Here is a 122625-nt window from a genome sequence, read left to right as displayed (position 1 = left end):
GATAGTACATATGAAAATAGGTGAAACTAGACCTTTTTTTAACGACAAAAAAGAGGTCAATTTTTTTTTTATAGAATTTTTTTTCTTCCAATTACTTATTGTAAAGAAAACGTAATAACTTTTAAAGTAAGGGCCCGTTTATATGGGATGCTGAGAGGCCGCGCGGCGGCCGGGCGATAGCTTTATTTGGTACACCTCGTGGCCACCGCGTACGCGTTTTTAAGAGTCGACTGTTATAGTAAAATAAGCTCTTCAGTAACTACATTTAAAGTTGAAATTAATTTATCAAAGAGAATCCCTTGACTGCGAAGTAAGCGGCGCGCGCCAGAAAACTCGAGCAACTGAGATCGATCGGCGCGGCGCCGGCTGCGCGGCCGCTACGCTATGGAGAGACGCGGGGGCGCATCATCCAGAAGGCGACCGCGCGGCCGCCGCACGGTGTGGTTGTCCAAAAGAATTTTAATCTTTTGACCTACGTAATAGAGTTAAAATTTTCTATGAACGAAATCTAGTAACTAGTCTAACGAAAGTCTAGTGAAAGTTTTTGCGTCGTCTAACTGCAGCATAAGGGGTATATCCTGATAAAATAAAAACAGTAATAATGCTAAATAACAGGCAATACTAAAAAATACATAAAATACTTAGAAAATGGCAACAAATAATAAAAAATGATACTTTTTAAGAAAAATCTGCATTTTAATTCGTGTTTTTTGGTTATTTGATAAATTTTTCCAAATAATGTCCCCATAACAGGTGGGTTTTATTACTTTGTGTTATTTTTATCGTATTACCTTTGTAAAACCAAAAATCCCATGTCTCTATCCCTATCACAACGTTTGCAATGATCGTTTGAACTAAGCCTCTCCGGGCGCGCCATTCAACGCTTCGTTAACAAAGTTAGATTTCAAATAAAAACAAAAGATTTCGAAGTAAAATAAGCATTTTAGTTAAAATTAAAATTGTCTCTACCTGTGGCGGAGAATAATGTGGTGGCATGGCAGGCCTCTGTTCAAACGATCATAGCAAATGTTGTGATAGGGATAGAGACATGCGATTTTTGGTTTTACAAAGGTAATACGATAGAGAATAATACAAAGTAAAAAAAACGACCTATTATGGGGGCATTTTTTGGAGAAATTTATCAAATAACCAAAAAAACACGAATTTATAAGCAAATTCTTTTCAAAAAGTATAATTTTTTATTATTTGTTGTCAGTTTTTGAGTATTTTATGTATTTTTTTAGTATTGCCTGTTATTTAGCATTATTACTGTTTTTATTTTATCAGGATATACCTCTTAGTTTAAAAGTTATTACGTTTTCTTTACAATAAGTTATCGGAAGAAAAAAATCCAATTAAAAAAAAACTCAATAAATTTTTGACCTCTTTTTTGTCGATGAAAAGTAGGTCTAGTTTCACCTATTTTCATATGTGCACTTTATCATGACTCGCACTGTATTATTATTATCTACTAATAGTCCAGTAGAATTAGATTTTAAATCGGAAATAATTCCTACAAAAGATTTTATTGCTTTAATGGCTTCATTGGTTGCCCATTAAGACTCTCCTAGGTTTTCGACTTCGACGGAGTTGTGCTTAAGTGGTGGGGGCCCCCGAAAGGGGCGCTTTTTCGGTTTTCCGATTATATCACGTAAAGGACTTACCCTATCGAAAAGTGGTCTTCCTGACGGTTGAAGGGCATTTAATCCTGCATTAAATAAGACCAAATTTATATGTTTTGGACAAACCGTTCTCGTGCAAATGTTCGGCAAAGTAGAAAATATGTGTATAATTAATGACCCTCTCCACGTCCAATAGCTCGTCACCCGGTCACCCGTAGGCTCGCAAGCCTTGTAAAGGGTCGCCTTAACCAGCGTATCCCTGTCTAGGCTCACGAGTTGGATTTGCTTATCCTTGTTCGTTCCAGCCGTTCCTTAACTGCGGTTGCTGCACCTCTTCCTGGCACTCTCCTGAACGACCCTGTGTTACCTACTGTGGCTGCCCCTCTTCCTTGTACCCTCCTGTACGATTGCATTGCTTAGCCATATGCCTGGTCCAAGGTTCGACGCCACAAAATCAACTTCGTAGGCGTGAAAATAGTTTAAATACTATTTTCCGTGTTTGCAACATTTTTATTTACTGCTTCGCCTCTATTAGTCGTAGAGTGATTGTATATATCCTATAGCCTTCCTCAATTTATGAGCTATTCAACACAAAAATAATTATTTCAATCAAACTAGTAATTCTTGAGATTAGCGCGTTCAAACAAAAAACTCTTCAGCGTTTTAATATGAACTTGTTGTTGCTGATTTTTGGCGTCGAACCTTAGACCAGGCATACGGCTAGGCAACGTAGTCGTGCAGGAGGATACAAGGAAGAGGAGCAGCCACAGTAGGTAACACAGAGTCGTTCAGGTGAGTGCCAGGAAGAGGTGCAGCAACCGCAGTTAAGGAACGGCTGGGACGAACAAGGATAGGCGCATCCAGCTCGTAAGCCTTGATAGGGTTACACTGGTTGAGGCGCTCCTTTTCAAGACTTGGAAGCCTGTGGGTAACGAGCCATTGGACGTGGAGAGGGTCATTAATTATACACATATTTTCTACTTTGCCGAACATTTGCATGAGAACGGTTTGTTCAAAACATATGAATTTGGTCTTATTTAATGCAGGATTAAATTCCCTTCAACCGTCAGGAAGACCACTTTTCGATAGGGTAAGTCCTTTACGCGGTATAACCGGAAAACCGAAAAAGCGCCCCTTTCGGGGGCCCCCACCACTTAAGCACAACTCCGTCGAAGTCGAAAACCTAGGAGAATCTTTATGGGCAACTAATGAAGCCATTAAAGCACTAAAATCTTTAGTAGGAATTATTTCCGATTTAATTCATTTTTGTGTACATACTATGTACAGACAAACATATTCAAAACTGTACTCTTTCGATCATTACATCTCCCATCTTACAATTTATAATTGATTCTTGCATTAAACTGTTTTAACTTTTCATGTTCAAAAACATTAAATTTTTGTGTTTAATTCTACTGGCCTATAATGTACTCATAAATAATAATAATATTATAAACCTGTTAAGATTAATAAACATTTATTTTTATTTTTATTTGTATTTCTATTTGTTAATTAAATTGATGAAGTATGCAAGTATTTCAGGCAGATCAGCAGATGTAACTTCATATTGCCCAGATACATTTTATTTTCCTACTACCTACATAACAAACAAATAAAGAACAAAATGTATTCATTCAAACATATGTATTAAAATCTGTATGATTTGGTCAATCGGCAAGTACTAAAGCTAAGTAAAAAAATGTATATGTAGGTACTGTCGAGAATTTGTAAAATAATAGCTATGTAAAGGTTATAATGTAGTTAACACTGTCAATAAAAACTGTGAAGTTAACTAATTAAAGCTTTTATTTCCCTACTAAGACTTATTTCCTTTTGGGTAATATCTCAGGTGGAATATAATCTTCATCAACAGCTTTTATAGATTTTTTTTTCGAATTGGATCGAGTAGTCTGTTCTTTTTCTTCAATTTCAAGATCAATAGCTTCTTCATTTTCAAAGAACCATAGCTTTTGTTCTTCTACTTGTAGATCCTTCTGTTTGTAGTTGATTGCTTCTATGCGCTTTGCTCTATCTAAACGTTTGGTTTGTTCTTCTAGTTTTTTCTCCCTTATTTCCCTCCATGATTGAAATATCTGAAAAAGAGTAATATGCAAAACATAACATAAAAGGCTAGTATTATATTATCTGTGCTACGGCAGACCAAACGGGGCAGTAGCAGCGCTGTTTAAATGCGGGCCCGCGCAAGTTGTAATACAAGAAACTCTTCGAAGTGTGTCACCACACCAAATTTGAACGCGGGCCCGCGCTCCAACCGCTCCGCGCCGCGCCGCACTGCAACTTCCGAACAACAAACCAGGCTGCGCGGGAGCGGGATAGAAGCGGCGCGAGCGCGGGCCCGCGCTGTTGTATTACTATGGCGGCCATATTAATATGACTCACCGGAGGCAGGGCGGTAGCAGTGCAGCGCAGCGCGTTGAAAGCGGTTTACGAATATTGTATTTTTTTACAACTGCCCGTGTTGCAACTGCTTTGAAACTGCCGCTGCCTTCAGTGTGCCTACTGCCGCGCTGCAACTGACCCGCACTGCTTCTGACCCGCGTTTGGTCTGTGGAAGCCTAAAGAAACATTTATTGGACAAGTCCCCACAAAGTAATTGTTTTTAACAACTTTTACATAAAGGATTTGGTACAAACCTGCTTTTGACTTTCTATGTCTCGAGTCTGAGATTTATTTATTGCATTTTCAATTGAGTTTTTAATACATTCTTCTAGGGACAAATCTACTTGGTTCACATTTTCTAATATGGAAATGCATGCTTCTAATTTTAATTTTGAATCTTGGTCTGCAAAGTTTATTTCCTTTTTAAACAAGTCTATTAATTCAGGAAATGTTTTGAATGATTCATTTTTGGCATTTGTATTGCATAAAAGTAGGAGTTTATCATATTTTTTGTATATTAACCATCCAATAATTTGTAGATTTAGGTTGGTGTTATCCACTTTTCTTTCTGAAATCCAAGCTAATGTTTTTCCAGACAGGGTAAAGACATCTTTGATATCAAAATGATCATCAAAATATGGATTTCTTAAGAACTTAACTCTAATTTTGATTTCATCAACTTTCTTCTTCTTATCTTCTACAACTTGTGGCTCTTCAGGTCTACTATAATTCATGACATACTTGTAACAGGCATACTGACACAGAGCATTAGAGATTTCATTTTCATATTCTTCTTGCAGCATTATTAACGCCGCAACATTAGCAGCTTGTTCAAAATTCGATGATGTAACTAATTTATCTAATAAAATATTAGCAGTAAACTCATCCAAGAACACTCCAAAATTAAGAGGATCTTTTAAAATACTCAACAAATCTTCTGTATTTCCAAATTGAAGATAATTTCTGATCGTTGCTTGATGGGTGGACTCTAACATATTTCCAGTTTCAGCCGAAAGTCTCAACTTATGGAGAAGATCTTTGAGCTCCTCCAAGTGAAACGCATCGTTGATTGCACCAGCAAATATATCGACATCAATTGGGCTAATAACACCCTTCGAAGAATAGTTTTGATCAATTATATTATAGAAATCGTTTAAATTTATTTGATTGTAAATAGAACTTGTCTTTAGTGAATTCCAAGCTTCAGTACATTGGTAATCATTGGTCAAAAATGTCTTGTGTTGTATGAATACCATCGGTAACTGTTTTCTTTTAAAAGCGCAATGCCTCAAGCTTCTCCACATATTGAAAAACACAAAGAATTCTTCACAATCAATAGATTTTACGTCCGATAACGCTCTTCTTTCGATACAATATTTTAGTCCTCGTTCGTTTATTATAACCTACAAATTTTGACTTTAATGTCAGTCAGACAGACGTCATCTCTGTCAGATGTATTTTTTTTACCACCAACCAAAGATAGTATAACTGACAGTGGAGCACTCACAAAAAGGACTCAGATTCCGGTTCCGACCACTGTCGTATACAGAGAGCAGAAATAACAGGAGTGGAACTGACAGGCAATCCCCTCTAGCAATGTAAGTAGACCAGTGGTTCACTCAGTTTATAAAAACTAGTTGCAGCGCCACCAATGACATATTCCAAATGTCACTATTGAAGAGTAACGTGCTGCGATAAAAATGGTGAATTGCAGTGTTTTTAATTGTCAGAAGAGATCTGAAACATCAAATCTTGAAAAGGACAACATTACATTCCATCGGTAAATATTATTTTATTTATTTCACATTAATTAATACACTAAATTTGCAAAAAACTAAATTTCTAGAAGTGTTGCCACTGGAATGACTGGAAAGCAAAAATTCCTAATTGTGTAATATTTTAAGGATAGTGTACTTATAACAATATAATCGAAATTCTATGCAAACAATTTGATACTGCCAATAGGTGTTCTCTTTTATGATATTTGTTAGTATTAATACATTATTAATAATCACTGATAAATGTAAATTCATTTATTACTTTTACCTCGACTGTCGGGAATTATTCATAATAACCGGCGATTATTAATAATTTTCAATTTATCACATTTACCCTGACATAATAAACGTGTTAAGTAAGTTCCCGCTATTTTACAGATTTCCAAAAGATCCAACTACTCGCAATATCTGGATCTTATTATATAAAAAAAAAAAAAAAAAAAAAAAAAATAAACGCGCGCTGCTACTCCTGTTATTTCTGCTCTCTGGTCGTATATCTCATGGACTTGGCATAACTTTAAAATAAACGTGTTCGGTACATACATTACGCACACACTTACTCGCATTATAAATACACGATTTGTGAAAACAACATGGCCGCAATAAAGGCAATTTTATCAGCTGTTGGGTGTGTAGTTGTGCTGATTGCCTATAGATTGAAAATTAATAATAATCGCCGGTTATTATGAATAATTACCAACAGGCGAGGTAAAAGTGATAAATTAACGACATTCATCAGTAATTATTTTATAATGTAACCTTAATCTTAACAAATATCATAAGAGAACACCGGCTTGTGTACAGCGCTCATGTACAGCCTCACATTTTGATATCATATATTAATATAATTTGGCAAAATGAGTTTGGACTGTTTCTTGCGTAACTTAATAACATTACTTTGCCATAATGCCTATAACACCTTAGATTAATATCTCATATTAATCACATTTACCGTAACATTGCTATAAATAAGCCCCACCCACATGGATGCAATCCACAATCCACATGCTGCTTTTACACTACGCGGAAACTAGCCAAGTCAAGTAAAAAAAACAGTGGGGTGGGGATGAAAAATGAATGAATTTCATCCCCACTCCTCTGATTTTTTTAATTGACTCGGCTAATTTCCGCATAGTGTAAATCCGCCATAAAAGCAGCCCTCTCTCGTTAGAGATGGGTAGTGGGTAAAAACCCATTTCACCCGATTGGGTTAAAACTGGGTGATTTGGGTAAAAACCCGGTTTTTACCCATTATCACCCATTCTGGTGGGTGAAAACAAAAATAGCGTTTTTTTAAAGTGAGAAGTGGTATTTGTTGCTAAGGGGGCGTTCTAGTGTTACGTAATGCAATCTGGGGGGAGAGGGGTCTTGAAAAACGTTACAATGCGTTACAGTGGCGGAAGGGCGGTTCGATTTCAAGTTTTTAAGCAGAAGTACTTTGTAGTTGGTGTTGTTATTTGTAACTTTATACCGTAATGTCATCAAAGAGAGAGTTTGGCATCTTTGGCATCCCCCCCCCCCCTCCATGTCCTTGCCATGATCACAAATTATTGTGTTCCTACTAAATTTCTTCTAAATCGGTTCAACGATTCTTGAAATAACACCATTTTATAAAATAATTGGTCATAATATCACATAGAATTTTATAATTATTTCAATTGGTATCTTTTCTTTATTTTTATTGAATTTTTCTCATTTAAGTTTATTGATTAATAAGTAATAAGTCAAATTATTAACTCTATGTAAAGAGTTATTAACTCTATGTAATATCATCATAACCTGATCAATTTTACGATTTGGCCACGATATAAATGCATATTAGTGTTAAATTTGACTTATTACTTATTAATCAATAAACTTAAATGAGAAAAATTCAATAAAAATAAAGAAAAGATACCAATTGAAATAATTATAAAATTATTTGTTTTCACCCGGTGTAAACACCCACGGGTGGAATGAAACGGGTTTTTATTGGGTTTTTACCTTCATGTGGGTTTTTACCCGGGTGGAAACCCATCTCTATCTCTCGTACGTGTCACCCCCATTGGGGGCACCTCGGAATAATATTGATTTACAAAAATGACCCAAATCTCCGCTGCTTGTTGTAAAACAAAGTTATAAAGCAACTAGGTAAATCACTAAACTTTAATAAAACAGTACTGTCTGTCTATATCTGACTGTGATATTCAAAAACCTACCAAATAGGTTTCCATGTGGTTTTCATAATTTGAGGAGACTAAGACATTCACCCACCATCATTCTAATCCACCATCCATCATTCTAAATTAAATCACAAGAAATGCTTACATAACAATAAATTTAATAATGTACTACAGATGTATCAATTCAAAATACTTATTGATCATTTTCAAAATCAGCAGGGTTTTTGCGGGAGAGCCTATGATGCTCTCGTTCAACAGCTTCATAAACCAAATATCCAACGATGAAAGCTAAAACAAAAGAAAATGTGATTAAAACAGGTTATCAATCAACTATGAATTGGCAACAGAATCAGGCAGAACTCTTTAATAAAATTATATAAAACAAGATGTAAATATGTGCAAAATTGAAAAATAGCTGTCAGTGATTAACAATACATTATAATAAATATCTCAGGCTGAGTTGAACGATCCAAACGCCAAAAAACTATCGAACTCTATACAAAACGCACCAGTGCCCCGATTGCGCTTTTTTTTAACGTCTCCAATACATTGGTGTTCCAGCTGAGGTGCGAATTTAGTATTGCGGTAAAGTTCACGCGCAAACAACTCAGCCTAAATATAGGTTAGTTAAATATAGTTCTAAATTATAATGAGCCGAAATAATTAGGAATTTAAGAAAATGAAATAACAATCAAGAAGATTTTTACTTTTATAAAGTTTGGTTTATCAGATTATTTTTCCATTGATTTCAATGTTTACTGTAAACTTTTTCTTTGCTATCAAGTACAAATTAATAATAGGGACAAAACTGGATTTGATTTGGAGTTCCTCAAATTGATATTGATTCACTCTCGTTTGTGAAATAACGAAAACTTTTATCATTATATAAAATGTTACTCGATTGCAACCACCAACCCCCTAGTATGAGAAATTAGCAAAACTTTTACATATTCGGATATTAAATTATAAACTATAGATAGAGGTAAAAACTTACGTGGAGCAACTATGAAAACCTTTTCACGAAATCTCCGGAAGATATTGGGTATTCCATTGGAAATAGCTCCTGCATAAGCCCTTTGTTCGTGAGGTGAAATCTTGTATGAAATGATTCCACGGATTTTCGCAAGTTCACCAAAATGTAGACCCATTTTTAACAAATTTTACGCTGATTTTTATGCAAGCCCTAGAAATCCTGTTACGTAATGTCAAAATCGGTCATGGTCTGTCACTGTCTGTCAGTCAAATTGTCAAGTAGTGCTACCCGTAGTATCGATAGTTAACCTATCGACAGCCAATGTCGAAGCACAGAGCCCCGATTACGGTAATTTTTAACGTCAACAATCCAGACACGCTTCTCGATTCTGCGATACGATTGGTCGTTCAACAGCGTACGTCAGCTGTTTTGACCAATCGTATCGCAGAATCAGAAACGCGTCTGGATTGTAGACGTTATAAAAGTTACCGTAATCGGGGCTCAGAGCACGTAATAATTCGAAGCACACTAAACTTGTCAACTCAGAAAGGGATCGCAATCATAATTATCAACTCGAGCCGTTCATAATCTTTGATTCTTTCTATGAAACTCCTATGCTACCCATGCCCCTTACTGCAACACACACATAAATGAATCGTAACGAAATCGCCTCGGGACATGTTCACGAATCCACACACGAATCGCGCTTGCAGGGGTGGTCAACTAGCTTTTTGATAATCGAATCCGTCAAAACTCCACACAAAAAAGACCTTTCGACCATTTTTCGACTGGTTTGCGATTTTATTGTGCACTTTGTCTAGACTAGACCCTGTTCTCCTGGGCAAGAGGTTGAAAAGCAGCGTTGCCAGTTTTTTTTTTTCGCCAAGTCGGGACTTTGGTACTTTTTGAGTGAAAATAGCGGGATTCTTCCGTTAGAAGCGGGACATAGTAAAAAAACGTATATAATCAAAGGTTTTCAAATATTTATCTTTTTATTTGACGTAAAATTACATTTACGTGACAATAGATAGCAAAAGTAGCCATAGAAAATGTATTTTAACAAAAAAATAATATTTTTAATCAGATTTACTCTAACGTTAAATTCGTCTTTAGAATAAAAAAAGAAAAAAAAAAACAAAAATCGAAATTAAATAACTTTTAAAAAAAATAAAACCGACTTCAAATGCGTGAACACAAAAAAATACTAAAAATTAAAAATATTGCGTATAAAAAAGTTCATCCCCAATTTTCCACCCTTGGGGGTGAAATATTTTCTTCAAATTCGCATGAAACCACCCTTTTGATAATACCTATTCAACAAAAAAATAATCGTTCAAATTGATTTATAATCGGCGGAGATATTGCGTATAAAAAAGTTCATCCCCAATTTTCCACCCTTGGGGGTTGTTTTTTCTATTATTAAATTTAAATGGGACCACCCTTGAGGTATTACCTATACGCCGAAAAAAGATTTGTTCAAAAAAAAAAAAAACATACGGGTCGAATTGAGAACCTCCTCCTTTTTTGAAGTCGGTTGAAAAAGTTTTATTCTTTAGAATAATATGGCGTTTCAAACAATAGTCTGGTGAAGTGAGTGTCTCTCTCCGAAAAGCGGGACCGAGCCTATCCCGCGCGAGACATTTAAATTTGATTAAAAAATCGGGACGTCTGGCAACGCTGTTGAAAAGGCACAGCACAACGTGACAGTTATAATGGGCTATCGTTTTAGCGCTCACCAGTTAGCGCCACTGTAGAGTAAGGTCCTGTCACTTGCTAGTAGCGAAGACAGTGGCGCCCAACTTGTGAGCGCTAAAGTGGTAGGAGGACTATCGCATTTGCACTCATCAAGATGGCGCCACTGTAGAGTAAGGTCCTGTCAATCGCCAGGGGTGCCAACTGTTAAGTATAAAAACGATAGTCCTCATTTCTAAAAGCCTTCGTTTCGAATACTCGATTCTCGAAACAATCAAATTCAAAGAAAGTCAAATCGCTTGATAAAAACTCGACTATAGTTCCAAAATACTGAACTGTCCTATCGATGACATTGACAGTGGGGCGCCACCGTCAATACCGGATCGCTGGTTCCGATTTTTGCCATGTTGGAAACCATATAGTTGAACGATGGTAGCGCCCCCCTGTCATTGAGTTTGGTGGGACAGTTCAGCGTGGGTCATCTATAAAGGAGCAACCGATTTCTTTATTGATTTAATTGTCTATGCATTTTTATATTTTCGTCTCGTTTATAATCGTCACATAATCGGAAATGTTTGGCAAAATGCAAGAAGTGCAAGCCTTCAATCTTTTGAAGTTTTAAAGAAAAAGTTGTAACGTCTACATAGTCAGTCGACGTCAACATTTTTTGTATGTGTAGTATAATTCCTTTCAAATCCTTTCATTCAATTTCAAGATAAATGTGGTTAAAAAAGTAACTCAAATACAAATAAACCATTTATAACACTGTCAATATTACATTGACTTGGATCTCAATATAATAATGCAAAGAAAAAAAGATACGATATTTGTATAAAAACCAAGTTTACAAAGAGTAAAAAATTTAGAAAACCGCTATTTTATTTTTCATCATTATAGAACCAAAACTATCATAGTGAGTATTTTTATCTTAAAATTCTGTGTTTTGTTATATCTCAGTGACATTATAGTATTTGGAATTATTTATTTTTTTAAGTTTTCCATGAAATCTGCTGGTAATCCAGAAGTCGGTGACATTCTTGAAGAAACCGAACTTGTAACTGTAAAAGGAGATAAAACAGAACGTGAAGCTGACGATCAAACCCTAAAGGTAGAAGAGACTGAGACCAGTCAGCTGACTTTGGCAACCCCAAAGGTGGAGACTGAGGACAGTCAGCTAACATCTGAAACTATGGATAATGATACTAAAAAGTCGCAAACATATTCCCCAAATCGACAAGTTAAGCATGGTAAGGAAGCATCTTATCTTTTCATAATTTTGTACAATTTATTGATAAACATATTGTAAAGCAAAAATTCCTGATTTGAAATGTGATAATTATTAGTAATACTTACCTACTTATTAGCTGATTGATTAATTGAAAGATAGTAACTTTTATAGATTTAACTATCAAAGATATAGGTAATTGTTTAGCAATAAATCTTTTTGGTTGTTCTAATTATTTGCTTTCTTTAATTCCATTAATCATATAAGGTTTAAATAGGAAAATGGTATCTATATTACAAAATAGAGCAGAGCTAATCTAGAGATCCGCTCTGTTTTAGGTTCGTGCCTCCAGGATACGTCATTGCGAGGTAGCAAAACTATTTGGATAAAGTATAAAAAAATTTTGGCCTCTGGTCAAACTTAAATAAAGTGTATTAAATATTATAAAGAGCTTTATTTAGAACAAAAAGATATTCACTCAAAGAAACAGAAGCTTTGGAATTGAATGTAGAGAAAACCTGCAACTACTCTGTATATTAAAAAAAAACAATTTGGAAATTATAATTATTTTATAACTTCTGATTCCAGGTTATATAAAATATGTAAGTCTTGTAGTGCTTACAGTACAAAATGCTGCATTGGGACTAAGTATGCGATATGCACGTACAAGAGAAGTAGAAATGTTTTCTTCAGCAGCAGGTAATAAATTATTTTTTGTATAAAAAATTGTAGATATTATACATTGACAATGGATTCCGCATAAAATATATTAAAATTGCAAAAATAAATGATATGGCAGCAATGCCCTAGATAACATGTTGTGCAGGAAGTGGCTCATGGATGGCATACTTATTAAAACTCAGGAAGTTTAAGTTCTGATTTTCTGTGTTCATGATAAAAACATGGTTATGTTGCAATATCTATAATGGGTGCAATGGGTGAGATTTAGAGACAGTAGTCAATCAGTGATTTGGTGAAGCTAGTTTTTGGTTGCTAAGACAGCAAATTAGAAACTCATTATGCTGTAGCAATATGTGTACGTATGCCATCACTAAAATGGTTTGATACTGTGATTGAACACAGATAGTTATCAAAATAACATATCAATTGTATGACCATTATCTATTCCTCCACACTCACCTGAAAAAGACAGAAACTTCTAATAAGGTTTTTTTTTATTTCAGCTGTTGTGATGGCTGAAGTCTTCAAATTAGTTTTTTGTGTTGGTCTTGTAATACAAGAATCTCGTGGGGTTAAAAAAGGTTTTGATACCATGTATGCAACAGTAATTTTAAACATCAAGGATACTTTACGTGTTTGTGTGCCATCATTTCTTTATATAATTCAAAACAACTTGCTGTACGTGTCAGCTTCAAATTTAGATGCTGCCACTTATCAAGTAAGTACAGATCAATTCAATGATAGGTGTAATTAAATTATAATCTTCCGATACATATCTACCTATCTACCTACATAATATCAGACCAATCAATATTTTCTTTATACAGTGTGAGTCACGTTAAAGTGTACATATGAAAATAAATGAAACTAGACCTATTTTTATCGACAAAAAAGAGGTCAAAAAATTTTTGAGATTTTTTTTAAATTTTTTATAGAATTTTTTTCTTCCAATTACTTATTGTAAAGAAAACGTAATAACTTTTAAACTAAGCGGTATAGCCTGATAAAATAAAAACAGTAATAATGCTAAATAACAGACGATACTAAAAAAATACATAAAATACACAAAAAAGGCCAACAAATAATAAAAAGTGATACTTTTTGAAAAAAATCTGCTTTTTAATTCGTGTTTTTTTGGTTATTTGATAAATTTCTCCATAAAATGCCCCTATAACAGGTGGTTTTTATTACTTTTTATTATTTTCTATCGTATTATCTTTGTAAAACCAAAAATCGCATGTCTCTATCCCTATCACAACATTTGCTATGAGCGTTTGAACAAAGGCCTGCCACAACATTATTCTCCGCTGCAGGTAGAGAAAATTTTAATTTTAACTAAAATGCTTATTTTACTTTGAAATCTTTTGTTTTTATTTGAAATTTAACTTGTCTGTATCTAAATTACAAATCTAGAGCCATTTTCAGTTTCGTTGTTAACGAAGCGTTGAATAACGCGCCCGGAGAGGCTTAGTTCAAACGATCATTGCAAATGTTGTGATAGGGATAGAGACATGCGATTTTTGGTTTTACGAAGTTAATACGATAGAGAATAATACAAAGTAGTAAAAACCACCGGTTATAGGGGCATTTTTTGGAGAAATTTATCAAATAACCAAAAAAACACGAATTTAAAAGCAGTTTTTTTTTCAAAAAGTATCATTTTTTATTATTTGTTGGCCTTTTTTGTGTATTTTATGTATTTTTTTAGTATCGCCTGTTATTAAGCATTATTACTGTTTTTATTTTATCAGGATATACCGCTTAGTTTAAAAGTTATCAACCGACTTCAAAAAAGGAGGAGGTTCTCAATTCGACCCGTTTTTTTTTTTTTTTTTTTTCGTAGAAAAATAATTACTAATTACCTACTTATTTATTAGGACGAATTATTAATATTTATGTAGGTATACCATGATTGATACTTTTGGAGTCGGTGCAGGCAAACTTTACATGTTTCATAATCTTGGCACCGACTCCAGAAGTATCAATCATGGTATACCTACATAAATATTAATAATTCGTCCTAATAAATAAGTAGGTAATTAGTAATTATTTTTCTACGTTTTAGTGTAGGTTTTTTGGAGTCGGTTTTATTTTTTTTTATAAAATTTTACTTATTTCTTGCTTTTTAGTTAACTAATTATCTTTACAATAAGTAATTGCAAGAAAAAAAAATCTATGAAAAATTAAAAAAAAATCTCAAATTTGACCTCTTTTTTGTCGATAAAAATAGGTCTAGTTTCATCTATTTTCATATGTACACTTTAACGTGACTCACACTGTATTGTTGTTATGCAAACGCGACATGACACCCCATTCTTTTAAAATCAATTAAAATATTTGGAGCAAATTTGAATTAACGACGCAAACGCAAATGCGCTCGCGACTTTGAACAGGCACTCAATTTTCAGTATATTTACTGTATCTAGGTAGGGTATTTGATATCGTGTATCGTTGATTCAAACTAGACCTACTAAAACTCCTGTTATTTATCTGCTTTTGCTGGACACGTAAAACCGCTATTTACCACGGTTTAGAGATGTTGTCACACTAAGCTAATAACGCTATTCATTTTTTCAGGTCACATATCAGTTGAAGTTGTTGACAACAGCATTTTTCGCGGTTATCGTTTTGAAAAGGAAACTTAAAAAATGGCAATGGTGTGCTTTAGCGCTGTTAGCATCTGGCGTTGCACTTGTGCAGCTATCATCGACAGATAAAAAACAAACTTCTGGCTCAGAAAACCAGTCTAAAGTAATTGGATTTGCTGCAGCATTAACTGCATGCTTTATATCTGGATTTGCTGGAATTTATTTCGAGAAGGTACTCAAGGAGTCCGACGTATCGGTAAGTATTATACATAATATCTATAAATTTAGTAATAATAATATTTTATATTATGTAATTTATGTATGTATAATTATATGTATTAGTCGAGGGTACATAGGAATATCGTTAAAGGTGCCTAGTTTTGTTGCCTAGCGCTTCTATTAACTGGGTTGATTTGCCATCATCCATAATATTTACGGAATTAATTTTCCACCCCCCTTTTCTTTTTTTCCTATTTTAACTAAAACGTTACGAGATTCACCATTACCTACCTCAAGAACCAAGAAAAAAGTTATATGTATGTTAAATTACATAGAATTTTGTCGCACTAAAAATCCTGTTTTGTTTCAGGTTTGGATGAGGAATGTGCAATTGAGTTTACTTTCTCTACCATTTGGCACAATTACCTATCTGTTTAACAATGAATGGTCAATTAGAGATTTACTCAAAGGATTCGACGGATTCGTTTGGTATTTGGTATTACTACAGGCAGCCGGTGGCTTATTAGTTGCGGTAGTAGTTAAATATGCTGACAACATTCTCAAGGGATTTGCAACATCTGTGGCGATATTGATATCTTGTGTTGTTTCGATATATTTGTTTAATTTTGTGTTGACGATACAATTTGCGTTTGGGACAGCACTTGTTATAGGATCCATATTCTTATATGGTTATGTCCCTAAACCTGACACGCGAAACTGGTTAAATGTATGATTCATTCACATTGAGTCCCTCAAGACTAGACTTTCTGTCGGCCGATATTTTGGTTGCCATCTTAATCAATATGAAAAGCTACGGAAATGCGCACATTACAGCGATACAATATCGGCCGATTAAAAAGTTCGATTGGAGTTTTGTTTTCAAACTAAATTATCGGCCGACCGCTTGATCAATATGACGCTCCTCCAAGAACGCACACTTTCCGATTGTTTCATCGGCCGACCATGTAATGTAAAACTCCCCTGTACCCATTACTGTAGATGGGATGTACAGTCGACAGTACATCAAACTACATTTTAAATTGTTGCAACTATTACTACTACTACCATTGTATGTACCTAATATCTACTCTTGATTACACTTTTTTATCTCTCGCTTGGTTTACATTAAGGCACGTTTTGTTGGCCTATTGAGCGCACTAGCAGTAACCGAACTATACTATCGGTCGATAGAGTCTGTAGTCTGCAGGGACAGGGACTCGAGTTGCATGTCACGTCTATAGTATTAAATTCCTAAATATTCAGTATCTAATATTATAGGTATATAGTAATTAGTATTTTAAACCCCTCCAGTTAAGCTAAATAATGATTGTTTTAAGAGTGTGGGTTCTCATCATCTTATAGTTAATGGGATGAGGATGTTCGCTCTACCGACCCTCGAATCGTCAGTCCGACCGACACTGACACCGTTGGGCTATTGTTGCCTTATGTTTATAAAATTACTCTTCTGTTTATCTTTAATAAAAAGGAAATGTATCATTTTTGTTCACTATTGTTTGTTCGTAATTCTAGTCATAACCCAGTAACTGTGGCAGCGTAGCATGGGTTGGCATGACACCCGGGGCTCTCACAAGTTGGGTACCACCCCAGAATGGTCTGGTGCTCCCCAGGATTTATGGGTTACCGATATTCGAAGAAGACAGACTGAAGTTAGTACTAAGCCATGAGCTATATGATACCAATTGATCGAAGCACTCACACTCACTACGCCGCCCGCCACTGCCAGTAAGTCCTCTGAGACAACTTGTCTAAGACTTAGTATTATGGGGTATGAATGACCGGACATTTTGTCTCCAGTAATAAATGAGCCATATAAGTGATATTTCTACTTAGTACTTAAATTTCTTAGTCGATGGTAAAAAAATAGGGCTGGTTGTCTATAGCACTTGCTCGTTCCAACTCGATATCAACGCCTACCTTTTTTATGACTGCATTATTAATTATAACCATACGTTTATTGTACTTACTACAGTTGAAGTAGTTTCAACTATATTCCACTGCATAAATATTATTAGTTTGCCAAATAACTATTCGTAGATATTGACATGGTATCAAGGTCAGTTAATAGCATGCAAGAGACGCTAGTTCTGGACAGCTGATACTTTGTAGCGTTTTCCCAATTTATTGGTACAAAACGTATCTAACTATACTTGAAAACAATAAAAAAACATCAATATTGAGAAGCTAAGACGCACAATATTAATATGATTAGAGAACAGAAGTAATATTTATTTTGGGACTTATGTTGTAATAGTAATAAATGATAATCTTAGATTAATAAAGCTTTATTAATCTATGATTATTTTATGATGTTAATAGGGATTGTTTTATTATGTATTTAGGTTAAATTTTACTTGTCATTGAGTATTAAAGTGTAAAAATTATATATTCGAATTATTACAATTAATGTAAGAAGATAATTAGTGTACATTATAAATAAATTTATAAATAAATATAACCGTGTGGACCGTGGTCGACCGGTTGGCAACTCGATTTGTCGCAGGAACACTATCGGTTTTATTATTCCCGATGTAATGTAACGACTTTAATTATGAGTTTCTCATTACATTACTTAATTTTATTTTATTATTGTCGTTAAGTGTGTAGCATACTACTCGTATGCAACATTATAATAAAGATTGTACAGAGTTAAATAAATGTTTATAATTGTAAATGTCTCCTTTCAAAAACATACAAAAAATTAGAGCCCATTCCGATGTAAATATGCCTGCAATTTTTAATTAGAGCCTTCAGCAAAGACGCACACCCCATAATCAACAAAATTTTCTTGGAAGCAACGTGTGAAGTAACGTGCGAAATAAACTAAGGGCGACATTGGAGGTATAGGGTGAGGTAGCGGTCATGCTCCAGCAGGTTACCTCAAACTGTGTAAATAAAATGCAAACTTACTTAATCAGCCATGTTGACGTTATTTGTAGTCCATGACGTGTAGTTTGTCGCCTGTTGTGTTACAATTACAATACAATTTTCACACACCTACTACCTTACTTGTTGACAGTTATCAACATAGGAGTGTGGTGAATACAATATTGATAAGACTCCAAACTTTTAAGTAAATACTTCAGTAATATAATTGGTATCCAATAAAACATGTAATTCTGCAATAACATTAATATGTATTTTTTGTAGATTATGCTTAGATTAATCTAAGAGATTATGTAATTAATAGTAGCTCTTGTAAATAGATTACTAAACTCATTCGGAAACTTACCATCATGAAAGTTTTCATACTATACACCCTAGATTAATCTAAGCTAGACACTGATTTATTATCAGGAATTTTTGGTTTCTAAGTCACTAAACAAGTTCAAATAGTAATGAAGCTGGGCTACAGCACATCAAGTTGTACTGCCTATTATTCTTATTAGTATTAATAGGTGTTTTTTAGTCTTATGTGCTTAATATATACCTAAACTAGCTTTCTGCCCGCGGCTTCGCCCGCGTGGAATTTTGTCTGTCACAGAAAAACTATCGCGCGCGTATAAAAACTATCCTATGTCCATTCCCGGGACTCAAACTATGTCCCTGCCAAATTTCATCGAAATCGGTTGCGAGGTTTAAGCGGGAAAGCGTAACAGACAGACAGAGTTACTTTCGCATTTATAATATTAGTTGGGATTAGTTTTATTAATTTACTTAAAATTTTGCAAGTGACCTTCATTCATTATTTAATTTAGGTATACAGTGTGTCCGGGCTTGTAGTGATCAAACTTTAAGGGCAAAATCTAGGGACAATTTTATGGATAAAAATACTTCAAATTTGGGGCCTGACCCATTTCTCGAAAAATTACAACGATTTAAGTTTTTAATTTTTAGTTTACACCTCTTCTTTAAAAAACAAGTGAAAGCGTGGGTAGCTTAACATTAATAGGCAAATATTTTATATCATGCGATAGCCAATAAAATTATCTATTAGTTGAAGAAGAAAGCAGACACAAGTTTCATACATTTTATGGGAGTAAGAATGGATTTAATTAGAAAAATACATTACTTTTTTCACTTCTTTTTCAGTTATTTTCCAACACAAGAAAAACCAGGTCGTTAAGGTATGTTTTATTTGCATTGTATTTTTATTTTTTGAGCTATTCTACAAAACCAATGTAAATTTATTTGTCTACGTCTATTAGTTTCGACGTAATTGTTGAACAAAGATACCCCTTCCCAGCGGTTTCCATAGTAATCGGAATAGGTTGTGTGATTCTTTCAGGCAGTGCATTTTCGCATGTCGCGTGCGCTATGGAAACCGCTGGGAAGGGGTATCTTTGTTCGACAATTACGTCAAAACTAATAGACGTAGACTAATAAATTTACATTCGTTTTGTAGAATAGCTCAAATACTAATAATCAATGCAAATAAAACATACCTTAATGACCTGGTTTTTCTTGTGTTGGAAAATAACTGGAAAAGAAGTGAAAAAAGTCATGTATTTTTCTAATTAAATCCATTCTTACTCCCATAAAATGTATGAAACTTGTGTCTGTTTTCTTCTTCTATTAATAGATAATTTTATTGGCTATCGCATGATATAAAATATTTGCCTATTAATGTTAAGCTACCCACGCTTTCACTTGTTTTTTAAAGAAGAGTTGTAAACTAAAAATTAAAAACTTAAATCCATGTAATTTTTCGAGAAATGGGTCAGACCCCAAATTTGAAGTATTTTCATCGATAAAATTGTCCATAGATTACGCCTTTAAAGTTTGATCACTACATGCCCGGACACACTGTATATTGGATTTAAAAAATAATACATTGGCACCTTGCTTTTATATTAAATTTTTTTTTTTAAATGCAGCTAAGTCTTATTCTACAGCTAAATTACACACTATTGTCTTGATCTCCATTTTGGTGACTCAGAGACCTGGCTATAGATTTTAATTTGTTACATAATAAATGTTTTATTTCACTAAAATGATTTTGAATAATACATAATATGTCCTGGACTAAATTTACATTTTTGGATAATAAAAGATAATTATAATTAGTAAGAGTTTGTTATTTTCCTTTTCCTCATTTGCTCCAACCATTTATCAAGTTGCTGCTGGGGTGTTAGAGGTTCAATTTTGTAGTAGTCCTTAGGAGGCTTTCCTTCTTCTAAACGTACAAAGTAGTGGGAATATTGGTAGCGAACTTCGCCCATTCGACCCCTGGCATGCCTTCTAATTCCTTTAATAACAGTTCCTTTGCCAGAAAAAGATTCAGCTGAAAAAAAAATTTTTTTCAGTTATTATGTAATGTATAAGTTATTGTTTAATCTCCATAATGAATAGACATTTACCTATCCATAAATTGCTTCTAAATTCAACGTTATGTTCTTTTACAGCAAGCTCCTGAGCTTCCAGTATGGCTTGTTTAACAAATTTTGCTCCTTTTTTGTTCACAAAACTTAACTGTTTAACTGCTTCATCTACTGTCATTCCTCGAACAAGAACAGCAATGTACCAAAGCTTTTCAGGACTGTATTTTATGTTGGTCAGTTGATGGCAGACAAACTGAAAAGATAACATTAAATTAGGTGCCTATGTTGTAAGAATTCACTTTTACTATCACTTTAATGTTAAATAAAACTAAGAGGAATTCTCAGTAATTCTCTACAGGGAGTATCATTACAACACGTTCATCGTATACGGTAGGAGAAAAAGGAAGACTTGAGAGTACTATGAAAAAGGAAAAGCTTGTTGGATATTGATATTAAAGAGGGTAGAGAAGAATAGTAAACACTGTTAATGAAATATGCTATTGATTCTTACGGCAGGTCGTTTTTCTTCACCGATTTCTTGAGGAGGAAATACTTTTTTATTGTATTCTAAAAATCGTTTTGGTAAAACTGATTTTGACCAAGCTAACGAAGCTGGCGCGGTATGAAACATATTGACATTAACATTTTTGGTGGTAGTTAAGCAAATATTTCTGAATACTTTAATCATTTTTTATTATTTTGCAATAATTTGCTCTAAATAATAATAAACTTAACCTCAAAAAAAATTGCTTGTTACCAATGACATTAATGACATTGACATATAATAATTTTTTTTTCATTCGATCCTGACGGAACAGGCTAAAGTCGACGACGTTAGACGAGATTTAAGTTATCATCATCGTATCGGTATCGTGTTATAAAACGAACGAATTAATTAGTAATAAAGAACGTATAATTTTGGAATAAAGCTTTAAAAATTCAATACTTTTACAAGTCGATCACTGAATCAATCTAGACACTATTATTTTAAAATCAATAGTACATTAAATTCGAGTTTATGCTCATCCATAAATAATTAAATAATCTGTGCAAGGCATAGACCTTTTTCTCGTCCCTTTTTTTGACGCGTTGCGTTGACCGACCCCCCCACCACTGACAGAAAAAGAAAGAAACGTAAACACGGTCAAATTTATAGAAATTGGTCTGCTAATTTCTGTTTTAATTTTAATCTGAATAATTTCTGTCAAATTATATTTAAAGAAACTCAATTAATACTCAAATAAATCATACATGTGAAGCAATTAAGTTGACTGGTAGCAATCAATAATAAAAGTCAAGAAGAGAAGTTGTTTTACACAGCCTGACGACTCATCCTCTGTTTAATAGCGTTTAATATTATCTATATGTCATTACAATAACAGATCGACTACATTTATTGTTTAAACTTGGTGCGGTCAATGAGAATGATCCGCATTGATTGAGTTCAAAGATAATAGAGATCCCAAAAATATAACCTATTAAGTACCATGGATGATTTGTACATTGCAGTTGTATGTTCATCTAACATGAATCGCAGCATGGAAGCTCATGCATTCCTTGTAAAGAAAGGATTTAAAGTAAAATCTTTTGGTACAGGTGAAAAGGTCAAACTCCCTGGAGCATCTGCTGATCGCCCCAATTGTTATGAGTTTGGAATACCATATGATGATATCTATAACGATTTGTTGGAAAAGGATAAATCATACTATACACAAAATGGTTTGCTACATATGCTAGACCGCAATAGAAGAATCAAACCTAGCCCAGAAAAATTCCAAGTATCAACAGAACGATTTGATGTAATTATTACATGTGAAGAAAGAGTTTATGATCAAGTTATTGAATGGTTTGGGTCAAGAAGATCTGTGTTTAACCAGCCAGTACACGTTATTAACATTGATATTCAAGATAATCATGAAGAAGCAACTATAGGAGCCTTTTTGATCAGCGATATGGTCACTAAAATGGCTCAAAGTGATGATCTAGACAATGATATTGATGAATTGTTGCATGATTTTGAAGGAAAATGTCAAAGACCAATTTTGAATTGTATAATGTTTTATTGACAATTATTTTATCACACCCAAAACATTATAAATAAACCTAGATGCACCTTCCTATATTATCCTTCCTACAAAAGAACCCCTCAAGTTCTATGAATTAATGTCTCAAAACACTTTTATACTTTTAATTACATTAGTTTTATGACAAGGTGTATTTTACAGCTGGAATTGAAGTGTGATAAGGTAAACTTTTTAATAGCCGTTTTCAGTATTTTGTTTACAGGGCAGGTTGGCATAACATTAAATGGTAATAATGGTATTGGTGGATATGTAGATATGAAATTTTCCCTTCAAGCCCATTATCTGTTCACCTTTTGTGATTATCATATATATTTTCATGCTGCATGCTGTTGTAATCTCTGTATCCAATTTCGAAAACGTTCAAATTTATGCATATTACGCATCCACGTAGAAAAATACGCCATCGCGCATTCAAAATAATAAGTAAATTCCATGACATGTGACAAGACTAAGGACTACTGTCCACCGAGGCGTCGCATCATAAGCGCATATTCGTCATTATAAGCTTGGGAGTATGTATGCTTGCTTGCAGCTTACATACAAGTAACTCCCTATTTTTATCAAGTAGGCTCCCTATTTTTTATCAATTTTAACGTTCTTAAGTGCCAAATACTGGCCAAAATTTAATAAATAGGTATTTTTTATTTGATATGAAACACTGTCTACATTGCTCCAACGTCACACTCGCGTCGCGACAGTGTTTCAGTTTTGTATGCAGCAATGAAGCGTAGGTACTTACACCAAGTGTATGATAACGAATACGCGCTTATGTTCACTAATCCCCGTTGACGGGGATTGTCAACGGGGAATAGTAGATTAAGCCATAAACCGGCTAAGCGACGCTTCCGTGGACATTAGGCCTTAATATAGACGCCCCCCACCCCGCTGTCCGCAGGCGCTGGCATAGGCAAGAAGACGCGACGCGTTCGAAACACGCAAGTTTGGAGGAGGCCTTAATGCCACGCAGCATTGTCAGTCTTCCGAGTTCAGGTAGGTACCGATATTAGACACGAAAAATTTGTAGAGCAATCGTGTTGGACTTGCTACCGCGTGATGTACCTACTTACCTAAGTGAGGTGCTGATATCGCTACCTACATTGAATCACTACGTGAATATCACAGAAAACGCCTAAATATTTAAAACTCCGGTTATTATACGTACCTACTAAATGTTTCGCTAATTGTGACCATCAAGTCCGTAATTGAGTTCAGTGAGTGTTAAATGTTAATCTAATATTCGTTTGGTTTTTCGAGAGCATTTTACGATCGCTTTGCTAGGGCTACGCCCGGCCCTCATGATTTGTACAAAACTTGATAGTATGTAAGCATGCAAATTAGAGATTGCAAAATCCGGATTTTTCTTAAATCCGGTTTTCCGGATTTGTGTTACGTACAAATCCGGATTATCCGGATTTTTCGAATATTGGGTAATTTTTTTAAACCATCAATTTAATTTAAATAAAACGTAGTTTTTTTCAAAAAGATGTAAGTATTTGAAGAAAAGCGTTTTATTTTATTATCGCGCATGGAATTTATTCCTCTTTTTTTCGGTTTGCGCTACAAGCTTTCGAAATTATTTGAACTTTGCAATTTTTTTCGTTTTAGTAGGTACAACTGCATTTCAGAATAAAAACTTGCTTGTACCTATAAAATATTTTTTTTATTCTTCTTCTTGTCGTGTCGACAACAAACCTACACAGCGTCAGCCCAAAACTCCGCCACAAGAGTGGCGTTGTCAGTAGCCTTCATTAAATCTTCCTGCTTGCAGTTGTTTGGGCACGCAGGGCACGACATCATGTGCTTCGTCGACTGGGGAACAAAACCACACTTGCACTCCAAGTTTGATCCATCCAAGAATCCCCACCTGACACCTGAACAGATTGTCCTTACTACGGCAGACCTGTCCGAAGTCTATAAAGATTTCCAGGTAGGCCAGGGGAGCTAATTTTTTTATTATAATTTTATTTTACACTTTTAAGTTGTATTTCAATCTCAGGGCCCTGGTCATTATTTACGACCAAAGTGCTCGGGAAGACGAATCCAACGAACTCAAACTCTATAAGTTTCTGCCGTTTCGGTTAAGAGTTCCTATGGCCACCTCCTGACTTCATCATCAGGACCCTGAACATCATCTAGCACTTAAGTGCTTGAAAAGACAAATCCAACAAACCCAAATTCGATGAGTTTCCACCGTTTCGTTTAGGAGTTCCTATGGCCACCTCCCGAATCCATCATCAGGACCCTGGGCATCATCTAGCACTAAAGTGCTCGAAAAGACAAATCCAACGAACCCAAGTTCGATGCGATTCCGCCGTTTCGTTTAAGAGTTCCTATGGTCACCTCTTGACTCCATCATCAACCCAGCTAAATGGTCGGCGGTATAGCCAACAACCTGTTTAGAACTCTTTTAAGGATTTCTCCACAATCACCCCCATTCTCATATTCACATTTCGAGATGAATTAATGTAAGCAAATCGAATCCGCTGGGTGAACTAGATGGGCGAGGTTGAAGATCTCTACTTACACTTGGCCTGCGGATGAATATGGAGAAAACAAAGCTTATGTCCAATGTCCATGTTGCGCCCTACCCAGTTTCGGTTGGGAGCTCAATTCTCGAGATTGTTGACAAGTATGTCTACCTCGGACAAACGATTCAGCTGGGTAGGTCCAATTTCGAGAAAGAGGTCAATCGTCGAATCCAACTCGGCTGGGCAGCGTTTGGGAAACGACGCAACATCTTTTAGTCCAAAATACCTCAGTGCCTGAAGACTAAGGTCTACAACCAATGTGTGTTACCAGTGATGACTTATGGTTCGGAAACGTGGCCTTTCACTATAGGCCTTATACAGAAGCTCAAATTGCACAGCGTGCTATGGAGAGGGTGCTCGGTGTTTCTTTACGAGATCGAATCAGAAATGAGGAGATCCGTAAACGAACTAAAGTCGCTGACATACTAGCCCGACGGATACAAGCTTAAGTGGCAATGGGCAGGGCACATAGTACGCAGAACTGACGGCCGATGGGACAGCAAGGTTCTGGAGTGACATGCAATAAATAATTTGAATTTGGAGTGGAGACGTGGGACGTCCACCCACAAGGTGGACCGATAACATCATAAAGGTAGCAGGAAGGCGCTGGACGCAGGTCGCTACCAACCAGGCAACATGAAAAGCATTGGGGGGGCCTATGTTCAGCAGTGGACGTCCTATGGCTGACGTCCATGATGATGATGATGATGACTTACACTTGCAAGGGATATTTGTCGATTTAGCTGCACTTTAAAACTCAGCGATATGGTGTTTCAGAATCAGCGTCTCACTCACGCATGCGGCATAACGCGTTATTGTGCGACGAAGTGCGGGTGCGTTCAATCAAAACTTCGCTTGTTTTGCATCCATGTTGCATTCAATAGATATTTTGGTTTATGATTTTATGATAAAATTTTTGCGGTAAAATATTCGAAAAAACCGGATTTCAAAGTCAAAATCCGGATTTTTTTATAGCCTCAAAATCCGGATTTTTCAGATATTTTCGAATTTCGAATAATCCGGATTGCAATCTCTAATGCAAATCCATAATCAATGACTGTTGTATTGTTTTGAGACTGATTCTAGGACGCGTGGTCATTATGCGGATTCGCATGATACTGTTGATAGAAAATTACACTCGTCTGTCGAGTGAGAACTGTGGAAAATGCTCATTTTGTAATATTTATGGTAAATAGAGACTAGAGTATTTACTTTATAAAAGGAAAACCTTTCACGAACCAAACGTCGTACATTTTACCTGTATTGTACCACACCGTAAGAACGTAATAATATTACATAGAAATGCTCTAGTCTATATTCACCTTTACTCGATCTAATCGTGACACCACTACATAATTATTGACGATGTAACTTGTTGACTAGCTAAGCTACCAGCAGATTCGGATAGCCCTAGTTATGCTCTACCTCTGGGCTACGGTTTGACACTGCTTTTTGGGACACCCTGTATATTACTTTTGATACTAAGTAGGTACCACTCGTCATAACACTTTGTGTTAAAAGTCGTCTACTCTCATAACGTATAGCCTAGGTATACCAGGTATACCTAGGCTGTAGGTGGTATACTATACCTCTAACTTGCCAACCTGCCCTCAACCCATTTCCGGTCTAGGATTCACGCCACGTTAAATCTACTAATAATGTACATACACATAATATGTCTAATTTTAACCACGAGGAAACTTAGCCTGCATCTCACTTGATGAAAAGTGATGATCAGTCCTCGATATCGTGGCGCGCATCCTGATATAAAATTGATAACGTCAACGACAGTAAGTAGTGTAGGTGGTATTTAATTTTCCCCGTCAATAATGATAGGGATTTTTCATTTCAAACACAATTCAATTCAAAATTAAAAATATTGTTTTTTTTTTAAATAGGGGAAATATACTACTGCCCGATTTGTAATTATTTTTACATAATGTATTTTTTATATTTTTGAACCATGCCATGTTTTTTAGCTAAAATGTATCCAATTTGTTAGGCCTTTAAAAAGACTTCTAAGGATTAAACTGAATAATATTATCGCATCAATGTGCACTATGCAAGGCGGCATTTTCGTGCTTCGTCAAGCTTAGGTATTATGGATTTAAGACTTTGAAGTCTTATAAAAAGGCCGACCAATAATGCAATTTTGTACATAAGTAGGTAATACTTGTTAATTATAAAGTTATAAAATACCTAACTTGTTTATTTTGTATTTCCATACCCCTATTACTAACAAATTCAGAGATGTCATCATCACGAAGCAATAAAGATATTATGATTATGATCATCATTATTTCAGCCATAGGATAGACAGCTGAACATAGGCCTCCCCCAATGATTTCCATGTTGACCGGTTGGTAGAGGCCTGTGTCCAGCGCTCCTGCTACCTTTATTATGATGTAGTCGGTCCACCTTGTAGGTGGACGTCAGAGATGTGCATAATTTATAATCACGACTTATTCCTATCCAAAATACCTATAAGAATATGTAAAATTCTCTCGTTCTCTGTGTGCGTGTAGACCACGTAATAACTAAAACATATTAGATACTTAGGAATAATACAGATCCGCACGCGTGTGAAATCCGCGCATCACAGGAAAAAGGGACTGTAACTTTTATATAAGTTTATTTTTTAAAATAAATATACTAATAGGTATTACTTAAGTTGAAACGCTTAATTAATATTAATAAAATATCACTGTACATAATATTTTTCTGTAATATTGGATAATAAATACAATTCGACGTATTCACAATGTTGTACATAATTTTCTTATTTCTAAATAAACAAAGTCCGAAAAGCTGGTCTGCTCAATCTGATCGCATAAAACAGGGTCCATGTCAATTTCAACTGAATTCTTTGAAAATTTTGTCCTTTAGCTCTTGGTATTGATTTAGCCTTATTTCAGCATATCTGAAAATAAACACAGAATAAGTTATAATTTATAACATTTTCCCTGCATTTTAATTTTGTAGTATTTTTCCGAGAACATGGATGGTAAGCGCAGCTCAAAATACTTCCCATAATGTATAGTGCGGATGAATGGAGTTTTGCTATGAGGGCAGATAATATTTTGATTGATAGTGCCTAGTATTCAAAGAAAACTTTGCACACTCGTGTTCCGCAAGGCTTACCATTCATGCCGGCAAATGCAGTCACCCTTAGAGTGTTGCACCGTAAGGTCATGGGTTCGATTCTTAGGTGGAAGTGGAACATAGGACCGATTTCTGAATTGAGTAGAGAATCACGCTCAAGCTTGAGATCTCAATTCAGAAACCGGACCATAGTCAAATAACGATTAGGTACATACTTAGAAATGGGTTAATGGATCGTGAACTTACCTTCCAAAATCAAAATCTATATTCGATAGCTCATATTGAACAAGGGACCATATGCCCCACAAAAAATGCGATGCCAAGGATAGCTGCTGTACTTCAGTGTATACTTTGTCAATGTCTTGGCCAGACGGATTGTCAGTATTCAAATATTCTGTGAGGTATGTATGGATCCATTGTTTTTGGAACTCTTCACTCGGGTATCTACTGTAATCGATATCCTCTATTGATAAACCTAAAAAGTTAATGCTTTCAAGTGAGAACATGTAAGATTATCAATACAGGCTTAGGTTATCATAATACACAGAGTTCAACTCTTATCATTACATTATATGTGACACAGCATTGAAGGTTTACGAATGTCGTCAATCTACGTGATGCTTTTTTGCATCGACTGTGTAAAACTTGGCTATTTATAAGAGGGCTATTTACACTCATGGTCGTGAAATATTAGATGTTTTTATATCCATGCAAGAAGCCAAGACACGTAGATAGTAGGCAAGCAACACTTGGATTGTGTTGTTTAGTCGGTAGCCGTTAGCTTTATGTAAAGGAATAATTCCAAGTAAGATATCTGATATATCTACTAGTTATTTGACTCGTAGTATAAAATATCTAGACAAATATCATTTTTACTTATTATCTTATCTCAATGTAAATAAGTAGGTTATTTATAAGAGCAATGAATCGTCACAAGGAGACATCGTGACGGTTATGAAAGAATTGACACAAATGTTCACAATCACTCACCCACAAATTCATTGAAGTGGTTGGCAATATCAAACCCCTGATAGTTATATGTTGCATATTCGTAATCAATGAAAGCTATGGTCCCTTCAGCTTGGTTGTAGATCACGTTTCCTAGAAGCAAATCATTGTGAGCAAACACTATTGGGCTCTCAGTTCGGATTAAGTGTGATTTTAGGCGCTCAAACTCTATCCTTAGTCTTGTTATTGACCCAAAGCTATTCACAAATCTACAACAGAAAGAAATAACAAAAATATTCGTGTTAAAATATTATAATTTTGTTAATATAATAAAATATTAATATTAGATTAGGTTTACGAAGTTCCTGCCTATTTTTTTTATTCAACTTCGAAAGTTGGAAGGAAGGGTTTTATTTTCCCATTTTGGTTTCTTTACTTTTGAAGTTTTTAAAAGCTCTAAAATAAAATAAATAGGTAACAACCAAACAACCATTCAAGCTCCTTCTCCCAAATGTGTGTCTTCTATCACACGGTCATCCAACTATAATGTTAGTATTACAATCAGTGGTTAGGGAATAAGGAAAGTAATGGTTAATCAATAAATCATTAGTATCTGCCGTTGTTACTTAATAATTGGCGTGACTACAAATTCTGGTCATGGCCATGATTTATTGATCCGTCATGCAATTTTGTTTAAGTTAGGGCTCGCGTGCACTGGTGTTTATTGTCACCGTGCCAAGTATATCTTTCTCTTTTACACTCTTATCAAGAGAAATCGACTACGTTGTCTTGCTTTTTCTCTTTATAAAAGTAGTTACTAACTTTTTCTTTTATCTATGGAGAAACATACTATTACTGTCACGGTAACAAAAGTCACCCGTGTACTATTCTACACATGCTCCGCGTACTATAAATAGATAAAAAAGATATAAAGACGAGTAATGTCGGTAAGTACAACCCGATCGTACTAACTGCGCACCTCACTGGAATGCGACTCTCCCTCAGGCCTCAGCCTCGAACTTAGCGGGCAGCGGGGCGGCGGCGGCGGCGGCGGCGGCGCGGGAGCGGAAGGATCTTATGCGTAAAATCAAATAGACCGGTTCTCGAAAACAGCGGCGCGGCAGCGGGCAACGAGCGGGCAGCGCACTCCTTCTTTTGCCCACAATAAATCGAGCGTTAGGAATAAATTTGAATCGAAATAAAATTGTCGCCGTTGTTCAGACATTTCGTTTGCGAATAAAAACAAATATCTCGACAACACAACCCCGAACACAACACTTCGCCGCTAAAGCGCCGCGCGAGCTGCCCGCTTGTTTCGAGAACGGGTCTGCGTTGCCCGCCCCGCTCCAGCGCCGCCGCCGCTCCCGCCCCGCTGCCCGCTAAGTTCGAGGCTGAGGCCTCAAACTTACCTGCACACCTCCCTCGTTCGTCCCGTTTCCGTACAGAACTTCGATGTGACGTCACGGCAGCTAGGTGCGCAGTTAACTCGACCGGGTTGTACAACATTAAAAAACTGACCTTTTATGTTTTTTGGGATCAGTAAAAGGTTCCGGTAATAACATTAAAAATTGTTCAATTTTATCCCATACCATTGGCTCTTCTTTTATCTGTAAGAATTCATTAAAATGAGACTTTTAAAAATCAAACACTGTAAGGAACTGAAACTACTTAGCTTTCGGGGGAAACCATGAATTATTTTAATACCTACTATAAATTGTAAATGAATTTGTCAAAATGACTTGGATGGTTAACCATCCAACCTAATTATTCAGCATTATCAAGATTAAAACCTTGAGAATGGTTTTTGATAAGCATTTTATTGTAAGGTTAACACATAAATAAACGGTAGGAAATATATCACGTAATTTACTACGCGTCGTAATTAAACTACATTTCCACGTAGTAGGTACTAACTACTTGCAATAAAATGTGTGGAAGTCGCTCCGTGAGTAGGTACCTAAAACCTTTTACCTATCCTACCTTTCTTAGCCCGAGTCGCGCATTGTAGGATTGTATTGTAATTATGTGCTATAGAGAGAAGTTTTCCAACCAATAGTCTCCGCTTAGCTCAATCGTTTCCATTGGAGCAGAGAAGAAATGAGCGGCGTTTCATACATAAATTGAACTGAACGGGACGAAGCCGAAAGGGGAAGAGGAAGGAAACTGTATCGCACGGAGACGTTTCACACGCGAGATAAGAAGTTGAACTTCCTCAGCTTCTAACTCTTCTTCTTCTAATTTTAATGTTCAATTTTATTTGCAATCTTTTCGTAACCGACGCTGAACGTCTTCTTGCACACAAAACGCGTAGTCAGCACTGTTACTGTACCGCTCACATAGCGGCTCATCTCATGCATCTCACTCATTGCACGCTACGACACTCGACTCCGCGCAAGTCTCCGTTTTGATAGAAATAACCTGCTCTCCAGGCCGCTCTTCTCCACACATTTTCAAAACGGGCCTAACGATGATTCCGCATTGCATCTGATCCGAATCCGTGACTTAATCGCTGACGTCGGTCCAGCAATGCGTCGACAAATTGTCGGATTCGGATTTGATTGTATACAGTGTGTGGATTAGAGATGAAACGGATAGTTGTTTGGCCGGATACCGGATACCGGATATCCGGCGAGCTGCTAGGCCGGATAGCCGGATATCCGGCGGCCGGATAGTTGTCCCATTGTCATGTTGCATGTCGTAACGAGTTTAGCGCTGCACAGGTGCTTCGAACGCGATCAGTAGGTCTAGTAGACTAGACAAGTCACACTTTTCGAAAATCGAATTCGTTCGAATAGAATGTCCGATTTTGCCACTCGTCTAAGGGGCAGATCAATTCGGGCGATTTCGGTTGCCATCGTGAGTATGTGTAGAATAGCGAAAATTCAATTAGTTTACTTGCTGCGTAATCTGAATGAACTGCATTATACAGGGTGACTTTGAAATCGTTGGCATTCTTTTTAAAATAAGACTACTCATGATTCCCCAAATATGAGTCATAACAAATGAATTAAAATTTCAATATTTGAAATCTTGTACAGACGACAGCACATCAATCTTCATATTGTGGCATCTTATTTCAATGTATTAAGTGTTATTTTGCAACAAAATGTATAGGATGATGTGCTGTTGACTGTACAATAGTTTTAAACTCTTTTTAAGAGCACCATGTATCATGAGTAGTCTTATATTAAAAGGATGCCAACGATTTCAAAGTCACCCTCTATGTCATTAGACCATCAGTGAAAAAAAAAAGATCGCCTATTTTATTTGGCAATATTTCGACATTAAAATATATTTACTATTTATGTATTCGTCATTAGAGTGAATAGCCCAGAAAAGAAATTAGTTTTTTGAAAGGCCTTAATATGGCTTTTTTGTAACTTTTTGGACTTTAGATAAAAACCGTCATTATTATAAGCCATTTTATTGATATTTGACTCAAAGATTAATGTGTTTCATTTTATTATAGGAAATTTTCGTAGTTTCTTTAATATCCGGTATCCGGCCGGATAGTGAGCTACTATCCGGTATCCGGCCGGATAGTAAATTGAGGCCGGATATCCGGCCTACCGGATAGTTGCCGGATATCCGTTTCATCTCTAGTGTGGATACAGATTGAGAATACAGACGGAATACTCGTAGTTATTTTCCATTCGTAACGCGCAACTACAAGATTAATATTGATGTTAGGAAATTAAGGGGAACTAAATTGTCAATTTCCTCAATGACTGTACAAAGCACTCGTGTGGGAGATGTAACACGGGCGTTGCTAGTGCGACTACACGCCACAGAGGGTGCGTTGAATAAAGCGACGAGCAGCAACGGAACGCGACATGCGCGTATACAGGGTGGACTGGAAACGAAAAGTGATCTCACTCGATTATTTCTAAACCACACAAGATATCGAAAAGCTGGTTACTGATCCTGAAAGTACTTCACAAGTTCAAGCTTCAAAACTTTTAAAATAAACTCGTGAATTCTTATTTCAAATTATTTATGGAAAATGTTGGTTTTAGGCTTTACTTGCTAGCAGAAACCGAGTGCCATGACTGTGGCTGTACTAAATGTATAGAAGTTCGAAACAATGATTTTTTAGATAGATCCAATTTATTCTGTAACCAAATAATGATACCATTTAATAGAGCTCGTGAAGCACTTTTAGGATCAGTAAACTGTTTTACTATATCTTGTATAGTTTTTAATATTTTGAGGCTTTTCTAAATGTATGGAAGCTGGAAACATTGAATTTTCGGATAGATCAAGTTTATTCTGTAACATATCATTGGTACCATTTGATAGAGCTACTGGAGCACTTTCAGGATCAGTAACCAGTTTTTCGATATATTGTATAGCATTGGTTCCCAAAGGGGGGCGCAGGGAAACTGTATACTTAAGTATAAAAAACCTGCGACCGCTGAGAGAATGCATTCCAGACTGCTCGATACGATACGAGACTGGGGCGGGGCGCGGAATTTTTTGTATGGTCGAAAGGGGGTGCATCTCAAATAAGTTTGGAAACCGATGTTGTATGGTTTAGAAATAATCGAGTGAGATCACTTATCGTTTCCACCCTGTATAGGCTGGGGGGGGGCAAGTGATTATTAAAATTAACCTCATTTAAAATGACTAAAGAAAATTGTAATACAACATCTGACATACTTACTTCTTCTGCTAGTTTAACTTTATGCATTTTTGCCATTTGAGTTGCTACTAGTGGCCATATTTTAGGATTTAACACAGATTCAACTGTGAGCGTCTCACCGGGATAGTATTGATAAGCGAGACCATTTTCAAACATTCCATAAACTTGAGGAGCCAGCCCTAGTTTATTTAGAGTTTTGATGTTTCTGGAACAATAACATTGTAATAAATGAATAACATGCAACTGAAAGACATGCTTGAGATAAGTGTGACCAACAAGATTTTATCAAGGTTCATTATATTTCTTGTGTAAATAATGAACAATAAGTGAAACGTGACTGTGGTAGCAGTCACTTATCACTTTTAACATAGTACAAGTTATTTATTATAATTATTATCTACATATAGAATATGTACGTTCACTCTGAAACAAAATCAAGCTAAGGAGAACTTAACTTATAAGCATCGTAACATGTTTCTTTGTAACATAAACATTTTAATCACTTAATATGATCATTAACAAAACTTTACACACTTACCGTAACTCTGCATTTCTGTCAATAAGCAAGTCAGTTTTGTTGCCATAAATCCGTACCAACACAATATTTTCATTGTTAGGGTCTGTGTTTAGCTGACACGCCACCAATTTATTAGTAATTCCATCTGTAAATAACTGCAAAAACAGACTAATGATGGCGACTGATAAAATGAACTTAGGTAATTTTAATTAAATGAGAGAACACATAATCACCTTAAATTTGATATCGTTAGCTGGCCAATTAGGTCTTATAACTTCAAGTAATTTTGAAATCCCCATATGAAGATTATTTTCTTCAATTTTTATGGGTACAAATACATCACCAGCTGGAAGACAAACTGACGACATTGTTTTGAGTTATTATATTTTTAAATCAATTTGAAACTGAGCACGGTAGTTAATTGGGAAATCGCAACTGGCATTGAAAATTTTAAATAGGTAATGCTATTGCCGCAAAGCTCAACAATAAAATAAAACGTCTCCTAGCCGAGCTGCTGATTCTGACTTTTTTTTTTTTTTTAATATAGTTTTTCACGGCTCTGGGTGCATGCCCTTTTAAGCCAGTCTTTGAAGTCCGTTGAACTTTTGTTTGAATTTGACACATGAACATGACAACTGTGTTTGACACTTCACTTCACTGATTCACTGTGATTCACTGATATTTTCTTAGTTCTTACTCTTCTCAATTTCTCAAATAGTTCCCAGAGTTGAAACCACGAAAGTATATAAGGGTTTGAAAAGTTTCGAATCCTTGAGGAGTTCGTCCAACGACTGTGGTACACGTTCACAAATAGATTGAAGGTCATCGATCATGACCAGTCTCTGGATTCCAAAACTTCTACATTTCAGGATTATGTGTTCCATATCGGCAAGCTCTTCATTGCAATATGTACATTCAGCGCTCGGAATCAAGTTAAGCCTCTTCAGGTGAGTGGGAGCGTGGCAATGGCCAAATCTCAGCCTATTTATTATGGTTATGAACTTCCTGTTATCTATATTCTCATTCCTCCGATGGTACCAAGGTTTGGCGGGCGGGCTTCCTTGGATCTTAGCATACCATTTTCCCTTTTCCATACTAGTAATAGTCCAGTACTCATGCCATATCTTTTTCAGGTCTTGACTGATTGCGGCTTGATAGTCAGTGTGTAAGGTTGTTCATGGATGGAAAATGAATACAATTAATCATCTAAATTCGAAAAGTGACCAGTCGTATAAAAACGTTTCATGGATTTGCGTTTTATTATCGAAAAACATTCGCTAAAACTCATTTTTTTTAACAAATAATAAATCAAATTCAAGTTTAAATGCACTTTATGACATAATTTTTAAATTGTCACTATTAATATTTTTTACTGAATAACCTGTAAAGTTAATTCTACAATTTCTGAAAAATCACCTAAAAGTAACCTTTTCATTAGTGTAACCTAAAAGTAACCACAGCAGTTCAAAAGTAACCTAAAAGGTTACAAAAGTAACCTTCTGGCAACACTGTGACTGACAGACAGCAGACCACAGATATATCTGTGCAGCAGACAGTGACACAGGACACTGACAAGTGACAACAACTGGTGGGTGACAACCATGAAGCTATAGATAAAAATGGAGGCCACACTCCGAATACCTACTTGAATGAAGCACGACCTTTGTATCACTATCTCGCTCTCTGTGGGCAGACACTCTCTCTTTCTAAATAAACAAAAAACATAAATTTGCTCAAAGTCAATGAAACTCAATGTAAAATCTTTATTTCTTGACATAGGTATCATTAAATGTTAAGTGTAAATGACTAAATACTGGTAAAACGTTTTAGGAAGAAATTACTGTGAAAAATGTTTACAAATGATCCAATGTCGGAAATCACGAAATAAACACTTACGCGTGGAATCTTAAGTCATTTCCAGGACACCACGTACTACCGCAACCACGCACTACAAAATTTTGCACCATTTCTGATAAAACAATGATTTTGTCCTGTAAAAAATCTCAAATGAAATTAACTGCCATTAGGCATGGCGGTTGTTTACTGTTTAAGGGCCGGGTTGGGCCGATGTTGCCACATGGTATCGATTTCCCAGGAATTGGGATTGTAATTCCCTGATTCGCCAACACATTCAGCCTAAACGGCCGACAATTTTGTGATTTTTAATTTAACTAGGTAATCGTAGTTCAAATATTTAATTATTTATTTGTTTAACTTCTGATTTGGTTAGTGAATTGGCTATTTCGAAGAATTTACTAGGAGATTTCAATAAGGAGATAGCAATACTACAGTCCACACTAAAAAGAGAGGTCGGCCCACAGAGAGCGAGATAGAGATAAGTAGGTATTTGACTCCTCAAGTTGTTGTTCCATTCCAAGTTTGGCCTCCATTTTTATCTTTAGCTTCATGGTGACAACAATGACAGCTGACACAACTAAAAGCATAGATTCATCAATTCTAGATGGACCAGCCCTACCTACAAAATAAACTTGTTATAACCTAAATCGGAATTTGGAACATAAAATGGCTACGTAATATATAGTCTGGGGGGGCAGCAACTAAAATTGAATACAGTAACTTACCTACCTCACTTTTGCTAATCGGCGATGATACAGATACCTACAGCCATATCCTCTAATCCATATCTGTGCTACAGGCCACTTCAGGCCAGCCCTTGCCCTCCTTTGTGTAGCGCAGCGATATGGTTGATGCGATCTACGACATTGATAGGAGGGTGCCTTGGTGCAAAGAATATATTTACTCTGACGACCTTGGTGCACTATCGAGTGACAAACAAGGAGCTGGCCTGCAGGGAGCTCATCAGGCGGCGGCTCGGTGTCGTTGTGGAAATTCTTGGAAGGAGACGTCCAGCACGTCTAACTGGAACCTGTATGACTGGAGCAAACTTTTTGCACAAAAGTAGAGTATAATAGTGGCGGACTTAATAATAAATAACGTAGTAAGAGAACTAACAATTTATTTATTTAAATAAACAAAGCTCAATATGTAGTTCAATCAATTATTTAGCTTCTGGGTCTTCTTCGAACATAAAGTCTCGAGGATTCTTTCTTTTAGACAAATAGTGAGCTTCTTCCGCGGCTTTGTAAACCAAGTACCCCACCACGAAAGCTAAAAAAAAACATTTTCATTATTATATGTCATACTAAAAGCTAATTAGCTTTAAATAACAAGTCATTCTTTCATTCATTAACGCCCATATATGGGCGTTTCCAGATGCAATGTGCCAAATTAATTACTAAAGCTAAGCGTCCACTTGTCGATATCGTACGCAACGGACGCATCGTAGGTACAAAACGGATAAATGTTTTACAGTGTGTCTGTCGCAGGCAAATTGTATGATTCCGCATTTTACAAACGGCGTCGTCAGTTTACAAACGCTCGCTGTTCTATGAAATGCCGAAGGCAAATTGGCGACTCGTTCAATTGATAAAATTTCGACTATGATTGTTGCAATAGGGTGACCATCATAAAACACATGTTGGACAAATCAGACTTAAATTCAGAAATCAGGTAGGTATCTATTCAGGTAAGACAAACCTAAAATACTAGCTACTCCTAAAGTAATTAAAATATTTTCGTAATAAAAACAAGACTAAACTAATTTAAACTATTGACGTACGTACCTATAGGTAAAACTATGACACAAAATAAGTTTCGATAGTCAGTCCTTTAATTCTTACATTTTAATTATACCTAGAAGAAGTCTAGAAGACAACACAATATTTTTTTAAACCAATAATATTCCGCAGCAGTCCACCACCAGGCCGAGCACCAGATTCCATTGTCACCTTAGCGTTTTTTACGTGCCGGATAACCTCAAAAACTATTTAATTTTTCCATAGCTTTTTCACTGCTCCTATTTATGAATCGTAAAATATTATTAATTCACTAAGTATAATCAATGTCTTTTTATGTGAAAAGTCCTTTGAATACGGAAAATTTGCACTGTTTTCTGTATCACAACACCACGACTCGACGCCATTTTTCTTGTTTTGATTAGCAGCGCCTCGCGTGGTAAGAAAAAGAACTAAATACTTCAATTTGCCGCGGCATTTTGTAAACAGCAATTGAATTGGCTATCAAATGTTTTGGCATATTATAAAGTGCCCAGGCAATTTACATTTTGACTTCGGCATTTCATAGAGCAGCGAGCGTTTGTGAACTGACAACGCCGTTTGTAAAATGCGGAATCATACAATTTGCCTGCGACATGTCCACTGTACCGGCAGCGTAAGGATTACCGATGGTGAGTACCAGCATACGGATTGACGATGCCAGTTCATTCAGATTTTCATAGTGAACGCACATGTGGACTCTGTGAGACTGGAGGAAAGCGATGAAGAACAATGCAAAGCGAGCGCCGGACTGCGTCCACTGATCGGCATTACGTATGACGTCATCGGCAGGCATCGCAAGTTGCCTCTCGGAGCATAGGTGTCGGCATTGTCGATTGTTGTCGATGTGCGATGCGTACGATGCGGACGGTAATATGAGTTTCTATATAAATAATTCTATGATCCGTTGCGTGCGATACGTCCGATGCGTACGATACGGACATGTGGACGCTTAGCTTTAAACAGCCAGTCCATAACTGCGTGATACGATTTTGGTCTGGCGATCTTCGTATATGCAATGTTTTAACATATTTTAACTGAAACTTCCTCAAGAGAACAAAATCGCTCTAAGAGTAGGTTGGGGGGCAGCACAGCCGTCTGAACCTAGATTTCAGAATTAAAAATCCCATTAAACTTACGCGGGACTACGACAAAAACACATTCTCGAAATCTTCGAAAACAATTTGGAATTCCGTAAGAAAAGGCTCCAGCAAACGGTTTCTGTTCATGAGGAGATATTTTGTAGGCGATTATGCCACGAATTGTAGCAAGTTCACCAAAATGTTTGCCCATTTTTAGTATTCTACAAAATCAATTTATTAGTTAATTCAATTGACAACAACAGACAACAATGAGAATAAAACAAAAAACTGCTGGTGACAAAAAACTTTCTTTCACTGTCACGTGCGTCGCGGAGAAGCGTCCACAGAAGAGAGAGACGCTATAATAGCGTGCACCGACTTGGGTAACACAGGCGACATAAATCACCCGTGTGCGCGGCCCTTATAAGCAATTTTTTATTAACCTACTTCAAAAAAAGGAGGAGGGAGGAGGTTCTCTATGTTGCCACTAGCTGACTGCTCGAGAGTATTGGTCGCGCAACAAGAGTTGAGGTAGGTAATGGTAACCAACACAATATCGGTAGTCCGACAGACTACAAGCGCTTTCTGTCTCGCTTGCACACATTCGTTAATATTTAGCAAGGCTTGTGTATTCAATAAATGTAGTTTGAATGTGAACACACACTCACATTGAGAGGTAATAGGTTCGCCTCAACACCAATCAAGATTTCATTACATTCCACATTTCTCTCTCTGCTCAGCTTCTTTCAAAATGTATTGAGTGGGAAAGCGCAGAGGAGAGGTCGGGCGGCCGAGAGCATCTCCTTCTCTCCTCTCCGCTTTGGTGGAAACCGGACCTAATAAATAAAAATGAAAAACGAAATGCATTGTTAAATCATTCATTTACTAAGCTTTTAACATTAAAAATGCGCAAGTAACATATTATTAAAATGGTCGAACCATTTTATTTGTAAATGTACAAAAATAGGCCAAATAAACCTAGTACAATGATTAGAATAAATTTAATGGAATCTGAAAATAAATTCACGCCAGAAGTGGAATCCTTGTTCTTGTAAAGCCCGCGCCACAGAACAGAAATAGCTGAGATTACACGTTATTGAAGATTTTACGATTCTAATAATGTAATTCATATAAATTGTATTGTTAATATTCTATAAATCAATCACACACCAATTTCCAATACTGTGCACTTGCGAAGCCAATAAGATCTATCAGTTCATAATGTAACTGTTTGATAAAAAAAATTGGTAATTATGAAGTAAATAAGTGAAAATGAATTAATATTGCAACAATAATCAGGGAAGTTAAATCATAATTTATTCAAAAATTGCCGGGAATACATGGCACTATTTTTAACGATTTCGTGGGCAGTAGAACTTCGAAACAACAGTATACGCACATACTAGGGTTTTTACCACGGTTAAGGAGGGAAGTCGGTAGTTTGATGTTTGGATCGAATACAACATCTTAAAGAAATCTTAGTTTTAAGCACGAATAAAACATGAAATGAGAATAAATTCCCAGGAAAATAGCATTTAGATCATAAATAGCAGCTAAAGATAAAATGCAGAACATTGAGTACACAATTTTGCAGAAAATATTTAAATGCAGACAAGTATTTAATGAATTTATTTTTCAAATTGCGTAGCTTAGGTACCTCGTTAAGTTACGCAATGTTTTCTCGAAGTTCGATATAATATGTAAATCAAGAGACAAATTTACGGTTTAACAACGCCCTGGAGTAGTAATTAATTTGCTAATAATCCAGTGACTAAATTCAATTGATTTATCACATTTCAGGGAACCTGCGTATTGCAGTAAAATGCACTAAGCATATATACATTTATAAATTTTAACAAAATATGAACACGTTACATACATAATATTGTGTTAAATTAATACTAGTCTGGGTTACGTCAAAATAAGAAATGCGCGACTAATATTTATTCCTATAAATAATCAAGTTATTTCAGCTGGAAATAAAAAGAAAGTAAGGCTGTAACACACGAAATATGACCGGCCATACTGTCATCTGAATTAAAAATAAATATTATCTATATTTTAACAGTGCTCAAAAACGAGCAGACATTTCACATCAAGACTAAATAACAATAAAACAGATGAAATCAATTACAGAATAGTGCAAGTGGGGCAACGTTTCGTGTGAACCACAAACAATATGGGACAACGGCGTGTCGCGCTAACAAACATTGTTCTATCGGCCGCAAGGGGGTACCGTATCGAGTGATGTGCAAAACGAGCATGAGAGTTGACGCTAGTGGTGTAGTTATTAATTATTTAGTCTCATATGTGCGGATCACTCCACGTCCATGTGCTCGGGCGCCGGCGGCTCCGACGGCGCGGCGCCGGGCTGCCCGTCGCCCGCCGTGGGGTTGCTGGGCGGCGGCGTCTTCTCCTTCGGCTTCGGCTTGTTTAGGATAGGGTTCACGGTGTTCTCAAGATTCTGAAATTAAAAGTCGAGTAAGAATGGAATTCCTACAACTGATCCAATCTTCAAGATGCGAGTCAAAAATTAATCTTCGGGACAGTGTGTATAAAAAAGTGACTTTGCCAAATGGTTATAAAACTGGATGATGACTAAGGCTTAATTTAAATATACTATTGCATCATACGCGTATTTCATCAGCGATACACAGCGTAGGAGGAAAAGTTTAAGTAAAATTTTATTTGAGCTGTGATTTTGCAAAAAAGGAAAGAAAACCGCCGTACAACGTCATCCGAAGTTTCGAATGTTGCTATTCCTTTCACGCAAAGCGAGATGCCAGCATGAGACAGTGACTACTTAAACAGCGTTTCGGAACTTTCGGAGCATCCCTAAATCCCTATTGTTAATTATGAAAAATCTGAAACGTTAAAATAACGATAGAGTTGTGGCCAATGAGTTGCTGTCATAGTGACATTGACAATACGTCAATGTCACACGAGAATCAAACGTCAGAATAGAGGGACGCGCGGAGACGACTCCGCGCGCTTTTGTGCTAAGTGATTAATTGTATCTAAAATAAGGCAATATAATGTGAAAGTTGAGTATCCAGTGTTTTATTTATGAGAATAGATCGACCGCCTTTAATACTATAGAACTAGATTGCTTACCTGGCGCTCCTGGCGGATCTGGTGCGTGGTGTGCGGCGGCGGCTGGTGGCGCGGCGCGTGCGCGAGCGCCTGGCGCGCGCTCTCGAGCCAGTTGAGCGCGTTCTTGGACGCCTCCGCCACCTTCTGGATGTCGGCCTCGGCCAAGTGCGCGTACTTCGCGTCGCCCGACCTGCGTAGTAGAATAATGGTCTTTATACCTTCCTTGAAGCGACCGCGCACATGCTACCGAAACTTAGATGCGCATTTGTTTATTTATTACGAAGTAAATTAATATTACGACTTTGATCTCATTCTTTTACTTACTTGTAAAGGTCAACGGCTTTATTAGCTAGTTGAACAGCGAGAGCTAGGTCGTCTAACGCGCCTGGCCGTAGTTCGAATTCGAGGCGCCTCTGTTTTATCGGCTCGCCTTCAGTCCGAAGCTCGGTCAGCTTGTCGCTGTATACCTAAAAAAATACAATGCTATCCATTGGTATTCACATTTACACATAATGTAAAGCTCACTCGCCTTCGTGAATTGCAACTATAACCAAAATCATTACGGTGTGACGTCATGATCTAATAGGATTGGGATTTTCACTATTCACATTGACAACAAGAGAACGGCATACAATCTTCAACTTACTACGCGATCACACGTAAGTCAGATAAACTTTATGGCGGCTCGGAACATCGCACGAGTCACTGCGCAGCACAATATTAGGTATTAGCGGGGCGAAGAAAGCGGTTGAACCTGTCCTCACAGCAAAGGCCCCTCGCCCACGGCGACTTTTTATAGATACTGATACTGTCGCGCGTTTCGTATACGAGTTACTACCGAACGTTAGTAGCATTTGCAACGCGCTACTAACACGCTACAGCATCGCGATTGTATCGATGCCAACGCGTGACCGTGTCAGATTAATTTTGTGCGCTTACTGAATCGTGTTTGCATCGCAACAGAAGCGCGACAGTATCGCGTTTGCATCACTACAAAAAGTCGCCGTGGGCGAGGGGCCTAATATCCGAGCCGCCATTATGTTCGCATCGACTGTACCTGTCTGTTCTGGTCCTCGCCCTCGTCGTAGAGCCACTGCTCCAGCGCGTCGAGCTGGCCGACCAGCTTGCCGCGCTGCTCGTCGGCCACGAAGTCGTGCAGCGTCTCGCCCTCAGACAGCTTGCCGCGTAGCTCGTACACGTACTCTTCCAGCGCGTTGCGCGCGTCCGCACGCTCCTTCTCCTGTCTGTCCTGAGCTTGCATTTTACCCTAAAACATATCATTAAGGTTAACGACGTCAATCACGTGTCACAGAAACTAAAGGGAGATGTGACAAGGGGGCGGGGCCAGTGTCGCAGCAATATGCCCAAAAACAGAACACATTGCTCGCGACAGCAGCGACGTTATATGTGTAAACAGTTTACATTGCTTGCATAGTACTAAAGATTATTCAAACGTCGAGTACTGATACCGCAGTGGACAGTGAGCACATTCAAACTGACAGAATATATTCAATCGGACGTCACTGCGTATGTATAGATGACCCACGCTGAACTGTCCCGCCAAACTCAATGACAGGGGGGCGCTACCATCGTTCAACTTTATGGTTTCCAACATGGCAAAAATCGGAACCAGCGATTCGGTATTGACGGTGGCGCCCCGCTGTCAATGTCATCGATAGGACAGTTCAGTATTTTGGAACTATAGTGGTGCTGTACGTACGTACATTACTTGCAACCTGGTATGCGAACGAATAGTTGCACTCAATGCATGAGTGCATGACACATATTCTGCGCGACGTGTTGTTTTTATTTTGATTACTTTGTGTATGAATTTCTAATGTGACACTGGGTTTCGAACTCAGCGCATTAGTTGGCATCTCTCTAGATCTCTATGACGTCAATATTCCATTGTTTTGGTTTGTAATACTTCTCAAAACTAAATAGTAATAGATACCTCTTGCTCCATATAGCTGTTCAGCTCCTGCTGGGAATATCCATGAGTGCGGGCCTCTATCGGCAATTCCACAGTTTTAACTATAACCTTTTTGGACTTATCTTTGGACTTATCCTTTTTGTCATCGGCATTATCCTGAAAATAAAAGAGAACAGTTCACATCTCAAATGGTCACCGATTTCCCCACCACCGCGATAGCTTGGAAAATATGTATAATAATAAAAGTAATTTATCTTAGCATAAAAGGCACTCTTCATTTCCAAGCACTGCGGTGACCCATTTGCACCTACATGAGACACCACATGCAAGTTTCTTTAATGTTTGTCATTACAGAAACTACATCCTCCAAACTGGTTTGCTTGTCCAATCATAAAAAAACCAATTACTGCAGGATTAACAAAACATGCGTGGACACAGAGACAAGAACTATAAACGAAAATTGGTTCAAAAAGCGAGTAAACAGACTGTTGAAGGCGAGAAAAGTCTCAAGAAAACAAAATGTGCAAATGGGACCTCAAGAAATGAGGATGGGGAACATGGAAGTGTGATATCTGCTGCCGCGGGTTTCGAAAGCAACGCTAGAGAACAAGTAAAGTATCGTGAGATTCAAATATGTAAGTAGCAACTGGTTGTGGCAGCAGACATCACGAGGTCACTCGACACACGCGCTACCGACACATACCCCGCTGAACCACTGGCCTACTCTCTGTGTCCACGACTGTTTTTGTTGCGGCTCGCCCTTCATTTCGTCCTCTCTCACCTCTTGGTTATCGGGCCCGTTTTGAGGTTGCTCTTGGCTGCCGTTGGTCTCCATGGGCGCCTCCTGGCTACTAGTTACGTTCTCATTGGAGTTCTCCATTTCGACATTGTCGTTTTGGGCGGCGTCTTGTTTCTTTTCAACGAGAGACGCGGAAGCGACCGTAATGATTCCGTGAATGTTCACGCGGACTTTGAGCTTCACCTTCTGAGACTCTCCTTCTGCTGTCGGTTGCACATCCTTTATGTGCCACTGACCTGTTATGAACAATGTTACATATTATTATATTTAAGTGTATGTGATGGATGAGATATGACTTTGATAACTACAGGTGATCATGTTAGCAGTAATTAATAAGACTTACCAATAAATGTATCCGGGTATGGTACTTGATCGGAATAATAGGCGCTAACAGTGAAGGGTTCTTTTCTGTAGAATGTAAGCATCTTCGAAAATGGTGCTGCATGGAAAGCAGGGAACACCTAGAAAAGGAAAAAAAAATATAAAGCATTAATTTTTCGTTGTTGTATATTTTGCAAATTACTAATAATAATAATTAGGGAGTGTCTCCGCTGCCGACGCCGGTTTCCAATAATAGAATCGGCGGTGATACCACGCGACATGTGATTGACTTGTTAAATTTACCTGCAAATGTAGCAGTATTGAAGTATGAACGGCAACCGAATCAGCGACCGGCGCCGATTACCAAATGAGCCATCTGTATGTGAATGGCTAAGACTGTAGTCCCAAACTTATTTGAGACGCGCCCCCCGCCTCCAGTCAAGATTATTATATTGGTCGTATCGAGCAGTCTGGAATGCATTTTCTCAGCGGTCGCAGGTTTTTTTTACTAAGTACACAAATGGCCCGCGCCCCCCTTTTAAAGGTCTTTGCTCTGGGGACCAATGCTGTAGTATGATGATATTGTACCTCCATGTCGCCGTCCTCGCCGCGCGCGGCGTCCCAGGCCAGGCGCACGGCGTAGGGCTGCGCGTCCGTCACGCTGAACTCGCGCACGCGCACCGCCGGGCTCAGCATGGCGCACTGCAGCGCGCAGCCCCGCGACACCGACTCGTCCTGCAACGCGACCGGACATAGTACTACCACAGAATAATAATAAGTACTACCAGGCCTGTTCATCTCCGCGAGTTTACATCGAAAACATAACACGCACGATGGCCCACCTACAGCATACCATTCGACAAGGCCTCACATACGAGCGAACATTGACTCACGCACGCGTATTCTTGTGTATGATGGAAGAAAATAAAGAAAATGGTGCACTAAATACTGTGCAGTATTTAACTGTCTAAATAATAATAAAAACACAGAATGTACTTTTTTAAGTTGCCTTAAGACACTGAGAGGTAAACTTCTGTACGTAGTACTTATTATTATTCTGTGGTACTACGTACAGAAGATTTTCTTCGCGAAGGTATTTAAAAAAATGTATGCTTAATGTCGTTAACAATATGGTGTAATTTAGCTTGTCTTAAGAGTCGAGCACCATTTTGTTGACAAACGTCAGTGATCGGTACTGCGCCGAAGCGATAGGGCTGACTTCGGTAAAATGATGTGTGACGTGAGGTGCCAAACTGCGGAAAATGACGGAGGAAATACATGATTAAGCATGAATTATATTTTGTGTTTCTATTATTATTCAGGCAGTTAAAAAATACTGCACAGTATTAATTACACCGCCGTTTTTACATATAGTTTATTGTCTTTACAATGCAAATGGGTGAAGAATACACGTGCGTGCGTCAATACTCGTTCGTGATTGTCCTGTCGAATAAGTATCTCAGGAGGGGTAGTCGCGCGTGTTTTGTTTTCGTTGCAAACTCGCGGAGATGAACAGGCCTGGTACTACTTATGCCGTAATCATCATTCATCAGGAGAATGACTGTCTGATTTATTATCATCATTTCAGCCACAGAACGGCCACTGCTGAACATAGGCCTCCCCCAATGATTTCCGTAAACTTAAGAGCTAAAACGGTAAATAGAGGATTGGCCTATAAGCATCACATGGCTTGGGGAGGCCTGAATAAAATGTTCGCATAATACTCGTCTTTTAAGAATTATCCTGTTAACTACTTCATCATAAACATTGAAATCTGAATAAAAAGCTGTAGCCAAAGTCAGAAGAAATAACTATTGCACCTAATTTGCGACCGTGACTGTTAAATGTTGAAATAAATTAAAGAAAAGGAGTAATGCATACAATGCAATGCTTTGAACATGTAAATTACACAAATAATCTTATTTTTTTATCATCATACCTGGTTCAAAGTAGTAGAAGCTTGCTTTCCAAAAACTTGCTCAATCAATCCTTTCACAGCAGGAATTCTAGTAGATCCACCAACTATCTCCACGGAGTAAATATCCTCAGGTCGGAGCTCTGAAATAGGATTGCATTGTAATTGTTACAGATGGAAATAACTACCTATTACAATGAGCATATTTTTGGCTGCATATAAGGAAAGGACGCGACGTCAGCACTGCGTAAATTCGGCGTTCACTAGTTGCGTCGCGACGACACTAAGGCCTTGTTCAGATATGCGCGATAACCGCGCGTTTTCTGGGCGGTTCTCATAGTCGCGGCACTGAGGTGATAGCCGTGTAGTTACGGATTGATGCTAAATGTACGAGAATTTACCACACGAACCGCGCGTTTACTAGTGTCTGAACGAGGCCTAAGTCAGCGCCGCGTCAAAGTTGCGCTGGCTCGAAAGACACCAGTGTGTGAAGCCTCTAAACTAGTCTTTCCCAAAGTGGGCGATAACGCCCCCTTGTGGGCGCTGCAGGCTTAAAGAGGGGCGGTATGAGACCCAGAAAAAAATCGGGACGTTGTGTAAAGGCTTGGGAGGTGTCATCTTCTAGGAGGACTCTTAGACATCGACTGAGCTCGACTCTTGACTACAAAAATGGGGGGCGCTAAAAATAATTTATTCTCAAAGTGGGCAGTAGACTAAATAAGTTTGGGAACCACTGCAGTTTAAACTATTCGTAACTCTATGTAGACTCCAATCAACAACATGTTAATTCCAAATAGCAAACTTACTAGCATTGTGGAGTATCGCCCGCAAAGTCCTCTCCACCTTGGTGAAGGTGTCGGCACAGATTTGCTCCATCTGCGAGCGCTGCATGTCGCCGGACACGTCGCGCTCCTCCATGAAGCACTCGATGTTGAGCGGCAGGCGCGTGCTGTTCGCAGACATCTGCTTCTTCAACTTCTCCACCTCTTGCAGCAGGCGCAGGTAGGCCCTGAAAACAATTCCTTGGTTAATTTTATCATGAATAGTCATCTTGGGTAACTTTGAACTTCAAAGTGTCAAATGACAGGACACTGTCATTCAGAAATTCTATTTCTGGAATATTTGTTTCTTTTTCCTTCTTTTGCATTAAGTTTCTCTAAAACAGTGGTTCTTAAAGTTGTCTGGGCTACGACTCATCTAATACAAGTTCCCAAACTCGGGACCCACCTAGTATAGGAAATTTCGCCCACTGCCGTTCGGTGGTGTGTCGTTCTACAGGCAGGGCCCAATCAATGTTCGCTTGCGACCCAGTATTGCACCCATAGTTTGGGAAACTCTGCTCTAGAGACAATGAGGATTAATGTGTCACCATAAAATAGAAATCATATAAGTCTTACCTCTGGTTTTTCTTAGGATCCAACTTGTATCTGGACACAAAATCTTGGCAGAAGTATTCAGCAAGAGCACTGTCTATATCTCTGCCTCCACATTGTGAATCTGTCGCAGTGGCCAACACCCGCAATTTCCCTTTATTGAAAGCACATGCAGCTACCTAAAATAAGAGTCAAGATTCAGTACAATGCCTAAGATACAGTATTTTTTGATAGAGTAATTAAAATAATAACTTTTTACCTGCAGTGAGCTATGCCCAAAATCTACAAATACAACATTTCGGGGCTTTTCTTCAAGAGCAGGTAAATCCTGTTTATAAATGCCGTATGTTAAAGCAGTGGCAGTAGTTTCATTCATTAAACGCAATACATTTAATCCTGAAAGAAAATAAAAATATCAGTCAAATATCATTCCATCATAGCATAAAGTGAGCTGAAGTAAACTACATTGATAGTGAATATGTAAAGTTAACAATGAGAAGCTTATTTCTATTGAACTATTGATCTTTTGTAAGTGAATCAAGGTTAAGGTTCATGGACACCTGAAACATTAAAATTTAAGTTTATGTTCATTTTAGTGTTGAAATCTGAACTAAATTAAGGTTTGAATCTAATATAAAGTTTTACCAGCAATAGAAGCAGCATTTAAAAGAGCATTTCTTTCTGCATTTGTGAAGTAACTGGGCACTGATATGACACAGTCATTGATCTGAGTCTGCAGAGCTGTGGTTGCAGTATCTTTCAGCTTTGTAAACAGCATTGCAGTAATCTGAAAGACAGAGACACCATTGTTAGCAATAAACACAAACTACTTTAGATACTTACACAATTATCTAAAAATAATAAGATTTTGATATCTTACTTGTTCAGGACTGAAAACATTGTCTTCTCCAAGATAGTTTACTCTAATCCCAATACCACCATCCGCTCTTTGCTCCACTTTGAATGGGAAGTGCTTTAACTCTTTTTGCACTAGTGGATCTGAAAATTTTCTACCTAATAATCTTTTAAAGCCAAAAACAGTATTTTTCATATTTGTGACCATTTGGTTTTTGGCAGCAACTCCCAATATTCGATTTTTTGGTGAAAATGCAACACATGACCTAAAATGCAAAAATTGGTTATTAATTTGTATTTTAGTATTTTTTTTTCATAAAATTCTGATAATAAGACAATTTTTAAGTTTATTATTTCATAAAATTGAAGCGTAACCCTTAAAAAGCACAACTTTTTTGGCATAAAGATTAGATTATTCTATTCTTACTTTAATTTTGCATTTTTCCTTTATAGGAAACTTTTTTCATTATAGTCTTAGATTAATAAAACCTAGATAGATAGTCAGTGCACGAAAGGTGAGGCAGTTTTTAGGGAGCCGGCAAGGCTTACCCGTAAACGTCACATGAACTGTCAAAGTGAAAAATTGGTAAACACGTCCGACGACTTTTAATTAATTAAGATGGTTTGTGCTGTGAAAGGGTGTCTAAAGACATCAGAAAAACGAAAGAAAGTGACCAGTGTTACATTTCATTTAAGTAAGTATTACGATTCGACGCGTATTTTGCTTGAATTTGGCTTTCAAAAATTAAATACGGGAATGATACCAGTAACAAGAAAATTTATTTCCCAATTGTTCGCCGTACAAATACACTTCCTTTTTTATGAAATCGAGACTTTTAAGTCGATTTATCTTATTGTTATTAGGTAGGTACTTTGAATTCAATAAATAAGTAAGTACATGATGCGTTTTGTTTTTGTTAATTATAAAATAATTAAAAACGTATTAAAAATTTCCCTGCTTTCGGGAAAATCGCCTTCACTGTCTACACTCCCCAACAAAATTGACACTAATGACATAAGATTTTTGCCTCACTCTTGATGATGTGTTTGTATGAAGACTATCCATCTAGGTTTTATTAATCTAAGATTATAGTACTAAGAATGCACTCAAGCAACATTTACCATTATTTACATCATGCTTTATTCAATGTAAAAATAGGTGTTTCTAATAATGTTTATAATTTTTTTCTAGTAACCTTTATAGATTCACATCTTTACAGATACAGATAGATTATCACCATAACCTAGTTTCATTACTCATAAAAATGTAAATAAGTAATGAAAGTACCAAGATCTATTGCAGTACTAGAAGGATTTATGTTAATATAAGTAACAATATTGGTTTCTTTCTCAAATTAAACTTATAATTATTATTGAATATTTGACTAAAAATTGATGAATGACATGCAGTCTTAGTGAAGTACAAAGTGGGCAGTTGATGCCTAGCCTAAAATTCTGGCATCTGGAATTTAACTTAATTAAAGTTGTTTTACGGGTTCGAAGGTTGAGGGCTTGGAGATTATCAAAAAATACTTACGGAGTTCCTCGAAGGCTGTAATCATTGGCTATTGTCTCTATACCACCTGCTTTTGCTACAGCAACATAGCAAGATTCATTTCCAAAATCTATACCAATCACGGACATAGCAGCCATGATGATGGGAAATTTTTGTGAATTTCAGCTCTGGAATTTGTTAAATGTAATTTTCTCACGAAACGCGACAACAACACGTTGCTAGACAATCGCTCAATCAATCGCAATTCGCTTCGCAATCGAACGCCGGCTGCCGCACTCGCTCGTACCCGAATTTTCTAGAACTACTAGTGTTGGGACGTGCTTGCTTTGCAACAAAACAAACTGTCAAATCCATCAATTCCATAGGCAAGTGTTCCAAATATACAAAATAGCCGTTTGTTGAAAAGCCTTGTGAGTGTGTGTGAGTTGTTGTGAGTTTACTAAATTATTCGACTAGTGTGAACTAGTCGAATAATATAGTAAACTCGATTTTAGTACTAAACTACTCACTAAAACCTTAGTCGAATACAGCCGGATCTCCGGCGCGTTTTTTGCCCTAGGTAGGCTGGAGACCCGCCTTACAATTTACAAGTAAATAAATAATGGTTTCGAAAAAATTACTCGACTATAGTGCGAACAAGGCTGTAACCTACTCGACTAATTTATTTTAGTTGTTATTTTGTAGATTGTACTAAATTACTCGATTAATGCGAACAAGAAATAGACAAGTGGCAAAATGTGACAGTTTTAATGTCGAAAGACGGCCGAAATGCCGTTTTTTGTATGGATTTACATCGCATCGTGATCGATTTTCGATTCGTTAAAAAAGTTCTTTTAGATCTACAGAAGGCCATAGACATAGAGTATAGTACACATAAACCAAAAGGAACATAGACAGCAAATGAAAAAAAAAATCACTGACAGTTCTTTCTTTGGCATTGACAGCAGACAAGATAAAATGACATTGACATGTGATTTGTGTGTGTGAGCGAAGGAGCGAAGGTTATCAAGTGTTTTTTGTTGTTACAGTTTCCCTATTTCTCCTAACATATTAAAGTTAGGTATTTGCCGGATTAAACCTTATAAAACAGAAACAGGTAAGACTGATCACCAGCAATTTATATGTATCAAAACCTTCGATCTTCCAAAAGGCACAATTATTATTGTACTAAGTTTTTAACAGTAGAGGTTATCATAGCGGCATGACGGTAACTTTATGTTTGCTTACGTTTCAAGAGGTCACCTTCAGGAGCTTGATACTTGCCGTGACGAGTTACTTACCCAACTATTGTGTTCGCGCTCCGTTTGTCATACGGAATTTTAATTTATAATACCTTTCAGCTGTACGAAGTTGGTTAGTATGAGTGGTGAACCTCAAGCGAAACGGACCAAAATGAGCGCTCTCGATCACTTAAAGCAATATTCGGTCGTGGTGGCCGACACTGGGGACTTTGAAGGTATGTAGGTATCTAATCTAATAAATCTTCAGGTCAAGATAAAGTACTGTTTGATATCATTTATAAGAAAAAAATCTTAGTACCAACTTGAAATTACTTAGGTAAGACTTTCTTGACCTTGCAATGTACCTCTGAACTTGTGGGCCAATCTTTAAAAATAAATTATAGGTTGACTGATTTTCATTTTTTTTTGTTAAAGCTATGAAAGCATACAAGCCCACTGATGCTACTACCAATCCTAGTCTGATATTATCTGCTGCTGGTATGGAACAATATCAGCATTTGCTTGATAAGGCCATCAAGTATGGAAAGGACACTGGAAGGTATTCAATTATATTGTTTTAATAATAATGTAATATCTGTTTAAATGTCTGAGACATGTAATAAGGCTTCTAATGAGCTATGAAAATATCCAAGCTTGTCTAAAAACAGATGTTATGGTTTATTTATAGTTCAAATTCTGAAGTCTCAAATAGGCTAGTTAGTTTTACATAATTATATTTTTGCATATTATTATTGCAGTACTGTAGAGGAGCAGGTTGCTGAAACTTTAGACATGCTCAGTGTGTTATTTGGTTGTGAAATACTCAAGATTATTCCCGGAAGAGTATCAGTTGAAGTTGACGCAAGGTAATATGATTATCTAAATGCATTTAATATAATTATTTTAATGTGTTATTTGTATTTATTTTATTAGGTATTATTTTCATTTACAGAATCTCTTTCAATAAAGATGCCAGTATTGCTAAAGCTATTAAATTAATTAATATGTTTGCTGAGTATGGAGTGAAAAAGGAAAGGATTCTCATTAAACTAGCTTCAACCTGGGAAGGTATCCAAGCAGCAAAGTGAGTAATATAAATTGTAGATTATTGTATTTGTGAGATTAAATCCAATGAAAATTAAATATGTGTAATTTGAAATTTCTTTCTCTGCAGGGAACTTGAGAAAAAGCATGGGATTCACTGCAACTTGACATTGCTGTTTTCATTGTACCAAGCAATTGCCTGTGCAGAGGCTAATGTAACCCTCATTTCACCATTTGTTGGACGCATCTTGGATTGGTATGTGATAATTTGTTTTAGTAAATATTTTTTCTTTCTAAGTACATAAACTGTATACTTATGTAATGTAATAAATTAACAATTACACTACTGCAAAACAACAGCAAATTAGCCCTGTATTACCTCAAGCTTGACTGGTAGATAATGCTGTGATGCATTAAGTCCGCAATTTGTAATTTATTCCTTGAATTAATATAAATAAATGAGTGAAAAATTTACAGCATTCAATGCATGAATGATAATGTGCAATTCTGTTACAAAATTAGACTGATTGTTGTCAAGTATTTCAAGCTATATCACAGTCATGCTCAATAACAAATATTCTAGAAACTTAATGTTATTATAACTTTTAGGTATGTTGAACATACAAAAAAAACTTATGAAGCGAAAGAAGATCCAGGTGTGCTGTCCGTTACACGTATTTATAATTATTACAAGAAGTTCGGATACAAGACGCAAGTGATGGGCGCGTCGTTCCGAAACACTGGCGAAATCCAGGAGCTTGCGGGCAGCGACTTACTTACGATCAGTCCTAAGCTTCTGCAGGAGCTTGCCAGTAGTGATCAACCATTGAAGAGGGTTGGTAGTTTTTTACTTTATACGTTTTATCAATTCTATTCAAATAAATATAAGAAACTAACGGCCGCCCGCGACTTTGTACGCGTGGATCCCGTTTTACCCCGTTTTTACGTTCTAAAAGGAACCCCCATGCAAAATTTGAGACTCCTAGCACTTGTAGTTTCTGAGATTTCGTGATGAGTGAGTCAACCAATGACCTTTCGCTTTTATACAATAGATTTTATTGTGTAAAAAAATACAGAATTTTAACAATTACATATTTTCAGGTGTTAGACCCTAAAGTGGCTGCTGAGAGCGACATTGAAAAAATCTCGCTTACTGAGGCCGATTTCCGCTGGCACCTGAATGAAGACCAGATGGCTACTGATAAACTCTCCGACGGTATCAGAAAGTTCGCTGCTGACACCAGAAAATTGGAATCCCTTATTAAAAGTCTTCTTGCTAAGAAGTAATACCTAACCTACTTTATAAAGTAGATGAAAGGCACAAAACTAGAATTAAGTAAAAGCAAAATTATATTCTGCTGGAGAGCAGTTTTTTTATAAAAATTTACACTTTTATGTCATTTAATGACACTTTTACTATTAGTGATTGCCTACGCTACAGTACAACGAAAGGAAATTGACGCAATTTTAAAAGTAAGCGCGTTTTCCTGTCTGGGACCATTAAAATGCATTTCTTGTGTTTTTACATATTTTGAGTTTTTTTATTGTTGGGAAGTGGAATAATATTGTTAATAAAGAAGATCAAACTTATGCAGTGTTTAATTCCAAGACACACTTCTAAATAAAAACACTTGATATTAAGGTCTTGAAAACCGAGTTAGTCTTTAATTTGCAATTAGATTTTCGGTAGATAAAATGTATGCTATTTGACTAGAGGTGTTTTATCTTATTAGTAGTTACAAGTTTACTAATAGCTGGGAGAAATATACAAGTAAAGATATCCTTTTAATTACAAACTCTCCAGATGGCAAAATGTTACTTAGCTACGTTATCGCCTCGCGACTTGTAGGCCTAGGGACTAATTTGTTTAAGCTTATGTTTATTTATTGATCCCTTCATCCCCCGATCGATTTTTCTCGAAAGCACGGCGCTTGTAGGAGATCCAGGTCATCTAGCAGAATGTTTATCTCGAGCAAGTGCTGTAGATAAGGTAGGAATAACCCTCCTGGCGCAAGCGGTAAAACGTTCGAGAATATAATCACTGGGAAGTCCTATAATTTGAGTTTCAGAGCAGCACCTTTGATCATTTCCTGATCCTAGATGAACTTTTCCGACATTATACCCTGGCATTCCATTGTAATCTACGGTCTGTCTACATAAGAATCTACTAATACACCTATTTAACTAATTATCACACTGTGTTAATCACACACTCATCATGAAATAATATCATGTCATGAGGTTACTTCACATCGGTTTGCGCTGCAATGGCTACCTGTTCTTTTACAGCGAAATTCCAGAATTCTCGCAACACTTTTTTTACCTTATGTATGCGATACCTCTATAAAGGAGAATCCTTATTACCTTAATCGTAGTATTCATTTCTCAGTTCAAACAGCGCCCAAGTCCGTTTTTTCAACACAACGTCCTTCTTCTACCCTTTCTACCGCACTGGTTTCCTCTCTAACTCATTTCTTTCGGACAGGGGCAGTCTTCCGTAGAACATTTGGCAGTATTTAGGTACTTATTTATGCTTGTTTTCAAATACGTACGCAAACATTTTCTTGAACGTATCCCTTCATCTTGATATCTCTCAGTCCTATAAGATCCACATTATGTAAATTATATGTACATATGTATTTATATTAATTGTATACCTCTAAATCCTCCATATTTATGCACCGCGTAGCGTAGGGGAACCTGTTGTACTTAGGCCAGTTTTTCGAATTTTGATGTTTTGAAAAATAATGGTGATAGTTAAACTTATCTAGTGCAGTTATATTTAAAGATCATTTAATTAACTACATAATTCATTCATAAAATTGTGTATAATTTTAAAAATTTGGGCATACTAGCTGCTAGAAAAAAAAAGGGAAAACTGTCCTAGGTACAACAAACCAGATGTACCTTGGACCGTGTACGTTGTACCTATTTAAATTTAAATAAATGCTTATATTCGCTTCAATTTGTTAATTTTCTGTTAAATTATTATTTGAAATACCAATTATTACAGTTATTAGCAACAATATCTAAGTAAAAGTATTTTTTTAAAAAAGATCCTCATTCATATTTTTTGTACTATTTATTTTTCACAATTTTTTGGCAACAAATCATAAGTTTAAGCCGGCTCTCCAGTCCATGTTTAGCCTTACACAATCAACAAAAATATGACAATATTCAACATTTTTTCTAGAAAATTTTGTTGAATGTTGATATGTGGGTCATTGTCAAATTTTGCGCAGGTAAACGTGTCCCTCAACATTTTTTATTTTTTTGTTAGTAATAATGTCAAAATCCTTTACGAATTATGTATTAAATACAAAATACATCGCATTAGCGAACATCCATTATTGGAATAACGACTCAAGTTTCAATATTTTTAATTTTTTTTAAAGTAACAGAGTGGTCATTATTGGTAACAGAAAGGTTTTCCTTACAAATTGTACCTGTCCCATGTAGCATTACGTTACAATAAACATCAAATAATTGCATTTTCTACTATAGTAACCTTCTTAAAAAAAATTATCATCGTAAACAGAGTATTATAAATATTCAATAAAATATGTTTTAAAATCAGTCAGTATAAAATGTACTTTTTAAATAATTTTCTAAACTTTGTCCCACGTACTATCTGGAACCACCTGGACCACTATGTTACTAACTAATTCACGACTCAAAATGGAAATGGCGGTATTTTGGATATTGTTTAATCTTGGGTGGGATGTCTGCATTCGTCGTGGGAGTTCGTTAGATCGGGAGGAGAGGTAAGTCGCTTNAACTAATCTTACTTTACTATGCAGCCTAAACAAATGAGAAGATCCTGGAAATATTAATTAATTCTAGAATACACAGGATAATTACAAATTTCTGCTAGAAATCTAAATTCACGCAACCGTAACTGCAAATAATTACCTACCTACTAATAATAAGGTGAATGAATAGTTCCAATAAATCATATCAATTTGTCTATACTTGTTTTATGACCGTTATTAGATAATGGAACTTGAAGAATAATAATATGCAGTAATTATTTAAGTAGAGGAGACCGAGGTGAGTTGTAACAGAGGAGAGTTGTGACGATGTTGATTTTTTTGAATTTATTAGCTACTAGCGCGCAGTGTGCGTTTATTGGTTCAAGTCTGGAGGTTTCTAAAAATTGGCAATAAATAATAATAAAATAAATAAGCTCTCGCTGGATGGTTGGCTCAAGGGTCAGATACAAAAGGCGGTGATCCTCAGCACGGCACGCATTGTCCGGAGGTTCCTCAGCCTGTGACCCTGACCACCGGTAGCTTGGGCCCTGCATTTTTATTTTTAAAAATTTACATTGTAATTTTTTTCTTAAATTATGAAAGAAAAGTGAATAAATAAATAAATAATAAACAAAATCTTTGGACAATTTCACACAGCGCCAGCTAGCCCCAAAGTAAGCAACTTATATTATTAAAGTTAATAGGTTTCCAAAAATCAGCAATGTCACAACTCTCCTCGGTCTCCTTTACTGAACGAAAATGTTTGACAGAGGATTTAAGAGTTACTGAAAACGAGCGCACAGAAATGTCACACTAACATTTGTGCCTGACTGGAACGAGTCACTGAAGAATCTAGAGTTGTAATCTGAAAGGTTACCACCAGGCTAGGCGGCTGACTGTAGGTAATTGTATTACAATGAGTTATTTCCTCGAAACAGAAGCTCTGAGCGTAATAACTGCTTATAACTTATTACGTACTAGTAAATAATATTTCCACCAAATCTACTTCATAGATGTTTGTATGTTTGTGAATAAATATTTTACATACAGTGTGAGTCACGTTAAAGTGTACATATGAAATTAGATAAAACTAGACCTATTTTTATCGACAAAAAAGAGGTCAAAAAATTTTTGAGATTTTTTTTTTAATTTTTTATCGAATTTATTTTCTTCCTATTACTTATTGTAAAGAAAACGTAATAACTTTTAAACTCAGCGGTATATCCTGATAAAATAAAAACAGTAATAATGCTAAAAAACAGGCAATATTAAAAAAATACATAAAATACACAAAAAAGGCCTAAAAATAATAAAAAATGATACTTTTTGAAAAAAATCTGCTTAAAAATTCGTGTTTTTTTGGTTATTTGATAATTTTTTCCAAAAAATGCCCCTATAACTGGTGGTTTTTATTACTTTGTATTATTTTATATCGTATTACCTTTGTAAGACCAAAAATCGCATGTCTTTATCCCTATCACAACGTTTGCAATGATTGTTTGAACTAAGCCTCTCCGGGCGCGCCATTCAACGCTTCGTTAACAACGAAAATGAAAATGGCTCTAGATTTGTAATTTTGATAAAAACAAGTTAGATTGCAAATAAAAACAAAAGATTGAAAATAATACAAAGTAATAAAAACCACCTGTTATAGGGGCATTTTTTTGAGAAATTTATCAAATAACCAAAAAAATACGAATTTTTTAGCAGATTTTTTTCAAAAAGTCTAATTTTTTATTATTTGTTGGCATTTTCTGGGTATTTTATGTATTTTTTCAGTATCGCCTGTTATTTAGCATTATTAATGTTTTTATTTTATCAGGATATACCCCTTAGTTTAAAAGTTATTACGTTTTCTTTACAATAAGTAATTGGAAGAAAAAAAATTCTATAAAAAATAAAAAAAAAAATAAAAAAAAATTTGACCTCTTTTTTGTCGATAAAAATAGATCTAGTTTTATCTATTTTCATATGTACTCTTTAACGTGACTCACACTGTATACTTGCAATACTTTTATCTCAGCTGGCATAGCGTAGAAGTTTTCTGTCGAAAATACTTATGTTAATACGAGTACATCAACTCTTTCTACAACAGCTAGGTCTAGTTTAGGTCTCAAGTAGACAAAGATAGAAATAATACTCTGATACTTATTTAAAATAATTAACTTTAACAATAAAATCATCAATAAAGTTAGCAAAATCGAGTCCCAATGGTTTTGTTTCGTTAAACTCAAATTAATGCATGTGAAACTGGTGCAAAAATGCTACTTAATATGTATAAATAAAAGCAGAGAAAATAGTCTTCACCCACTCATACAGAAAATATTGTGTTTAATGGCAAAGGTAGAGCCAAGGTTAACCTTTTATAAACCACATTTTTAACATTACATATAAACAACATTTCAAAGAAGAAACAGCCTATAGTAGTACCTTTCTAAAATTAATTTGTGTTCCAGATACTTCATAGCATAAGGGCCTATATCACAATACCCAATTTAGGTAACAAAACAAAAAAGTGGCGAAGCTCCCGGCAGGTTCTAGGAACAAAGGTTCTGCTAATTTATCATAGTATTGGTATTGTTTGTAGTTACAAAAATTTTTGGATGAAATGCCCTAATACGATAAACCTGATATTCTTGGCAAAGAAGATTAATTTTGGCATAGTCTAAATCATAATTGACTACACACTTTGTTGTGTATTATAACATTTCACATTTTTATATGAGACGTAATTATTTGCATTAAGAAAAATTCTAATTTGAAAACTTTAATTCAGCAACGAGTGTTAGAAGTCACTTGATTTGAATTCATCTAGTGGAAATCAAGGATATTGTCTGAATAAGTAAAATATAACAAGAATCATGAGTCAGACACAAAAAGCAAAGGATTGCCTTTGACATATTTACTTTTAATTCACGTTCCACAAATCCGTAATGGAAAATTCAGTATTTATTCATTTTTATTACTGAAAAAAGCCCTTGTTCTTCTGAAATAAAACCGAATGGTGCATACATTTGTTCCTAGATGTCATTATCATGTTAGCCATCCATCATGCAGATGATCTTATTGTTATTTTTGTTTGCTACTCAGCTTCCTATGTTTTTCTAAAAGCCTTCTCATTCTCGTTCAATTACGAGTAACACTCCGAACAAAATCTACTCCTACCACGCAGCTTAAGAGCTTTTATCATGGACTGACGATGATACAATATGTACGTTGCACCTTAGGGAAGCGCTGGACGCAGGCCGCTACCAATCGATCAACATGGAGAGCATTGGGGGAGGCCTATGTATGTTAAGCAGTGGACGTCCTATGGCTGAAATGATGATCTTAATTTTTTAAGAAGTATGATGTCCTGATTAATGAGCATTTAAGGAAAGTATTGAAAAAAGCAGCTTGTCAACTGGACAATTTGCTACTGAAATAATACCTACTTATCGTCCATACTTCAGGCCTGCAGAACCCAAAAAAATACAGAAAACAACGGGTCCAGTGATAATGCTGACATCGCGTGACCAGGAACGAATGGCAACGTAACAGGCGGCTAATGGAACGGGAATCATCACGTTTTTACCTATCATTCTTAGAGGAATCGGTGATATGATAATACAATTCGGCGTAATGTGTTTCTGATTATCTACATTTTTGGGTTAAAAAATACTTCTCTAATATCCAGTAAGTTTTGAAATAATTAAGAAGACAATAGTTGAATAGTTGAATTCTTTGAATAAACTTTGGACAGGTTTTCATTCCTAGTTTTCTAGTCTGCCAAAAGGCATTTTTTCTATTGCAGCTTCAACACGAGTTGGCTGCGCTATATTTGTGAAGGAAAAAAATGAGATTACAAAAAGTTTGTGTACAACTTTTTCATTCATCTTTCGTTCTGTCGTAGAATTTCCCTAAAGGTATTGGATTCTACCCTACTGTTTAATCTAAAATGTAACATGTCGCTGCTGTTGTTTGCATAAGTGAAGGTAAGCGAAAAGCGATGCTTCGGAAGTTTCTAATATAGGCTTTCTTTAATGAATATTCATTGCTTCATTTGCTTAAAGAACAAACATACATCATGACGACGAGCGCGTCTTAGTAATATATATACCCTCTTGAACTTCGCGAATCATATAAATAAAGATTCCGAAAATATTTCGTACACTTGGAATGTTACATTACAATGCCTACGTTAATTTATTCGTTCCCTTTATACAAGAGGTAAGAACACGAGTTAACCAAATTTTTTTGTAGCTTTCAACTCCATCTCAAGGATATAAGAAAGGTTCTAATGCGAACTTTTAGCGACATTGAATTTAAGGGTTAAACCATACCGAATGGTTTTAACTACATCGCGGCATTGCAAAGTGTATATTATCGCTTGTTTTGCCAAAATAACATTCAGCCGGGCTAGGATAAAATCTTATCGATGATTTTAGACGACAAATGTATGGGCTTATCACGTAAAATCGATAAAATGGCGCGATAAAAACATATCACAGCGCGCATCCTAGGCTTACTGCATTGTCTGTTACATCTCTCTAGATCATTGATTTATTATGGTAGCATAAGCGAAACTCGCCAAAGTTTGAACAATCCGAATTCCAGATATTATTATACAAGATTTTACCTATGCTGAATTGCAAACATCGCATTTGTAAGACTGTTGTTTGCCGCACATAAATACCTCTACTTTACTGATAATCAGCAAATTTTAATTTATTCATATTAAATTGGTTTCATGCAAGGGTGTTTAAGTATGAAAATACAAATACGGGAGAAATATTGTTACACGAAAGCTTACCTAGCCATTTCCAAGTTAGCGATCGAACGTTACGGCTCATTATAGGGCTTGTTATGTGACCGGTTTTATGCAACAATGGCTATAAAATAATTTCGTGCTTTAAAATATTTTAAATTATGCTTGTTTGGTCGTTACGATGAATATTTATTGCACCTATAAAATCGTTGGGCGGTTATGATTTGTAAAACGTCCACTGATTTTGCACGAATAAATATGTCATAGTTTTATTGTAAGTATTGATGTTTTATAACTTTTCCTCTGATAGTGATCACTAAATTATTCATTCTATTTTTTGGGTTAAAATAAACTTTTCCTAACGACAAAAATACTGTGTTATACTATCTAATTTTATGACTTCAATCTAATTTTATGCATAGAATACCTAGTGATTTATCATATTGAACGTAACAGAATTGACTATTTCAGTTTCGTTAGCCTAATGTCAAAGTTTAGCTATTAGATACCTATCATGCCTCTAATATCCGTTTCGAGTCCAGAAATTTAGTGCGAGAAATGTCAGAAATAGACCGTGGCTGGATATTGTACAGTTATGCAGTTTAAATTCGTATAAAGCTGTCACCATATTGTATAACGCCATTAGAAAGCAAGTGTGCGCTGAAGCGTTGACCCTTGATTCGGTCTCGATAAGACCCGAAAATACTTTGTCGACCACTATACCGACGAAATTGGGTCGTATAAATAAATAATTTTACGATGTTACCCTCACAACTAACAGNGTAGGTACTCGTACACACACTTAAAAACTGTTTAGAAGCTCACTTAGACACACGAATATCGTCAGCCTAACTTTCAAACTGCTCAGGTATGTCCCTTTTTGCAAACTTTACAGTAGGAAATAACTGTTTATTTTTCATAGTTATGGTACTAATTAAAGTATAATGATGTCTAATTGAAATATAATCATTCATCGCAATTTTTTTCGATCTGCGTAAATTAAAATCGAGTTAACATTCCCGTAGGCAGTTATGTTAGAATTGGCAGCGCTTCGCATCTGTATTCTGAGCGCACTTTGGTATCGGGCAGAAGCGCGGGCGCGCGGCGTGAGGCGCGTTGTCTCGCTCTAATGCTCAAGGTCGTTCGGCCATGTAATCGCCTTAACGACCTGCCCTTAAAATTGTATAAAACTCGTAAAAACCAAAAGTACATAGCACTCCGTTTTATTGGACAGTATTTTAATGTTATGATAATACAGATCATTTTCGCGTAATTGCTTTCCGCAACTAGATAGTGAGAGGTGATGTTTATGGTTTAGGAGATAATGTTATAGCAGGTAAACAAGAAGTAATAATAAACTCTTTGCTTTACAAGAAGGCTATGAATTATAAATATTGAAGAATTACACGGAAGAAATAAAACAAAAATTGTAGATTGTGTTGAGAGTGACAATTATGAGTTTAAATTTGACCAACTACTGGTAAGTATGTCCATAAATACACAGCAAAAGTTGGCATCATCATAATTAGTGGTAAGTAAGCCTACTTATTTTATTTAAACTTGGCTTACATAATAAGTAAAGAGCATTTTTTAAATTCAAATGATTTATGTCTCATCGACTAAATACTGGGCTAGGATTTGTCTATAATAATTTACAATTACATTATAAATTATGAAGCTCTTTACGCGGCGAGGCTGGCAAATTGCCCTATCATACACTCCTGTTGTTGGGCCAAGTTGCGAACTTTGCCCGCGGACTGATGGCCCAACTTGCACAAAGAGTTGCTCGTTTGCTACTCAACACATTCAAAGGATATTTCAATTATGCCATCTTACAAACTTATGCGTATTGGTGAACCGCAAAGGTACAAAGTTTCGGCCTGAATGAAGTAAGGTTTCAGCTATACAGCAAAAGTATTAATATTTATTACATCTTTTCCCTTTAACTACCAGTAGTCTTAGCCAAATGCCATTTAGCGATTGTAGGATTAGATTTTTGAGAATGTAGTCGTAAAATGTCGAGTTTAAGTTAAAGACAGTTGGCGCCAACTGACAACTTATCATAAAATTATGTCATCTTTTCAAATATCACATTAAAATCTTGCCAAAAGCTACTTAACGCACGAACGCAATATTGAAGTAAGTACTAAATAAATACATGCTTATTTGATTTGAGCTAATGATACACATTAATCGAACTTACATGTGCCATAAATATGGGTTAACAAAAACTTCGTACCGTATCAGTAATAGAATAATAATTTCGGTATAATTCACGTTTAATTACGTCTCTAACTACAAAATAATAAGAAATGCTCGCGTGCACAATAGTCATTCACGCTTGCCGAAGTACCTAATTATTTTTAGCCCCCAGATTTCATGACTTTCATGCTTACTGTAAACTTGCCTTGTAATTTTGGGGCTACTCGTAACATCATGTGTGTTTGTGTTTTCATTACTGTAATAGTTAGGTTTAGCAGTGTAGTGCGTGCTCTACCAGCATTAGCGACAGCGCACACTAGGCGACAAGTCGCAGCGTCTAATCACCTCGTCTGTCGCCCAGTGTGCGCTGTCGCTTATTGTAGCTGTTGGCTATAGCTTAGTTAGTAATTAAAAACATATATGTTCGAGTTATAACAACTAAGGTCACACTAGTGTCTTAATAATTTTATGATTTACTTTGGTGTCTGATATGCCTCAATTAGTCCAGCCAATTTAAAACTCTTCAAATAATTAAAGCCTAAAATGATTACATTAAACTGGGGAACAACACACAATGTAAAAAGTTATGTAACATAGTTTGGAACAAAATTCAGTCTGAATGGATCCGAACTTACAACTCTATAAACTCTATAATAATTAAATTCCATTATTTAATACTTAATTATTTAAGCTATTTCAACCAGCACAAGAACATAATTTCATAATCATTTTATTAAAGTTAAAAGATTTTTATTAGACTGGTACTTAGTGATATTTTGCCAAACCAATACAATCAGCACGTGAAAAGGTAAAATTTCATCTTTTTATCAAAAATATTGGTTGTTTTTAATGTATTCACGGTTATTATTAAAATAACGGTTGGTATTTGAAAATGTCAATTGAAAAGGCGTCTTTGCTCGGCAACTTTTGTTATTGTTCCGTTTATTTTGGAGATACCGAACTTTTGTCTTGTTAAATGTTAAGGCTATAAATCAAAATTCAGACTGGGCTGAAGTAATCTCTTGAAACTGTATTAATTGTACAATTTATCAGAAGCATTCGCCTTGATGTTTATACAAATTGATTCAGAATTAACCAGAAGGTATTTAAATGTTATACGCGTAGGTACTCAGATCTACTACATATTTTAATAGCCAATATCTTTAATCTGACTTTAACCGTAAGTAGTTCTTGCAACATCGTTAGAATTCCATTAATGCCCTCAAAATATCATTTCAATATTGGATCACTTTGTACCATTCAGGAAGGCCAAAAAATAAAAGCATTCAATTGAACAGTGTTCGGGCCGTCTTCATAACTACGTCTGTTAATACGATATAGGTACAGTCCTAAGGCTGAGTTGGAGCAGTTATCGTCTCGGGACTCATAAAAAGAGATTGCTTCCACTCTGGCGACGTTTTATTGACTTATTAACATCGATATCAGATCGTAACACTTGATTCTTTGATCTTCGTCAAACATTTGCCCAATGTGTTACACTTTGACCGGCGAATTTTTCGGACTCCCCCAGGATTTCGTAGACAATAATCGACTGGGAATAAAATTCGATGATACGAGTTTGTTCTAAGCTATGAGTCATTATGGGAATGCTTGTTAACTTCTGTGTGCAATGAGTAAGTTTGCTGAAACCACCAATAAGATTTTCTTTCAGAAGAATATTTGAAATAAAAAGAAGGGAAAATGTTAAAGAATATTGAATTAAGTATATCAATAAGTAGTATGGCTTGTGACTTAACAATAAACGCATGAAAACCTTATAGATTAAATAATAATAAACATTTAAAGTAGTTTTATTCGATGACTCCGTTATTTTCATGCTGAAACATAGCTGTATTTAAGTTATCACCGTTGCCAATCCGGAAACGTAAACAAAGAGAGTTTTACATTTATATTGTGAAAATAATTTGAATAAATAAAACGCAGTTATCACAAATACCGTTCGATCAAATACACTGATTGTACTGGCTATAGAGCAAACCAGAATTGCAGCATAGTAGATCCCAATGATTTTTTGTCAATTAAATTATTACGCTTTGTTGGTCGCGTAGCAATCATACAATTTTAAATAAAGCATTTTGCCGTCACCAGTAACAAATTGCTGGCAAATTAGAGACAAATACATAATTTAATTAATTGCCAGGCTTATTGTTATGTGATTTTCTTTGTCCTGATTTGCTCTTTTATATCGTTGATTGCATGGTGTGTTAATTCGTAATATGTATTTCCATATTTACATTACAGAATTTGGATTTAAAAGTTCAAAATTCACTCCTATGCGAATTCGAACTTATCACCACAGCTGATATTATGTTATTATGCAATCTATTACAATTTGCAAACCAGCCGTCAGATAATAAGATTACAAGCACATAGTAATGATTGTAAACAAAACTTAATAAACGATTAGCTTGGTCCCCCAGCGACTCATTAGTGCATCACCAAACAATTGCTGGTAGTGAATTGTATCTCATTTCACTGGTACATACTTGGCTGGAGAAAAGAGTCAAAGTACACGATGCGTTGCGGCGGCGATGCGACGCCGTAGCGGTGTCGCTGCGTCTCTTACATAGAAATATCTGTGGAGGTCACACGAGCGCTGCGGCGGCGCCGCGTCGTGCGATACGGCAAAATCTTTGTGGTGCTGCGGCGCATCGCATCGTGTAGGTACTTTAGTTCGCAGTGTCAAAATAAGATTAACTTCAAAAGTCAGAGTTTTATTAATTTACTACCCAAAGTATTTTCCTTTTTAATTACAAATCATTAAAGAAATACAAACTACTGAGTTTGTAACATTAACCTTCGGTCACATGCTTACTTACTGCACCAAAGCATGAACTTGTTTCTTAACATTTTAAGTTCATAAATAATCTTCGTAATGTATGTTAAAGTGATTTAAAAACAACTTGTAATTTGTAGTTCAGTACGCGTGGCAAAGGACTGTTAATTTTCACTGCGGACTAGTCTCTATTACTGAAGAAAGCTTTAAGTTTATTTTTATTATTGTTTGTACTTTCTACCATTTCACTGTGAATTTCGTGTTTAATTATTTTGCACTAGTTTAACTACGGAATTTTATATTCACTTTTGCACTTTTTAAATGATAAATGGACTGAATTCTACTCGTAGGATAGACCTGGGATTTAATATGCTACAATAAAGAGTAGTCAATTGAGGACGAATTAAATTAATAAAATGTGAGAAGTTAAAAAAAAAAAGATGGAGAGATTCTTTTTTCCTAGCTAATAGAATTAGGTACAAACAAAATCAATGGCATTGATTGACTTTGTCTTTTGAGCAATGCAGCATCGCAACGCGCATCCATTAAGCGATACCCTTTAGAAAATTACAATGTTCTAGTCTCCAAAAACGTTTATCGAAATTACACTTATCGAAACCGACAACATCACTGCACACGAAAGAAACAAAGGGATGGTTAATATATTCAGGTTTTAATTAAAGAGTTTCGGGAAATTAAACTTTAATCGGGCGGGTGATGAACGGGCTAAAGTTAACTGTCATTTGTTTAAAAACCATTAACGTGCCGATGGGCTTCGGCTCCAAAATGAAGCCAGTTATGAAGTTTGGGTAACAGTGTTTGGACTGAATGCGTTAATGTACCTATTCATTATTTAGTCACACAAAAGGCAATAAGTGATCAATATTACAAATGACCACTTCAGGGCTTATTTAAATGATACGAGTATGTTTATGAATATTTTAATTCTAATTTTAGAACGTTTAGAAAAAAACAGGAAGACAAAAATATTCATAAAAGTCTGTTGTTGTATTTAATTAATTACCTGCTCCACAGTTCCCATTAATTTATCGCCGTTAAAGAGAAATGAATTATGTATTCCGTTATACGCTATTATTCCTTTGCAAAATTTTAAGAGTTGGTTTTTGTAAGCCAAAGAACATCAAAGTTGATGAGCATGATCAAAGATGGCAACCTCCTTCAAATTATGCAAAACAATGTCGGTGATATTTCACTTTGAGGCTTCTAAATGCCTGAGAACAATCATGTGGTTATTAAATTGATAGCAATTAAAGTACCTGAGATGAAAGACATGCTTTTATTATGTTGATTACCTTCTTCATATACGCCTACATACTGGGTACAAGTTTAATTATCTTGCTGGGGAGAGATATCATATTAATACGCGTTCTTTGCTCTACATAAATAAAATTCATAAGAAATAAGGGTTCATGGCTAAAATGTTATTAAGTTACAATAACTGTAACTGTGTGGGGTACGTTCAACTATAAATGTTGTCCTAAAAGAGCCTTAGAACATTCGCCTGTTCGCTTCAGTGATCACCGAGACGAACTCTACCTAAAAGTATTTCGGGCCGACTTTTAATTGCCCATGTGTTCCAAAATCGTTCGGTTAATAAGTGCCGATCGTTGGTTAACATACGCTCGCCAGACGAACATAGCTCATGTCATCTCAAACGTTTTCCGCTCCTTTGACCCCTCTCTTAGTCTGTGCATCCCATAATACGACATACGACAACTCTGCCGTTTGCAGTTCGATATCCGTGGATAGACATGCTATCTGAGATAAAGAGGATTAAGAGTCAAAATCTACTTGTGTAGTGACATGACAAATAAGTCTGATGTTAGCGAACGCTCGTGAAAAATCTATCTATACGCACTGCAATATCAAAACTTATTCGCAGGCAAATTCTTACATTATATCGTAAGGAAACACAATCAAAAACCGATACAGCGTGAGAAGTGGAGCCAACAAAGTGTCGGTTACCGAACAATAAACATTCAATTGTGTTCGTTTTGTGGGCGCTTTGGAAGTGTGACAAAACGCTTTTCCAAGCTGAGGTATTTTCCATAGGTAAATATTTTTTCATGCCCTGGCACGCTACCCTATAATTTAATGATGGAGGTTGAAACCGATTTTCGTCGTATTATGAAAAAGCTGAATGGTAAAGTACCCACTGAAAACGACAAAGTTTATATTTGAATATTTAAACTAGCCCCTGCTTGCGACCTCGGACGAGTAATTTTGGGTTAAACAAGATACATCCGTTTCCCTTGAAAATATGTTTTTGGGATAGAAAGTTTAAGTAGGTTTGTTATTATTTGGAAACCAGAAACAAATAAGTCGACTTTTTTGCAATTTTTTGTCTAAAAGGGCTGACAGAAATAGTAATTAATAATATTAATTATTAATCTTACCAGTTTAGGACTCCAGCCTTTAGAGTAGCCTTATTTTACTTGCGTGGCGTAGCACGATTGATTTTGAGTGTAGATATAATAATTATGAAATCTTTCTAGAATCTAGATTTAACTTATCAGAGCATGAAAGAAAAAAGTTATTTAGGTACTCACTGTGTTTTGATTTATCCTTTCTTTCTATTGTTTATGATTATTTGTCATATTACATATTTATTATAAAGTTGACTTTCTTGAGAATTTGCGAGTTCCAAGAGAAATACTATTTTCGGCAACAAATCGGCTTCATAAGAGGTGAACCCGGTCGAGAGCTCCTGGGATTTGTTATTCTGAGATTTGTCTTCTTTTGGACAAGGACGTCCGTAATGAAACTATTAAAATTGAAACGTAACGGTTCCATGTTCCTTTGATAGATTTGCTATCTTTGAAAGTTGTTCTATTTTAAATCTTATCGTATCATGCCGGGCTAGGATGCGCGCCGTGATAAAATCTTATCGATGAATTTAGACGACAAAAGTATGGGATTATCGTGCCTAATCGATAAAATGCCTCAGTATTTTTTTTATTGCGGCGCACATCCTAGTCCTTATGGTGTGATGGGTGAAGTTTTGAAATATCTATAGGTACACTGAAAAAAATTTTTGGTTACTGCTTACAAAACAAAAGTGACCACCGAACACTTTGGTTATGAGGAACAAAATGTTGTGTAAATTAAACAAATAATTATGTAGTGAGCTAGACTTGGTTTGGTTATAGTGAACACTTAGTTCGCCAGTCACTTTTTCGTGTAAGCTGTAACCAAACATTTTGTTCAGTGTACATATTCGCAACAATAATTTTATTGTTAATTTTATTTGTAATGAAAGATAAATCAAAATTTATGATACATAAAAAGGCAACGCAAGATGATATTTGTGATATTTGTCAATTGATTGTACGTATTGCAATAATGATATTAATGTATATCGGTCATTGTATTAATATACCAAATTAATGGAACGAATCACAATAACATTTCCCAGGAATGTCAATATTGTGTTATGTATCAGGGCCATGAATCAAACGGGTCTAATAACACCAATGCGCTAACTATTGGAGGTAGGTATGTCAGAATCAAACCTATGCTATTATTTTAGTATGTGGACACTATTTGGAATCAAATTCTAATTATGCGTACATTTCCGGGCTTAGACAAATTATGGAAAATTACGTATGGCAATAGTGAATAATTATGTTACAGCTAGTCTATCACCCCAGACTTAGCTTTTTCAGAACACTTCCCTAATTTAGTCGTTAGAAATAAAGAGAAGTAATAGCAGAAAAGCCATAATTAAGAATTTGTTGGTAATTATTACACGACTTTTTTTTACTTTTTAATATTTAAGAAAACATTCTTCTTCTTATTTTGTTTACGGAGGTCTGAAACCATACTCCTATTCGATTTCATTTTTGATAGCCAAGATGTTTATATCCTTGTAGTGCCATCTACATGTTTTCCTTCAAACTACATTATACAACAAACCACCCAAAGAGCAACGACGACCGGTTCTATAAAGGTTACGGCTGAACCAAACATCTCTTACGGGTCGTGAAAGAGGTGTAGATTCAAACTTAAAAGGTAGATGTCGCTCTTTAGCATATTATATTTTTCCTCAATGTGTTGAATAATACCTACCTTACTTGATCTTCAGTAGAATAAACACATTTATCCAAGTAAACAGTAATTGCTGAAACTATCTAATTTTACTTATTATTATGTTAGAACTAGTTTTTCCAGCCAGCCAATCTGAAAATCATTGGGGCCGGCCTATTTTCAGTAGTGAACTCCTGTAGCTGAAAAGATGAAAGGTTTTCACACATTTTTTTAATTTAAGGGGGGCACCTTTATTTCTTTTTATGCAAGACAAGGCAGGTATTTGACCGCAATCGCACCTGGTGTTACCTAAGTTAGATAATTTTGCAACATTTTATACTCGTGACAACCGAATTGGCGACTAAAAGTGATTACATACAGTGATAGATTTAGTAGGTAAATTAATTATAAAAATAGAATTATAAAGATTAATTAGCAGGATTATATTGCATGTTACAAGTACCTCTACGTGAAAAGATTTATTGACAAGTTCTTTCTTTGTGGTTAGTTTTTAGCTGGATAATCTCATTCACGTGTAATTAATGCTGCACCTATAATTTCTGCGTGAAGTTAGAACAATGGGAAAACTAAGGCAAAAAATTGAAAGATAAAGATAACAGTCCGGTAACTGTAGAACAATCAGACAGCTCTAATGTACAGACACGAGCACATCAAGCTAAGCCCTGTAGCAACTTATGTAACTAGAAATAGACGTTATTTTGCAACAAAACTGTATAGTCTAATGTGTTCTCGACTGTACCATGTGACAGTTTGAAGTTCGCTGAGTACCTCGACATCAAAGATGCTACGTAACACTCGACTCTATGAGTTCAAACTTAAGGTCAGTGTCAAGGTAAGAAGAGTTGAATACAGTCTCCTTGGTGAAGTTCAATGGTTTCCTAACGCGTTTTACGTATTGCCTTACAGCGAGACCTTCGCAGACTTTGCACAAATAATATTTTAATTTGTATCACTTTTTTCTGAGTAAAGACAAGAAAATATTACTACAAAATTTTGTGATTAGTAATTGTGACGTGAAATCGTTAGGAAATTTTATAGAATTGAATGTGTTGAATTGGGTAAGAAACACGAAATCTGGAACAAGAATCCATATCTCTACGTTTCTCTCCCATTTACCCCGTTTATAATACATTATCAACGCATCGAGGAGCGAAAGGTAATTAAACTCGATATACTCTCATTATTAACTAAAAGTTTACTGGCATATACTTATGCTAAAAAAGCTCTATGATTCCATAATTTAAAATCATTCAGTGAAAAGTGCTAAACTAGTAAATACTATTCAGTGGCAATTTTCACGTGTTCAGTCAAGTTATTTTATTAGAGATTCGAAAAGCAAAAACTATTATCACATTTATCACCAACATATCATTGATTTATTTCCATTTAGGAACTGTTTTCATTATCACTTACGTACTAAGTAAGTAACCTCTGAATTGTTACTATGCTCTACTCTCTATCTGACGCATAAAGTCAGATATAAACACCCTAAACCTTTTGATGTTGGTATGGCGTGTAAATAGCCACACCAGGCGGGATCTTAATCGGGTCCAAATTACCTTCCCAAATAATTTTGCCCGCAGAGGAGAATAGCTGGTCCCACTAACCTCTGAGCCAATCTCGGGTCCCCTTCAGCCAGCTCGACCACCGCTGGCACCGGGACAATCCGGAACGAAGACGGATCGAAGAGTTTCACTTCCCCTGCAGGGGGTTCAAGGTCACGGGCAATTTTACATGTTGAATGCGAATGCGTTTGCGGAAATGCGTTGTGTGTTATGATTAAGAAAATAATGCGATTTGCGGGCGATAAGAATGCGTTTTTCCACTCGCGAGACTGCGAAGCGATGCGTTGATGTTCGACAGAGAAGTGTCAATAACGTTCAGAGACATCAAGAATGACCACAGAGATGTGGAAATCAAACAGTTTTCAACCTGCAGACAAAACTATTTGGGAATTTAAATAAAAATAAAATTATGCGTACATCTGCTTAACCAGATGTTTTTGATCTATACTTGTCTTAAAACCAGATCGTTAGAAAAAAGCAATCGGGGCATTAAGAAGTAGCCTGTTGATTTTGGCCCCACGATAAAAGAAGAGAAATTTATGAAGAGTAAGATGACTAATAGTATGATAATTACTACTTGAAAGATTACTAATACTGTAACCCCTGTAGGTAGATACGCGAACTATCAGGCTAGCAAGCGACCGTCATTTGTACACTTTGGAAGCAAAGCCGTCAGTCGCCGCAGCGTCACAACGTCTCTGTGTACATTTACAATGCATAATAAAGGTGTTAAGTCCGTCATAGCATTCATACATAGCAATTTGGTTATACTTTATTAGTTTTCATTGACGTTTGCTTACTAAGATTGCTCTATAACTTAAACAGTTGTTACTCTTGTTTACAATAAGTTTATTTTTGTTGGTTGAACCTCATCAAATCGAATTAACGTAGATTTTAATATTAATTTTTTCAAGAGTTCTAAGCTTTTGGTCTAGTAGTAGTTATCTAAGATTGTAGATAATTTGTAGGATATTTTTTCACAGAAAGAAAATGTAGAGTCATAATTGACTATGAAACAATTGGTGCAGTCAGCATGATATTAAATAACATGGCATTTCAGAGTCAGTGCTTAAAATTTGGTGATTATGTCGTTTAGTGTTTTTTGTAATCTTAATTTATCCCTTAAATAATATGAAATATTATCACCAAATAACTGCATACTTACTTCATTTTATTAGTATTTCACTCCTTCCACCTCTTCCAGATTTAACTTTATAATAACTGTAGCTTTATAAATCATCAGGTGGCTGCTGATTTATAAAGCTACAGTTGAAAACGTTACAAATAAATTGACAGAGTTAATTTCGCATATATAATATTATAGTTAATGACATTTGTAAAACTAAACTAGAATTTCATAAAAGGGAAAAATGCCATTCACCTTCTCATCGGTGTATTTGCATACGACAATAAACAAAACTTATCTCACGTGGCTGCAAATCCTTTTACAGACACTATAGCAGATGTTACACATTTTAGTTGGTTTGAATTATAATCTATATGTCGATGCCGTGTTAGGAAGGTGTTCCTTTTGCAAGTGCGAATTGGTGTGTATTGGTTCTGACACCTCCTACGTTGTTTGCTCAAATACTTTACATTGGTGTGTCCTCAACCCGATATTGTAGTCGTAAGTTCACGGTTACACTCTGTCCACAGAGGGCCGATTACACAAATTAAAGGAAACTGAAAACAGGTAGTGGTATCGATGTTTGGTTATTTAAAACCAAGCTTTGTGTTATTGACAAATATTGTGATTGGCGCTTAAAATTGTGCTCTGTCATTTATTATATGAGTCCCAAAGCCTGGGCATTGTTTGTGTTAATGTAGTATAACAAAACCAATTATAATCATTCGTGAACCAAATATCAACCAACTGCACCTATTCCAAATACAGCAGTACTTGCTAAGAATGATATAGGTAGCGGTTTTTGAAATAATTGAAAATCACACGGGATAAAATTTGTAAAACATTAGTTGGACGATACATTTTTATTTATAGAGTTTACGTAGATAACAAATCGAGTACAAGCAGAAAATAGTATCTATAAAATTCAATGCCAAACATACATTACACCTAATAATCAAACATCCTGCATCATGTCTCAAAGTTGCTTCTTAAGCCGCCCGCCATATTAACTGTCCTTGAACTGGCAAAGTTATGTAAGTAGTGAAGTTATTTAATTGAACGATGTTGCTACTTTAGAAAATCTTCGTCGACCATAAAAAAATCTTGCAAATATTTAATCCATTTCCTTCCCGTATTTTGAAACGTCCGGATAATCTATGTCATTCTTAATTAAATGAACAATAGGTATTATTTACCTAATTAAACACGATGACAGTATCATTTCAATACTGCTAATAGTTTATGACAACAGACAGAGGGCCGTAGTATCGATGCCAATTGTGATTCTAATAGGCTGGGTTGCATGATCTAACATTAACTTTGACAAACGTCCAAAATCTGTCAAAACGTCAAAATGTCAAAACTCCATACAAAATACACCGGTTAACGTTATAGCAGTTATACCTAGTTATGGTCAATGTTAAGTGGTGCAAGCTTTTAAAAAACCCAACACATTATTGCATTTGTACCGTTCGCTTGTAAGATCCCAGCTCGAATATGCTGTGCCGGTTTGGAACCCATTCTACAAAAAGTACTCCAACTCCATTGAAAAAGTCCAGCGTAAATTCTTACGCAAAGTTAACTTCATGTGTTCGAGCTCTCGGGTCCTTTACGAAATGCTGCTAACCAAATTTAAGTTCTTGAGCCTTGATTCTAGACGATTGCTCCTATCAGCCATGTTTTTATACAATCTAATAAATAATGAAATCGATTGCATAGACCTCTGTAACCTGATCCACTTAAGCGTCCCCAGGCGTGCTGCGCTCAGAAGCACACGCAGAGACGAGAGAACCTTTTATGTAGACTTGTGTAAAACCAATGCGGGTTTACGAGCCCCACTCAATAGACTGTTGTCCATTTACAACCAGAATTTTAATAGCATCGATTTTTCCCAGAGTTCCTCAAGATTTAAAAAGCATATTTTAGACACTCTGCAAAGTGACCAAATTAAAATTAAGATAAATTAAATGAAAAAAAAAAAAAAAAACAGAACAAAATTAATAATTAAAAGTCTGAACATAATATTTATTACTTCTTGGTGTTGAGCTACACCGCGTTTATAAGGTGTACCTTAATTGTAATTGCCTCGCTCTATATTATACCATTGAAGTAATATTACTACGTACATTATATCTCAATGTATTATACATGGTTTCATTATCAATATGTGGATTACGTAGTGGGATGTGTTACCACATAAATAATACATAAGTCTAGTAGATAAGTTAATTTTTGTAACACATTTGTTTGTAATTCCTAAAATAAATAAATAAAATAAATAAATGTCACGGATGTGGTTAAATCGGAACTGTCGGCCGTTTGGTGTAGTGGTTCAGAGCGGACTACTATGCCGAGAGGTTCCGGGTTCGATTCCCGGCCGGGCAGAAATTGAAATGATGAAAATTAATTTCTGTGACGGGTCTGGGTGTTACTATGTATAATATGTATATATTTAAAAAAAAAAAACAAAGTATATAAGTAGTATATCCGTTAAGCAAGCACCCATAACACAAGCATTAAGTTGCTTACTTTGGGGCTAGCTGGCGCTGTGTGTAATTGTCTAAAGATTTATTTATTTATTTATTAACTTGGAAACCGAATTCGGAAGCGGATTTGGAATTTTACAAAATTGGAACTGACCTCGGAGTTGTTACGTCAAATGTCAGCGAAACTTCAGATTTGTATGTTCTGTCACATCATTATGACACACATTATGTTGGTCAAAGTCAGGGATGTTATGGATATCCGTAACCGTAATCGAAACTTTCGGATATCCGGAATAAAAAAAATATCCGATATCGTAACCGATTCAAAAGTTTCGGATTGTTTCGGATGTAGGCAGTTTAAATTGTTTTTGTATAGCATTATATGTATTATGTAAAGGCAACAGCCTGATTTACCTATAATGCCATCTAGTATCAATTTTTATTTTTTTTATACTTTTTATTCGATTTAAAGTGTGCAACCGTGTTGGACAACTATTGCGAATTGCATTCAAATATCCGTAACCGTAACCGAAACTTTCGGATATCTATACTTATAATAAATCTGTAGAGAGGTCAATTCTGTACATGNAAATAAATAAAAATAAATAAGCTCAGCCTTAGACTTTCCGCAGATTATAGACTTTTTTTGGCCGTTAGTTTAATAGAGGTAATAATGTAAATTACGCACGTTATACCGATCTGGTATCAGCCAATTCCTCAATATACATTAGAAGCTGAACAAACTGTCAGCCGATAAATAGTCTGTAGTCCGCGGGGGCTCTTAGACTGAGTTGCACCATCTTACTTTAACTTTGGTGGACCGACGATATCATAAAGGTAGCAGGAAAGCGCTGGACGCAGGCCGCTACCAACCGGGCAATATGGAAAGCATGGGGGAGGCCTATGTTCAGCAGTGGACGTCCTATGGCTGAGATGATGATGATGATTTTAACTTTGACAAACGTTAAAAATCTGTCAAACTCTATACGAAAAGCACCGGTTATTGTAATTTTTACGGTTAAAATAAGGTAGTACAACTCAGCCTTAATGTTTAGAACACTGGAGACGAGCACGTGTACTGAAGCGTGGCGCGAAAACCTGTACCCGGTCTAGCTAGATTTTAAGCTATAATATTTGTTTTTTTTTAGATCATTATTATCTTTATCAGGCGGATAAGTTCAAAACACTTATTATAATGGATTTTTTGAGAAAATCCATGACAGTTCTAAATGTTCTCGCTCTAATTTATAATATGCAGCAGTACCTACGATGTAGATATACTTATTAGTTTTTAGAGTTTTTGAAACTTATTAACTGTCAGTACAGTACCCATAAACATATTTCGCAGACAGACCTCTTCTTAAAATTTTTTGCTTTAGTCAAAACTTGATACTAATTATCGAAATATTGACTATATTTACTTGTATTTCTTACTATGTATCTTATGAGAGCCATGTATGTGCTGCTGAAAAGAAGTATCATTCATGAAATTATGTCTATTTTTAAATTTCAGCTATCGGTCTCGTGCTTGCGTATTTTCCTTTTGACATTAAACATCATGCAGTTTAACCTTAACCGTACCTACTGAATATCACCTGGTGATTTTTTCTAACAGGATAACGAAAGGAAATAAGTACGTTCACCGTTCACTGAATTATTTTATACTACTACGAATACACGTGTCGTTGCAGTATTACGGTGTTTCATTATTTAACTGAAATATGTACGATAAACTATAATTGCTGCTTACCTTATTTCAATACCCCATATAATTTGATTAATTTACGAACGTCTGAAATATTGGACATAATTATTTATTTAGTAGAATTAAAAGCTTTATAATTCATATCTTCAACGGGCCTCAGATTAGTAAGTATAGGCAGTTAATATTATTTATCATTTGAGGAATGGAGTTTTAAAAAAAGATCATCATCATCATCATCATGATTGGCCATATCACAAAATTGCTTATTGACTCTTTCTTTCAGGAAATATTAATAACAAATAAAATGGTGTAAATTTTGTGTCTTTTCCAATACAATTTGAGATAACCTGATTTCTGAAGCAGGTGAAGATATTTGAATAAAATATCAAGTAAGTAAATATTAATTCAGTATACATAAAATGATGTAATCGACAAGAAATATTGTCACAAGGACCTGTCAATATTAATATTCATGACTTTTGACGAAATTGTATCTTTACATTTGGTCAGAATCTTCTGCCTAACTTTTTATTATTATCTAAATTCCTTATTGGTATTATTTTCAGTTTATTGAGTCAATGATATTTGGATTTGAACTCTGACATAGCATTTAAAAGTTTTATTTATTGCTAATTAGATTCACCATTCATGCCAAAAGACTACCAAAAATAAAGCTGACTAAGTTGGCTCCAAGCTGTCTATGCCTCTTATGAATTAATGAACTATTTCACTGTCTTCTGAAATGGTGATTAGATTAGTGACACTTAGGCTGGCTTGCATTATCTTACTTTTACTTTGACAAACGTCGAAAATCTGTCAAATTCCGACGACGGTTATCGTTAAAGTTACGGTCAAAGTAAGGTGGTGCAACCCACCCTTAATTGAGAGATTTATCTCTAGTTTACAAAATTGTCGAAGGCCTTTGGGGTTTATTATATAGTTCTTACGATATGCAGTTTTTTTCCATTGCATTTGCACGATATTTTCCTCAGATAAGTATTTGCAATATTCATAGAGGCTCCTAATTGTTATTCATAGTAGGTAGTAAGTTTACATTCTGGTGAAAGATGCTTAGTTGAAATAGTGACGTACGAGATGATTCAAGATTGAACTTAATATAAATTTGTGTTGTATCAAATTGTGTTGATGAAAAGGAACTGTCATAAAATTTGCTTAGTCTGATTAATCCTCAGAGAAACAGCTAGACTGTCATAATATGTCTGATGTTTTTATAGTGTATTGGGGTAGGTAAGTAAAATGCATTTTACAATTATTATTTATCTTTAATAATAATATTTATAAATAAACTTCTACGTAACAACTCTCAACTCTCTTTGCTAATACTAGAAGGTCATTCACGACAGTATTGTAATTTTAACATAAAATTACTGAAACCTTCACATTGTCCAACAACATTAATTTATTGTTCAGTAGAAAAATCTTATTTAATTTCCTTGTAAAACCAAGGAATAACAAATTATCTACAAAGTTCCGAAACCCCGCACTAGCCGGTTCCGAATAATCAGTCGAGTAACACAACCGTCACAATAGGTAACAAAATACTGCTAATTTACAATTACTACAGAATTACTTACACATAAAAAGTACCAAATCGAACTTGTGGTTTTGATTTCGCGAAAAGGTTCGATGCAGATTTGAATATGCTGACCAAAGGCCTGAAAGTGGTAGTTTCGGGTCTGTAATAGGTGTCTGGTTGCTGGTACTGGTACTGGTATTGGTTGCTGAACTGGTTGTAGTACTGGTTGTTGTATTGGTAGTTGTAATGCGAGTCTCCGGTGCTGTCGGGGATGACGTTCGAGATGTAGCCGTTGGAGTTGTCCACAGTTTGGTAGCTCGAGGAAGCGGTGTAGCTGCCAGCTGTAACAAGACACATGTTTCATTAGATTTCAACCAAGACCACAATTTTGTGAGTTCATTAAGTTCCTCAAAGACAATATTTACGACGTGTGAAATAAAACAATACTCACAGCAAAGACCAGAGTATTTGACGGAGTTGGAGAGACCGTAGCTGCTGCAAGAAGGATATCCCTTCTCGTAGGGCTTGACACCGATAACGTTTCCGCCAGGGCCGTAGTTGCAGATGTACAGTTTAGTGTAGCCCCTTGTGGGGTCATAGTAGAAGCTGAAGCCGCAGCCGACGTGGGAAGTTTCACCCCAGACCAGCTAAAGAAATACAAAAATTAGTATTCAAATCTAAAACGTGGGAAATATTGATTGGAATAAGGCAATGACCGATACATCTTGTACTCAAGTAGACAGAACAATAGCAACAATAAACATAAAATATCGTTAAAGTGTTGATTAAAGGAATCAATGAAGCTATATTTTATGATATTTCATGCATTCCTGCTAGTTTAAGGTTTTTTGTATTTACCTGAGAGTAGTGTCCTGTCCCGTGCACACCGCTGATGGGTCTGTACCCGAAGATGTGGACTTCGTCGAACCACGCGTTGATTTGCGAAGCGAAGTCGGGCTGGGAGTCGACGGGGTCGCTTGGCGGGCGGGTGGTCCAGGTGGCAGCGAGGTTCTGACCCACAGCGAAGCGACCTACTTCGCGTTGAGAGGCGCGGTCGTGTTCAGTGGTGCATTGGTCAGCCCAACGTTGGGCAGTCGCCGCTAGCTCTTCATCCCACACCTGTGAAAAATAAACAAACTTTAGTTATCTTATTCTGACCAAAAATCTTTTACGTTACCGACTGTTACAAAACTGTTGACTAAACGGATACCAAATACTCTGATGTAGGAAGAAACAAATTTAACTTTTTACAAATTGTAAGGAAGATAAATCGTAAAATGTCACAACAACTATTAATCTTTCAAGTTTGATCAAGTTTATTACTTAAATTAATATTAATGACCGTAAAACGCGTACCGAATCCACAATCAAAGGTTATATGGGTTTGCTCTAGAAGCCATTAAAACTGTTTCATCTTCATTAATAAACATATGAAGAGTTTCACACGCTCATGAATGATCGATTTATTCTTTGTAAGATGAGATCATTGTTTCCTAAATACGAGTAGGTTCATGAAATTCGTTTATCAATATTATGTGTTGTTGAAAAATTTTTTCCTTTTTTTGCTTTAATATTCTTAATTCATGGTTTAATTCTAAAGATTTCTTACCATTTCCATCATGTTAGCTGCTGGGGGCTGACTCGACACTTGACCAAGAGCGACCGATTGCCGCAGCCGGTTGTGTGCGTCGACGATCGCTTGCTTCTCGTACGCCGTCAACCCTCCAGATTCTACACAAAAAGATTACATAAATAAACCACTGAAACGTAATAAAGATGACTCCATTCGTCACATAATTCACGCTTGATTACCAATAAAATGTCGACCAAATCAAGGTGGAATGATTCTATAATCCACAGGATTTATCTGATTTATTAGACCGGTGCGTGCTACACAGGTGTCAGTGTCAATAAAATTTTATGACCTCGACCCATACGGGTATGCAAATTGGAGCATCTTTTTGGCAAAACTTGTTCGCATTTTCTAGACTGGGTGGCGGCTGTGAAATTTATTACCTTTTCAATTGAAAATTGTGTATTATAATTTGCTAAGATTTATTGCAAAGTGCATTTGAGTAACTTCATATTTTACAAGCAAAAGATGAATAATTTAGAATAAAATTAAAGTAACAAATTGAATCGCTCAAGCTTTATTAAAATTAATTAATTGAGTATTAATTTATTTAAAAAAATATTAATTTTAAGATTTAAATAAAATAAAGTGTGTACTTACTTATCATTCTATTTCCAGCGCCGCAACCCTCTGCTGTTGCAAGGAGAAGAGCTCCCGAAACAAACAACACTAAGGACATCATCTTGTATTAAAGTCTTTTCACAACACTTGGAACTGAAATTACACGAGTAAGTTGAGATTCGCAACTAAAGTTGTCACTTATTTACGAAACGTCAAACTTGATTGTGATTATGGCCTGTGATCCGCAGCACTTCGTGCGGCGCGCTCGACAGGTTTTAGCGATCTGTGTGGCACCCCGGCCGCGCGGGCCTTATGTACCCGAGGCGCCGTTACCATGGAGACGCAGCGACGCCGGCCGCCCGCGGCGCCCGCGCATCGTCCGCTCACCACTCACCACCACCTCCTATACCCACTACCTCAATTTGTAACCCTTAAGCTTTCATCAATATTTAATTTTAATTCACACATTCTTTGAAACCTTTTTATTGAATACACACATAATTTTCGCATAAATTCAACCCGACGAAACAACACGCAGTAGAGCTGCCTATTCGACTTTTAATTCGATCGTGTAGTATCTTCAGTTACGAAATAAAGAAAGGTTAAATGGGCATCAGGCGACCACTTTTTATCTGCAGTAATAATTTAAAACTCATTATGCTTCAGGCCGGTTGTCAATGAAATCGAGTTCTTGTGATGTGACCCAGCCGAACGTGGAAATATGTTGACAGATATTGGTCGGAACGGAAGTGGTCTTTAAGCAAAATTATAGGCAACTCAAAAACAAGGAAAAATAATATGCAATCACCAGCTCTTTGCAGGCATACGCTACTTCGTTTCATGGTTTTTGTTGAGACTGTTATGATTAAATTATAATTTTATTATTTATGAGGGCTCTACCTTTCATGAATTATGCTTGATAAAAATATTTTTTGTAAGTAAATATTTTAAATGTCAGTGGTATCCTGAAAGAGCACAATATAGGTACTCGTAACATTTTCGTTTTATAAATTGTTGCAAGCTGAGAGAGTTTTCCATACCTATCTCTACATAAATATTACCTATTTGGTTTTAAGTTACAAAGTTTAGTGAGATGATTTCTAATTAATAATAGTAATGTTTTTTTTTTTCAGATTTGATTTCATTTTAAGAATTGGCTTACATTCAAAGTTCAAGTTAAAGTTAAACATTGGTGTTGATTGCTCCTAAGTGGTAATAAGTAACTGTACAATTGATATGATCTAATTAATGTGTCATGGCATGCACTGTTCTTGGCATATCATCTTGTTAGCAAATACACTGAAAACCTTAATTAAGCCTGCCTTGAAACCAATATTAGATTTTCTTCATACGCCTGTTACGCTTTACGCCGCGATAATATTACGAGCGTGTAAGATAGCTGCTCTTAACACTTAATCTGACCAATAACTGTTGATAACGTAATATTCGAGGTAATTATTAGGTATGTTATCGGTTCCTTAATTAGGTACGTTCAAATCAGGCTGAAATTCAATTTGCTCTCTAATTAGTTATGATTTTATAAGCTCAATATGATATTTATTGAAATAATAACCGACACGTTTGCAGCTGTTATAAAATTTAAATTTTAATATGTCCATAACTTCTATACCCGAAAGAAAGTAATAAAATTATTTTAAAACATAATATCTCGACAAAGTCGTTAGTACGAACTTATATTGGTCAAACATTTCGGGTGACAAGTGGCCTGTTGCCATCCAATCCGGTTTACCACCTGATGTGAAGTCTTGCCCGATCTTCGATATTTACATATTAATGACTTATATTTTAGTGACTTTTTATTTTATGCGACTGGATTCGGGTACAGTTTTATTAGTCTGTTAATTACTGAAAATCAAAGATATTTGAGATTAATTTGAAGCAATCACGTACACGTTGGTTGATCCTAGTCGTTTATTTTTTGATTTATTTCATTTTATTAACCATTAATCACATAATTAAATGTTAAGTTCGGATATTTTTAGGACGTCTTGATTACATGGAATAAAAATTACGCCAAGTGGTTTTGATGTTAAATCTATTTTTGATCAATTTCAATGACAGGTCAAACTGATAGAGTGTAAAATTTTCCAAGCAGCATGTTCTTCGAGTTGATAATAATTTAAATATCAGGACGGACTTAATACGGTGTCAAATATCATTTAATAAAAATTTGCAATTCTAAAACAATAGTGATTTAAGGTAATGGAATTTATACGAGCTTTAAATCAACATCATTTAAAGTTTATTCATAATAAACGAAACTCATTCATGATTTTGTGCCTAAAATTTTATGGTGGGGCTTACTTACTTAGCAATGTCTTGTATTCACAAATATAACTTTTTATTGCCGCTTTAAACTAACTTTGGATTTTAAGGTGGGTATTTGTTTGTTTTTAAATTAAAATATGTAACTAAAATAATTATGTAAAAAGCCACGATAGCCGAACGGTGAAGGGGTCGGACGGGGAACACGGGTTCGGTTCCCACCACCGCGGCGCCGCTCGACTATTTCAGATATAATGGTTAAAGCTCTCTACTTTCTCGATCTCTCCTCCTGAAAGTTGATGCGAGGGTGTTTGAAACGTTTTGAATTGTTTTTATTTCTATAGCTTCTAATTGACTTCTAAGTAACGGGCTGCTTATAAAGCAACTAGGTCTTATGATGTGAGCTGCCGTGTAATTTATTAGCATGAACATTAAGCGTTACAGAACTTCAGAAAGAGTGGCAATCTAACAACCCCAAAATGACAATTTTAGCTTATTTATGACTCATAAATTAAGTTTGGTGTCATTCCTATTTATAAAAGTCTAACGGGTTTCGATAATGAACGAATTTTATCATAGTTACATTTGCATACCATTAAAATGGCAACAATGGATTCAATCAAGACTAAAAAGTTTGAGCAAAATAAGTTAAGTGATCAGAAAACCATAAATACATTAACGTGGTCACTATTTTGCGTTATCATCTTTATACCATTTAAGATAGATAAAAAAACAATTGAATTAATTCGATATGTATATAAAAAGTAATATATTTCTCATTTCGATATCTTTATTAAGTAGGGTCGTAAATTTCTGGAAACAATAATAGCAGTTCGAGCGGTCATAGATGACAGACCTTGGCACTTTAAGATGCATCATGTTATGTTAATGCGTGGTCCAGTTTAAATGTGAGAACAATATCAAGGACTTCGATACAATCTTTTATTAAAGTCAACATTTCTTTATTTGTACAGACTAATAAATAGTACTTACAAATCGTCAAATATTTTGCCCATAAGGAGCCTCCACATGTCTCATAATCCTTTTACCCTACCAGTGCTTCGAGACCAACATTTGGCAAGTGCTGAGAAGAAGCGCCGCAACAAAGTCAGTCACCACTATCTGCCGGTTAGTATTAAAAAATAGGATTATGTTTTTGAGAGTAATTTGTACTAGACATATAACATTTTTGGTTTTCTCTTGTCTCAGTTGTTAAATGGTCAGTTAATATGTTCACGAAAACAAGCAATTATTAGATTTCATGCAAACTCATTATCATACATATTTTAATCGTCTTAGTGTCATCTTTTCAGTTAATGTTTTCGTAGTCGTATCTATGTTTTTTATTTGAAGTAGGTACTTAGCTTAATTCAAAAGCTTTTCAGTTTGATTCAAAAACATAGTTTACAAAAGGCAATTGAGCAATTAATATAAATTATACTGACACCAATTTGTTAAAATAAGTTGTAAAAATTTCAAAGGTCACATTGCTGCAGATAATTTGTGCAATCAAAATTAATTTAATATCTTAGTTTCTTAAATTAAATAAGAGACACAAATCTTCTTATTACAATTTTCATCACATTGCGGTTGAAGAATCACGTATTTCTTTATTTTTATTGTAATGGATGACCCATAAAACTTGGTAGATCCCGTCGAAAGTTGGAGCAAGTTTATTTGACCTTTAAATAAATAGCCTTATTATTAAGTTACTTGTACCAAATCAGCAAAACCACACAGTCCACAGCAATATCATGAAAACATTTTTGCAAATAATAACATTGTACGTACAATGAGAATGAGTAAAATTTTTGACGTCATTAGTGATTTATGTTGTACTACAATCAATGGGAAGAAGTTCAACTGAGTTTCTTTTGTTTCTGAGCGGTAATACAAAGTAGTGGATGAAAATAAATCTTATTTCATTTACGCAAATTATGTCTTTTGGCCATTGTGTGAGTCTGAGTGAGACTGGAAACCAGTTTCAGTGTCGCAAGAGCGGCTCTGACGGCGTTGTAAAGCATCGGCCAGACGGCTTCGGCAGACAAAGCGACGACTATACAGACACGTTTATCGATACATATACACAATATATGCCATGCAGTACTTTCTCGTTACTGAATTATCAACCTTTGTGGAAAGTTTTAAGGTTCTTTGCAAACTGAATGCACTTTTCTCGAGAAATGATCATTATGCATGCGTAGGCGATTCGCTTTAATATTTCAATGTCGAAGCAGGTGGATCGTTCACGCACGGATCCCTGTCAGGAAGGAGTAAGAGCATGTAAATATTTGTTTCACAAACAAGACGTGGTAAGCGATATTTTGGGCAACAAAAAACCGTCATACTCATTGGGACACATTGGTTTATCGTACTGGATTTCAATGTCAAATTAGATTCATCAGTAATTATGATACCTTTAGACATTTGTGCCTATGCTATTTATAAATTGTTGTTGATTTTACACAAAATACATATACTTACATAATCAGTAATAAAGTATAGTATTGTTCTACCTATCTTTAGTTTGTTGCAAGAATACAACTGTATCCTCACCGGGTAATGCTATTTTCGATAAAAGCTAAATAAAGTACTCTAGAAATAATTAATTATATCAATTCCTCTATTCTAGAATAGTCTTTAAATCATAAAGAATAATGCGAAAAATGTGCCTTTTTTATTCAGAAACGTCATACACCTACTTGCTCGTGGTAAACATCTAATGTATTTACTTTGGCTCGTAGTTTGTCCGAGACCAACACGGGTACATCCTGTTAAAAATGTTATTCAAATTAAGTATCTTGAGAATTACTAATTAAGCCAATATTTCGGGATTTTAGATTACCGGACATATAACAGATAGTACACATTTTAATTGCTTCATTTACTTTTATGAAGAGTCAAATAGCCTACCTACATAATTATCTAACCAATTGGCCCATAAAATAAATTTTTTACCCAAAATTAAGCAGAGGTGGTTAGAAGTTAAACATGTCAAAAGTAAGCATCTTCACTTCCTATTTTCAGTTAGTTTTCCTATTTTCAAAGTCTACGAGTATATCCTAAGCCTAGTTACATACCTATTACTTTCGATGGTCTCTATTACACCCTTATCCCACATAAATTAACAAAAAACACTATAAACATGCTCACACGCACCCCAACGTGAATAAACACCGACTGAGTTTGTTACTACTCCACAGTACTAGCCTGTAATGATAAATTAATCGTCCCGAAGTGGGGTGGAGTTAAATGAAGTACACGACTGCAAAAAATCGAATCATTAAAAGCATCCTTTGTTTTCATGTAAAGGTTAAAGATGTACCTGTATGTAATACGGCAAATATGTATAACTTAAGAACGCAGAGAAAGGTATTGTGGACTTATTTTTGGACGTCCTCATTTAGAACATTCTTTGGTTAACTTTTTTTCTAAACAGCTTAATTAAGTAACTAAAAAAGATCGATAGCTGCTTACGGAAAAACGGACAAAGAGACAAATAAATAAGGACTTCACTTATATGAGTATTGTGCTCTACCTCTACCAAACTCTATTTTAAAGTTGTTGCAATTCACGAAGGCGATTGAGCTTTACATGTGTGGTGACTCGCTACTGTTCGTTTTTCAAGTTTTGATAGACATTACATAATAATAATAATAATATAATAATAATAATAAATATTTATTTTCATAAAAAGCTAGGTACAATACAAGGCAACAGTAGTTATTGCACTAGGCTCGCAGACCTGTGTCGCAAAAACTATAAGTGGGTTTACAATTTTTGAAATATTATTTTAAGTACTGTAGCTCCGGTTCATACTAATGAATTTAGAATAAGAGCGACTTTGAGACAAAATAAAAAGGTTAAATTAACAAAATATAAAAAAAAGCAAAAAACAAAAGTGTGAGTGTGTTGAGTATTACATGACATTACACTACCGTTAAATGCATGTACACGTACACACACAAGTAAAGCTCACTCACCTTCGTGAGTTGCAAGAACTACGAGAATACTATAGTGCTGATAGCGCTCTCTCTCTATACTACAGTTTGGTAGAGCAAACTCATTGCTATACTACTTCCATCATCCTGTATTGTAGTAAATTATTTAAATTAAAATATATTTCGATCAAAATCGGTCTTCGCGGCTTTACCTTAGACGAAGTTTCATAAATATTAATGTTACAAATAAAATGTCATGTTGAATTAAGAGCAATTTATACATAAAACCTAGTACAATATGCATATTAAGTTTACGTAATCAACATCATTTTGTCATAAAATAGACGTTTGTTGCTAAATGTGTACATGTTGTTTGATTTTAATTGAAGAGGTCTATTTGTGATTCAGAAATTAGAATTTCTTATTATGTTTACTTAGCAGCCGGCATTGGGTGGTATTTAGAATATATGATTGCCTAATAATAGGAATGCTCCTGAATCGTCTAATTAGGAAACTGACTATTGCTATTTTATCATTTCTACGAATAAAATGTGTTATTCAAGTAAAACTTTTATTATGTAAATAAATCTGTCCATTCAAAGCTCGTAGATGTTTGAGTTTGTCTAGTGTTTAACCTTTACTCTTATTTTTGTTTTATTATCTTTCTCAGAACTAGCTAATTGGTGTAAAACAATTTTATGGCTTTATGGCTGTGCGATAAATATCGATAAAACAGGTGAATTTTATTACGTTTTCTCTTGTAATAGTAAACATTAGGAACTAATTAAATCGCTGATGAAATAAAATTTTACATTATTCGTATTAATTATAACCACAAAATTAAATTAAATAATAAACCAATTGAAACGTGTATGTACTCGTATGAAAACTCGTAAAAAATAAGTCTTGTTATTATTTTATGAAAGCGATCCTATTAATTTACTTGTTATTATGAAAGATTTTACTTAAATACCGACGAAAGGTGATCGTGAACTTGAAGTGTTCTTCACGAATAGTGAATCGACCATCTTGAAATAGTCAAAGCCTAATTCGGCGAACTAGATTCATTCACTAAAAACAAGAAAACTTTATCTACACTAATACGTCTGAGTTGCTCAGATTAACTTTAAACTGTAACTATACATAATCGGTGTTTTTGTATGGAGTGGAGTATGACAGACATTTGACGTTTGTTATAGTTAAAGTAAGATAGTGTAACTCAGGGTTAAAAATCAACCTTATTGTATTGGTAGTCATGGAACTATGTAATTCCACCTCTCTTTCTCACCAGTCAGCAATTCCTGTATAGCCAGTAGGATCTACAGCTTTTATAGGAGGAGTTTAATATCAATATCGACTATAAATCAACAAACAAAGTAAGTAGCCACTACTCGTACTTATTTTCCTTGATCAAACTTACTCTTTCTATTTATGATTCCAAGAATTACTTTCGCTTTTGCAATGACTAACTTTGGTTGTTGTTCGGTTACTCTCAAAGCTTAAGTGATCTTTGACATTCGTACTTTCTCCAGTTAATTTAGGTACATGCTTGATCGATCGAAAATATTAGTATCGGTGAGGATTTGTAACTAAAAATAAATCTATAGGTATTTTAGTAACCTATGAATTTTTGTATAGACATTGTGCTCGGACAAGTAAGTATTTGCAACAAATGATTTAAATCGATAATGACTTATTTTTGTAAGGTAAGTAATTTAATTTTTTTGTAAACTTGTAACAGATGTTGGGGTCGAGTGCTCTCGATTCGGTTCCATTACTATTATTTACATTTTAGATAATTATTTTCCCATAAAATCATGATAGGTATAAGATTATATTCAGTGATATTTATTTATTTTCTATATGTGCGAGTAAAGAGTATAGAGTTGTAAAGGCTTTTTCTAGTTGACTATAGGAAGGAAACTTTAACTTAAAAAATACCCCAACCTTGCCTGCAATGGTTTATGGTGGCTATCATAAGTACCCAGACTCAGAGAAATCTGCCTTTTTCATGGCTACAAACGGTCATTCACTGCCTATACAATTGTCCGTCCAATAGCTTCTCAGAAAAGATGTAGAGGTTAAATTGTGGTCAAGACATTTATAGGCCCGAGGAAGTCATTTTGATCATAATTATAATAATTAAACTTCTTAACGAGTAAACCACAAATTGTGTCAGTAGGTAAACTCTGTAATAAAGGATTAATTCCTTTCAATGTCTACAATTTGTTTTGACTGTCAACTTGAAAATGAAAGTTGTTCTATGAGGCTTTAAGCACTCGCGAATTAAATATCGATTAAAATAACGAGTGTTAATTTGTTTTACATTTGTTATTTGAGCCTCAAGTGTTTTTTCTCAACACCTATTTCGTCATTAATCAATGTCAATTACGAATTGATAATGCAAAAAAAGATCTCATTTCAAAATATAAACGTAAGTTATATTCTTGCTTAACATCATTTAACTCTTGACATCTCTTTAACCGAAGCTCATCAATTTGCGATTAAGTTAAACAAATCGCATTCTGCTTACTGGGCACATTTGATAAATGTTTGATAAAGAATGAGTCATCAGAAATATGCGAGGTGGTTCGCAACCAAGCGGTCAGCGACCGCAGGCTGTTGTTTGTTACTGTGCCATAATTATAATATGTTGCAAAGTTAATATTATATTGTACATAATCATGTACCTACTAGTGCTCAGTGTACAATGGATGTCTTTATTTTTGTTTTTTTTTAACGCTTAGAAACTTCATAGTGTCATATTTGCTGTACCTACACTATTCAAACCTATTTTTCTACAAAGAAAAATACATAGTTACTACTTTATTTTGTATTTTTTTTGGAATTAATTACATACAACGCATTGGTTGTTTTTGTGGACCGGGTAATGAAGAGAATATTTTTTGTGTTCTATACTTTATCGATACACATTTTGAAGAAAACAAGTATAATGATCCTAACTGGTTCAAAAATAAAAGATTGCATTCGATAAAGAAGTCATCTTTTAAGAAGTCACTTTGTAACCGTCATTTAAATGCTCGAAGTTGTAAGAGATAATTTGCAAAACATAATAAATAGGTTACTCACTTCGTTGTTGTATTTATCCTCAAAAAACTAAAATGATGTCATAAGGAACAGTAATATTTTGTGTATAAAAGCACCCAAAACTCAAATAAAATATTGTAAGTGTAATTAATAAATTAATGAACCTTTTTGTGCCACTCACTGATAGTGTATGAACAGTTTGGTTTGAGTTGATCACATAAAAGGGAACTTTGTATGTACAAGATATTGCAGATATATTAACTGTTAGATGCAGTGCCGACTACTTTATACGCCGACGGTACCTAGTATTTGTTATTGCTCGTAAAGTCTTATGTTACATACACCATTATTTACGCTTTTAGAGACGCGATTGGATTTCACAGTGTGTGGTAATTAAAAGTAATTAGAACTTTGAAGTTTTAGACTTAAATCGGCAAAGTTGACATCGATATTATCTAATTAAATCCAAAATGAGCAGAGCTTGGACTATAAAGTTAGTTAGTGGATTGTCTCTTAGGTGCTTCTTCAGATCATACTAAATCTGCTTCCAAACGGCTTTTGAAGTTTAAAGTCCGTAGTATCAGAAAACAATGCTCAAAAATCAATTCAATAGGTAGCAGTCGCAGAACTCAAATGTTTGGTCTAAAATTTAATGAATCAATGGCCTCTATGTATCCCAAAAATTGAAACAGATTTTAAGCTTTTAATACGCACCTTAGTCTGGTAAGCGGACGCCCTCTGCCCCATTTAGGGGACATAGGACCATAAGCCAAGTTAGTCTGGTAAACGAATCACCACATCAAGCGGGTGTCATTCTACTTCAGCCATGAGCCTAATTTATTTGTTGCACATCAAATAAATTAGGCTCACCTAGCTAGCTACCACCATCTTACCTAAATCTGTCGCCATAAAAACAATGTTAAGAGCATTATTGTGTTCTGGCTGTTAGAGGTAAGATAGCCAGTTCCTCCTTGGTTGAGGATTCCGGGTGAAGCTCGCTTCCACCTTCGGCCTGATCGTCACTTACCATCAAGTAAGATACAGGCCAAGAGCTTCCTCGTTGTGGATAAAAAAAAACCTTAAGTTTGTCAGATGTTTTATTAGGTACTTGTGTTTAAGTAAGTATGTTGTCATTTAGTTTTAAAACTAAGAATGATAATAAAATTCAACCATTAATACTTACTTGACCACAATATTCTGTCATACTTTTATTGATAATGCGCAGATGACAAGCCATAAAAAAGTATATTTTCCGTCAATAGTCCCGCCAACAGTGCGTTTATTTATAAAATTGACAAAAAATAAATTTATGCCTGCAGATCTCATGTTTTGGCCCACTGTGGAGTATTGAATGGTCGTAAAAATTGTTTTATAATGGTAATCCTTGATGCCTCTGAGGAATTGTTTTCCTTATAAATAGAATACGGCCCTGAAACGTAATAAGTTAAAACACACCCTTCATCATTGATACAGCGATATTAATTAACGCAATGAATGTGAACACTGACACACTCAGAATAAATTTGTAAATAAATCATTGATAAGTAAACTCTTTAGCGAGTCGACTCAAAATGAATTAACGTATTTAAATACGGCCCGAAAATCACGTTGTTTGATAACATATTTATCTACATCATATACGTAATGCTATAAATAACTTATTGTTAACATATTTATGAGGTGGCACAAGCAGAAGTAACGTAAGCGAAGACACTAATAAAGGTCTGACAATAGAATATTAATTTTATTGTACACATGTTTTTATCTATTCAGGGGCAAAGTATTGTTGTATATATGTTACGGTCAAAGTGATAAATGTGAAAATTATGAATAATCGCCGGTTATTATGAATAATTACCACATGATTTGGTAAATGTGATTAATATGAGGTCATTTATGTGTGTATATGTCACCGTAAAATTGTGAATTTCGTCAGATTATAATCTGACGAAGTTAAATTACAATCTAACCTAACCTAACCCACTGTTAGTTTACAATCTAACGCGTTATATTATAAACTGACAGAGTTCACAATTTCACGTTGACATATACAACTAAATAGGCGGCTTAGGGGTGGCCGAAGGGCCACCCCCGCCGCACCTTAACCTATTTTTCACTTTAAATCAAAACATTATGTTATAGGCATCATGGCAAAGTAATATTATGCAAGAAACATTGCAAACTCATTATGCCAAATTATATTAATTTATGATATCAAAACGTTCAAAACTTTGGCTGTACACGAGCACGTACACAAGATGTTGTTCTCTTTTATGAAATTTGTTAGTACTAAGGTTGAATTATTAAATAATCACTGTTAAATGTGATTAATTTGTCACTTTTACCGCTACTGTCGGTAATTATTCATAATAACCGGTTATTATTAATAATTTTTAATTTATCACATTAACCGTAACATATATAAAGTGCTCTACCTTATTTTCATTAACCAACAGTTACAACATAAAATAATCTAAACAATACCTACTTAATACTCGTAAGTTTTCTTTGCAATTTTGAAAATTAAAATTACCTATCTAAAATTGTGGTCCCGCTGGCATGATTTTTTCCATCTGATGTATGTAATATTATTATGTACAAATAATGAATATAAGGCGTGATAATAAGCCAATATTGAAATGCTCATACGCATTAAACGTGCCTGTGAAGTAAACGAAGAATAGGAAGCCATACATTAAACTTATTGATGCTGAAGGTCCTCGACATTTATAGTTTTTTATTATTTTCCTCAGTTAACTACAAACTTCTTAGTTTAAATTAAAACTAAAAAATATTTCTGGGCGTTAATTTAGGATTGAAATTATGTTATAAATAAATGTCACTTGTAAATTACTTAGAAGAAAAGTCTTGAAGAGTTATTTCAGATATTTACTGTTGAACATGAACATGAAGTGTAAAATATTGCTTTCACATAAGGAATAATTACAGATCTACATAAGGTAATTGTTGGGAGTTTCGAATCGATTTAAGCAATTATAAAAAAAAATACCGATTCTGACAAGACAAAAATGTCAATTGTTATACATATTATTACTAATAAATTCAAGCACAAGCATGATGAGAGTCAATTTGGATCGAATTTTCTGATAGTTACTGGATTATTTCATTCTAACTTGAAAATTTCAGTTTAAAAAAAGCAAAATTGAATTAACGCTGATCCACAGCATTATCGTATCTCAAACCATTAGGATAACAACACTTAAACCAAGTTTATTGATATTTGATCACTAATAAACACTTGTATGATACTGCCTTAACACTAATGGATGATCAAATAAAATGTATTAAAGTGCGAAATAAAACGCGTCAAGTACAGTTAGCAAACTTAAATCTATTATAAAATCTATTTTCTATTCTATCTTATGGACGCAAAGATTTTCACTTAAAAATAACAGTTATGTAATTTCTAGATACGTTGTAGCTTAAAAGCACGTCACTACGCAACAAAATTTAAAAAAAGAAACTTCATTATCTTAAAACTAAGTTCTAAGTAAATTAGTAACTATCATTTCATTGTTCTCTAATTTTTACAACAGTAAGTTTTGTCAGCGGAGAGAAAAAGGAATATAATTAATTACTGACTTCTTCCATGAGGCTGTTGGTAGGTCTTTCGAAGTAAAAGTTACTACATTATTATCGTTCGGGATATTTTGATATGATATGACTCTTTTTAAACACTAAATCTTAGTTTTTTTCAGTTTCCTTACTTCTCTATCACCTAGTTACATACTTACTCATATGCAGACCATTGATAAATTTAATATAAGAACACTGTGATAAAAAGAGTAAATGTTTCTTATTTGGATACTTTTATCTTGTCGCTAAGGAGAGAAGCTGTTAATTTATAACTTTGACATATTAACGCCAATTGATTTGTTAAATAGAAGATTCATAATTTTTCCTTTATATTGAAACTGCATATGAGAAATGTATATTGACTCAGTTTTGTGAATAAATCTAGTTAGGTACCTAAATGTAGTTACAGGTTTGAGTTACCATGACATTTAGTGTGCAATATATTAATTAATAGTACGCCAAAATGGTACACCTGGTTACAAAATGTGGTAACTGGTGGTTACAATTTTAAATTATTATGACATGACTTTGTGAACGGTGTAAAATATACTAGTAAGATGCAAATCATAAAGCAGATGTAGCGTTCATTAAAAACATACAAAAGTTAAGAGCATCTACTCAATTGGTTTAAGTATTTTTATGATGCATGATACAAGGCACTGGACCACCTTGTAATAAATAATTTTATGAAATGTAAGGTTTATTTATCATATTTTAATTAAGACAGTTTATACACCCAAAAAACATTAATATTTTTGAGACACTGAAAGCTCTTTGCTAGCTAATTTTAAAACCATTTGCTTTACAAACCTAGTGGGGTAATTATAGAATTGCAATTAAAACCTAAATACGGTGCAATAAGAATCACGTTTTATGTAAAATAAATCATGTAATTTTATAAATTATGTATCTACATAAGACTTATAAAAAGATGTTCCCAAAAATAATTGATGTTCGCCTTTGGAATACTTATCTTTGATAAGGTCAAATTAAAACACTTCAATACCGGATGATATCATTTGTCAAAAATTAACTTGATGAATGAGTGTTTTCAATTAATAAAGTACGTAATCATGTATACTGGAATCTAAAAACCCGAATGATTTATTGACATGTAGGCCTTTGGTAAAATACATTCGACACACTGAACTTTCAACCGACTGCGGCCTTAACTTTTGCATAACTGTCACCGAGCGTATTCATCATACGTTAAATGCAGTGTCAATTTAATTATTAACATTATCTGATCTTACACTAATAAATCAGTTTATTTTAAAAAGCAGTGCGCCAAAAATGATATATTGCATTAATAGCCCGCTGATACTCAGTAGGTATTATTATTTGTCTTCTCTACCAAACGATATTTTTAGTCTCTGAATCACAAAGTTCATCATTCTAAAATTATAAAGTGTAATGATTTAGAATTTATTATTAACTTTTAAACATAATATTAAGCTTTTAAGAATTTTGTATCCGAATAACTAACAATTTTCAAGTATGAACCACTCGTAATGAAAGATTCAAGGGAAATACAATAATTCTGATTATTCTGAATACCAGCGCCTGAATAATTGAATCATAATAATATCTGATAAAATTCAATCAGATCATTGAACTTATTTTAGGATTTTTAAATTAATACATAATACTTTCAGATATCGATCCATAAATAAATTGACCATGACCATAAATCAACAAGTAGATTAGGTCAAATGACTACGCTTTTAATTTAGACGGTGTCATCCTATTACTTCAATTTGACTCGGTTTCATTGCATCCCAAGTAACACGACTAAACATATCGATGCCTTTCAAATAAAATGCGTGCAACGATGAATGCACTTTATAAAAAATGCAAATGTTGTTTTGATTAAAATAATTATATCGATATCGAGTAATCACGATTAGATATAATCTGGATATAAATGCGAGGGTCAAAACGGTATATAAAATAAAATGTGAACAATTATTTATTTTAATTTGCTCAGTCTTTGTTGCTTACTTATTCAATTAAAACTGTTTTGTTTGAAAATTATATAAGTAACAAACAGCAGTGATAACTGTAATTTTACTCTTAATTTTCTTAATGATTAACAAGGTTAAATAAACAAACTTTTCCAGAAAAAGAGCTTTAGTATTACTTGTATACTAGAGATGTTAACAGAGACAGTTTCGCAAAACTTGTAGGTATCAAAAAACCCAGACCATTTCCTCAAAACTTGCTATGAAGTAAGTATTTTTTAATTGCTTTTCCTATAAGTAATATCGTTTAAAAAATAGTTCCTAGAATGAGTGTGCGAAGCTTTGATTACAAATTCAGCAGGTGTCTACTTATTTTCAAATTATAACACATTTCCAAGTATTACGATAAGTTTTGGCAGAAAATGAAAAATCATCGTCTTCATCGGGTTATTTTAGTTTATACTGAAGGACGACCCTCTCTTATTTACGAAACAATAGGGATGTTTCCTGGGTAAAAAAGAAAGAGTTTTAGTCCGTCAGTTAGCTTATCAAAAACTAATCGACACGTATTTTTCACTTTTTAAAACTAATGAAAATGTAAAGAGATAAAGCGTGCCAAAGTTCTAAAGAAAATGCCCGTGACGTCAGTGAGTGCGTAAAAGTGCAGCACTTTGTGACGTTGCGCGGAACTTCACTACTCTAAAGAAGCAGCTCCGTATCTGCTTACAGTCGATTCTCATACCAAGTATTGAAATAGACTTCATCTCGAAAATATCCAAATTGATTAAGTAGGTATATTGTGCATTTTATTCACGAATATTAAATAAGCTTGTAATTATTATTGGTCATTTCGAATTCACTTCCGATCGGACCATCCATCAGATTCGTTAGCGTGAAGGAAATCAGTTAATATGACATAAGTACGTGTAAATCCACACGACGTGGTTATTAATAATACAGGGTGGAAGTAACGAAAAAATACGAAACAGTAAACTTAGATCACAACCCTGAATTTAATGCTATTAGTTTTTCTCAACTTGAAACTACAGATACTTTTTCGACATCCGAGTCCGAGTGAGTAGAGCTAGCTTATAAATTCAGCAATTAAATTGCAAAAGTGAAACCGATTGTATTATGTGTGAGTAATTTAGTTTATTATAAGCATGACAATCAATATAAAATGTAGGACGATGAATTTTCCAAGACGAAATTTCATTCAAACTAACAAGTACCTACTTGTATGTTGTGTTGTGATGTCATTGCTGATTTTTGCTAACGTCACTCTTACACCCTGTATAAGTTGACCGATCACGGTTATGTTTACTCACAAACGACCAGGTCATGGCCGCGCTATGGTTGTCAAAGTCAATACGGACATAAGGAACAAATCTAAAGTCGTTACGCGTAAATTATCACGATTGCTAATGTAAACACAAAGTTCCCTTTATTGGTGCTAAGTATAGTCGTAATACAAGCAGAATTGCTGGCTTGATGGCGCATTGGTGGGCAAATAAACAAGGCTGTACAGGGTTTGATTGCCGGTCAGGTCAAATGAAAAGGCATTTGTAGTTTTCTTACTATACCTACATATTCCGAGTCTTGGTTTTAATTTATGATTGTACCCACTACAGGAGGTAAACATATTAATTTTTAAGCGTTATTGTTTTTTATTATTTTAATTAAAACGTAGTCACAAAAAAAAGAAACATTATTTTTGTCAGGACATGATGGTACGCCTGCTAAATACATTGAATTTTTTGCGTAAAATTACGTATGAATAGAGACAACAAAATATAATAACACGGACATTTGGACATATTCGAATACATTTACCGCAAAAATGAATAAATTGCTAATAAATTCAACATTACAACTACTTTATGTACAGACTTTATCAAGACATGTTCGTAATATGAGGGCATTATGAAAAATTGCATCAACCTTATGTTTTCATTCTAATTAATATGTTCCTTATAATTACCAAATACTACCACTAGGTGGACCGACGATCTGGTGAAGGTCGCGGGAAGTACCTGGATGCAAGCGGCGTCTTTGTGGAAATCCTTGGGGGAGGCCTTTGTCCAGCAGTGGACGTCTTTCGGCTGAAACGAACGAACGAACGAATTACCAAATCTGTGTGAGCCTTAAAATTAATAAGCACCATCACTGAGAGCCTTATGTCTACATACAACAATCAAAACTCTCATATAAACTGAATTTCAATCGAGTTTTGAGTTTCATTCTAAAATAGGAGCCTTAGCTCGCAATGGCAAATCTGCTGTAAGTACACGCCCATTGCACTTGAACTTACTAATAATACAATTTGTAAGCACGTACTAAAATCATATACAAATCGCTTGGGCGTCGATCGACATTTTCCTTGTATTATGATGCCACTTCCCTACTTCACTTCCGCTATCTAATACAAAAGTAGAAATTATTCATTGTTAATACTCGCTGATTGCAGACAAGGCCAAGAATTTGTGGTTGTGATGGCAATAATTAATATGAACTTGACATTATCCCATCGACGGTAACCTAACAATAAAAAAAACAAAATTGAACCTCAACAGCAAATGCATAAATCAATAATATTTATTATATTGACAAAAGGTATTACTAACCGTCGTGCTGACGTTTAGTCAGAAAAGGGGTAAAATAATCTAAAGTCCAAAGTGCTACGACTTTTTGGACTAAAATTTTATTGCAGTTTTTCTAATGGTCTAGACTTAGGTAAGTCTAATAAAGTTTAAAAATACATGATGAGGCAGTGAAACTTGTCTGGTTTAAAAACCAAATAAAAATAATTTCACCTTCATTCACATTACTCGTACATTGTCCCACTAGGGTTGCTTTATTGTAGCGTTCACTTGCTAAAAAGTAGTCTTAACAAATGCGGTTCTCTTGATAAATCACAGTTCAACACCGTTATTACATAAAATTAACAATAGATTAGAAACATTTGATAATTTATGAGACTGACACGTTAATTAAGTTTCGATCTTCCTTAGAATTTATAACTGCCTCCATATCCTACTTATGTCCAAGACAGAAGCAATCGTAATTTAGATGCTGACATTTTATTGGGGACGCACGACGTGATCTTTAATGTTCACTGGCCATAAAATAACAACTACAGTTATTTTCTAATTTATAATGGGTCAATGTGCATGCTAGATTTATTGACACTAATATATTAAATGGTTTCAGTAAGCATTGATTGTATTAAAAGTATGTTTCTCTTAGAAATTCGCATTAGAAATAATAGTTTTTTTTTGTATAATGTTATTATTTCGGGTCCAAATCTACATGAAAATGATTGTATTCATTTTAGTAGCGACTAGACTGAGAAAGAACCGTCATCACAATTCGTAAAGGATTTCAGACTTTAATCAATCTGATTTTTTGACAAAAAGGATTCCTTCATTCAGAGATCATGGCATCCGCCCATGGCGGTTCATCAAGTCTGACTCAAGGGTTAAAACCTCAATTTGATAGCAACTAACACAATACAAGACGAAGAAGAAGACACCAAAATTGTGAATCATGTCTATTGAATAGCACTGATCGACTGGTTTTAGCTTAATAATTTTGTATTAATTAGTACTGAATAATTTGTAAGACATTTCCTCATTGTGTCAACATTGTTTATTAAGATAATAAAGTTAAAATTTTCCGACGTAATTAATACCGCATCATGTTAATGCCATTGTGTGGGCGGCAACATATTGATGGACAAGTGTGGCGCCTAAATATGTTTAAGTTGTAATCTGATCACATTATTATCAATAATATAATAACATGGCAACATTATTTGTATAATGAAACCGATGACCTTGTCGGGATATTTGATACTTTATTAATAATTTTAATAAATTGTTCCTTGATCGAATCAAGTGTTCCTAGGTTGTTACTAGGTTAATCATTTTTGAACATGTAGGCAATGCAGGCTCAAATATCAAAAAATCCTTAGCTCTACTTGAATGAAAAATATTTTCACTGCGGCTTGTTGAAATAACATGAATGTCTACTTAAAATTGTGTAGTTTTTGTTTCCAAATAAATCAAACTACGACATAACAACCTATGATGCATGTTATGACATAATTCTGAATAATTTGTAAACAATTAATCTACACTAATATTATAAAGAGGAAAACTTTGTTTGTTTGTTTGTTTGTTTGTTTGTTTGTTTGTTTGTTTAGTTGTAATGGATAGGCTCAAAAACTACTGGACCGATTTTAAAAATTCTTTCACCATTCGAAAGCTACATAACTCACGAGTAACATAGGCTAAATTTTATTTTGGAAAAAAGTAGGGTCCCGTAAAATATTTGGGATTTTCATAAGACGTGGAAAAGCGCCATCTATCGTCATTGGTTAAAATCTTCTTGCGCCTGACAAAAATTTTTGAGGTACCTAAATATTCATGAAGGCAAAGCTGTCAAACGCCATCTATCGACATCATTAGTAAATTAGTAACTAAATATTACATGTACTATGAATAACGCTGTTCGTAAATAATATTGAAAATTTAATAAATAAAAATATTTTATGTATTTGAACCATTCACTGTATGTACCTATTTGAATCATTCACTGTGTTTAAACGAGCAAATCAAAGTGTTAATTAGTGACTTTTTACAAACTTCCTTGCAAATTCTTATTAAGTGCCGCCATCTACCGAGATGAATATTAGGGTACGGTTCAGCGGCGGACAAATGGGATTGGGCGCGTGGCCGATTGTAGTTAAATAGGATAAGAATTACTTCGTTTTTATTTTCTGTATGTAATTTGTTATTTTTTTTGTAGGGTCTTTATTTTAATTACTTAGATTGGTAGGTACTTACTTATTTGATTTTAATGATAATTACTATAGGTACGTATAATTTTAGTAGAAAGAAAGGTAATTGAATGACTAAGTGACTCACTCACTCATCACGAAGTCTCAGAAACTACAAGTCTCAAAAGAGTTCTCATAGGGGTTAATGGTCTATTCTACCTGGCTTTGACCACCAAGATGATCAAAGTGGACTTCAGTTAAATAATTTTTTTTTAGTGTTCATTGATCACCTATAAATAAATCATACATGTCCAATTTGTTTATTGCGGTTTTTAGAAAATATCAAAAATGTTACAAATAAAAATATGTAGTACAACAATTGGACATGTGACTATTCAGAGGAGGTGTATTTTTGTTTGTAGATGATCAAAGGACACTAAAATAATAATTTAACTAGAGTCCACTTGGCTCACCCAGGACCAGGCCTGGCTCACTCCGCGCGGTACATCCGATAATTACCTACAGCGAAGCGCCCCGCCGGCGGGTATTATATCAGTCGAGTGTCACGCGCGCGCTCGTCAGGACGCTGGCGTGCGTTGTAGTATGATTATAATTCTATGATCGAAGTATTATTTAAAAATGGACATAAAGAGAAAGAAATATTGTGCGGCGTTCGGGTGTTTAAATTCGAAAAGTAATATACCGGATTTATCTTTTTTTTTTCGCTTCCCAAAGATGCTGAAAGGTTTGTTGGCCATATAGGTAATCAATAATTCTTAGGATAATATAGGAACCTAACCTACTATGAAGGTTTTCCATAATTAATGCACACTTACCTACATACGTACCTCATTACAAATAAGTAGATTAATTATTTTTTCATTAGACAGCAACCCTAACAGCGTAAGAAGAGTTCAGAGGCACGCGATAGAAAGAGACAAAACTTGTAGGTGAATAAAATTGTAGGGTTCTGGAATGGAGGCCGCGTACCGGAAAACGTAGCGTGGGACTTCCACCTACAAGGTGGACCGACGACATCGTAAAGGTAGCAGGGAAGCGCTGGACGCAGGCCGCTTCCAATCGATCAACATGGAAAGCATTGGGGGAGGCCTATGTTCAGCAGTGGACGTCCTATGGCTGAAATGGTGGTGGTGGACCACCACCAACCTGTCCACCACCAGGTGGTGGTACATATACTGAAAATGTATCATTAGAAATCAACTACGGGGGCTAAGGAGATAAAAGGAGGGTTGGAAGTTTATATTATGGAAGTCCTATGTGTTTAAAGTAAGAGAGTTGAAATTTAAAATGTATGCGCTATAGATGCTAAGAGCGGATTTTACGAAACTCCACCCCTAATGGAGTAAAACGAGGTCCACGCGTACGAAGTCGCGGGCGGCCGCTAGTATTTCATAAAGCGCGTCGTGTGACTACCTGTTCTGACATACTAGTCAATGCGAGACAATGACATTATGACAAATTAAGTATTAGCTACCAAAATAGCGGTGTTAGTCATCAGGCGACACACCCCAGCTCTTTGCATAACGCGATCGCTACTGACGCCAGACATCTTAGAGCTTTTTACACTTACCATTTGTATGCGTTTTCGAAGCGCAGTGAACACGCCGCGTAGACGTAATAGGGCTATCGTTTTAGCGCTCACCAGTTAGCGCCACTGTAGAGTAAGGTCCTGTCACTTGCTAGTAGCGAAGACAGTGGCAGTGAGCGCGAAAGTGGTAGGAGGACTATCGCATTTGCTCTCATCATGATGGCGCCACTGTAGAGTAAGGTCCTGTCAATCGCCAGGGGTGCCAACTGTTAAGTATAAAAACGATAGCCCTCATTGCGACGAAAGCAGCGAACAGCGGACATACAACATTGCCGCGAAGTGGTAGCAGAAACTTTGCTGTGCTTTTGTTGTTGTCTGCGACGAGTTTACTGCGTGTTCGCGACGTGTTCTCCACGCAACTTCGGCGTGTTTGAAAACGCACGCATCAGTGTGATAGTACTCTTACGATTGGTAGTTACCTACATTCCTGATTGCTTCATAAACTTCTCTTTTAAACTAGGTTTGGATCAACAGCAGGTGCCTGGCATTATTCCTGGATATAATAACATGATTATTTTGTGAATGAATATTGCACATGGTATACATCAAATAAGGACTATAGGACTCAAATCACGTGGGTTGCACAGCGGGAAGGCTTCGAATGGCGAGCAGGTGCAGATGCGTATTCACATCAAGATCTAAAAGGTAAAAGAATTCCGCAAAGAATGTGAATACACTCTACATTTTACAACCAAGTTGCATTACATTCTATAGCACATCGAAGGGTATGTCTTTGATGCAAAATAGCAATCAAGCATAGCATAGCAAGCACAAACAAATAATAGGAAATCGTAGGGTTTATTTTGACCGCGTCGGCTATAGTGTCAGTTGCAGTTTAAGCAACTACCCAATTAATCCTAGACCTGGTGTCTGTCAATAGCTTTTAGTGAACACGCACTGTTATTATTTAATTGTCAACATTCATATAAAATGTGTGTAAGGCAGCCTTTTCATGGACGATTTGGCGAATTTCATGACGAATGATTCCGCCGCTATTAACCGCGCAATATGGAATCCTATCATTGGGGGAGGCCTACCTATATTTAGCAGTGAAGTCCTGTGGCTGCAATGATGATGATGATGATGATGATGAGTTACTACGGAAAGTTGTTACCTCCGTCGTTGCGATAGGGAAAGAAGTTCCTTTTATAAATGTTTGACTTTATTCATTAAAAAAAAACAGTTTTCTTTTTAGCATACACAAACAAAACGAATGCAGTTTTTTGCATCGGTCTTATTAAATTATAGTCTTGTTTACTTACAGCAATGATTAATATGTCTACATTAACGCGAAAAAGAATAAGCTCTACATTATACAAAAGAAAGTCAGTGGTCCAGTGGCTTAAATGCCTAGTTTGCGAGCGAAAGGTCATGAGTTCAACACCCGGGTCAGGTGAGAAGCTTGGCTAGACATGGTTTTTGGTAAACTATACTATTATTATGTATTATCAGTTGTCGATATTTTTTATTAGACTATTTCTCATTGAATTGTTAAGCAGTTCTAACGATCGAAGTATGAATATAAGTTAAGTCTGAGATTTATGGACTTTCGTTGATTTTGTTTGTGTAAGTAGGTTAGAAAATTTTATTTTTAATGTAAAAAGGAAAGTATTACTTCTTTGCGTTCAAAATGTTAGAGAGCTTGTCATTTTAAGCTTAAATGGTATTGTAATGTCAATTATCTGAAGAACTGGGTAAACAGATACTCAAAAACGATTCTTGAGTAGACTTTTACTTAATTTGGGAGGTTTCTATGTCAGTCGCCGAATTTACATAGAAATAAACGAACATCTACGGGTACGTAGGTACATCAAATGTAATGAGATGGTTTGGCCTTACTCGTCTAAAAGATTCTCTGATTTTTAATGTCCTTTTCTATTTGCTTTCCTAACTACTTGACATGAAACTGTTTGGGTCATCAGGTATATTCAGAACCTACTTTACGAGTATTTGATTTCGAACTAAGTACTTACTACTTATTTAACAACTTGGTTATAGCTGCTTCATGACTCGTGGATTTGTAGTTGGACTTACTTTTAGAATATTTCAGACAAAGAAAGAGAAGAATAGCTTTACCATTACTTTTAGGTGACATTTTGTTTGATGCGTTCGTAGTGATTAGCATTTTTGCGTTTGTAATTAGCTTAATCATAATATATGTAGCTTCAGTAAGATTTTCCGAAATAATCTTCTAATTATTAAATATTTTGTATTAAATATTTTATGACACGTACAGTATTTTAAACTTCATTTTATCACGTCGGTTTACATAGGTATTATGTCATCCAACTAGTTCCCACTTCAAGTTTAAGAACTGCCAATTAATATGATAATTCACCACAGTTTGGTGAGATGTGAGATATGAATGTCAGAACCGGTAAGACGTGTCACTGACACAATTTGTAGTTCAAGAGCTAAGGTTCAAAAGCTTCCTTTTAACGCAGCTTTAAGAAAACGCTGTAATTTTCAGAAAGAAAATCTGAAAATAGTCGGCAATTGGTGAAAATCTTAGATATTTAAAAAGATAAAATGACTTAGCTTAAAATTTCCGTTCGGTAATTTAATTTAAGCTAATTTTATCTTTTTAATTTCTAATTATGGATTCAAGTGACGCCTGATACTACTAATTAGGGCAAAATCTTTCTTTTCAAGAGCGAAAGTTCTTTTTAAATTGCGGAACATGGACCTATAAAAAAAGTCGGACGGATTCTCATCAACAAAATACTGTGACATTAGGATACACCAGCTTGCCTGTACGTACAGGCCGGCACGCACACATTCACACCCTGATACACCACTTCGAGTGCAAACTTCACACAGTTGACACATTTAAGCTGCGAAAAAACAACACGAATACGACATGTCTTGTGTGATGAAATTGTGTAAAAACCATTCTGTTCGAACAAACAAAAATTAAGGAATCACATTTCACAGGCAAAATAATAATCCAATCACTTATTTCCCGACATTAAAATATTGAAATCAAACGTCATTCACTCGAAAAAATAATACGTCAAAGACCAGTGTTCTCAGTTATTTACGTGGGAAAATTACCCGAAATATGGGAAATTAATAATAATTTTAGGACTTTTTAGTTATTTATTACGCATATTATGGAAATAAAATAATTTTCATAATAATTGTGTTTTAATGAGATATATTTTCATAGGCAAATTTGATCCTTCCCAAAAATGTGGAACTGCGAAATTCAAATTTTCTTACATTGATTGCAAGTCAGTGTCAGGTTGTATGTTAAAAAAAATCTATCAGAGATAATAATAATATATTGATGATGCATAAGATTATGATTATAATGTACACAAGATTCGTAATTTGTAACTGCGTGAATCATTTTTGATCAACATTATGTACATACCCTGACACACTGACTTGCAAACAATGTAAGAAAATTTGAAAATTGAAAATTTCGGGCCTACCTCAACGCATTCACCTTTCATCCTTTTAAAATGGCACGGAATAATTCTGTCTACATTTCCAAGTAACATCTGCCGATCTATGTTTTTCTTAAAATAAATGGGTAAAATGTTTTGGCTAACATGGCATCCCTAAATTCACTCACACGATAGACAAACGCCAAAATTTTGCGTCACAGTTTTGTTGTAGCGCGAGTTCCGTCCGCCTTTTTTTATAGGTCCATGTTGCGGAATTTGTAAGCTTAATCACTCCTTAAAAACTTGAGTCTAGTTTCAGGTTGTAGTACTGAAAAAAATCCAACCTTAATTTTAATGTAATTCTTTCCAGAATGACCTTTCTTCCTGTATTTTTTTCGTATTCCTTTATTAAATTATATTGAGGAAAGTAGATACTTTGCTTGTTAATCAAAATAATAATGCGTTTGCCATTTAAATGTTCTAATGATCAGATGCTCGATGCACCTGTATGCTTCCATGTGAACACTTGTCTAGTTTTATGCATAAAACTGGTTCCAACACAGTACTGAATCGTTACTATGGCTAAAATTATAATACAGGGTAAGAAAATAATAACAAAATGTGACTCATCATTAAAACATTTGATAACATTTTTCAGACTACAAATTTCTAGAATTTATACTAGAGGATAGCGTTGCATAGAGAATGTATTGTGATTTAATTTTGATGTGATTCGTTTGACTGTCCTGCAATAGTGTTGCCATTATTTGATCTTTGCTTTGCTTTGTTGCTATCTTACACATAAAATACACGGATAATATTCGGTGTTACTCCAAAGTCTGCTCTCTGCGACGACTTAAACTTTCTCTTGTGGGTCAGACCTTAGTATTAAACCTTAGTATTAAAACTCGTTTTGTCCCTACGCTACAATGTTGCCAATCTGAAAAACGGAAACATTTACACCTTGTTTATGTTTGTAATTCGCAGTTTAGCCTGACAGCTTTTAAAGTCACTTAATATACGATATCATTTAACAAAATGTCAGTACGATACAGAATGACCTTATGCAAAAACCAACAAAGTTATGTAAAGTCACACACTTGACATTGGCATTGGCTCCTGAATATCATAATCAAGACCGCCAATTCAAAGCTTTAAGTTGAAGGTCAGAGACGTGAATGGCGAAATGTATCACATTTCTCGAACTTTAAATTTGACCATCACCCTTTCGACTGTTGCCATGGACCCATGGGTTTAATCTCTACCTCCCGCTGGTCATTAGAATGTTCTTTATAGGCCTATAAACTAAATCTTATTCTTACTTGTATACAGGGTGTAAAAGTTCAGTTGGCCAAAGATTTCACGAGTAATTTAGAGGTAGTCTCTTTGCTGGAATCCAGCAGAAGTTGTTGCTTTCAATTTTGATTTTCATTTATTTTGTTCATTTTTAATCTGTGTGTTTTGAATTGAAATTGAAGATTTATAAATTGATTCAAGCTTTCATCATCAAGTCATGTAGTCTCCATTGCAGGAGCACGACCGTCTGTAATTCACCAGAGGTAAATGGAGGCTTTGGTCTACACTCCCCGTGCTTGGCTAGATGGGCTGGAGAGGCAAGTTTCTTTACCGTCGTATTAAAATAAGATTTAGCTTTTCTATCATATGTTCGGCCCACCCTGTATATTTGAACCTATTACATAGTTAATTATGTAAATGGAATATTCGCTAATGACATTAACGGCTAATATTAAAGTATATTAATAAGGCCTGTTAGTGTAAAGTTGAAAATGATTACATATTTTTAACATCTAGAAAAACCAATATTTAAAAGATTTCGAACAGGATTTATAAAATGGATACGAATTGTTTTCATTGAGTTTTTCTTTATTCTGCACCGATGTCCTTCAATTGAATTCCACTTAAACTGAAAGATATCAACAGGAAATACTTTTATAGTTGTTCATCTGTTTTGCAGATTTTCCAGTTGCGGTCATCCCAGGTGCAATCCAAACAAACACTAATTTTCACGCCGGATTCTAAAGAAGTATAGTAGTTTTTGCTAGATCGCAGGGTTATTTATTTGCACAAAGAGTGTTACTTGCGTCAAACCGAGCTATAGGGATACAGTTTGGTATCGAAATACGCATATCTAAGTCAATATTTTGAAAATATTCCATAGAAGAACGACTAATAATAACTAGGGTCTAGCCCCAATATTGTTTATTTGCACATAGAGTGTGATATACGTCAAATGGAAGACCAGGGATACAGTTTGGTATCGAATACGCAAGACTAATTCAAATATTTTGAGAATATTTCAAAGAAGTACCTACGAGTAAATAACATCCCATCAAAAACAATACTTGTCAAAAAAACCAAGTCTCGCAACTCAGTTGTTCTACGGTAAAAAGTTGTGAGATCCATGTAATACCAAGTCCAGGCCAGGAAATCTTTAACGTTTTACATAAATTATTGACTTGGCCATCGCACTAAATAATTTAATTTACACGTGTTTTCATGCGATGGCCAAGTCAATATATTTATGTAAAACGTTAAGGATTTCCTGGCCTGGACTTGGTATTACATGGATCTCACAACTTTTTACCGTAGAACAACTGAGTTGCGAGACTTGGTTTTTTTGACAAGTATTGTTTTTGATGGGATCTGTGAGTCAGTGAGTGACAAAATTAAGTAACTTTGACCCGTTATAATTCTTAAACTACTGGTTCAAATTGAATGAAATTTTAAATATACCGTGTCTTTACAATGCCTGCATAGCTAATGAAAATTCAGCCTTCTAGTTTTATCCACAACGAAGTTACAGGCAGTCGAAAATGGCCTGAATTGCTTCGAGAAAAGGATGGTACGGCCGTGCCGCTTTTTTGCTCGACTTGGTGGGGGCACTGCCGTGCCCCCAGATTAAATGCTGATAACCCCTAGATTGTTTATTTGCACATGGAGTGTGACATACGTCAAACTGAGTAACAGGAATACTACTTTGGTATCGAATACACATGCCATAATCAAATATTTTGGCCATTTGTTTGACAATAACTATCTTGTTTTGAAACGTCTGGTCCATTGCTACTTTGCTTACCAAGAAGCCTGAGAAAAGCAAACGTTAAGAGACATAAACAAACGTAAGTATTTCGCAACGGGTAAGTACATTGTACGCGTGGTCGATTTGTTTAACGTAAAAATAAAAAATATCAAATTTCGTTCGAGAATAACTCCTTGCTATTTTAACGCTATGAAGAAGGTATGAGAAAACTAAACGTGATGTAGCATAAACAGTAACGTGTTAAAAGAACATGATGTCTAACATGTCACGTGTATAATGACCATTTAGGCTACACGTGATCCAACGGTATGTCGTCAAAAATTTTGAGATATGATCATCAGTGGATCATATTACATTTTGGTGTTCGGATGTGTGCCGCTGTCTTAGACATAGCTGAATCTTATGTACATAATTATGTAATTAAAAATCTATAAGTTCTAGCGCTCACTCTACTAGCGTTCAGTTAGTACCTGAGGTATGGGATCGTCACGGGAGGGGTGATTTGGACATATTATTATGACGTGACAGAACCTACAAATCTGAAGTCTTGCTGACATTTTTCACGTAACAAAAAATATTCTTCCGGTCCGCTTCCATACCTCAGGCACAGACTGAGTTAATCGCTAGATCAAGGCTGAGTTGCACCAACTTAATTTAACCGTAACTATGACACTATCCGGTGTTTTTGTGTGGAGTTTGACAAATTTATGACGTTTTTCAAAGTAATTTAAGATGATGCAACTCAGCCTAACTATTTCAGAAATCACTCTCGATTTACTGCGAGTTATGAAATCAAACCTCTTAAATTGGACTAAATAAAAAAAAATCTTTCTTTCTTTCTAAAATCTAGATGATATTATAAATAATAATCGATGTGCAGAAATTATTCAACACAGAGTAAAATGAACTTATAAATGATTTTTCACCTAGATGCGAGACCGCGTGTAACCGTTAGGCAGACTGTCACAAGTCGCGGTTATAAATTTAAAGATTTGCTTAATTTAAGGTCTTTCACCGTTCGGTTTTAGCTTCAAACTGGATAATTTAAATACAGAATCTCGTTTTATGTATTTGATATTCGAAAGTCCTTTTTAGAGTTCCTTAGAGAATCGGAAAAACGTTTTGGCTCTACAATTCTAAGGCTGAGTTGCACCACCTAACTTTGACCGTAGCTATAACGATAACCGGTGATTTTTGTATGGAGTTTGACATATTAAAAAGAGAATAGCTAACATAAAATGTTGATAAGTTTCTTTTAATCTAATGCTGGCACTCTTTAGATATGGCATGGCACATAAAACTGAGTACGGAACCATGCTTTTATTGATATCATATTCTTAAAAGATTTCCTTGATCAGGTGAGTCTATTAAGTTTAATTTGAGTGGTGGATTATTACAATCTCATTATCTTAGATAGTTTTCTGTAGATTGGCTGTAAATTCGTTAAAATTTTACTAATATCCAAATAGGTAATAATCTCGTATTAGTAAATGGAAACAAAGATTAAAATCGGCAAAGATATCCTTAGTTTATTGACATTAAATATAAATTGAATAACGAGTTATGATTGTCAGTTTTTTCAAAGATTTCTAAAGAGTCTTGAATGTAGCCGATTGAGTAACACGTTTTTATTTTAAATTTTTCAATATGGAAATCTTTAGCTATACGAGTAGGTACAATATATATTTTTTCTAATCATTGTAGTCATAAGATGGAGTCAACTGGATCAACTCAATGGACCACGGCCTCAAGATGCGGTTAATCGACGAAAAAGGCGGACAATCACATGCTTGTAGAGTTCTTACATCCAGAAGTGCTGATATGAGGTAAGGATTATTATGTGTGTTGATTATTTCTAAAAATGCATAATCTTTAACCTCAAAGAAGAGGTAGAGTGCCAGTTGGCTCGTTGCAAAAATTAGTAGAATGATCACATGAATCGTCACGTACGTTCTTTTCTGGGTAGAATATTGGATTTTAAAATAATAATAATAATGTGCGCTGTGTATACCTACTTGAATATTTAATGTCAAACAAGTTAGATGACCATAAATATGTGACATCATGTATATTTTTATGCTTAAGCGAATGTAAAAATCAATGATTTGATAGTCAAATTGCTAAAATAAAACAATTGCCAAATACATTTTATAAAAAAAATAAACACGAATGCTCCACTGAATCTGATTTTGTGCAGTAAAGTGGGCGTTTCAAGTAAAATAAAAGAATAACAATTTTCTCATTGTGTGCCGTACAAGTTTTGTCTGATCGTACAAGTCATGACTACCTGAATAAGTATTTAAAAGATAGATTTACGTCGGTTGCGTACAAAGGAGTCGTTTGTCACGAATGTTAAGACAACGGGTAACGTGAATTGGCAGCGTTCTTAGGTTTAGGTACAATAGTTTATGAAAATAATTAGGTTTTGGATTTTCCTCATCGTAATGTTTACGTTACTTAAACCAATACTTAGCATTAACTACGAGCAGTTATTATGCAATCTATCGTAAGAGTAACGAGTGTATTTTCTAATTACAAAGAAAATTCTATACCTAACGTTTTAAAATTACAGCTGTTCAGTAGTAATAAATATCTGGTACTACTTTCTTTGAATTTCTGGAATCACCTACAATAATAATAAACAGACTGTTGACCTCTGAGCGTTACTAATTAATATTTCTCGATTAATCGTACACGCCGCGTGAAATAAATCTCTTTGGCGATTTTTATCTCACGATGTCGGGTTATAATGGTCAGGTGTCCGTACTGTCTTGTCTCCTTTTTATTTGCCATTCGAAATTTATGATTCACGTTGAATATGTATTGGGTCGCGTTGTCCTCTCAAGAATTATGTTAATGTGTTCTCGGGCTGTAGACAGAGTGGCAGCCACCGCCGCGGCGGCTCGGGCTTATTACTATAAACCCACTTATACACACATTTGGTGCCTCTCATTGTATGCCGGCCTGCATCGTTTAACTTAATTGTTCGACTCCTCTTTCAACTCGCCGACACAATCGACCTCCGCTTAAACGTAGCGCAATGATATTGTTAGCATTGCTGAAATTCTTTCCGAGATCACACCACTAATTATACCCATTTAAATTCTCCTGAGCTGTGCAGAAACAGCTGTTAACAGCTAGTTAATTAACACAAGACTCTTCGTAATAGGCAGATAATTTCCTTCCTGCTTATTAAACCCTTGTGTCGGCTGACGAAGGGTGCATCTGGGCCCAATACTCGTTATTGGCAGGTAACATTTATTCAATTACCGCGGAGACCTTTTGCCGGAATATTTCAATGCATTTGACATGTTTAAAAATTTTCGCTCGTTATTTTTTTAAGGCTTCGGAATAGCGTTTACTTTAGCACCTTGTTAGCCTTCGATGTTTCTCGTCCAGCCATCAGTCCGATCGGCTGTACCTACCGCAGGCATACTTAATATTAATGTGAGTAACGTCTTTCTCATTTCGCGAGATATTCGCGGCACGTACGCGGTTCATGTTTTGCCGAAGCTCGTTAACAAGTTAGAGCTGTACCTCTAGTAGGAAAAACTTTCGAGTTCGTTTCGTTGCGTATTCAAAGTGTCATCGAAAAATTTTGTATGAAAAATTAAACAGCGCCCCCTAGGGCGGCTATAATGTAGGGGGCGCTGTTTAATTTTTCATACAAAGTTTTTCGATGACACTTTGAATACGCAACGAAACGAACTCGAAAGTTTTTCCTACTAGAGGTACTGTTTCTAAGACGTCATTTTAACGAAAACGTTACTAATGGTAGAGATACAGGTAACCATGTTAGAGCTTGTTTAACAAGTCGTTTTTTGTATTCTATCATATATTATCGAAATCAATAAGCTTCTGATAGGTTTCTTATCAAATATTATAAGATAAAGATAATTTAATATTTTACCATAATCATTAAAAATCGAAAAGGGCTAGTCTACGACGATGACTCATATCATTGAATGGTTTTAAACAATATATTCAAATAATGACTCATTTAATGTTTTGTCCAATTTAATAAACTACGTAATAAACGACGTGCCTAGTTTCAGGTCAACAGTTCAAGCGCAGTATCAATATTTCTTCTACTTTTTAACATTTAGCATAAATTAAGTAAAATAGTAAATGATGTCACGGCCAATCTGAGTCACGTCTTATTTGAATAAAAGAATACTAACAAGATATAACAATAAAACTGCTTATCGGACTGGGTGCTTCGGAATACTTAAGATTATGGTAGGATGTGATTGTGTTTTGGGTCCAAAATGGTCATAATGAAAAGCAGGCGTGGCAAAAGTGGTTTTTAGATCACGTTTTGGCCCCCAAAGTTAGGGCCGATACAATAAAGTACGAGTCCATTGTGGTAGCAGGACAGGTGGCCGGATTACTCATCAACATTTGCAAATCACAAAGTAATCAATTAGGATTATAGTTGAGACGTATCGTGTGCTTGTCATGGTTATAAACTATAGGCGTGGGTATACTTAATTTAAAGTCGGTCGAAGATTTTAGTTTTGTATTGTAACTTTTGTTTTTACGATCACAAGTGAAATAAGCTTTCAGAAAAGATTATACTTAATTGAATAGTCCACTTGAATAGTCTGCCCACTGCCATGAAGAAAGTACCTTTCAGAAACTTTATATTTTCAGTTGTAGGTACTAGGTAATTATGTTATTTCTTTCATTTTATCTCGCTATAGAATGACTAATACCTATCTGGAACTACGAGTAAATCGTTTTTTGATAAAGAGAGTATTATAAGTCGCAAACACAGGCAGAATAAGTTTTCGGCAAAACAACGGTAAATAACACAAAATATGGACATAGTGCTTTGCATAGAGCATCATCGCCCATTAATCATCACTTTAATAAAGCTAAAATTAACAAAAATAATGACGTTTCAGGAAACGTTGTTGTTGAATAGATAACAAGACATTTGCAAAAACTCATAAAGCACTCAATTGATTGATCGAACAAGATAAATAGAAGCGCGTGCTTTGCCAAAAAGCAAAAAGTCAACAGTATGTTTTTCCTTTAATGTTTTGGCGCAAATTTTCGACGGGTCAAGAAGTATATAAATACTGAATGTCGGAAACGTTGTTTCGGTTTTTTTAAAGTTTGAACAATCATTAATTAGATGCCTCTTTATTGGCTCGTTATCGACGGAGATCTCTGATACTCGCCGAGTGACAGATTTATTACATGTACAAGGATACAATCTTTGTCTTCCTGGTGTTGAGATATTTTGTGCATCGTATCGCCTAATTGCGCGCAATTTTAATTGTTGTCTAACAACTTCGTAATTTATCTATTGTATAATATATGGAAACCCAAATACTGCTATTTTTATGGATCTCCATATCCAAAAGATTATATTTTAACAATTTCCTTGTCCAGTGATTTTGTTTATTGTGTCTAGACACCTAGTTTATGGATAAATTAACATGAAAAAATACATAATATGTGTGTAATTGGTGTAAATTGACTCAATTTCGCAATGAAAACATGAATCAGCCTTTAAAGATTTATCAATGGCCCAAAATTATATCGGCAAGGTTTGATCAGCGGGCGTTCCTTTGATTTTTAATGAAATTATTTTCTGTGATCAATGACCTACATAAAGTACATAAGGTTTGTTCCGCGTGACATGAACGATTGTTTTGATCTGGCTGAGGGAAAGGAGCAAGGCTCGCGTTAATGGCGGTGGTATTCCGATAATTATTTTGTTTCTTTGGATAAATTCGCTGGGCTGGCACAAAGGGCACAAAGGCGGCCGCCACCGAATTGATACTGTGTTCCGTTTTGTAATCGATGTGTCGCATAATTCATGAACCAACCGGACGTGGACGTATGACTCTACTAGATGGGACAAGATACACTTGCCAATCCACACGATTTTACCATAGATACGATTTAATTAGATTAACTGAAATGATTTTTTATTTCAAATGTAGGTACATGATGATAGGATGAAACTTTGAAGAGAGACAGAACGGAGACAAACATGGTTCTTCTGTCTCTTCTGTCTAAGTATTCTAGTAACAAATTGTCTGCCATACGAGTAAAATGAATTAAATTATTGCCCATCTATAGGAATTTTGTTTTCTCCGTTAAAAACTAAATCGGCAGTAATTGAGTCATAAAAGCCCAGTTATCAATATAGAATTAAGTACTTCCCGAATCTCGGCTAATATTCTCATAACTTATTTTAATACCTCTGTTTGAACTAAGGAAATATTAGAGGTGAACGTTATTAATGGAAATTATAATCACAAAAGTAAAAAATATGAACGTTGATATTTATTCCTTGGTAATAGGATACAAATTGATTTTCGCGTGCAAAAAGACTGATTATAATTAATTTCTCATTTTTCATGATATTATTGGCTTTCATATAATCATTAAGAGTGATAAAAATATGCAGGTGTGTTCAATCCTGTATGATTAATGGTGGTTACGAGGTTTTGTTTTTTCGTAAGTATAAAGTAAGAATTATGAATTTATTATACAGTGTTTTGACATGGATTGTTTATGAAGTCGTAAAAGCTTCTAATGGCTTGATTGAGTCATTGCACCCCCGGGCGAGTCTATACGTTATTGTTTCTGTGCGTTAAGGTAGATTCTGCGAGTGTGTGAAAGGTCAGGGCAGCTCAAACTACACGGTAATTAAAGGTTATTTTTGGCGATAACCATCAGTAAAACAGTTACCTACGTGCGTGAAATAAAAAAGCCGATGGTTCCACTCCACCGAACCTTGGGACGAAGGGCCTTCGTGTGCAAAAAGTCAACGTATTCGTGTTCACTTTCAGAGTTGGGCATGGTGGAACTTTTTCTTCGGACACCAGAAGTCAACGTTTTGATAAACTTTAAACAGAAACTTTCGAGAAAAACGTATTGTTTACTTAAAACTGTTAACCATGAGAACTGTATTGAACTTAACAATACCTACCAATACCTTCAAATATTCTTTAAATACGTTACTCTCATTGTTATTACTTCTTCATGGTATTTTCTTATTTTGAAGTGTGGTTTCCTTCATCTTCATAATCATCATCACACATCCTTCTGTCATCTTCATAATCATCATCACTTGGTAGTGCTAGTGCATGTCACGAAAATTTTTGATACTAAAGTGCCTACGTTTTATTTTAATAAGTAGATACTAGCGGCCGCCCGCGACTTCATACGCGTGGGTCCCGTTTTACCCCCTTCATCTATCTTACGCGGTTTAGATTTTTTCATACAAATATTTTTTCCCGCTAACTCCCGTGGGAATTTTGCAATATCCTGTTGTAAATAAGCTTTAAGTTTACTAAGGTACCTGGATGCCAAATTTCAAGCGTCTATCTTAAGCGGTTTAGATTTTTCATACAAAAGGATTTTCCCGCTAATTCCCGTTCCCGTGGGAATTCCTAAGTATAATATAACCTGCCCAGGAGTATGAAGAATAATTGTACCAAGTTTCGTTAAAATCCGTCGAGCAGTTTTTGTTTCTATAATGATCATATAGACAGACAGACAGACAAAAATTTTACTGATTGCATTTTTGGCACAGTATCGATCACTAATCACCCCCTGATAGTTATTTTGAAAATATATTTCATGTAGGTACAGAATTGACCTCTCTACAGATTTATTATAAGTATAGATAGGCAGAACCTTTTTGAGATATAATTAAGTAAGTATACTTATTTTAATAATAATCTATTTACAATTTCTGAAGATACACACCTTCTCAGTATAGATCCGAGAAGAGAGAGTCTAGGTAGGTAGATACCTACATTTAATTAAGTTTTTAGAGTGCTCTCATGAAATGAGCCAATATTGTTTCTGTACTTACTGTACGATTCATGTTTTATCGAATTAGGTACCTATATAAATCTAATATGATAAATTATTGGTTTTTGTCCCAGATAGTGCTTAAAATGTCAACATTACTATGAATTTTACTACATTTACTGACGTTATGTATGTTACATGTAATTTAAATCTCTATATCATTATGTCAACTGAGATGATTACAATTTCATTAGCTGATTTGAGCTGTACTATGCTTAGATTTAGAAAATAAAGATCAACTACTTAAGTGAGTACTAAAAAATACTAGTGCTATAGGTAAGTTGTGAAAAACGTTGAATGGAGATTGAAGATATTTCATAAACAAAAAAAAAAGACTTTGAAAAAATCATTCAAGCGCTAGAGCAGTAACCATAACCAAAGTACATGTAATTAAAGGCTGTATTATGGACCTAAACACAATGTAACAAGAGACACTACGGGCTTGTGCGTTGAAAAAATTGTTTGCGTTATTCTCGGAAGAGGCTGTGTGATGCATCGCCCAATAAATTGTGCATCCAACAGCAATCCCCTCGACTCAAGGCGATACTTTGTGGCTGACTTTTAACGAGTAAAGACTACGGTGATCGATACTCGAATAAATTCACTCGAGTAAATGACTACAACAGCCGGCGATATCTTCAATGAGCTTGTTAAGAGTTTTGTTTCAATCCAAAGTGGTGTTAAATATACCAATAAACATGGCATTGAGGAGTGAATGACCAAGAACATTTCCAGAACCAGATTCTAGTGAAATTATGTTTCTGAAAAATAACAGTTGTATTGAAAGGTTGTGAAAAATGGTTCAGAAGTAGGTATACCTACTCCTGCCTGAATGAGACCGGCTAAAGATTTCTTTAAACAAGTAACTAGCTAATAAAAATAGTTCAAAATTTTATTTAAAATGCCAGCAAAGTTAATGTGCATCATGATAATATCTAACCACACATTTATTAAATAACTTTGGTTGTAAAATTTTAAATTTTATGAAACTACTCGTACTAAAACTATAATTTTGCTTCATTAAAATTCATTCACCTTTTTTTCCAATTTTGTATGTGCGTAAATGTTGTTTTTAATTACATGATTTTTTGTTTCTAACTTAGCAAAAAATCACAAGATTCCATACTTATCTACCAATTATAATTAAGTTATCTGAATGGCGCCACATTAAGTAAAATATAAAAGATATAACAAAAATAAAAAAATAATCACTGATAATGTTATATGCTTCACGATTTTAAACTCGTGATCTTTCCATAGGGTGTCCTTGTGAGTATCATAAATTATCACAACAATGTGTAATAAGTAACTATTGGAATAATGGCTTATCAGCCCATATATCAACATGGGCATTTAGCTTTATGAATGCCCTGAAGATCGCACGCTACTTTGTAAACACCTTTACCACGCATCACTTTCATGCGAGTTTAAAACGGGATTTGTAACCCTAGTTTCAACGTGTTTCAAAGAAACCGTAAATGTCGCCTCTATAAAGTACCTTACTTCGTTGTTTCAGCGTCTATTTTCATACGGGCGGGTAATTTTTCCTGGAGTGAAAAATGACGTTTCTATTGGCGGTGTGGATACCTGTAGTTTTTTTTATAAGCTTGTTTTTTTTTTATAACGTGGGTGGGTAGGGTATTAGCAAAATATGGTTTATTTGTATTACTTAACCAGCTAAGTTCTGTAGAGTAAGAATCAGTTTAGCTAACTTCGCATTACTGTATGAAACCTGAAATAAATATATTTTACTCATCCTGCTGACAGTGATGATCGTTTACTAGATATGACTCTTATTTGAAGATTTAAGTGCTTGTATGGTATTGAAATGCCATATTTGTAACGCATAATATTTACTTAAAATGTAAATAAAATATACAGTTTCAGAAATACAATGTTATCTTCATTCTCGTTTAAGTCACAATTTGGTTTTATTTTTATTTTCGGATTTATGTAAGTACCTACCTACTACCTACAATGTCAATGAAATGTGTGTGATAAAAATACCTACCTTTCGTTTTCTACCTACCTACTTAATTAGTTTTTAACTTTTTGGTCGTAACGTATTTTATCTTAAAGAGATCTTAATATGTACATTTGAAAAAAAAATAAGTAGAGCAATTAAATAAATATTCATTGTTAAAACTACACGTTCCTTTTACCACAAACCTGTTTAAAAATTATCTTATTTGATCAAAACAAAAACGTACTTTAAAATCCGAAAAATCAGACGCAAAATCGAGATCAGAATAAACATCGCATAAAAAATCAGATTTACTCTCGATATTATTATAAAATGAACACCGTGAAATTTATGTTGGTCCATTCAATGCAGGATTGCAACCAAGTTGTAAACGCCGCCGCATTTGTTCCCCATATAAGGCAAAAGAATTCATATGTTAAATTGAATACGCAAATACGTTAAATTTATGTAAAATATCGCGCAAGCTTTCTGCTTTTTCTTGACGGAAATTGCCCGTTGCCGAGGTTATTAAAGATTACGAATAATGTAAATAACTGCTTGAATTAACAAGAAAGGCAAGTATTTAACAAAATTGCAGTTTTCGCGGTATTGAGTAACTTGCGGATTTAAGCGAATGAATTATACTTAATTAATCCATTTTGGATTGTTTCATTATACCTATTATCATTGTTCTTAATAATCCTGAAAATATGAAATAAAACATTTTCAGCAGTCTTTTTGTTTATTAAAGTTCTTCAATTTTTACAAGTTGTGTACCGTCTCTATTGACTTAGTATAATAACCAAAATACTATTGCTAAGTTTTTAGTTTACCTACCTGCTGCCATATTTGACAGCTAGATATTAACAACTCAGAAATGCGTCAATTTCGAAGTTAAGTAGGCACCTAACTACTGTTTGCAAATACAGAGGTTACTATGCTCGTCCTGCTAATTGAATTTGTAAACACACGTGGGAATCATTAATTTTACTATCGACAAAGACACGTGAGCTTACAGAAAGAACTCTGTAAGCTCAGGTTAACTTACTAAAATAGCATTATAAAATTGGCGAATATGTAGTTCGCTATCAAGAACACCTGACTACTATACCTACTAATGTATTCGAACAAATTAGGAAATACCCAATTTAACATCAAAGTTTATCTACCACTTAATCATGAACTCTACCTATTAAAAACTGTCGCTAATTAAAACAAAGTTCTTCTGGCTTCATCTTTTTCTCAGTCGTAAAAAGCCGACCGGAACAATAATTTAAAAATCTTCCTTCACATCCATCCCTGCCACTGTCATGTTGATGACAAACGCCTTACCATATTCGTTTATTACTTCCATTAGTCGATTAATGATATGAATATTAATTCATTCGGAACACATGGCAACACGAGGATTCAGATCAAATGAAATCATAAATAATGTGCCACAGTAAAACCCGATTACAAAAATCGACGCCGAAGAGTCTACCCGTGATGGCCGCACTATTTCAATTTGGGACACTATTCTGTATATTAATGAGGACCATTATGCAAATTTAAATTAAACGGAATAGTGTTCCAAGTAATCCAACGTCGGTATAAATCGCTATTTCTCTTTAATTTTTTTATAATTTCAACATTTTCCTCGTCTTTTTGTCTCGATTCGCACCTGGTCAATGTTTCCTAAGTCAAGCGGACGAATCATTTATTCGTATGATTTTTATAATGTCATTTACAGACCATATTCTAGAGGTGGTGTATTTTTCCATAAGATAATCCATTTTAATACCTTTTTTTATTTATTAGATGTTTTATTTTTAAGGTCGGCAAGTGTTGATAATTCTGATATTCAATGATTTAATTGGAATCGTAAACAGTTGGAGACCGCTGTATCTTTTTATACAAGCCAACATCTTTAAATGGTTCTTATGTATGTAATTTCAAATCAAGTTTCACGCGGTTTAACGTGTCTCGACCGTTTGTTTTATCTAAAGGACATTATGTAAATTTTTCATACCTCTTTTTGGACATTAACTTTTTCGAATGTTAAGTAAATGTATGAATCATAATGTTAATGGCTTTAAGTAAGTATCAAATTAATATCGTCCGGGGTTACATACTTGACCTGAGATTAGTAATAGTTATCTTTATTTTTGCTACTGTTAACAATATTATTTCTCTATAAGTAGTTTAATAGCGCCTTTCTAAGTAACTGTATCTGAGTAAAAATAAGATGGTCTGCAGTTTTCTGTGTTATAATATTATATTTCAACCGTGCGATGTTGAGACATGGAAGGGAGGCTTATGTTCAGCAGTGGACATCCTGTGGCTGAAATGATGATGATGATGATGAAAACACTACACCATAACTGTGTACTTTTCCAACTAATAGACTTCAATGATATTTAATCGAACACAGCTAAATTGTTTTACATTTAATGCCACTCATTGCTTTAGTAATAATATTATCTTTATTAAAAACAATCTCGGTTTATTAATTAACAATTTTTTGGTATTTTCCTCAATTACACAAAATTAACAAAATTGCATAAAAATTGGTTGATCAAAACTTGCCTTTTTAAATAAAATTGATTGGCCACGGGCGCAGTCGTTTAGCATGCCGAAATTAAATCATTTTGTCATATAACTAGCTGTGAACTGCTATTTATTACTCTAATTTATCGCGCAGCGTGAACTGTCATTAATATGTGAAGGTTCAGTGACCCAAGATATCTATTTCGTATTCAGAAATATAGATCTGAACGAGTTACCAAATAGGGGCAATTGAGGCACTTTTTTACAACTCGGTTTTCAAATCAAAAGTTCAGTTTTTCGATTAGGTTGTTGGAGTCGTTGTACAAGAGTCTTTATTTCAAATTCAGGATTGTATGTGTGTCTACCTATTTGAGTAAAAAGCCTATAACAACTTACACACAGAGAATGTAGCAAATGTGTATCAATCAAATTCTCACATTAATCCTACCTAACTAGTAGGTACAAGTGTTATAGTCAGACTGAAAGTAGAGTCACGAAGTTGGAGCATGATTCAAAATTTATTTTTCTTCAACTTGTTTATTTACAAATGAGTTTCACGAGTCTTGTGTATATCCTACTCCTACTTATATTATAAATGCGAAAGTTTGTGTGGATGTTTGTTACTTTTTCACGCAAAAACTACTGAACGGATTTTGATGAAACTTTACACTATTATTGTTTATAACCCACAATAACATATAGGCTATAATTTATGACTCTTCTGTGGCAAACTGAATTTCACGCGGTTGAAGCCGCGGGCAACAGCTAGTTCGCTATATTTTTGCAAATAAATGTCGTGATGTTAGCTCCATCTAACAACCTTTGCGGGAAGACTCTACATTGTTATCAACTGCTGTTACTTCGATAGTGAGTGTAGTGGAAGTTTATAAATGAAAAGAGTGCGTCAGGATCGTCTTCTTAGATGTTCGCTCGCGAACCGAACATTGCTCGTTCGTTCGCCGAACGCTCGCCGCTCCCTCCGGTCACGCCGCCCGCGGGCAATGTCCGAGAGTCAGACAACTGCTTTTATATGAAAGAAAAGTTTTTGTTCTGTCTCTTTTATAAACATAATACTTACCATTGATACCTGATACAAGCTCCATCTATTGGTGATCGTTGAAAATATCTGTAGGTGGAGTGGTTTGGCTGCTTAAAAGTATCTACCATGAAAAAGGTTTTCCATGAAAGTTCGCTAATACTGCGTGCCAACA

At 35.2% G+C, this 122625-nt stretch overlaps 10 protein-coding genes across 11 annotated transcripts; 3 read left to right on the top strand and 7 right to left on the bottom strand.

The window, feature by feature from the left end:
• Window positions 1-3082: 3082 nt before the first annotated feature.
• On the bottom strand, window positions 3083-5445 carry LOC114366225 (uncharacterized). The gene is made up of 2 exons (XM_028323019.1): window positions 4277-5445; window positions 3083-3715 (listed from the first exon to the last, which is right to left on the bottom strand). Exons 1-2 carry the CDS (start codon window positions 5324-5326, stop codon window positions 3446-3448), a joined length of 1320 nt encoding a protein of 439 aa, XP_028178820.1. The 5' UTR covers window positions 5327-5445; the 3' UTR covers window positions 3083-3445.
• A 2655-nt stretch (window positions 5446-8100) lies between these two features.
• UQCR-Q (Ubiquinol-cytochrome c reductase ubiquinone-binding protein) lies at window positions 8101-9218 on the bottom strand. The gene is made up of 2 exons (XM_028323007.1): window positions 8957-9218; window positions 8101-8250 (listed from the first exon to the last, which is right to left on the bottom strand). The coding sequence occupies exons 1-2, from the start codon at window positions 9108-9110 to the stop codon at window positions 8156-8158; spliced, it is 249 nt and encodes an 82-aa protein (XP_028178808.1). The 5' UTR covers window positions 9111-9218; the 3' UTR covers window positions 8101-8155.
• Window positions 9219-11298: 2080 nt separating this feature from the next.
• Ugalt (UDP-galactose transporter) lies at window positions 11299-18691 on the top strand. Its single transcript, XM_028323003.1, has 6 exons — window positions 11299-11540; window positions 11622-11874; window positions 12441-12551; window positions 13037-13251; window positions 15111-15377; window positions 15711-18691. The coding sequence occupies exons 2-6, from the start codon at window positions 11628-11630 to the stop codon at window positions 16071-16073; spliced, it is 1203 nt and encodes a 400-aa protein (XP_028178804.1). The 5' UTR covers window positions 11299-11540; window positions 11622-11627; the 3' UTR covers window positions 16074-18691.
• Window positions 18692-20140: 1449 nt separating this feature from the next.
• Window positions 20141-21377, bottom strand: mRpL22 (mitochondrial ribosomal protein L22). Its single transcript, XM_028323004.1, has 3 exons — window positions 21131-21377; window positions 20659-20872; window positions 20141-20582 (listed from the first exon to the last, which is right to left on the bottom strand). Exons 1-3 carry the CDS (start codon window positions 21305-21307, stop codon window positions 20362-20364), a joined length of 612 nt encoding a protein of 203 aa, XP_028178805.1. The 5' UTR covers window positions 21308-21377; the 3' UTR covers window positions 20141-20361.
• Window positions 21378-21715: 338 nt separating this feature from the next.
• Ssu72 (Ssu72 CTD phosphatase) lies at window positions 21716-23992 on the top strand. Its single transcript, XM_028323012.1, has one exon. It carries the CDS (start codon window positions 22107-22109, stop codon window positions 22683-22685), a length of 579 nt encoding a protein of 192 aa, XP_028178813.1. The 5' UTR covers window positions 21716-22106; the 3' UTR covers window positions 22686-23992.
• Window positions 23993-27938: 3946 nt separating this feature from the next.
• eas (ethanolamine kinase 1) lies at window positions 27939-34975 on the bottom strand. The gene is made up of 7 exons (XM_028323017.1): window positions 34674-34975; window positions 34462-34595; window positions 33945-34128; window positions 30800-30888; window positions 29324-29550; window positions 28580-28808; window positions 27939-28151 (listed from the first exon to the last, which is right to left on the bottom strand). The coding sequence occupies exons 1-7, from the start codon at window positions 34806-34808 to the stop codon at window positions 28085-28087; spliced, it is 1065 nt and encodes a 354-aa protein (XP_028178818.1). The 5' UTR covers window positions 34809-34975; the 3' UTR covers window positions 27939-28084.
• Window positions 34976-37400: 2425 nt separating this feature from the next.
• Window positions 37401-39653, bottom strand: LOC114366208 (cytochrome b-c1 complex subunit 8-like). The gene is made up of 2 exons (XM_028322994.1): window positions 39215-39653; window positions 37401-37569 (listed from the first exon to the last, which is right to left on the bottom strand). Exons 1-2 carry the CDS (start codon window positions 39366-39368, stop codon window positions 37460-37462), a joined length of 264 nt encoding a protein of 87 aa, XP_028178795.1. The 5' UTR covers window positions 39369-39653; the 3' UTR covers window positions 37401-37459.
• Window positions 39654-40019: 366 nt separating this feature from the next.
• On the bottom strand, window positions 40020-51274 carry Hsc70Cb (heat shock protein 70Cb). Of its 2 annotated transcripts, none has more exons than XM_028322992.1 (15): window positions 50984-51274; window positions 49472-49712; window positions 49237-49378; window positions 48851-48987; window positions 48616-48770; window positions 48025-48227; window positions 47243-47361; window positions 45892-46038; window positions 45326-45443; window positions 44887-45218; window positions 44205-44318; window positions 43308-43517; window positions 42575-42717; window positions 42272-42440; window positions 40020-41621 (listed from the first exon to the last, which is right to left on the bottom strand). In XM_028322992.1, exons 1-15 carry the CDS (start codon window positions 51097-51099, stop codon window positions 41475-41477), a joined length of 2493 nt encoding a protein of 830 aa, XP_028178793.1. In that variant the 5' UTR covers window positions 51100-51274; the 3' UTR covers window positions 40020-41474. The 2 variants fall into 2 exon arrangements, with proteins under 2 accessions (XP_028178793.1, XP_028178794.1); XM_028322993.1 differs by having other exon boundaries at window positions 44205-44339; window positions 44965-45218; window positions 50984-51272.
• A 643-nt stretch (window positions 51275-51917) lies between these two features.
• Taldo (transaldolase) lies at window positions 51918-54771 on the top strand. The gene is made up of 8 exons (XM_028323016.1): window positions 51918-52058; window positions 52303-52418; window positions 52618-52741; window positions 52941-53048; window positions 53135-53266; window positions 53357-53482; window positions 53836-54061; window positions 54328-54771. Exons 2-8 carry the CDS (start codon window positions 52322-52324, stop codon window positions 54511-54513), a joined length of 999 nt encoding a protein of 332 aa, XP_028178817.1. The 5' UTR covers window positions 51918-52058; window positions 52303-52321; the 3' UTR covers window positions 54514-54771.
• Window positions 54772-78987: 24216 nt separating this feature from the next.
• Window positions 78988-81694, bottom strand: LOC114366213 (venom allergen 3). Its single transcript, XM_028323005.1, has 5 exons — window positions 81445-81694; window positions 80821-80942; window positions 80070-80330; window positions 79663-79858; window positions 78988-79552 (listed from the first exon to the last, which is right to left on the bottom strand). The coding sequence occupies exons 1-5, from the start codon at window positions 81524-81526 to the stop codon at window positions 79266-79268; spliced, it is 948 nt and encodes a 315-aa protein (XP_028178806.1). The 5' UTR covers window positions 81527-81694; the 3' UTR covers window positions 78988-79265.
• Window positions 81695-122625: the final 40931 nt, after the last annotated feature.

The sequence above is a fragment of the Ostrinia furnacalis genome, unplaced genomic scaffold (genome assembly GCF_004193835.3).
Source record: "Ostrinia furnacalis isolate ACB-3 unplaced genomic scaffold, ASM419383v2 OfSCF0587, whole genome shotgun sequence".
NCBI lineage: Eukaryota > Metazoa > Arthropoda > Insecta > Lepidoptera > Crambidae > Ostrinia > Ostrinia furnacalis.
Note: the sequence above shows the minus strand (reverse complement) of the source record. Positions and strands in the feature narration are given on the sequence as shown.

Bases quoted from the DNA above. Each gene is read 5' to 3' on its own strand.
- LOC114366208 (XM_028322994.1), bottom strand. From the start codon at position 39,368: ATGGGCAAACATTTTGGTGAACTTGCTACAATTCGTGGCATAATCGCC. The intron at 37,570-39,214 runs GTAAGTTTAATG...GTTTTTTTTTAG, and splicing joins TGTTTTTGTCGTAGTCCCGC to CTTTCGTGGTGGGGTACTTG.
- LOC114366213 (XM_028323005.1), bottom strand. From the start codon at position 81,526: ATGATGTCCTTAGTGTTGTTTGTTTCGGGAGCTCTTCTCCTTGCAACA. The intron at 80,943-81,444 runs GTAAGTACACAC...CTTTTTGTGTAG, and splicing joins CGCTGGAAATAGAATGATAA to AATCTGGAGGGTTGACGGCG. The intron at 80,331-80,820 runs GTAAGAAATCTT...TATTTTTCACAG, and splicing joins CAGCTAACATGATGGAAATG to GTGTGGGATGAAGAGCTAGC.
- Taldo (XM_028323016.1), top strand. From the start codon at position 52,322: ATGAGTGGTGAACCTCAAGCGAAACGGACCAAAATGAGCGCTCTCGAT. The intron at 52,742-52,940 runs GTATTCAATTAT...TTATTATTGCAG, and splicing joins TATGGAAAGGACACTGGAAG to TACTGTAGAGGAGCAGGTTG. The intron at 53,483-53,835 runs GTATGTGATAAT...TATAACTTTTAG, and splicing joins GTTGGACGCATCTTGGATTG to GTATGTTGAACATACAAAAA.
- UQCR-Q (XM_028323007.1), bottom strand. From the start codon at position 9,110: ATGGGTCTACATTTTGGTGAACTTGCGAAAATCCGTGGAATCATTTCA. The intron at 8,251-8,956 runs GTAAGTTTTTAC...CTTTTGTTTTAG, and splicing joins GGTTTTCATAGTTGCTCCAC to CTTTCATCGTTGGATATTTG.
- LOC114366225 (XM_028323019.1), bottom strand. From the start codon at position 5,326: ATGTGGAGAAGCTTGAGGCATTGCGCTTTTAAAAGAAAACAGTTACCG. The intron at 3,716-4,276 runs GTTTGTACCAAA...ACTCTTTTTCAG, and splicing joins ACATAGAAAGTCAAAAGCAG to ATATTTCAATCATGGAGGGA.
- mRpL22 (XM_028323004.1), bottom strand. From the start codon at position 21,307: ATGATTAAAGTATTCAGAAATATTTGCTTAACTACCACCAAAAATGTT. The intron at 20,873-21,130 runs GTAAGAATCAAT...TTATCTTTTCAG, and splicing joins GTGAAGAAAAACGACCTGCC to TTTGTCTGCCATCAACTGAC. The intron at 20,583-20,658 runs GTAAATGTCTAT...TTTTTTTTTCAG, and splicing joins TAGAAGCAATTTATGGATAG to CTGAATCTTTTTCTGGCAAA.
- Ugalt (XM_028323003.1), top strand. From the start codon at position 11,628: ATGAAATCTGCTGGTAATCCAGAAGTCGGTGACATTCTTGAAGAAACC. The intron at 13,252-15,110 runs GTAAGTACAGAT...TCATTTTTTCAG, and splicing joins TAGATGCTGCCACTTATCAA to GTCACATATCAGTTGAAGTT. The intron at 15,378-15,710 runs GTAAGTATTATA...GTTTTGTTTCAG, and splicing joins TCAAGGAGTCCGACGTATCG to GTTTGGATGAGGAATGTGCA.
- eas (XM_028323017.1), bottom strand. From the start codon at position 34,808: ATGTCGTCAGTTTGTCTTCCAGCTGGTGATGTATTTGTACCCATAAAA. The intron at 34,596-34,673 runs GTGATTATGTGT...CTGTTTTTGCAG, and splicing joins CTAACGATATCAAATTTAAG to TTATTTACAGATGGAATTAC. The intron at 28,152-28,579 runs GTAAGTTCACGA...GTTTATTTTCAG, and splicing joins ATAGATTTTGATTTTGGAAG to ATATGCTGAAATAAGGCTAA.
- Hsc70Cb (XM_028322992.1), bottom strand. From the start codon at position 51,099: ATGGCTGCTATGTCCGTGATTGGTATAGATTTTGGAAATGAATCTTGC. The intron at 45,444-45,891 runs GTACAATATCAT...TTCCTTTTCTAG, and splicing joins GCGAGGACGGCGACATGGAG to GTGTTCCCTGCTTTCCATGC. The intron at 42,441-42,574 runs GTAAGTAAAAGA...TCTACTACGCAG, and splicing joins AAAGCCGTTGACCTTTACAA to GTCGGGCGACGCGAAGTACG.
- Ssu72 (XM_028323012.1), top strand. From the start codon at position 22,107: ATGGATGATTTGTACATTGCAGTTGTATGTTCATCTAACATGAATCGC.